Consider the following 139921-nt stretch of genomic DNA (forward strand, 5'->3'; position numbering starts at 1 on the left):
TCCAGGCATCCCACAAATTGTACACTTTAAATATGTGCAATTGATGATGTCAGTTAAAAAAAAAAAAAGATAGGAGTGATACAAAGTGGAGAGGTCATGGGTGCCAGTCCATTAGAAATCTTGGAAGCAGAGAAATGTAGAAAGTGATGGTCTGCGGGTGGAAGTCTAAAATCAGTATTTAGAGGGGTTCCTGGGTGGCTCAGTTGGTCGAGCCACAGACTTCGGCTCACGTCATGATCTCACTCTTCGGGATCTCACTGTTCTCGGTGGTAGCCCTCTGGGCTGACAGCTGGAAGCCTGGAGCCTGGAACCTGCTTCAGATTCGGTGTCTCCGTCTCTCTCTCTCTCTGCCTCTCCCCAGTTTGTGCTCTCTCTCTCTCAAATAAATAAATATTAAAAAAATAAAATCAGTATTTCGATAATGGTGCACTTTCCGGTGGAGTTAACATGGGAGGGAATACATTTTCACCTTTTGTTCTTAGGGGACTGTTTTCCTTGTAACCCAGCCCAGGATACTGGAAACATTGGGACTTAGGTTGAGTAAATGGTCTGTAAACACATCTGGTTCTTCCACCGAGGCCAGACTGTAGTCATGACCATTATCATCCTAGCTAACGGATGCTGAATGCTCATCTGGAGCTGTACCCTTCTAAGCAATTTACGTCCAACATCTCCTGTCTTGGTGAGCATCGGTAACCTGCCAATCCGGGTCACCCAGCTAGTAAGGGTGCAGGGGTCCATGTGCACAGGGCCTTCACCCTTCCTAAGGGTGCCGATGGCCCCCAGTCAGGCTGCTGCCGTCACTCCTTCATTCTCTCCCCCTGAGGGCTCTAGCCTCTAACCCTGAGGAGGTAATAAGCACGCAGAACAGGGCCCAGAAGAAGCCTGCTTCCATGGAGAGGAGCCTCCAGGGTCCGCGCGTGCCGGGCGCCAACTGTAGAGCTCTGCGTCTTGCGGAGAAGGAAGAGCGCACAGCTGCGTCCCCTCGGAGCAGACACTGCGCGCCAGGAAAGCTTGGCGCAGAGAGGCTGGAAGGGCCAGGGAGATAAAGGAACGGGTAGGAGGGACAGACTGGGGCACAGCCTTTCTTAGGACTGGGAAAGCCAGGTGAGAGTACCAGCGGGCAACCAGCTGCTCAGGAGCGGGCGTGGCTGCAGAAAAGCCAGGTTTTGCTGCCGACGCTCGTGGCGGTTTCTGCCCAGACCACGGCTCCACCTTTTCTGGTGGCAGTCGAGTTCCTCCCCGGCATTGCTGGCGGCTAGGACCTGGCTAGCCCTGGCTTCTTCAAGTATCTGGTGTGGGTGTGTGTGTGTGCTCGGGAGGGAGGATTCCAAAGTGCAGTCATTCATTCACCGCGATCTGCCGTCGGGGAGCTTGATCTTAAAGTGAGTCCGCCTGTGAAGGTGTCTGGCAACTTTCTCTCGTAGGAGCACGCTGAGATTCCAGAGGGTTCTGTTGCATCCCGAGGACGTGCGCGGGAGTCTTTGGCCAGCAGTTTGTGGGGGTGTGTGCTGAGCTTTCCCCAGCACTTCTTGGGCTGCCTTCTCCCCTTTTCCATCAGCTTGGGTCCCGGCAAGATCTCGCAATAAAAGAAAAGGAGGTAGGGGCAGGTCGGCCTTCTTTGGTAAACAGATGGCTGAGGACGTCGCTGAAGGAAACCCAGGCACCGAGGCACTTCTTCCAGGCCAGGGCCCTGTTCTCCGCAGGCAGAGGCGGCCCCAGGCTCGGCCCTGAATCGGGGGGGGGGGGGGGGGGGGGGGGGGGGGACCTGGAAGGAAACCCCAGGGCGAGGACGCTAAGAAAAACCGAGGATTCTGTGACAGAGCAAGTGTGTGGCCTCCAGGACCACGTGGACCGCGGGGACTGGAGGAGTGACTCACGGCCTGGCTTTGGGATCCCATCTTGGGCGCTGGAGCCAATGAGCAGCCTGACCCACAGGTGGAGCCCAGGGGTGGGAGGAAGGCGTTCTCTACCTAGGCATGTGCCTGGGGCCCTGGGCTAGCCCGGGCTGGGGCTCCTGTCTCCGCCCAAGGACTGGAGGGCGGAGGAAGCCCCACAGCTGAGCCCGGTTGGACTGGGGTGGGGGTGGGGGTGGGAATGAGAAAGACTCGGAACTGCTCTTGAGCGCCCCCAGCGGGTCTTCGCCTTTGCTCCCTGTTTCCTCTAGGCCTTCCATGGCAGCCAAATATGTGTACTCGCCCACTCACTCCTCTCCCATAAACCGGTAAGGGGGACCTTAACCCTACTCTGTGATACAAGATTTAGGCCTCGTTCTCTCGCTTGTTCACCACACTGCAGCCACACCGGTTTTCTTTCAGTTCTTGGAACATAAATAGGTCTCGCTGTCTCAGGGCCTTTGCACACTCTCATGCCAGGAACACTTTCTCTGCTTTTTGCAAGGTCAGCCCCTTTCTCATCGTGTGGGTCTCACTTCTCAGCTTAAATGCCTCCTCCTCACAAAAGCTTTTATCTCACTCTCCTGCAAAGTAGGGTCTCTGCTCCCCACAAACATATTTATTTCCTCTTTCTTGTTTCCTTTATACCTCCTTGTGTGCACTTTGTGTTTATTTTATTTTATTCTCTGACTTTGACAATTTGATGTAACATAAAGCAGGAAACGTATTTGCCCTGTGACCTGTGACCGGCATATAACAAGCTGTCAAATGTTTGTGACAGCACTTTTATTAATTAGTTGACTCCTGGCTCCATAGAGCCAGAAAATGCCTCCTGGGATAGGGCACTCTACCCAGTTCTGTAGAAACCAGCACTTTTGCAGAAGCTCCAAGTTGTCAGTGTGTAAGGTGGGTGCCTAGGTGTAGTCTTCATTCCCTGAATTTTCCCTTAAGAGACCTAAGTCAGTTACCTCTGTAGGGCAGTATTCCTAGGCTCTCATGCAGGGTCTGGCACTCCTAGGAACTCAATAAATATGGGACACTGAGTGGGGATGGGCCTCCCACCCCCTTGGTTCTTCACCATTCTCCCTTTGAAGCAAATTCAGCACATCACCACATTTTTCTAAAACTGATCTCACACCACGAAGCTGAAACTGTCATGGGGACAGACATTGAATTTACCCCCTATGGAAAACTTTCTTTCTTTTTTTTTTTTTTTTTTGGCCTTGAAATGCCAGGATATAACTGAGTAGCATTTTCTTAGAATGCAAAAGATCATTGATCTACCTAAAATCCTTTTTAAGTTTACAAACATGTGTATCTTTTTAAATTAAATTTAAAACTTTAATTCCAATATAGTTAACGTACAGTGTTATATTCGTTTCAGGTGTTCAATATCGTGATTCAACAATTTTATACATTACTCAGTGCTCATCATGATAAGTGTACTCCTTAATCCCCATCACTTATTTCACCCATCACCCCACCCACCTCCCCTCTGCAACCATCAGTTTGTTCTCTATAGTTGAGAGTCTGTTTCTTGATTTCTCTCTCTTTTTTCTTCTCTTTGCTCATTTGTTTTATTTCTTAGATTCCACATTTGAGTGAAATCATATGGTGTTTTTCTTTTTCTGACTTATTTCACTTAGCATTATACTCAGCTCCATCAATGTTGCAAATGGCAAGATTTTATTATTTTTTACGGCTGAATAATATCCCACTGTGTATATATACCACATCTTCTTTGTCCGTTCATCAGTCGATGGACACTTGGGCTGCTTCCATGATTTGGCTATTGTAAATAATGCTGCAATAAACATAGGGGTGTATGTATCCCTTTGAATTCGTGTTTTTGTATTTTTTGAGATAAATACCCAGTAGTGCAATTACTAGATCATAGGGTGATTTTATTTAAATTTTTTAATTCTTTTTTTTAAGTGTTTATTTATTTATTAATTTTAAATTTTTTTTTTTACATTTATTTTTGAGAAACAGAGTGAGACAAAGCGTGAACAGGGGAGGGGCAGAGAGAGTAGGAGACACGGAATCTGAAGCAGGCTCCAGGCCCTGAGCAAGCGGTCAGCACAGAGCCTGATACGGGGCTTGAACCCACGAACTGTGAGATCATGACCTGAGCCAAAGTCGGACGCTCAACCGACTGAGCCACCCAGGCGCCCCAAGTGTTTATTTATTTTTGAGAGAGAGAGAGAGAGCGAAGGAGAGAGAGAGAGAGAGACAGAGCATGAGCAGAGGAGGGGCAGAGAGAGAAGGAGACACAAAATCTGAAGCCGGTTCCAGGCTCTGACCCGTCAGCATAGAGTCTGATGCGGGACTCAAACTCACAAACCACGAGATCATGACCTGAACCTAAGTCATATGCTCAACTGACTGAGCCACGCAGATGCCCCCTATTTAAAAATTTTTGAAGAAGCTCCATACTGTTTTCCAGAGTGGCTGCACCAGTTTGGATTTCCACCAACAGTGCATGAGGGTTCCTTTTTCTCCACATCCTTGCCAATCCTTTTTGTTTCTTGTGTTTTTTAGTTTAGTCGTTCTGACAGGTGTGAGGTGATATCTCCTTGTAGCTTTGATCTGTATTTGCCTGATGATGAATGATGTTGAGCGTTTTTTCATGTGTCTGTTGGCCATCTGGATGCCTTCTTTGAAGAAATGTTTGTTTATGTTTCTGCCTATTTTTAATTAGATTATTTGTGTTTTGGGGGTGTTGAGTTGTGTAAGTCTTTATATATTTTGGATACGAACTCTTTATCAGATATGTCATTTGCAAATATTTTCTCCCATTCCGTAGGTTGCTTTTTAGTTTTGTTGATTGTTTTCTTAACTGGGCAGAAGCTTTTTATTTTGGTATAGTCCTACTAGTTTATTTTTGCTTTTATTTTCCTTGCCCCAGGAGACATATCTAGAAAAATGTTGCTACAGCTGATGTCAGAGAAATGACTGTTTGTGCTGTCCTCTAGGATTTTTATGGTTTCATGTCTCACATTTAGATCTTTAATCCATCTTGAGTTTATTTTTGTTCATAGTGTAAGAAAGCGGTCCAGATTCATTCTTCTGTATGGTGCTGTCCAGTTTTCCCAACACCATTTGTTGAAGACACTGTCTTTTTCCCATTGTATATTCATTACTCCTTTATCAAAGATTAATTGGCCATATAATTGTGGGTTTATTTCTGAGTTTCTGTTCTGTGCCCTTGATCTATATGTCTCTTTTTGTGACAGTACCATACTGTTTTGATAACTACCACTTTGTATTGTAATTTGAGTCTGGAATTGTGATAAGTCCAGTTTTGTTTTCCTTTTTCAGCATTGTGTTGGCTGTCTTTTGTGGTTCCATTAAAACTTTAGGGTTGTTTGTTCTAGTTCTGTGAAAAATGCTGTTGGTATTTTGATAGAGATTGGATTAAATCTGTAGGTTGCTTTGGGTAGTATGGACATTTTAACAATATCTGTTCTCCCAATCCATGAGCATGGAATGTCTTTCCATTTCTTTGTGTCTTCCTCAATTTCTTTTATCAATGTTTTATAGTTTTCAGAGTATAGGTCTTTCACCTCTTGGGTTGTTTATTCCTCGATATTTTATATTTTTGGTGCAATTGTAAATGGGATTTTTTTCTTAATTTGTCTTTCTGCTGCTTCATTATTAGTGTATAGGAGTGAGACAGATGTTTGAACATTGGTTTTGTATCCTGTAGCTTTACTGAATTAATTTATCAGTTGTGGCAGTTTTCTGGTGGAGTCTTTAGGGTTTTCTATATATATTATCACATCGTCTGCAAATAGTGAGACTTTTACTTCTTCCTTACCAATTTGGATGCCTTTTCCCCCCCTTATGTTGTCTGAATGCCATGGCTAGGACTTCTAGTACTATGCTGAATAAAAGTGGTGAGAGTGGACTTCTTTGTCTTGTTCCAGATTGTAGGGGGAAAGTTCTCAGTTTTTCTCATTGAATAGGATGTTCACTGTGGGTTTTTCATATATGGCATTTATTATGTTGAGGCATGTTCTCTCTAGACCTACTTTATTTTTTAATCACGAATGGATGTTGTGCTTTGTCAAATCTTTTTTCTGCATCTATTGAAATGATCATATTGTTTTTATCCTTTCTCTTATTCATGTGATGCACGGTGTTGATTGTTTTCTGGATAGTGAACCACCTTTGCAACCCAGGAATAAATCCCACTTGATCGTGGTGTGTGATTTTTTTCTAATGTATTGTTGAATCCCGTTTGCTAGTATTTTGTTGAGGATTTTTGCATCTATGTTCGTCAGAAATATTGGCCTGTAGTTCTCTTTCTTCGTGGTATATTCATCTGCTTTTGGTATCCCACATGGCAAACTTCGTGAATTCACTATTAGACCTCCCTGTTCCCTCAAAGTCCCTGGCTGATTACCAGCTCATTTTCCTCCCCTTCCTCTCTCCTATTTATGCCTCACAAATTTCTTAATGATCTTGAGCAGCTTAGTTCAGACCCCAAGCTTATACTCTCCGTTCCACAGAGTCCAGTCTTCAGAAGGCGGCTCAGAAAGCACCTCTTGTTACTGGAGCGCACCCCCTGGGGGTATCATCTCCCTGTACACACACCTGAGCAGGTTATTTCGTATTTCCCCAGTGAAAATGGATTTCCCTGGAGGGGGCTGGGAGGATGTAGAGTATATTCTGTACTTAAGAAAAGTACAGGCGCCTGAGTGGCTCAGTTGGTTAAGTGTCTGATTCTTGGTTTCAGCTCAGGTCATGATCTCACAGTTTATGAAATGGAGCCCCGCATCAGGCTCTGTGCTGACAGTGCGGAGCCTGCTTGGGATTCTCTCCCTCCCTCTCTCTCTGCCCCTCCCCTGCTTGTGTGCTCACGCTCTCTCCCTCAAAATAAATAAACATTTAAAAATAAATAATCTTTTTTTTAAGTGAGCTTTTCTTCATTTTATTACAATTAAAACAACAAGGGATAGCCTACTGGTCAGGAGGATGTGCTCTGAAGTGAGGCAGACCTGGGTTCAAATCTGTGTTCTGACCTTGGGAAAATTACCTATTATTCCTAAGGCTCTGTTTTCTCCTTTGCAAAATGAGGATTTACATACCCACTTTGATGAGTTGTGCTGAGGATGAATAAGGTCATGTCTGAAAAGAGCATAATAAGTGCTCAATAAGAGTTATTATTAGCAGGAATCTTCCAGAAGGTTCTATGGTGACTAAAGTCACTAGGTGAGAACTCAAAGAGCCACCCAAGGCCACACTGGGGGGTAAAAAAAGGCCTCTGTGTAGCCTCCTTATCTCTCTGGCTTCCCAGGAATATTGGCAGATTCTAACCCTCCCCTCATGATTCCACTTCAATCTTTTTTCCTAGCTCTTTGCTCCAGTTTTCCTTCTGTGATGTCCTTGCCACTCCTTGATGTTTTCCCTCACTCAATCCACACTGTGGTCAAAACAAGGCAAGGATACTGTTGGGCAACATGTAGTTCACAGCCATAGGCTGTTCAAGGAAGGAGCTGGATAAATGAAATCTCCAAGGGTGGGTGTCGGTGGTTGGTGGCTTTTAGGCTTTTCTGGGCTAGGGACCCCTTTGAGAATCTGAGGAAAGGTAGAGAATGTCTCTCTGTCCCTCCACACACACACACACACACACACACACGCACATGCACTCCCACAAGCACATACAATTTGCATACAATTCCAGGAGTTCTTGGACTCAGGGAACCCTGTCCAGTGCCCCAGAGGGATCCTCGGGACCCAGGCAACCCAGATGCCCACTCTTTAACTCCTTCCTGGGCAGACTCTTCACAGAGCTGTAGCAGCAGAAAAATGGGCAAACCTCAACTCTTTTCTCTTTTCCTGCCTTCTCTTTGTCAGAAGGAACTAAAACTGCCTTAAGGAAGGGAGAAACAAAAGTGAAATAAACCAGCGTTGAAACATAGCCTGTGGGAAATTGAGAGATGGCTAAGCTGATGGAGTAGATTTTGTGAGCTCCATGAAGATTCATGATGTCAATTAGGGAAAAGAAAAAAAAGTATGACACGGGGCACCTGGGTGGCTCAGTCAGTTGAGTGTCTGACTTTGGCTCAGGTCATGATCTCACGGTTGAGTTCAAGCCCCCCATCAGGCTCGCTGCTGTCAGCAGGAGCCTAATTCGGATCCTCTGTCCATTTCTCTCTGCCCCTCCCCTACTTGTGCTCTCTCTTTCTTAAAAATAAACCTTAAGGGGCGCCTGGGTGGCTCAGTCGGTTGAGCGTCCGACTTCGGCTCAGGTCACGATCTCACGGTCCGTGAGTTCGAGCCCCGCGTTGGGCTCTGGGCTGATGGCTCAGAGCCTGGAGCCTGTTTCCGATTCTGTGTCTCCCTCTCTCTCTGCCCCTCCCCCGTTCATGCTCTGTCTCTCTCTGTCTCAAAAATAAATAAACGTTAAAAAAATTAAAAAAAAAAATAAACCTTAAAACAGACAAACAAAAAATGTATGACAATGCAGAAAAACTTGAGATATGAGAGGGGACGGGAAGGTTGGAAGGGGGGGAAGGCTGATGTCAAAAATGTTACCAGGGTTAAGATGAAAACAGTTCTGGACACTGTGAATTACTTACCCCTACTAAACTGTACACTTGAAAATGTAAATTTTATGTTATGGGTGTTTTGCCACAATTTTTAAAAAAATTACTGGGGGGCGCCTGGGTGGCTCAGTCGGTTAAGCCTCCGACTCTTGATTTTGGCTCAGGCTGTGATCTCATGGTTCGCTGGATTGAGCCCTGTATCAGGCTCTGTGCCGACAGTGAGGAGTCTGCTTGGGATTCTCTCTCTCTCTCTCTCTCTCTCTCTCTCTCTCTCTCTCTCTCCCTCCCTCTCTCTCCGCCCCCCCCACTCCTGCTTGCACTGTCTCTCAAAATAAATTTAAAAAAAATTTTTTTAAGACAGTAGGCAACCTGTCCCTTATGAGAACTTTTAGGGGTCTACCACCCTACCGGACTCGAGGCAGTTGACCACCTCTTCCTACCAGGAAGTGCAAAAGTCAGTGACAGAACTCGGGTCTAGGACCCCCTTTATGGATGGTAAGTGGGTGTTGGGGGGATGGTTGAGGTGGTGCTGGTGAGGGAGTTAGGGTAAAGCTCTGGGAAATTGGTGGGTTTTGACAGGGGAGGGGTGGCGTGGAGGAGGCAGGGGTGGTGGAGGAGAGGGTGTAAAGCTGGCCTGCGGTGTGGGGGGTGGGATCCTGCCCCCTTTCTGTCTTTTCTGAGCCTCTCCCAGTGAGGGGGACACCTGTTCCACCCCAAGCAGGAGTCTGCGAGGCTCACACCCGGCGGCTCTCTCCGGTTTCCTGACTTTGGAGACAGCAGGTGGTGCTGTTTAGTAAACTTGGGAGGCGAGGAGGGCAAACCTGAACTTTTCACGTGAGAAGGCGTCTCTACCCTGGTGACTCTCTCCCTTCCAGCGGCCACAGCAGAGGAGGGTGTGGGCGATGGGAAGCATCTTCCTCCTTGAGCTTCTTTAGAGCTCCTCAGCTGGCCCAGGGAGGAGGGAGGGCTGAGATCTGTTCTCTTGTGTGTTTCCCATGTGCACTGGTATTCCAAATGTCTTTGGAATGTGGCTCAGGTGAAATCCTGGGTGGTGGCCACCGGTAGTTTGTCTGGGAGGGGTAAAGAAATTCGGAGGCATTCTCACACACCCCTCCATCAGCCTTGCTGACTCACCCTGTCCCCAGCTGAGGTTAGCTTCGATGGCTTTGCCCTCTCCTCTCGCTCTTGGGATTCCCGTCTCCCGAGAAAGCTCAGAGTGCTCTTAGGGGTCTGGGACTCCACAGTAAAACAGACCAGACACTTGGGAAACATCTCTTCAATTGTAGCTTTAAATTTCAGGCTTCTATCCAGTGAGCTCAGGTTCCAGAAAGCATCCATGGGGACTAGTTAGTGAACTGGGTGCTTTCTGCTGAGCTGGGGCATTGGGTTAGGTAGGAGGTCTCCTTCTATCCAGTGAATCTGGACTTGATTGTTTCACTGGGCTTTGTCCCCAACAATGGTAGGATTCTGGGGAATGCAAACACAACACTGGTTTGACAGCTTCAGCAAGTTTTAAAAAGCCCAACACACCAAAGCCCCGTGTGCCTTTGGGACTCCACATTGCCAGTCTCGCTCTTGATAGGCTTTTATGTCCCTACCCTTGTTTTTCCTCTGCCACACCTTACCGTGGTGTTCTCATTTGATGCTGTTGAACTTCACTTACGGGATTTTGTAAATGGTCTTAAGTCCTTTTTGAGACGGGGCAGGGTACAAGTAAATAGAAAGAAAAACACGACTCTGAAATGTCAGATGTTTTGATATTGGCTAAACCTTGGGCTAATATAAGAAAATGACTGCACTCCTTACTGACCATAACATCCAGAATCTTCCACGACTCACAGAAGAGAGAGGATCTCCTCATGGAAAGAGGTGACAGGACCGCACAGGCTTAACTTTTGACTCCTGGCATTCCTGATGCCTCTCCCCTCAGCATCTTTCCAGGGTTGCTGCTGTTACCACTAGGCTTTGGGGTGGGGTGAAGGCTGGGGATTGCTGTGACATTAACCATTTGCCACTGTGGACTCATGACCTTTCCCTAATACTCCCTGCAGAGCCCCTGAAGCTCTAAATTCATAAGACCAGAACATTTGAAATGACCTAAAAAAGTCTATTAGATGAGCAAAACATAAGCAGAAAATAACATGAAACTAAGTCATCCGAGCGATAGTTCATGATTTTTTATTTTATTTTCCATTACGCACCACATGGTGACCTCAACATTCAGAGGAAGGCCGATCGGGACAGTGGTCATATTTTCATACCAGCTACAAACCCAAGTAATTCTCAAACTGCAGGACCCTCTGTTCCCCTTCCTCAAAAGGGTGGTCCTTCTAGCACCCCTGCCTAGAGCAACTTTCAAGCCAGATGATGCTTCGTAACTTCCAGCACCAATCTTGGCTTTCAGTTTTAACTCACGCCCCCACTTCCACCCCCCAATGGTCCCTCCCCCCACCGCAATCTTAAAAGATGAATGTAGCTCTACCAAATACTTAGAAGTATCTCCCTGCCTTCTCTGACGTGTTTCAGTCAAAGGTGTGTGGTCAGAGGCATCTAAGTGTTGAAAAGCCATTTTTACTATCAAATTGGATTCCAAAACATCTTGGAGATGTAAGAGACCATTTATAGCCATTCATACAGAGTACTCAGGCTGGAAGTGATTAAACGACTTGCTGAAGGTCCCAGAGCTAAAGAGTCTAAACTAAGATTTATGCCTATTGTTACTCAGACCACTCAGTCCTATTGCTACCCAGACCACTCTGTTTCTCATGGAGATTGGCCTCTTGCACATCTAAACAGAAGTGTGATCGTGACTGGGACTTTCTTACAGAAGAAGATGATATATGTCGATGCAAACGCATATGCATATATACACAGGCAAGGTAATGGTATTAGGAATGCAAGTAATAGAGGAATGATTATTTGTGCTATGTGCACAATTTTAACTGTTTGTCCTGAGTGTCTTAAGGACAAATGCGGACCCCTAATAAATGAAATGGATGAATGAGACTGAGGGAGAAAAAAAAATTAATTTTGTGCACTGAATGCAGAACTCTAGGGCAAACAATGAAATTTATGCAGGGTCCTACCCTCTAGAAGTTCTTGCAGGGTAGACATATCCTTCAATAATTCTAATATAAAGCCGACTTGGATCAATACTCTCACAATTTATTTTTTTTTATTTAAAAAAATTTTTTTTAAACATTTATTTATTTTTGAGACAGAGAGAGACAGAGCATGAATGGGGGGAGGGCCAGAGAGAGAGGGAGACACAGAATCTGAAGCAGGCTCCAGGCTCTGAGCTGTCAGCACAGAGCCTGATGCGGGGCTCGAACTCACGGACTGTGAGATCGTGACCTGAGCGAAGTCGGACGCTCAACTGACTGAGCCACCCAGGTGCCCCAATACTCTCACAATTTAATGAGGAGTTTAGCGTCACAGTATGTGAAAAAAATAGTAACTCTAACAAACAACGAAACTTATCAGCAAGTACCAGCAAATTGCCTGTGTGCAGGTATGTCGTGGGTGTGCATAATCCATGCGTACAGATATGTAGTAGCTGCCCACAAACATGTTAGTTTTCAGTGTATTGCAAGTGTGCAGTAAATTTGGGATGAATTCTTGTACAACTTCCAGCCCCGCTTTATGCACACAAAGATACTTCCTGGTATGTCTCTTATCCCTTGGTTCGGTTCTAGGTCTGATGAAGAAAATACATTTCCAGGCCAGACCTCTCCTCTGAGTTGCAGACTCGTATATCCATTTACCATCCTCTTGGGTGTTTCAAAAGCACCCAAAGCTCAACATGAAAATAGCACCTGATCCTGCTTCCAGGATTCCCTGTCTCAGTCCATGGCATCATCATGTGCACAGTTAGGCAAGCCAGAGGCCGGGAGCCAGAATATAATCTTCCTAAGGGCAGGGACCTGGCCTGGCTTGTTTTCTGCTGTGTCTTCATGACCTAGAACAGAGCATGGCACAGAGCGGGTATTGAGTTCTGTGGGATAACTGCCTGCGCTCATTTTCCTCCATCTCCGCCATTACTATTCAGTCCAGGCTGCCGTAACTTCTTGCCGGCACCGCTGCAAGAGCCTCCTGACTAATATTTCTATATATCTTCCACTCTAGCCAGTGATCGTTTCAAAACAAATCTGAATCTAAGGCAAGCGTTCTTGCCGTGGCCTCTGAGGTCATACATGGTATGCATCCTATGACTCTTCTAACCTTGTCTCATATCACGATCACCCTTGCTTTTGAGATCCAGCCAAGTAGCCTTTTTTACAGTGCTTATCATTGCTTGCTCTGTCCTGCCACAGGGCCTTTGCACGTATTGCTTTCTCTGTTTGGAACATTCTTCTTCTCTTTACCCACTTAATTTCTACTGATCCTCCTGATGTCACTGTCAGAGCTTAAAGTACTAGTTCCTGTGTGTCCTGATGTCAAATGTCATTGTAGTCAAAATAACTTGAAAAATAAAAAACTGCTGACAAGAGATAGCTCCATAGCACTTGTCATGGTTTCATTTTTACATTTGTCTGCATGATTACTTTCTGCATGAAGCTACGTTTTTGTCTGTCTTCCTGTATGAAGACAAGGATCTAGTTGAGGACCCTTAAAACATAAGCCAACCTTTCTTTTTCTTCATGTATTTTTGGAAAGTACCATTAAATATATTTATCTGTATTCTTTTTTTTCTATTGGATATACATCTTCAGAAGATTACTAATGTTTGATTAAAATATCCCAGGAAGCTTTTCTCTCAGTGAGTTCCTCCTTAGTTCATGAATGCTATGGGATGGTTTAAGTGTCGTTCATCCTGGAGACAGGCTATGGACATTTAGAAGATAGTGCTTTCGCCTGTGATATCAGGATTCAATAAAATCAAGTAAAGAGGGCTCATCCAGGTTACGTTCTCCACTGTATATCTTCTCTTTTCTTGAAAGTTCCCAAAATGGGTAAGTTGACGGAATCTTATATATTATTAAGATGATTAGAATCACTCAGGCAGACTAGGTGTTTCAAACAGACCCTGTAAATATAAGAATTATATGATAAGGAAGGATTATAAATCCAATTAGGGAAGAGTCAGGTTATTCAACAAATTCCGTTTGAATATTTAAGTAGCACTTTGTGGGAAAAAGTAAAATTTATCTTAAAACCACATCATGTACTAATATAAGTTCCTGAAAGATTAACATGTAAAATGGTAAGAACTTAGGCCAAAAAAGGCTGTATGAAAACCTAAGTGAATCGCACATCCAGAGGAAGACACTCTAAGCTTGAGAGCAATGGAAAACATGACTTTCATCCCCCCGAGAGAAAATGTTTGACTACATGAAAATGAAAAATTAATGACGAAGTTAAAAGGTAAACAACAAGGGGACCCTGGGTGGCTCAGTTGGTTGTCTGACTTCGGCTCCGGTCATGATCTCATGGTTCATGAATTTGAGCCCCGCGTCAGGCTCTGTGCTGACAGCTCAGAGTCTGGAACCTGCTTCGGATACTGTGTCTCCCTCTTGTGTCTGCCCCTACCCCTGCTCACACTCTGTCTGTCTCAAAAATAAATAAACATTAAAAAAAAAAAGGTAAACAACAAAATGGGGAAAAAATAGGCTATCAGAAACTGTGCAAAGGGTCAATGTCTGTATTACATAAGGACATTTATAAATCAGTAACCAAGTGCTAAGACTCCAGTAAAGAAATTGGGCAAAGGATACGAACAGACACTTCGCGTGTAAGATAAAATAATTGATTTGACGCGCAAGAAAATATTCAAACTTGCTAGAAATCGGGGGCGCCTAGGTGGCTCAGTCGGTTGGGCGTCTGACTTCGGCCCAGGTCATGATCTCGCAGTCTGTGAGTTCAAGCCCCGCATCCGGCTCTGTGCTGACAGCTTGGAGCCTGGAGCCTGCTTCAGATGATTCTGTGTCTCCCTCTCTCTCTCTGCCCCTCCCCTGCTCATACTCTGTCTTTCTCTCTCTCTGTCAAAAATAAGTAAACATTAAAAAAACAATTAAAAAAAACAAACTTGCTAGAAATCAAAGAAATGCAAATTGCCTATTTTGCAGTCGCATAAATGCAAAAATTACCATTTTAACCTATCAAATTAACAGAAGTAAAAAGTGTAGTATACTCAGTATTGGAGAAGGATGGGTGAAATAGCTTTTCATCCAATACATTGCTGTGGGGAAGTGACATTCATCATTATGTATAACGAATATTAAAAATGTTCACAACTTTTGATCCATTTCCCAGAATGTATCATTAGGAAATGTGTTAAGGAAGTAAGTCTAAATATAAGCAGTGTTTTATGCACAAAGATTTTCGTGGAAGTATTACGTATAGTATTATGTGTAATAAGAGGGAGATCGCTCAAAAACGAGGGCACATTCACATAATGAAATTAAACCACCATTGGAAATTAAGTATATGAAACTTTCCAATAAAATGAGAAAAGTGGGCAAAATGGGATACAAAAGTGTGTGCTCCATATACTCTCAACTACATCAAAGACAAGTGGGCAGAGAGAAACACCGGGAAGAAATACACTGAAACAGGAACAAAACCAGTCATTATTTTTCCAAGGTAGAATATAAGTGATTTTTTATTTTTACTTGTTTCTCTTTGTTTTCAAGATTTCCTACGAACCAATCCTCACTCCCTTCCTGTGGGAAAACAGAGGCCATGCCATTAAAACGAACCAAGTACTGACACAGGCTATGACCTGGACGAATCTCGAAGACACGAGGCTACGTGTAAGAAGCCAGACACAAAAGGCCACATATTGTATGATTCCATGTACATGAAACGCAAATCTACAGAGACAGAAAGCAGATTAGCGTTTGCCAGGGGCCGGGAAAGAGGAATTGGACTGATTGCTCATAGGCATGGGGTTTCTTTTTTGGGTGATGGAAATGTTCTGGCATCAGTGGCGATGGTTACACAACACAGCGAAGATACTAAAAAACCACGGCACTGCACACTTGAAAATGGCTAATTTTATGTTATGTGAATTATATCTGAAATAAATAAATAAAGCTTGATATTAAACAAAGGCAGAAACCGAAGTAAATGAGGTCTTTAGGTGAAGAACTAAAAGTCCATTTTCAAATGGTCATCTCTGCATTCTCAAGGGAGCCTCTCACTTTTTCCTGATAGGCGTCAAGGACCTCACTGGGTGGTGCGTAGTTCAGAGAAGAAGACAAGGAAAATGAGGGGCACCTTGGTGGCTCAGTTGGTTGAGCGACCAACTCTTGATTTCAGCTCAGGTCATGATCCTAGGATCGTGGGACTGAGCCCTGCGTAGGGCTCTGCACTGAGTGTGGAGCCTGCTTAAGATTCTCCTTCACTCTCTCTTTCCCTACCCATGCCTCTCCCCCACCATGCTTCCTGCCCCATCCCTCTGTTCTCCCCATGCCCCTCTTTCCCCCCACCATCTCCCTCTCTCCTCCTACCGTCCCTCTCTCTCCCTCCCCCCTCTCCCCCATTTATCTCTTCCCACCCCACCACCCTTCTCTCCCCACTCTCTCCACCCCCATGCTCTTTCTCTCAAATAAAAAGTAAGAAAATTGAAAAAAAAGAGAGGAGGAAGACCAAACATTGCTTTGTGTTTTTAAGATTTAAAAAAAAAAAATTTTTTTTTTTAACATGAGACAGAGCACCGTGAGGAAGGGGCAGAGAGAGAGGGAGACACAGAATCTGAAGCAGGCTCCAGGCTCTGAGCTGTCAGCACAGAGCCTGATGCGGGGCTTGAACCCACGAACCGTGACATCATGATCTGAGCCAAAGTTGGACGCTTAACCAACTGAGCCATCCAGGCACCCCTTTTAAGATTTTATTTTTAAGTAATCCCAGTGTGGGGCTTGAACTTACAACCCTGAGATCAAAAGCCATGTGCTCTACCCACTGAGCAAGCCATGTGCCCCAGGATCAGAGAGACTTTACAAATTATGAATGGCTATTAAAAATGAAAATGTAAAGTGATACTGTTTACAATAGAATCAAGAACATCAAATACCTAGGAATAAACCTAACAAAAGATGAACAAGACCTACACAGAAAACTATAAACATTGAGGGAAATTAAATTTGAAAAGGGTATATCTTGCACATTGTTTAGAAGATTCAATATTATAAGGATATTAAATTTCCCCACATTGATCTATAAATTCAATGCAATCTCAATCGAAATTTGAGCAAGTTTTTGTTGTTGTTGTTTTGTTTGGTCTTGTTTTGTTTTAGAAATGAACAAGTTGATTCTAAAATGAACATGAGGGGCGCCTGGGTGGCGCAGTTGGTTAAGCGTCCAACTTCAGCCAGGTCACGATCTCGAGGTCCGTGAGTTCGAGCCCCTCGTCAGTCTCTGGGTTGATGGCTCGGAGCCTGGAGCCTGTTTCTGATTCTGTGTCTCCCTCTCTCTCTCTGCTCCTCCCCCGTTCATGCTCTGTCTCTCTCTGTCCCAAAAATAAATAATCGTTGGAAAAAAAAAATTTAAAAAAAATAATAAAATAAAATGAACATGAAAATGCAATGGGCCAAGAATAGTCAAGAAATCTAGGAGGAGGAATGACAAAGCTGAAGGCTTTACATTAGTAGATATCAAGAACTATTAGAAAGCTATAATAATTAAGACAGTGTGGTATTGGCTCAAGAATAGACTAATAGACCAATGGACCAGAATAGAGGTCAGAAACAAATCTGACATAACTGTGACAGTGAAGAGCTAGGTTTTTCAATAAATGGGGCTGGGTCTATGGGATATATTTGTGAAAAAACTAAAAAAGAATCTTGATTCTTATCTGATACTATATGGTAGGAAAAATTTATGCTTCCGTGGAAAACTGCATTTTTGTAGCATACCCTCTGGGTTATCTGATTGTGATTTTATGGCAACTATTTTATAACTCTGTAACTTGTATATAACTGATAGCAAAGCAAAATTCATGAAAATAAATTCTGTCTCATGGAGGGATACCATCTCCCCCAGAGAAAAATTTATTTTGCCTCAATTTGCATATTCATTTCAATATTCCTGATCTAGCAATGTGTCTGTTCTTTGGACTCACCTTTGAACAGGTTGAAACACCTTGCCCGTTTTTCTTCTTTATGAATTAAATAAAATTTTAACATATGTTTATTTTCTTTTTAAAAAAATTTTTTAATGCTTATTTATTTTTGAGAGGGAGAGTCAGAGTGTGAGCAGCGGAGGGGCAGAGAGAGGGAGACACAGAATCTGAAACAGGCTCCAGGCTCCGAGCTGTCAGCACAGAGCCCGACACGGGGCTCAAACTCACGAACAATGAGATCATGACCTGAACCAAAGACAGACGCTCAACCGACTGAGCCACCCAGGCGCCCCTACATGTGTTTATTTTCGTATGTGTATGAGTGTCATGATTTTATGTTTAAAAATTTTTTTTTAATTTATTTATTTGAGAGAGAGAGACAGTGTGTGTGTGTGCTCACATGTGGGGGAGGGGCAGAGAGAGAGGAAGAGAGAATCCCAAGCAGAGATCCACTGACAACAAGAAGCCCAATGCAAGGCTTGATCCAGTGAATGTTGAGATCATGACCTGAACTGGAATCAAGAATTAGAGTCTTAACTAACTGAGCCACCAGGTGCCCCATGATTTTATCTTAAAAAAAAAAAATTATCTTTTAACAATATATGCAGATTAATTCCAGATGGATAACGAACCTAAATGTGAAAGGTAAAGCAATAAAGCTTCTAGAAGATTATAAAGGAGAATATATTCATGACTTTGGGGGCAGCAAAGATTTCATAAACAGGACACAAAAGCACTAACCATAAAAGAAAAGATGAATAACTCAAATTTCATTAAAACTAAGTACTTTTTACCCAGGAACACCACTGAGAGTGAAAAGGCAAGCCACAGAGTGGGAGAAGATATTTGCAAAGCATTTTTATGTGTTACATATATAAGGTATTATATATTATATGTATGATATGATAGAAATATATGTTATATATATTATATAACAATACAAATATTTATTACAAATCAATAAAATAGATAACAGAAAAGAAAAATGGACAAAAGACTTGAATAGCACATCACAAAAGACCATATCCAAATGGCTAATAAACAAGTGCTCAACCTCACGAGTCATCAGGGAAATACAAACTAAAACCACCGTGCATCTCCCAGAAGGGCCACATACAAAAGATTGACGATGCCAAGGTTGACAGAAATGTGGAGAAACTGGATCTCTCGAACAGCACTAGTGGGAGTATAAATTGGTGTAACTGCTTTAAAATATTATTTGGCAATATCTCCGAGTGCTAAACATACACCCAACCCTACGACCTGGCAATTCCATTCTTAGGGGTGTGTGTGTATGTTTATGTACATGTACAAAAAGACACATGAGAACGCACAACAGTTTATTCTTAATAGCTCTTTGTTGGTTTCCCGTGGCTGCCATAATGAACTACCACAGACTCAGTGGCTTAAAACAGTAATTAAATCTCTCTCTGTTGTCTCTGGAGCTCAGAAGTCTGAAGTCAAGATGTCAGGGCTACACTCCTTCCCGAGGCTCTAGAGGAGATTCTGTTCCTTGCCTCTTCCAGCCGCCAGTAGTGGCTATGGGCATTCGTTGGCTTGTGGATGCCTTTGCCTCTTCTCATGGCCTTGGCCCCTTCTGTATAACCTCTGTGACTCATTCCTTTAAGAACGTCTGTCATTGGATCTAGGGCCCACTTGGACAATCCAGGATGATCTCCTCATCTCAAATCCTTAATTATATCTGCAGAAACACATTTTCTAAACAAGTAGCATTCACAGGTTCCAGGGATTAGGACGTACATACATTTGTCTTTTTTTTTTTTTTTGGTGGGGGGGGAGAGCGTCATTCAACCCACTACAAGCCATGTCTATCAACTGTAGAATGAAAAATAAATTGTGATATATTGCTATAAAACAATAAAGATGAACAAATTACTATACACGAACACCACTGGTGACTCTCGTAATACTGAGTGAAAGGAGCCTGACTCCAAATAAACACCTAATGTATGATTCATTTATACAATGTTCACAAATAGCAAGACTAATGTAGAAGACAGAACCTGGGATGGTGGTAGGTACCTTATGGAAGGGAGGGGACCCAGGGACTGAGAGGGATTCTAGCATGGTTTCTGCAGGTGTGGATACTGTCCTGTTTCCTGATCTGGGTGCTGAAGACTCACCAAGCTGAACGCTTTTCTGCACTTTTCTGCTGATAACGTTTATAGTACATTTTCCTTTTCACCTTCTTTCCTTTACTATGGCTGTGGTTGAAAAAAAAAATCTATGTTATACAGTTTCTTCTCTTTTCTGAATATATTAGATTCCAATACCTGTGTTTATGAAAAATTATGAATGGAGGCACCTGGGTGGCTCAGTTGGTTAAATCTCTCAGTCTTGATCTCAGCTCAGGTCTTGATCTCAGAGTTGTGAGTTCAAGCCCGGTGTTGGGCTGCAGCTGGGCATGAAGCCTACTTAAAAAAAAAAAAAAATTATTAAAAAAAATTTTTTTAACATTTATTTTTGAGAGAGAGAGAGAGAAGAAAGGGCAAAGAGAGAAGGAGACACAGAATCCGAAGCAGGCTCCAGGCTCGGAGCTGTCAGCACAGAGCCCAATGAGGGGCTCAAACCCACGAACTGAACTGTGAGATCATGACCTGAGCCAAAGTCAGATGCTTAACCAACTGAGCCACCCACGTATTCTGATTATTGACAATATTTTCTTTCTCATTTCCCCAAGGTGGGCAGAGATTTCATCAGAGGGACTATAAGGGCAGGTAAGAAGAGGGTACTTAAAGATAGGACCTGGTTTGAACCTGGTTCAAAAGGTTGCCTCCTAGAGGGAACCCCTAGGTAAGGAGCTTTATTCTGGCTGTGCTCCCCACCCCCAACCTTGGACTTAGTGAACTGTCAAATGCTGGGCTTGCCTTGAGGCTTCCCGGCCTGCGTTATAGTTCCTTAGGGTCAACAGTTGACATGCCCATCAGCGATGTGCCGTGTGCTGTGGCGTTGAAGGGGAAGCGAAGTGAAGGGACGGTGGGCTGCTTACACCACGTCTTGGCCGGCTCTGCCTCCGCAGGTCTGTGTCCAGGGGCCCAGAGGTTGAGAAAGCGGAGGGTCATGGACCAGGCCAGGAGAACAAGGCCCTGAGGGGTAGCTTCCAATGGGACAGTTTGCGGAGGGGTAAATGCTCGGAACTTCTGCCTTCCTTCCCCCCATGCCGTGACACTGATTATGGAAAGACGAAGCATGGCTTGTATCTACAATGAACACATATTTCTTTTATAATCAGAAAGAATCAACCTATGTTTTCAAAAGACGGTTCTATTGGGTTGTGCTACCAGTGGCCTTGACTGGACAAATGCTGAAGGCTTCCAAGTCCTCTATGCCTCTCCTGCCTAACCTGACCTGCCTTCTGCTAGCAGGGCATCGGGAGATCTGGAAATGGTGAAGCCCACATTTCCTGCTTCCAGATGCTTACAGGTGAACGAAACAAGTGCCCAATCAGAGCGCAAGAAATAAGCTAGGAAACCAGAAGGAATTTCTCAAAGGGAGAGGTGCAGGGAAAGGTAAGGGGTCCACATTCTCTAGACTTGGAAGATTCTAGGGCCTTCTCTGAAGAGACTTGGCAAATGAGAAAGAGAATGCCTTTGTGTCTTTCATGACGCAAGCTTTGTTAAACAAAGTAACATTGCCAGCAAGACCGAAGGGGGAAATGTTAGCCATTTGCCTCTTGGGACCATCCTCTGTCCAGTGTGGCCACAGTTTTAACCTCCGCATTGCCACACCCACTGGGACAGTGGAAAGAGAGCCTGATGTTGGGGACTTGTTTCTCTGGCTCGGTGACCCCTGAGAGGGGAGCCCCTTGCTCACAGAGCCTACGCACCTTGATCATCTCCTTGGTTAGTCGGGCAGCTGGACTTGAAGCCAGAAAGCTGTTTACCAAGCACGGCAGTGAATGAGTCATGTGTGGACATCTGTCACCACACCCCAGAGTCCGAGGCAAAGGAGAAAGACAAGCAGCCATTACCGGCCTCTCTCTGCTCCTCCCTGGGGCTGGCTAGCACATTAGCTCGTTCAGCGCCTCCAGAGGTGGGTTTTGAGTTGGATCTCTTGCAGTTGGGGGTGGACTGAGGAGCTGTGGGCAGGAGCGATTGGTTGGCAGTGGCAGAGTAGTGAACGGCTCTCCCTCTGCTCGCTCTTCCCACCCCCAGCATGGCTCTACCGGAGACCTCATCCTGGGGGATTGCTCCCGGCTCCTCCTAAAAGCAAATGCCCCCCTGGTCACCCAACCGCACAGCTCGTGTCTGAAGTCCTGGTGTGCTCCTCTGTGGGAAGAGGGCAGGAGGGCTAACCTGTCCAGTCCAACCTGCCAGGCACCTTGTCCACGTGCTCAGGGCTTACAGAAACTCTTTTCCTCTTTCCATCAGGGCTAGAGGCCAGCCGGCCAGAGGAAGGAGAAGTCACCTTGCCCCACCCTGGCCGTGGGAGGTGTTTATAAACACTCCCGGAATGCGGTGAACCTGCAAGGGGTCAGCCGCCCCAGGACCGCCCAGGCTTCCAGAGAGGGTGGGAGGGACGCCCAGGTGGATTCCTCTGAGTGCAAGTGGGGAACAGGGCTCCTGGTCCTTGTCATTGCACCTGCACACCCCCAGGTCTGGACTGGGGGGCTGTAATATTGGGAGAAGACAGGCTCACCCCCGGGTGGTCAGCAAGTGAATCTTGAGGGACAATGTGCTCTGGCTGGAGGAAGGGAGAAAACAGCTACCAAGGCGTCTAGCAGGCGGTAAACCAGCTCCAAGCACACCTTGTGCTCTAGCTCCTGGCTTCTCTCTTCTCCGACAAATCTCCACTGCCTGGCTCTGGTGAGCCCACACTCCTCTGACTGAGCCCCTGCCAGTGTCCTGTGTCTGGAAGGATCTTGATCTTGATTTCTTGAGGTGGTAGGGCAGCCATGTCCTCCCCAGCCTACCTACCACCTCTGCTCTAACCACAGAGCCTATGTGTCTGACAGAAACCCAAACACATGACGTCACAAGGTGCTCATAATTTTTCCTCCCTCCTTCCCCCCCTCCCCACACTTTGTCTTCTAATCCTGTCCATGAATGGAAGGGATGCTTTGTGTCATACTCAGCCAATGAAGCTCTCCAGCTAGGTTTAATTCCTTGCTATCTTTATAGTGGGGCTGCACTAACAATGTGAGTGTGGGGGAGGATAGGAGATGAGAGCTGAAAAACTTTATTCCCAGGGTCAGCTTTTTTTTTTTTTTTGATTAAAAATTTTTTTTAATGTTTATTTTTGAGAGACAGAGACAGAGCGCGAGCAGGGGAGGGCAGAGAGAGAGAGGGACACACATACACAGAATCCGAAGCAGGCTCCAGGCTCTGAGCAGTCAGCTCAGAACCCCATGTGGGGCTTGAACTCACGGAGCGGTGAGATCATGACCTGAGCTGAAGTCAGACGCTCAACCGACTGAGCCACCCAGGTGCCCCTCCCAGGGTCAGTTTTGACCCCAAATCTCTGACTTTGTTCAGCTGGGATGTAGTTGAGCAGTGCACAGGTAGGAAAACCGGGAGGGAAGCATATGCCTTATTTAATACGGTACCAACTTGAAATAGACCCCGAGGATTAGTAAGTGGCAGGGTGGAATGGCACCAGAGGCAGGCAGTCCCCAGGTGAAAATGAAGCCATCTGGCTGTGACCTGCCATGATATTGGCTGCCAGGCTACTTCAGCCCATACCTGCCTTACAACTTGAAGCACAGCCTCATCACGCAGTGCTCAAAATCCTCTGAAGGTGGCTCACCCTGGCCTAACACGGTGGTATAAACTCCTTAGCCTGGTGTTCATGATCTACATGATCTGGGCTCGCCTACCTCGGCTGTCTTACCAAGGTATCTCTACGACCCACCCCCCGTGTCCTCCTCAAATATCCCACATTCCAGCCCCAATGGGGTGTTCATAACGCCTGCACATGCCATGAACTCTCTGGCCCTCATACCTTTGCATAGGCTGTTCTGTTCTTTCTGAAATATTCTTCCCCCATGCCCCCCTCTCTGCCTGTCAAATGCGGTATATGCCTTAGGGCTCAGCTCAACCGCACTTCCTTCATAAAAATCCACCCGCCAAGAAAAATCACTCCAACCTCAAAACCCCCAAAGCATTTTATTAGCACAGAACTTCCTTTACAGCAGTTGTCAGTGTGTGCCTTGGAACTGGATCTTGTTCAGAAGGCTTTGTGCCCTCCGTAGTTCCTAGCACATGCAGGGCACCAAGTAAGCTCTCAATAAATCTTTTTTAAAAAAAAATTTTTTTTTTCAACGTTTATTTGTTTTTGGGACAGAGAGAGACAGAGCATGAACGGGGGAGGGGCAGAGAGAGAGGGAGACACAGAATCGGAAACAGGCTCCAGGCTCCGAGCCATCAGCCCAGAGCCTGACGCGGGGCTCGAACTCACGGACCGTGAGATCGTGACCTGGCTGAAGTCGGACGCTTAACCGACTGCGCCACCCAGGCGCCCCTCAATAAATCTTTATGATAGTGAATGGAGTCATGAGGTTGAATGACACTAATATATTGTCAAGAAAAGGAAATGGTTGGGGTGTCTGGGTGGCTCAGTAGGTTAAGTGTCTGATTCTTTTTTACTTTTTAAAAATTTTTTTTTAATGTTTATCTACTTTTGAGAAAGAGAAAGCCAGAGCACGAGCAGGGGAGGGGCAGATAGAGAGGGAGATATAGAATCCAAAGCAGGTTCCAGGCTTTGAGCTGTCAGCACAGAGCCCAATGCGGGGCTCGAACCCACGAACTGCAAGATCGTGACTTGAGCAAAAGCCTGGGGCTTAAACAACTGAGCCACCCAGGTGCCCCAAGCGTCTGATTCTTGATTTTGGTTCAGGTCACGATCTCACCATTTGTGAGTTTGAACCTGGCATGGAGCTCCACGCTGACAGTGTGGAGCCTGCTTGGGGTTCTCTCTCTCTCCCTCTCTCTGCCCCTCTCACAGGCTGTCTCTCTCTCTCTCAAAATAAATAAACTTAAAAAAAAAAAGGTGGGGGGGAATGGCACCAAAACAACAGAGTTCTGTTAGGCTTTCCCATCACTTACCTGTCTGGTGCCTCCTTTCTTTTCCCTTTCTATCACCATTAAATATTTATAATGTACTGAATAGGTCTTACCCACAGGGTGGCTACCCTCCGTTGCAAACCTGAGGCATAATGTATCTTCTAATCTCCATGGTAACAGGAAATGCTATGTACTGACATAGGCTGGAACAACCGGCAAACTCTTCAATTCCAAGGCACTTTGTGAGTACCTACTGTGTACCCAGGTTTCTGCCAGGGGCTATGGAAGACACAAGTAAGTCACCACCTGGTCCCCGCTCTGACAGGGACTACTGGAAGCTAAACCGTGGGGGAAATCTGAGCGAAGTCTCGCAGGACAGGGGTAGGCAGAGGGGTTGGCAGGGCAGCTACAGGACAACCAAGTGAGTACAGGCCTGGAGGTTTGTTTGGGAGATAGAGGATGAGTTAGGGTGGGGACAAAATAGGAATGCCTTGAAATCTGAAGTCTGAAGCATATGCAGTTGGTGGTGAGGCAAAATCGCAGGTTTACGCAGGTCAGGGAAGCAATGTGTAGTGTGAATTGAAGGGAGGATAGCCTAGTGATCAGGTGAGAAACTAGCAGCAATTCAAGATTGGAGTTCTGTAGCAAAAACATTGGACAGGAGTCAGGACACCTAGGTTCTAGTCCTGGCTCTGTTGTGGGACCCTGAAAGAGTTACTTCTCTCCTCTGGGCCTTTCCTTAGCTGTATAACCTAAAACGTTCAAAGTGCCTTTTCCAATCTGATGACCCACCCATGGTTGAACCTTTGATGTAGTATATTGGGAACGAAGGGAATCTGCCAATCCCATGGATATCTGGAACAAGGAAGTAAATGATTGGGAGCCGAGAGATAAAAAGAAGGGAGAGACTGAAAAGGATCCAGCCAGGGAGAATTGGGGAACTGGGGTGGGGGGGGGGGGCGGGGGAATGGCACTCTGTTCCTGAGGTCTGGTTTAGCAATCCTAATTTCAGTTCCTCTTTCATTCTCCTTCCCTAATTTAGCCTCTTAGCCTCACCTTTTTTGGTGAGGGCAGGGCAAAATAAGACACTCCCACACCACCTCCAGGTCGTCTCCCCCGCCTTACCTTCCCCTTTTCTGGCCCTCGAACGATCCTCCTCCTCCCCCGCCCACCTGGCGCCATCCCAGAACCCACCGTTCTCCAGAGTAAGCCGCCGACTGTCCCAAACAGAAAAAGCGGTGAATTGGAAATCGCGTTCATTATCACCCTCATAGCTACTCTTGATTGAGAACTCACCGCGTGCCAGGCTACGTTATTATTATTATTATTTTTTTTACAGCACTTGTTTGAGGTGATTGTTATCTCATTTTATGGATGAAGAAACTGAGACCAAAAGATGTTAAGTAACCTGTGCCAGCTCACACACCTGCCAGTTGGCGGTGCCAGATTGGAAAAGAGGTCTGACTCCCAAGGCAGTGCCCCGACCAGTTCCGGTTGGGCCGTGCGACCTTTGGTAGTTGGGGACCTCGTCCCTTAACTAACCACACCTCTCACGCCGGAATTCTCCAAGTCCCCGCCCCCGCCCGGCCGCGCCGGCCTCCCGCACCGCGGTATTCTCCAGCCAGTGCTGCGGCGGCCCGACCCGGAGCGGCAGGTGGGGCGGGCGGGGCGGGCGGGGCGGCCCGGGCGGGGGAGGCGGGCCCTGGGGGGGCGTGGCCGGAAGCCTTAAAGTGGCTGGGGCGGCGGGGTGGGCCGCAGGGGCCGCACATCCCGGTGATCTTCTCTTCGCTTCAGAGCCGGCCGCGGCGCGGTCACCATGTCCCTGGCGGCCTCGGCTGGCCGGGGCCCGGGGGCCGTGTGGTCCCCAACGCACGTGCAGGTGACGGTGCTGCAGGCGCGGGGCCTGCGGGCCAAGGGCCCCGGGGGCACGAGCGATGCGTACGCGGTGATCCAGGTGGGCAAAGAGAAGTACGCCACCTCGGTGTCGGAGCGCAGCTTGGGCGCGCCGGTGTGGCGGGAGGAGGCCACCTTCGAGCTGCCGCCGCTGCTGTCCGCCGGGGCCGCGCCCGCGGCCGCCGCCACCCTGCAGCTCACCGTGCTGCACCGCGCGCTGCTCGGCCTCGACAAGTTCCTGGGCCGGGCCGAGGTGGACCTGCGGGAGTTGCACCGGGACCAGGGCCGCAGGAAGACCCAGTGAGTGCGGGCCGGGGGAGGGGACGCGGAGCGGGGAGGTGCGGGGTGAACGTGTGGCTTGGCGCTGAGATCCACTTACAGAGCGCGCGGCAGACACCGCGCCGCTGCGTCCCAAAGGTTCGGACGGAGAGAGGCCTTTCGTGAGGGATCTCCCCGACCGGTCACCGTATTCTCACCTAACTTCAACTTCTCCTTCGGCTGTCCCACCCCAGCTCTCCCAGCGTGTGGGCTCTTTGCGGCGGGCGTGCGGGGTGGGGGCGGGGAGTACCTGGGGTAGTTTTGAATCTGCAGGGAGACGCTCAGCGCCCGGAACTTAGTAAGCGCTTAATGAATTTTTGATGAATTGAAAATACATGTGGGCTGACGAATTCTTCTTATTACTGTGGGTAGTGTGTATGTGTGATACACACATTAGCTTCTGTGGAAAGCCTCCTGGGTATTTCACTGTCCTAGCCACTGAGCTGGGAATGGCGGGGCCAGAACGCAGGGAGGATTAAGTGGAGGAGTGAAACCCACTGACACTCTCGGGCCCCAGAGGCTCACCGAGGGGCAGAGCAAAGGCATTGCAGTGTGGCCGCGCTGCTTAAGGGGTTGGTGAAGAGAATTTGCCTCTCTCTCCTCCCCTTTTCAACCCCCTCCTCCCCTGCCTCCCCAAAGCATGCTAAAACAATTTAACTTTTCAGACTGAAAATTATTAACCCTGTTTGTCCTGGGCCCCAAATTAGTAAGGTGTGCTGGTTGGAGCCAGGGTCTGCCCTTGGCCAAGCTAAAGTGGGTGGTAGGCACTGTTTCTCTTTGGAGTTTGTCAGGTTCTCTCTGGTCCTACTCAGAATGGATGACTGCTCGCCTGTGGCTTCTCAGTGGCTTCTGGGTGTGGAGTTCTGTGCTAGGGTATCTCGCTCCCACAGGGAAAGCTGGACAACACCCAGTTCACTTCAAGGTGTCACCCATTTGTTTGTTCTCTTTCACACGTGTTTGCCATGGAGCATTTGATTATGGAACATTTGATTATGCTCATATCCTATACCAAAAGCTGGGCTCCTTAGCTTAATCGGTTGCTTTGTGCTGGACGGTAAATAGGCACGTCAGTCATATTACCACAGGTCCTCCAGTTGGTGAAGCATACTGATTCACATTGGATGTTTTAGATATACACGGCATTTTCACTTTCCCTTGTGAACAGGACAGTAAAAGCCAGAGGGTTTGAAGTTACCAGATTCCCTTTTCTGCAGGGTGGGTCCAATTTCAGCTTGCATGCTTGTGAATGTATTACCTGATTCACTTATCTGGCCAAAGATGAATAGGCATTTTCTGAATTCAAATCAGATAAAAATAGAGAGCCTTGAGGTGAGGATGGATAGGATATCTCTTGGCATCAACTTACAAGCCAGAAGGTGAGCAGTGTCTTTGCTAAGGAGGTGCTGAAGCAATGCTAATTTTCCATTTGATTAAATGACATTTGGGGCCTTGGGTTGGCTTCCTTTCCGGCTTCAACTGGGCGTCATTGGCTGTCCTTTGTCTTGTCCCATCCCAAGATGTGTGGATATTATCATCTGTTTCTGCCATCTGTTTCTGTTGGAACATTTTATTCCCTTGAAGGATAGATCACATGTCCCTACCAGAGATGAGGGTTCCAGATTCCTGGGTCGGGTGCCCATTCTGGTCCTGACTCATTGTTAGGCTTCAAGCGACTCGATCTCTAAACACCCAAGTTTCCCTATTTATACGTGGAGCTTGTTACCAGCTTAATTGATGTTTATAAGATGTTTCCAGGTTCCTGGATTAATGGGGCCTGGGTATAGGCTCAGAAGGTTCTGTTACTGCTTTGTGAGGAATGAAAACCTCCTTAAATTCCCTATTTCAGAAAGGGTTCAGAGGTCTACATCTTCCTTTCTGTCATTCTCTCCAGTGTAATCCTAAACCTAGATGGTTCCTCCTGTCTACTGTAGGAGCTGATTACCACTTAGTTGCAGTATCAACTTTGTAAGAAAATGATGCTTAGTTGATGTGTTTTTTTTTTTTGTTTTTTTTTTTTTGTAACTGCAAAGGAAGTCTTCTTTGCCCCATCAGCAGTAGGTGAAATTGCAAGCTTTCCATCTGCCACTTCCTGGGACTTTCCAGGGTGCTAGGGAACCTAGTGAAAGAAACCGAGCTTCTCTGATGCCTTGGTACATCACTTGGGTGCTCAAGATGGCTGACATGTGGAGAGTGATGCATACCGAGAGAGGTGGAAGTTTACCAGAAGGAAACTGGTTGGGCTAAGAAAATCATTTGAACTAGTTATTAATGGTTTGACTCCACCTTAGACATTAAAAACCAAAAACAGGGGCGCCTGGGTGGCTCGGTTTGTTAAGCATCCGACTTCGGCTGGGTCATGATGTCACGGTGTGTGAGTTAGAGCCCTGCATCGGGCTCTGGGTTGACAGCTCAGAGCCTAGAGCCTGTTTCGGTTCTGTGTCTCCCTTTCTCTCTGCCCCTCGCCTGCTCATGCTCTGTCTCTGTCTTGCTCTCAAAAATAAATATACATTAAAACAGAATTTTTTAAAAAATAAAATAAAAACCAGAAACAAAACATAAGTTCAATTTTGGTTTCCAGGTGTGTGTGTGTGTGTGTGTGTGTGTGCGCGCGCGCGTGCGTGTGCGCGCACGCGCGTGCACGCATGTGTGTTAATCTCTAGCAAAGAAGAGTTGCTGCTATTTAGAGTATGACTTTCGTCACGGGTCCAGAAACTCAAGACGTTAAGAGTTAACTGTGCTCATACTTCCCTTTGTTCTCTTAATAAGCCCTCATCCATCAAATATTTGGAGTTCAGAAAATGTGCTTTTCATGACTCAAATTTGGGGGACCTCAAATTTAGTGTGATGACACACATCTTTAAAATACCAAGTGGAGACTGACATAGAGGTAGGATACTTCTAATAGGGAATAGTGTGTGGCCCCTTTTGTTAAGAAGAAATTGAAATGGGGCACCTGGGTGGCTCAGTCAGTTGGGAATCTGACTTTGGCTCAGGTCATGATCTCACGTTTTGTGGGTTTGAGCCCCGTGTCAGGTTCTGTGCTGACAGCTCAGAGCCTGGAGCCTGCTTCGGATTCTGTGTCTCCCTCTCTCTCTGCTCCAACCCCACTCATGCTCGCTCGCTCTCTCTCTCTCTCTCTCTCAAAAATGAATAAACATTAAAAAATATTTAAAAAAAGAAGAAGAAATTGAAATGTGTTTATTTTGCACTTATTAAAGACCTGGGGTCACAGTTGGGCCTTGGTGAAATGGGAACCAGTTAAGTCTCACGCTCATAAAACAGACCTGAAGCTGAGAGGCCAGAAGGGTGGGGGGAACCTTTTTAGGATACTAAGAGCAACAAAATTTGGGGGAAATAATCTGTTAAAAACAGATTAAAATAAACATCCATTCAGGCTAGTGACTGAAAGGCATTGTGTAACTAAATATCATGACACTTAATACTGTAATAGTCTTCCAGCTGTGAAGGGAGAGTGAGTGATGGAGAGTCATTTTCTTATGTCTCTTGAAGATGCAAGAGGGAGTTTGGTTGCACATGAAAGATTTGAGATTTTGAAGAACTATAAGTGTAGTAAGCTGCTATAATAAGTTGCCAGAGGAAATCCGGGTTATTAAAAAGAAATAAAGGCTCAATGTTGTTTTCCTGGGAGAGTTGGATGTGGAGAAATGATTTAATTGACCAGAGAGATAAATAATAAGCTGTCAGGGGTACCTGGTTGGCTCAGTAGGTTAAACGTCCGACTTTGGCTCAGGTCACGCTCTCACGGTTCATGGGTTCGAGCCCCGAACTGTCAGCACAGAGCCTGCTTCAGATCCTCTGTCTCCCTCTCTCTCTGCCCCTCTGCTGCTCTCTCTTGTAAATAAATAAACGTTAAGAAAAAAAACAGCAGTCAGTGTTTGTGCTTGAATGTTAAGTTTCCTAAGTGCAGTTAGGTTTTTTTTGTAACCGATTGGAAAATTGGAGCAGTGTTACTGATTAAATTTTTCCTTTCTTGGGATTCCCCTTAAAGGTAACATTGGGCCTTTCTGGAAACCCTCCTGCCTCTCACAGTCCCCTCCTACTCCAGTGTAGGAAACTGACAGCTCAGTGCTTGAGACAGAGTTGTCTGTCAGCTCTGGGACAAGTAACCCCAACCTGGTTGTAGCCATGGAATGAAATGACTAAGAAGGGGAGAGTCATTGTTCCGGTGATGGGCAAGATGCTCCCTCATGTTCCTCATGGTATTATTTGTTTATTATTACTTTTTGAAGGGCAGGGGAGAGAGAGAGAGAGAGGGAGAAGGGGAGAGAGAGAGAGAGAGAGAGAGAGAGAGAGAGAGAGAGAAAGCAAGCCCGGGAAGGGCAGAGAGAGAGGGAGAGAGAAATCCCAAGCAGGCTCTGGGCTGTCAGTGCAGAGCCAGACTCAGGGCTCGAACTCAAGAACTGTGAGATCATGACCTGAGCCGAAACCAGGAGCCGGACGCTTACTTGACTGAGCCACCCGGGAGCTCATGGTATTGTTTGGTTACGATTTCATTTATAAGATATTTAGTTAGCTTGGGGAAAGTTCCAACAACCCCCCCCCCCTTTTTTTTGGTCTTTAAAGTCCATATTTTTAGTACTTTTTTTTTTTACTGAAGTATAGTTGACCCACAATACTACGTTTGTTTCAGATGTATACCATAGTGATTCGACAGTGCTATACGCTGTGCTATACTCACCGCCATCCGTCAATGCAGTGCTGTTACAGTACCAACGACTGTTCCTTATGCTGCACGTTCACGGCTGTGACCGATGCCTTTCACACCTGGAAGCCTGTGTCTCCCACTCCCCTTTACCCCTTTTGCCCATTGCCACCCCCTCCCTTCTAGCAGCCACCACTTTGTTCTCACTGTATTTATGGGCCTGTTTCTGCCATTTGTTCCGGTTTTTAGATTCCACATAGAAGTGAACTTGTATGTATTTGTCTTTCTCAGTCTGACTTATTTCACTTAGCATAATACCCTCTAGGTCCACCCATGTTGTGGCAGATGGCAAGATCTCATGCTTGTATTTTTAGTAAATGTATTTTAATAACTTCTAGGTGCCAAGCACTGGGGTGTAAACAATAGTGACCAAAACAGACATGATCCTTGCTTTCAGGAAGTTCAGAGCCTTGTGGGGGAGACAGACGTTAGGCAAATGAACACATAAATAAATAATCATGGATTATGATAAGTACTGTGGAGGAAGAGAACAGGGTGTCATAAGAGGAAAGAACAGAAAGGACATGGCTTAAAGAAGGGGATGCTTCTCTGAGGCAGAAACCTGAAGTACAAAGAGATTTTTCTGGTGACAAGTGGAGGAAAAGGGCCTGAGGCAGAGGGAACAGCCTGCACAAAGGCCCTGAGGCTGGAACACCTGGGAAGCTGGAGGGATTGTATAGATTGAGGCTGAAGAGGAAGGCAGGGTTTTATTTAAGAGCAGTGAGAAGTCACCGAGTATTAAAATCAAAGGGTGTTGTGATCCGCGTTGTCAAAAACCACTGTGGCTGTTGGGTGGAGAATGGATTCAAAGCAGGCCTAACCTGGAATCAGATAGACAAAATGGGAGGCTGTTACAGTAATCTAGGCCACCAGTGGTGGTGGCTTGCACTTGGGTGATGGCCATGGAGGTGGACAGAGGTGGTGGATTTCAGAGATATTTTGGAAGTTTAGTTGGCCTGATTTGTGATAGATTGGATGTGGGTGGGGGGAGAGAAGAGGAAGTGATAAGAATGAACTACTAATAAAATAAAGAGAGCTTGCTGTTGAAAATGAACCAGGAAGTGATGGTGCCTTCTTTCCCCAGCAGAGTGAGGTCACCATTACAAAGACAGCTTTGGGCAGTGACACCTGTGAGTTGAGTCTTCTGTTGGAAGGAATTAGTAGGAAACACCATTGAAACCAGGGTGGAAACCAGGGTGTGTATATGTGTGTCTCCAAGTATTTACAGTTTTAAAACAGGCCGAGTCTTTGTTTTGTAATAGTGTACGTAGCTAGTAAAATCTCATCGGTGCGCTCTAACACAGATGATGAGGTCACTGCTTCAAGGAATATAGGACTAAGAAAAGGGAAAATAATACATAACATTAGGAAAAAGAAACCTATAAGTGAAAAATAAAACTCTAGTAAGTTAACCATTTACATGTTTTTCACATTAGGGAAGGTGAGCGTACAGGAGAGTCTTGTGCCTTTTTTGTTGTGCTTAAACTTCCTTTTGGTTACAAGGACCTCTATTGTAGTTCTGTAACTATCATCGGAGGGAGGTTTTTATAAATAGTATTTGATATGTCATTTTAATTGTAGCGATTAACCAAAAAGTGTTATAATTACATGGAAAGCAATACATGTGCTTATTAAAATGTCACCCACTCTGACATAGGCTTGCTGACCTTACCCTTTTTGCCCTTAACAGTAATCTTAGGTATCTATTAAAAATAGTACAATATTAGTTGCCATACATCCTAGAAAACTGTGCTCCTCACTCTACACTTTGGAGACGCCAGCCCTGGCTAATTCCAGAAGGATGAAGCCCTAGGCTAATGGAGAAAGTGATAGGAGGTCGTTTTGGGCTTTATTTTCATCTCAGAGCAGTTCCTTGTGTGACCTTTGGTTCTGGGTCTTGTGCAGATCTCTAAATCTCTGGGCCTTTGAATTCCAACAAAATCAACACCGGGACCCTTGTATTGGCTTTTGAAGAAAATCGGTCCACTGCCAAGATATTTGTTTGGGAAAAGACTTGGCAGTGAGAGCTTCTCCTCTTAAGGTGTCCTGGGTCAGATCTTGCGCCCGAGCTGTGGCTTAGGAGACCAAGTCTGACTCTGCCCGCCTTTCCCTTGGCCCCGGACCACTTTGGTCTTGTTCTTTGTTGTGTGACCCAACGCAGGAGCTCGTAACATCTGTGTGAGTGAGTGAATGGTTGAGGTCCCTGTAGGCACAGAGCGGGTGGTCGTTTGCCTGCGTGGACACGGAAAACTGTTTAATCTTAGAATTAGCCCAGTGGATCAAAGACCAGGGGTGCCGGAGGTATGAAGTCAAAGCTCTGCTCTTTCAGTTTCTTAGTTTGGGCTGTGGCTTGTCAGTTGCCTTTTCTTAACACCAAGGAAGCAGGTTCCCTTCTGCTAATGATGCCTTTGGCGAGGGAGCTGCAGTTAGCCACTAATGAGATGAGAAATTCCTTTCCTGCAGAGAGAAGGCTGTAGATCTTCTGTTAGAGAAAAAGCAAGGATTTTAGTCTCCAGGGTGTCCCTGAGGGACACATTTAGGAATGTGCCTGTGGAGAGAAAAAAGGCAGCGCTAATTAAGTGTCCTTTCCTGAATGCTGGGCTTTGAATGGAGTAGAGGGGAGGCATTTATAAGAAATCCCAGAAAAAGGTTTCTAGAGGTGTGGCTGCTGTACGCTTCACCTTTTAAACACTCTTTTATGAGAAGGGACTTGGCTAACCTAGGTGGAACAATTCAGGCTTCCAGAAAGCCTGGTCTGAAAAGGCCTCTTGTGATCATGAAGAATGGATGTCCTGTGTGGAGGGCACCAGGCGGCACGCTGGGTCCCGGGATATTTCTTCAAGGGTGTTGCCTCTTCTAGCACCAAAACTGGCGTTTTCCTTGTATGCTAATGGAACTTTGCGTTTTTGCTAGTCATTTGTTGTTAAAACAGGATTTTAAAATGTGGGTTCCTCTCCTCCTCTTTCTTGGGACTTAGCTGATTACACGATAAATCATAGACACTCTGCTTTCTTGCCAGGAACTCTCATAGAAAGAGTGTGAACCTGTTTGTGGGGTGGGGAGTGGACTGTTGGATCCCTTATGCTAGAGTGTATTTGTTTCCTTTTGTCCTGGTCCTGAGAAGGTGAACAAAAGCCATTGCATGTTTGTCCCGTGTCTTTGCATGAATAATAAAGGACCCTGTGGTTGCCGAGACATTGTTCTTTGACGGACCAATTGGGCAAGAGGCGAGATACCTGATCTGATGGTAGAATATTAACATTTGTGGCTTTTTGAGATATGATCAAGTAAAAAAAAAAAAAACGGCAAGTAAATGAATACAGGAGGGGTGCACTTCCATGTTTAAAAACGAGTTGATGTTTTTCTGATTTGTAGAGAATCTTAAAATACCGATACGTGCTATTTCTTATAGTCTTCACCTATAAGGAGTCTAGCATTGAGTGATTTCAACTTAGAAAACATGTCTTGATCCTTATACTTCAGTCACGCCATCTCGGCATATCCCTGCAGTAGTTTGGATGCCCTGTGTCTTGTCTGCTGTGTAGAAACCCTGAAGGGTTTGATCTGAGGATCGTTACATCTCTCAGTAAGTTACAGAAAATACACACTGACTGTGGTGTTTTAAAAGACTCTCGTATACTTTTTAATTTTGGAGATTGCATAATACAGACTTACTTTGTAACTGAGCCATTTCCTCCTCCCTTCAAATACAGATCTTTATTGTTTGTGTTTGTTGGATAGGTTTGGTTATCTAGGGGCAGGGCCAGTCAGAAATGTTGAGATCTTAAATTCCCTTCTGAGAACTATCTGCGGGGGTAAACCACGGTATAGACGCATTTGGCAGGATATCATACAGCCACTAGAAATGGTGGGTATGAAGACTGTAGGGCAAGAACGCACTACACGCTATAAAAATAAAATCACATGTAAACTCTGGTTACAACCAAGTAAGGATTATAGCTAATACTTATTGAATGCTTATTAAGTGCCAGACACTACATATATTAAGTCCCTTAATCTTCATTAGCATCCTTATGAATTAGGTGCTTTCAGCCCTGTTTCTGAGGAACCTGAGCCACAGAGAGGTTAAGTAACTTGCCTAAAGTGTCTCAGCTAGTGGTTGTTAAAACGTACAGGAAAAATACTTCAAGAAGAAATGTAAAAAGGAATAATGGTCACATTAGCATGAAAGTAAGTCCATTAAAAAAATTAACAAAAAATTCTCTGTAACTTGTTGTGCTCACTTTCTAAGAGAATTTCTGTAGAGCAAATAATAGGGAAGGGACCCAGGACATTTTCAACCTGCTTTTTCTGTTCTGCCTCCTTTAGCACACCACTTACCAGTTTTCAGGATGGAGTTTGGTGGCTACAGGTGGCCTTTCAGTGCCGCTAGAATGGCTGTTTTAGGGGTTGGGGTAAAAAATGAGCCATTTGCCACTCTCAGGAGTTCTTCCAAGTTGTTAACAACGGGCAGAGAGGAAGCGTCACCGAGGGAGGCAAGGTTGGCCGATTGGTCATTCTGTAGTCAGAGTAAGGTAATCAAGACCAGCTACAAAGGGCAGTAACAAAACATGTGAAACTGCCTCGCCCGTGTAGGCAACACCACAGACGTTTTAGAGGCCATAAACATTTCTGTCCCTGTTTGCTCTCCATTGCTTCTAGGCTACCAGGAGAAGAGTCTGGACATTTCACCCATATGGAATCCCTCCTTTTCAGAACCCCATTCAGATGTTCTCAACTGCTAACCCCACATGTTCAGCCTTCTTTTTATTCCCTGGGGAAGACAACGAATGAGTTGCTTTTTAAAAATTCTTCATCCATGAAAGATTGAGAGTGTCCTCTGTGTCAAACACTACATCAGGTGCCTTTCTGTTCTTCCTGCTTCTTCCCTCACCTGAGGCCATAATCCCCTGTGTCATGATGCTTGGTTACCATGGAGATGACTCATGCTATAAGTCACCGTTGAGATTTTGCAGGGAACAGGTTGGGGCGGGGGCCAGTCTACCACTGACCCTGAGTCCAGACCAGACCCACAGACGGAGAGCCCTGGAAATTAACACACATGAAAATGTTGAAGTGACTCGTAGAGCCATAGTGGTCTTTCTTTCCCTGCCTTCCCTGGAGCCTCCTGTGTCTAATACAAGTATGCAGTATTAATTCGTTTTGCTGGAGCCCCTAGGTAGGTGGTTCATATTTAATTTTGCTGAGGACCTTATTTGTGTGTGAGAGCCCTTATTTGGGATGAAATTGTATGCGTTAGCAGGCATTTCTCTCCGTGTCTAATTATTTTCTCATGCTTCAAAGTCAGAAAGAAAAGGCAACAGTGGTTCTAATGGAGCACTTTGTGATGTTTGGTGAGCCAGCTCTCTCTGTGTCCCACTGGAGGGTATGCCTTTTAGGGCAGAATCTGGCCTTTTCATTTTGTATTTCCAGTGGCTGCTATGTAAAAAAAAAATTGGAAGCGAATCTTTGAAGTCATCATTTCTCTGTACGTGTCTGCCCTGCGGAATGTTTCAAAGGAAAAACATGTTTGTTTCAGCTGCAGAAAGGTTATTTTTGAGACATACCGGCCAGTCCTTTACAAGGATAATCCCGAAAGCCTGCATTGCCGCGAGACTTCTCATTTCCCAAGAGTAGGAACCATACTCCCCTCACCCTGCCGCATTCCGATGGAAGGCCCCCTGTGATCAGCTTTCCACGTATTTGAGCCGTGGAGTGAGACACGGTGCATTCTGAAAGCAGACTGGCCCTGAGAATTGGGCATGGTTGGATAATTCTAGCTCTTCTCAAAATGACTATTGAAAGGCCCAGAAGATTTGACGATGCGGGCCCAGGCAATAGAAGACATAAATGAATTTTTCTGTATTTTTAGCTCTTGCCTTGTCTTGTGTTCGATTAAAAAAACCTAAAACCCCAACCCCCCCAAAACTCTAAAATAGCAGGGTAGCCTGTTTGGATAATGGGCGTTTTTGTTTTTGTGTGCCCAGGACCATCATCCCTTGGCTGAGGGGCATGGGGGGGTGGGAAGATTGAAGTTTTCATTTTGTACCATTTTGTATGATTTGAATTTTTACCCTATGCCTGTTATTACTTTCGAATATAGTTTTTTTTTATGTTTCCTATCACTTTTTATGTATTCAGAGATCCTTTTAATTTCCAAAGAATTGAATTTTTAATTATAAGTTAAAATAATTACTTGATTACAGAAGGGATCATTTGATTTTCTTGATAGGTTGCAGGAATTTTTCAGAAATACGGGCTTAAAAACAAACTCACTACCTTGGGATTATGGCTTTCTTTCTGTACCCTGCCCTTTGGACTAGGAAAATCAACCCAGCCCTGATTTTTGAGATAATTCAAGCTTTCTGGGCCTACCTGAAAGGTAATGCTGGAACACACCCACGCTGCCACCTTACCTACACTGGGTGGCTTTGCTGGGACTTTGTTATTCAAGAATTGCTTCCGTGAGGTGCTGGAATTAAGTGAGCTAAAAAACAAATGCATAAAAAGGCACTTAAAATAAAATTGATGCTTGAATGCGGAAACCCACAAACGTATCTGGTTTGGGATTTCTTAGGGTGAGAGACATTTATGAATCATGGCTTTCATTTATTATAAAATTATCCTTGTGCCAAAGATTTCTTGCTTAAGTGGTTTGAATGTCATGTTGTTAGACGGAACAATTCCTGTATTCTTTTCCAGCTTTAACAAATCCAGCACAGATTGTTAAAAATTCTGAACGTTTGCATGGGACGCTTACCTGTGATTCAGTCTGCTTTTCACATCCTTAAATAGCTCTGTGGCTGTTCTTGGCTACCTGGTCTTTGGTTTGAGGTTTGCCTGTGAAAATAAAGGATAGGAACAGTTGCTGGAGCGTCTGTTCACACCTCCTAGTGGTTTTAGAAGTTCCCCAAACAGATCCCACTTTAGTTCCCCGGGGACTGATCCTGGGCATAGGTGCCCAGGGAGGATTCTAGAGACGGTTGTAGCTTCGCTCAAAGTAAACAGACTGGTGGTGATACTTTTGGAAAGGAGGGCTGGTCCCAGGAACTGTCGATGGCACGCTTTGAAGGTCGTCTTTGCATCCCCTGCTTGGCTAACAGTATGAGTTGTGTGGAGGAGGCTGGGGAGAAGGCCGGACTGACCCCGCTTCCGTGGGCAGAGAGGTCAAACTTCTTGTGGCCGGTGTGGTCATCAGAACCTCTGCATTCAGCTTCAGCAACTTCCCCTTTCAGGTGCCTGCAGTGGGTATTTACCAAAGCTAACCACCCTTCATCACCAGGGCTACCATTTAGCCGCATGACGGGCAGATGAGAAAAAGAAATAATCCTCTGGACATCTAAACGACAAATAAGCAAGCTATTCCAGGCTAGGTCTTGGAAAATATATTGTGAAGACACTAGGCTGGCAGGGGTGAGGTTGTCCGTAAACACCTTGCATCTCCCCCTGCCCCGCCTCCCCCCAGCCCCCCAGCTGTGGATTGTGGTTTTAAAAACCATAAAAAATCTCCTCTAAAAGTCCAGAATAGTAGCTTATATCATTTTCTCCAATTTTTGGATGTTTTTTTTTTTTAATTTTTTTTTTAACGTTTTTATTTATTTTTGAGACAGAGAGAGACAGAGCATGAACGGGGGAGGGGCAGAGAGAGAGGGAGACACAGAATCGGAAGCAGGCTCCAGGCTCTGAGCCATCAGCCCAGAGCCCGAAGCAGGGCTCGAATTCGCGGACCGCGAGATCGTGACCTGAGCTGAAGTCGGACGCTTAACCGACTGAGCCACCCAGGCGCCCCTGGATGTATTTCTTAAATGAAGTTTAAGTTGTTCTTGATGACTTTGTATACTGGACTCTGTATGTAATCTCATGATTTATGGTTGGTGGTGACTGTGGTGGGATTTCCCCCTTTTCTTCCTAGAACATTTCTTAGTACTTTTTTCCTCGGTACTTTCTTTCTTATGGTAGGGCCTTTTAAATGAGAAGCTTAAACCTGCCTCAGAAAGAATTTATTTATTTTCTTAAGTTTTATTTATTTATTTGTTTTGAGAAAGAGAGAGAGCTGGCGAGGGACAGAGACACCTAGAGAGAGAGTCCCAAGCAGACTCACCACTCAGCACAGAGCCCAACACGGGTTCAGTCTCACAACCTTGAGATCGTGACCTGAGCCAAAATCAAAAGTCAGCCGCTTAACCCACTGAGCCACCCAGGCACCCCTCACAGCCCCCTGCCTTTTTTTTTAAGTTTATTTATTTAGAAAGAATTTAAATTTGAATCTCCTCTCTGTGTGTTGCGAACATGGCCCATGGGAGGTGAGTTAGCAAAGAGTGTAAAGCAGGAATCTTGGGGTTAGAAAATGAATAGGACCTTTGGAGAAATGCATAACTGATTCAGAATCCTGGCTGTGCCCCTTAACAGTGGTAAGACCTTGTACGAAACACTTAACTTGTGAGCCTCAGTGTCTTTGTAAAGTGAGTATAATGTCTACTGTGTGTCATTCTGGGGACACTAATTCCAGGATGTTCCTAAGTGTGCACAGTGCCAGGTTATGTTGTAGATGCTATTTAAGTGTTAGGTTTCTGCTTCCTTCTGCCCCTTTCCTCTCAGTTGTAAAACGAGCTAAGGTAGTGGGGCAGGGATCTGCCCTGCGAGCAAGACAGGCTGAGAGTGAAGGAGGAAACTGTGCTCTTTTGAGCAAACCCGTCATTTCCTTTACGTCCACGGCCCTCAGCTCTTAAGTAGGTCACCCCAAAGAACATCCAAATGCGGTTTCTCAGTTTGTACGGTAACGCCGGGGATGGCTGTCGGTGGACCGTGGATTCAGACCTATTTGCTCTGTAGTGGTCATGCCACGGATCTGCCTTACCTTCTTGGAGGTCACCAGATGGAACATGCCAAGGGGAGATTTCTTTTTCTGAAGTTTGTCTTTCAGTCGAGTTGGACTGATACAATACTTGCCCTGTCTTGAAGTAGTTTGCAAATGACCCATTGAAATACTTGGATAATGTTTGAAATCTTCTCTTTTTAGGAGTATTAAGCTAGGGAAGAATGCCTCCTTTCCACTTCTAATTCTTATTATTTTTTTAGTGTGGTAAAATATACGTAACAAAATTTACCAACCGTTTTTTAGTGTATGGCTCAGTCCAATACATTCACACTGTTGTGCCACCACCAACCGTCCTTGTCCAGACTTTTTTATTTCCCGAAACTGAGACTGTACCCATTAAGGACTAATTCTTATTCACTTCTGGCCCCGGCCCTGAACAGCCACCGTTCTACTCTGTGGATTGGACTGCTCTAGGTACTTAATAGAAATCGAATCATACCATATCTGTCATCTCGTGACTAGCTTATTGCACTCTTTTTGAAAAACAATTTTTTTTTTTATTGTGTCCTGTGTTTTCTATCAACTCCCCGGCAGGGATGGTTCTACAAACCCTTGCCCTTTTTTCTGAGATTTATGTGTCAATTTCCATTTTGCCTTCTGTGTGTGTATGATCTTTGCATCTTTCCCCTATTGAAGCCAAATACCAGTCCTAGGAGAGGATTTGATGGAATGTTTGTTATATTTATTTTATTTTTAGAAATAGCTTATCGAATAAAGATTTTAAGTGACTGTACGTTCAGTACAGAATCAGATCCTATCTTTGCCTATGGGGTGTCTTCTCAAAAATAAAACCACAGGTTCTGCCTTCATTCCCCACCCCACCCTCTACTCTCCAAAGAAGAGAGCCCAAGAATGCATTTATCTAAGAGGTTGGTAGTAGCAGAGAAGAAGAGAGGCCAAGTTAATGGACATTGTGAATATTGTTTTAGACCCAATTCAAAGGTAACCTCTCAGCCTTTCTCCTTGTAGGTGGTATACCTTGAAATCCAAACCAGGAAAGAAGGATAAAGAGCGAGGCGAAATTGAAGTTGACATCCAGTTTATGAGAAACAACATGACCGCCAGCATGTTTGACCTTTCCATGAAAGACAAGTCTCGGAATCCATTTGGGAAGCTGAAGGACAAGATCAAGGGGAAGCATAAGGATAGCGCGTCCGATACTGCTTCAGCCGTCATTCCCAGCGTCACACCCTCCGCCGACAGCGATGATGAGTCTACTTCAAAAGACAAGAAAAAGAAGTCGAAGATCAAGACCTTGTTTTCCAAGTCAAATTTGCAGAAAACACCACTTTCCCAGTCCATGTCTGTCCTGCCTACTTCAAAGTCAGACAAAGTGCTGCTTCGTCCTGGAGGCTTTCAGTCCCGGTGGGAGGATGATGAAAATGAGGATGAGTCCTCCTCTGCCTCGGATGGTGAGTTTTCTCCTCCTCCTTACTTGGCGCTCTCTCTCTCTCTCTCTCTCTCTCTCTCTCTCTCTCTCTGTCTCTCAGTCTACTTTGCTTTAAGAGAGAAGAAACAATGTGGTGTCCGGGTGGCTCAGTCAGTTCAGCATCTGGCTCTTGACTTTGCCTCAGGTCATGATCTCACGGTTCCTGGGATCGAGCCCTGCATCGGGCTCTGTGCTGACAGCATGGAGCCTGCGTGGGATTCTCTGTTTCCCTCTCTCTTTCTGCCCTGATCCTGCTCACCTCACTCGCTCTCTCTCTCTCTCTCAAAGTAAATAAATAAACTTTAAAAAAAAAAAAGAAGAAACAAATCTTAAGAGAAAGATTTTAATTCAGTTCCTCAGTTACTAAAATGGTGATGATGGTCATGATGATGGATGATCTTGGTTAGAAAGGCTTCTCAGGCCGCTTGGGTGGTTTAGTCCGTTAAGTTTCTGACTCTTCATTTCGGCTCACGGTTATAATCTCATGGATTGTGGGATTGAGTCCCACATTGGGCTCTGTGCTGACAGTGCAGAGCCTGCTTGGGATTCTCTCTTCCTCTGTCTCTGCTTCTCCCCTGCTTGTTCATGCATGCACGCCCTCTTTCTCTCTCAAAATAAATAAATAAATAAATGAATGAATGAATGAATGAATGAATAAATAAATAAATAAAAAGAAAGGCTTCTCTATTTCTAAGCACTCTGGTTTCTAAGAATGCATAAATTCTTTTCTAAAACGTCTGGCTCTGTAACTGATGTACATTAATATAAGCTTTTGGAATTAATGAAATGTACGTATCTGGGTTTTTTTGTTTTTTTTTTTTTCTAGTTAAGGGTAAAATCATGCAACCTTAGAGTAATTCTGATATTTCATTTATTCATCAGGTATTTATTGAGGTCCTATTGATGTGTGTAAACTTCATGGGCTACATCCTTAATGAAAGTTGAGGAATTCAGTTCCTTTAACTGTGAATTAAATGTGTGTTTTGAACTTCAATTTCAATGACCAAATGCAGGTTGCTGTTGGCCAGATTCTGCCCTTCGCATTGGTTTAATGCAGAGCTTCTCAATCCCAGCACTATTGGTAGTTTGGGCCAGATAATTCTTTGTTGTGGGGCTGCCCCCTGTGCTGTAGGATCTTTAGCAGCAACCCTGACCTCTACCTGCTGGATGCCAATAACACACCCAATGGCGGTTTACCAAAAATGTATTCAGACGTGGAGAGACGGACCCCCTTCCAGTTGTGAACCACTCGTTTAACATCTTGTTTCCTTTGGATCTTTGCTTTTCTTCCCATAGTCCTGTCTCCCAAGAGAACAGAGAGTGCACATCCTAAGCAACTGAACCAGATCAATTTCAACCTTCCCAAGAAGGAAGGAGGACTCCCCTTTCTTGGTGGCCTTCGGTCTAAGAATGACTTCCTTTCTCGCTCTAATGTCTGTATCAACGGGAACCATGTTTACGTGGAGCAGCCAGAAGCCAAGAGCGAGACCAAGGACAGCACCCCTTCTTCTTCCCCGTCCCCCCAGGGCTTCAGGAAGAAGCATTTGTTCTCCTCCACCGAAAACCTGGCCACTCGGTCCTGGAAGGAGCCTGGCGACGTTGGGGCGGTGTCTTCCGACAGACAGTTCTCTGAGTCTTCCACAAAAGACTCTCTGAAATCTATGTCTCTGCCATCCTACCGGCCACAGATCAGTGGGGACATTCAGGAGAACACGGCTCCAGTGAGCTTGGAGGCGGCAAAAGAAACCAAGGAGAGCAAGAAGCAGGAGAACAAGAAGTCCTCTTTGCTGTCTCTGGTGACAGGAAAGAAGGATGCGGCTAAGGGCAGTGAAGGCGGAAGCCCCCCTACGGTCCCAGGAAAGGAGAAGGAAGGCACGCTTATGGAAGTCACACCGAGGGGGGACCAGGCGGGGCCTGACGGAGACCTAGTAGAAAGATCCGAGAAGGATACTACGGCTGTTGTCTCCGGACGCGGTAAATCCCTGAATCCCTTTGAGGACGTGCAGATCACAGAACCGGAAGCTGACCGAGAGCCCAAGTCTGAACCTACACCACCTGCTCCCTCTGTAAGGGCTCCGCAGACCAAAGCTGTCAAGCCTCGGTGAGTCTTGTTCCTTCTCATGCAGGGCCTGCCCCTCACTGCTCGGTGTAATCAGTGAGGTCTACCGTTATAGCACCTCTTGCTCGTCATTCTATGGCGATCCCTGTGTGTGGCAAGCATTTGATAGTCTAAGTGGTTTTTCAACCAGCCCAGCCCAGCCTGCCTGCCTGCCTGCCTTCCTGGCCCGCCCTGCACAGACGGCAGTGATGCATCCCGGCCCAAAGCCATGGCCACCATGTGTGGTCTGCCCGTCTCAGTAGGACGTTCAGACCCCGATGGAGTGCCGCAGGGTGTAGCAGATTCTGAGTATTGCAAGTTGGGAATACCAGATTGGGGTTGTGGTTATGCGCAGAACATGTGTGTATTTAAAGTTCTTACCACATATTTCCATTTGAGGCAGATGTTATCTCTCCTCCTTGCACTTTGGCTCTGGTCTGCTGGCACCAGAGACCCTTGATCCACCCTTGAGTGTGCCCAAGACAGTTCTCAGAGTGTTTAGGGTGCCCCTCGTGGGGTGATGCGTCGGGAACTTTCTGCTTTCAGCATGACTCACGTTCGCACGAACAGTATTTCTGTGGTCTGGGGTGGGGGAGACTTTTTTTGAGATTCTGCTTACTTTGATTTCAGACACACAGACACATACACGCAGGCCATTCCTCTTCAAAATTTGTGCCTGTTGCCTTGAGGTGCCTCTTGTACTGCTTTGAACTTTTTAGATGCTTTTTGTTTATCACCAAAAGACACTGTAAACTGTTGCTTTACCTGGAGCTTTCTCTTTCTGTGGCAACAGCCCTTGTGTGGCAGGTGTGCTTGGTGATCAAAGTGTCCCTTTTATGGGGCACCTGGGTGGCTCAGTCGGTTGAGTGTCCGACTTTGGCTCAGGTCGTGATCTCACAGTTCATGGGTTTGAGCCCCGTGTTGGGTTCTGTGCTGTCAGCTAGCAGCCTGCTTCAGATCCTCCCTCCAGCCCCTATCTCTGCCCCTCCCCTGCACGTTCGCGCACTCTCTCTCTCTCTCTCAAAAATGAATAAACATTTTTTAAAAATGTTTTAAAAAGTGTCCCTTTTATGTGTTAAATAATTCGTGTTTCTTCCTTAACTTCTTTTTGTTGTTGTTGTTTCTTCCTTAACTTTTTTTTTAAAGTTCATTTATTTATTTTCAAGAGAGGGAGAGAGAGAGCAAGGGAGGGGCAAAGAGAGAGGGAGAGAGAGAATCCCAAGCCAGCTCCACACTGTCAGCAAGGAGCCTGATGCGGGGCTCAAACTCACAAACCATGAGGTCATGACCTAAGCCAAAACCAGAAGTCAGATGCTTAACCAGCTGACCCACCCAGAAGCTCCCTCCTTCTTTAACTCCTTAAGATACTGCCCCAAGTATAAAAAAGCTCTCCACTTTGGATCAACTTTATTTTTACATGTTTTTTTTTTTTTTTTTTTTTTTTTTGCCTCTTCTGATGCATCTGCAACTGACCTGCAGATTTTATTTTGTCCTTTTTGCAGACTGGAAGTGTCTCCAGAGGCTCAACCCACAGCCAGGCTTCCTTCTTCCCCTGACTCTCCTCTCTTTTTTTCCGCTCTTCTTTCCAGTTCTGGCCAGACACCTGTCCTTTCTAAATCGGGTCATGGCTCAGAGACACTGTCCTCTGAATCTCCTTCTGTCTTCTTCTCTTTCTCATCTCCCGTAGCGGCCCCCATTTCCACATCCACGCCGGTTGAAAACTGGCCTTCCACAGACAAGGGCCAGGCCGGTCCTGAAGAACCATCCTTACTCCTTAAAGCAGAATGGCAAAAGGAGAGTTTAACACAAGTTCCAAAGACTGTTTCTTGTGCCTCGGGGTCACTTTCTAAACAGCTACCCACTCCAGTGAGAAAAGGGCCAGAAGATTCTCCGAGGAAGACCAGTGAGGTAGGCCCAGAGAACACTGTCAGTAATGACTCAGCAAAGGCTCTCCTGAAGCAGCCTGAGACCGAGCCACAAGAAGTTCTGAGGTTGCCCCCCTCAGAACAGAGGTTGCCCCCCTCTGTCCCTTCATCTCAAGGGACCCAAGAAATGGCATTCGCCCTTTCATCCCCAAGTGGCGAGATTGAAAGCCCAGCTGGGAAGCCTCCGATGGGGGAAGACACAGACGTCACAAGTCCATGTGAGTCTTGTGGGGAGAACAGAGTGAAGGACGGCAGAACGGCTTCTGTGGTTCCAGAAGCAGTGTCCCCTCTTCAGATGGCAGAATCATCCCCCACTCTTGGCTCTGTGATGCAGACGCACGAGGAGAATGTCCACGAGGACCGAAAGAAAATCAAGAAGCGGGTGTCATTTTCTGAGCAGCTCTTTACGGAGGAGGAGTTAGAGAAGTCCCCCGGGTCAGAGGAGGAGGATGAAGGGAACCCCCAGGAGCCGCCACGGGAAGGAGCCACGGCTGGAAATGGGTCAGGTGGGGAGCCTGCCGGGTCTGTCCACACAGAGGACTCCAAGAGGGAAGCGGCCAGTCAGGGTGCGCTAGCTTCCACGGCCGATCCCCTTGCCCTCCCCTGCGAGGAGAGTTTCTCAGAAGGCCCCGTGAGTGAAGCAAGCTCGGGGCAAGACCTTCCCCTCTGTGGGGTCGAGGGAGACCATCTGCTCATGGCCGAGAATCAGAGCAAAGCCAGTGATCACGAAGGCTTACTGTCTGACCCCCTGGGCAGCCTTCCCTCTGCCCCAGGTGTTAGCTCTCCAGTCCTGGCTGACCTGGGCTTAACCCTTCCTTCCATCCCCGAAGTGGCATCAGATGACGAAAGAGTGGATCAGGTTGAAGATGACGGAGATGGAGAGATGGCCCGGGTGGCAGCCCCGGAAGCCGGGCCTTCTTCCTTGAGCGCGTCATCTGCCCGTCCTGAGATGGGAAAGGGGCCGAGAGGCCAGGCGGTTGGGTGGGCGGCACCCACTGAGAGCCTGCATGACCCCCAGTCGAAGGCGCCCAAAGCATCCGTTACAGCTGCTTCTTCGGACCACAGCTTCCCGACCACAGCTTTGGGAATTCATAAACCAGATTGTGGCAAGAGTTCACGCTCGGATAAACAGCGGTCAGGTCCTGGCGGTGGCGAGAAGGAAGAGTTGCCAGGAAATGGGGGGCCAAGCCAGCGTCCTGAAGTGGCCCTGGATTCTCCTGTACCCAGCCCCTCCTTTTCTGAGACCTTTCCTGTTCCACACTCTTTCCCTAGCTACCCACACGCTGACACGCACCACACCAGTACAGCAGAATCTCAAAAAAAAGCAACAGCAGAGGGCCCTGCTGGTAAGGTGGACAATTCTGGCAAGAGGAAGCCGCTTCTTCAGGCCTGGGTCTCACCCTCAGAGACACATCCAGTCTCAGCTCAGCCGAGCACGGGAACGGGGTCAGCCAAGCACAGGTGAGAGTCGGGAAAGGTTGTTTCGATGTGAGCGATGTCCCCCACCCTGCCCTTTGCTTTTTGCCTGCCGAGGTTCTGGCTTTCTAACCGCACAGATATCTTGATGGTACATACTGTGCATTTGGCTGGTAGGGGCTGTTTTCAAAGGGTCTCCCCCTGCGGTGGGAATCCCTCCCCTAGACACTCCTACGTTTGTAAGGAGGACATAGTGACAGGCTTCAAAGCCAGTTTTGGAATAATTCACCATAGTCAGATTTGGGGCTCTCAGATTGCAGAGATGTCTCATGACCAGCATCTTCCTAGTATCAGAAGCCAACGGAGACAGAGTGGTGGAACCTAGCAGGGTTGAAAGCTTGTGTTAAGCACCAGCCGATATGAAGCGGGCGTATTTGTTCTGAACTCTTCCTTTACTGTTGAGGAACAGGAGGCTCTGTAGGGACTCACACAGTGCAATCTGAGGCTGTCGTTGTCTCAAAAGTAAGAGACCGTCTTTAATGTTCTTCTGACAGTGATCAGGAGACCAAGGGTCTCGCGAGAATGTCAGGACCCCTGGCTGTCAGGTGGGTGGGCTTTGTTGACCCTGTGGCTACCTTGTGCTGACTGCTTTCATTTCCGCAGGAACATTGGCATGTGTTGGACTGGGGGTGTGAACACAATGTATCACCACTCTGTCCCCTTGTCTGTCTTGCTGACTGCCATCTGTGAGATGGACAGTTTCTCAGTTTTGTCATTACAGAAAGGTCTAAGGATCCTATCCTCTTCTCTTTAGACTTCATCCCGTGAAGCCAATGAACGCAGCAGCCCCCAAGATTGTTAATTCCAGCTTGGGCACTGCCACCATCATCAGTGAGAACATGATCAACGAAGCCATGATGAAGGTATGCTTTCTCCAAGAAATAGGCATGCTAGGGGTGCCTGGATGGCTCCTTCGGTTAAGCGCCCGACTTCAGCTCAGGTCATGATCTCACTCTCCGTGAGTTCGAGCCCCGCATTGGGCTCCGTGCTGACAGCTCAGCTCAGAGCCGGGAGCCTGCTTCCAATTCTGTGTCTGCCTCTCTCTGTTCCTCTCCTGCTCGTACTCTGTCTTTCTCTCTCTCTCTCAAAAATAAATAAACATTAAAAAAAAAAAAAAAAGAAATAGACATGCTAGTTAAGGATCTATACAAAACCCGTTTCTAGAGCCACCATTATGTACACCTCCTTGGGTAGCAGGTAACGCCAGGAGCAATTTAACCTTATGTCTGTGTCTTTGGATAATCTTTGGGAGCTTCTACACCTTCCATTGGATAATTACTATTCCCCTTATGGTTACTGACTTATTGTCAGATTGTTTGTTGTCCCCAAGCAACGTGATTGATACTGTTACTTCTTGTCAGTGAGAAGAAAATGTCACCCACCATCTGGTCCATTCAAATTCGATATTTTCATTTCCCCGTGTATCTTGTCTTATCTTTTGGCACGAATGTAAAATTCCTGGGGTTGTAATCATGGCATAGATATAATTTTCTGAAACTTTATTCTGCAGTCATTTCAAAATTAAAAGTTGAAGAATAGAACAAAGAACTCCTATATACCTTTCATCCCAATTCACCAATTGTTGACATCTTACCACAGTGGTTTTATCATTGCCACCGTTTCTCTCCCCATCCCTGTCTGTTCTGTCTTTGTATATGCATACTTTTTTTTTTTCTTCTGAACCGCTGGAGGGTAAGTTGCCTACCTCATTACCCTTTTACCTCTAAAATACCTAAGCATGTGATTCCTAAGAATAAGGACATTTAATCAGGATCACGACTTTTAAAATTGGCGTAATCCTCTTTTCTCATCTCTACCCCAAATTTCAGGTCCACCCGTTGTCTCATTAGTGTGCTCCTTCGTTTTTCTGTCTTTCTTTCTAGTCCGGGATCCAATCCAGGATCTCTCGCTCTTATGTTGCTGTGTCTCTCTAGACTCTTTTATCCTGGATCCCCCAGCCTTCTTTGTCTTTCAAGACCTTGACATTTTCTAAGACTTCAGATCAGTTGTTTTGTAGAGTTCTCCTCAGTTTGGATTTGTCTGCTCAAAACCTCATGGTTTGGTTGAGGTTATGCATTCTTGGCAGGAATTAACCATGCAAGTCATGTGTCCCTTCCTGGTGCATCGTGTAAAGAGGCACATGATATCAGCTTGTCCTGGTAGTGGGAGTGTTAACTCTGATGACTTTCTGTAGGTGGTACCCACCAGCGTCTCTAGGATAACATTGCTGTTTATCCCCTTTACAATCAATAAGAATTTGTGGGGAATTAATTTCAGACTCTGTAGGTTTCCTGCTCCTCACCAGCCTTTCATTCTCAGGCTTTTGTATCCACTGATGAATACATCAGTGGCCAAATTGGTGGTTTTCCAGCCCCATTGCCTGCATGGAGACACTGGTTCTCTTATTCATTTGGTGGTTTATCTAGTATACCATAAGCATTTTTGTATTTGCTACTTCATTCTTTGAAATGGTTATATCAATATTTGCTTAACCTGTTCCCCTATTATTGGATATTTGGGCTGTTTTCTGTTTTTCAGTGTGAATGCTATCATAGTCAATAATTTCTCGCATAGAACTCTTTCCCTTCTTAAGCTAAATCTCCAGGAAGAATATTGCTTGATTAGAGGGTCTCTTCTCTTTAAAAAGCTTGGGCTAACTTTAAAACAACAACTGCTGCCCACAAATCAAACAAAACCAACCCCCCCCCCCCCCGAGCCCCAGATGATCTCTGCTATAGAGTGTCTCCATTCTGCCCTTTCTGGTTCAAAAATCAGGAGGATTTAGAACACTGCCTTGTTGCAGACCTCTGGTCTTTGACTCATTGTCACGTGGGCTGGAGGAGAATGATTTACTGAGGGACTGGTGGGCAAGGATGTGTTGCGTTTCAAATATGTGGAGAGGAATTTCCTAACTGACTCCTGGGGTAGTCACTGTCAGTAGAAATGAACCTTATTTCTATTTTAGTTTAGGGCATCTAGAAATTGCATTCAATCAGAGCTCTTACACTCTTGTGCAGTGTAAGACATCAAGTAGCTTTTCTGTTTTTGTTTTTTATTGTTTAGTTTATGTTTTAAAGTTTATTTATTTTGACGGGGGGGTGGAGCACGAGCAAGGCAGAGAGAGTCAGAGAGAGACAAAGAGAGAGAGAGAGACTGAGAATCCCAAGCAGGCTCCATGCTGTCCACGCAGAGCCTGATGCAGGGCTGAATCCCATCAACTGAGATCCTGACCTGAGCCCTAATCAAGAGTCGGACGCCCAACTGACTGAGCCACCCAGGCACCCCAGTTTTTGTGTTTTTATTCTTTTTTTTTAAGTTTATTTATTTTGAGAGAGAGCGAGTGGGAGGGACAGAGAGAGAATGCCAAGTTGGCACCACACTGTTAGTGCAGAGCTTGATGCGGGGCTCGCACTCACAGAACTTGGAGGTCATGACCTGAGTTGAAACCAGGAGTTGGACGCTTAACCAGCTGAGCCACCCAGGCGCCCCAGTTTTTGTGTTTTTAAAATAAAAACTTTTCGCTCATGCCTGCTTTACTCCCGCAAGCATTTTTAAAGCATTGGTTAGTCGGTATTACCTCTGGCTCCATTGCACCTGTGTCACCAGGAGCTGGGCTAAAGGGTCCCTGAGATCAGAGATTCAGGTAAAGAGGCTGAGCGGTGATGACAGATGGTTGCTGCGAGCTGTTTAGCATCTTCCAGCCGCCTCGCCTTCTCTTTTGCTTGTACTACATGCTTCCAGGGCCGCCGGTAAGTAAGCATCATTCTCAGAATGATCAGCTGTGGCCAGTACGGTGTGCCTGCTGTGTTTTAGCCATAGCCTAAAACCACACCATAACTCGACCAGCGCAGCTTGGCTGGTTTCTGTGGGTGTGGAGAGGAGGCCGAGTTTATCTTCCTGGAGTTAACGATATTTACCAGGAAACCGGGCAAAAGGACAGCATAAAAGGGACAGTAATGAAAACCAGGGTCGTGGAACAGCCTCCCATCCCTCCTTCCTTTTACTGTGGAATGCAGCTGGGCTCCAAAGAGAAACAAACACCTAGCTGTCGGGAAGTGAGCAAGACCCTTGGCTCCCATTTTATTTATTCTTCAAAGCTCATGTAATCAGGGGCTTATCTCCTGGCCCTGATTGAGAGAATAACTTGCCTTACAACAAAGGCAACTGCTGCTTATTTTGCTTACGGTTTGTCCGCCCCACCGCTGCCCCTCTGGCTGACTGCAACAAAGCACTTGGTCCTGGACCATGCCTCGTAAATATTCTGAGTAAATATGGAAAGTTTCCTGGAGACTGCTATTGGCCCTCTGTATAATAGATGCTTTGTACTAAGCCGTAAATAATATTTATAAAAGTAACTACTCTTTGGAATGTTGCAAAGTAAGACAGAGGTTAGGGAAAGAAATTGCATAGCTAAAGTTATGAAAAGATAGCTGAAGCATTGCTACAATGGCTTTTTTTGGGAGGCGGGTTCCTGTTTTAGGGCCTCCCTTCTTTCTAGATGATTTAAAACTTAGTGTATTATTTACCCAAGTGGCTTTAACACTTCCATTTAAAAATAATACAGCCACCTAGGGGCGCCTGGGTGGCTCAGTTGTTTGGGCAGCTGACTACAGCTCAGGTCATGGTCTCGCGGTCGGTGAGTTCAAGCCCCACATCGGGCTCTGTGCTGACAGCTCAGAGCTGGAGGCTGCTTCTGATTCTGTGTCTCCCTCTCTCTCTGCCCCTTCCCTGCTTGCTGCTCTCTGTCTCTCTCAAAAATAACAAACATTAAAAAAAAATTTAAAAATAATACCACCACTTAGATCCAAAAATCATCTGTCCTATTAATATGGAAACAGTTGGACCCAAATTTGAATAGACATTATTATTATTATTATTATTATTACAACTATGGGAGGGGGAGTCCAATGCAAAAATCCTGGAAGGAAATATGTGACAAGGAATTAACAGATATTTTCTTTGTACCTCTTCCTCACCATGGCTGTTGCTCACTTTCTGTAATGCTGGATTGTTTTGCAGTTTTTTAAATGATCACATGTCTAGGATCGTGTAATGATTTCAAAGTCTTACATTCTTTCCCCTTTGGATTATGAAATCAAATTGAATCACTGTTTCACAGTTTGTAAGGTATGAAGTATGCATGCTCTTTCAATCCTCTGCATCTATTGTAAGGAAATATTTTAGAGATATGATCAAAGATTTCTGCTCAGGCATTTTAATAAAAACTGTTATGTATAATTTTGAAAACAACCTAAATATCCAGCAATAGAGAGATGGGTAAAGTATAATGAAATTTTAAGCATCTGTTAAAAAACGTGATTTTTGCCAAAATTTAATGATGGGAAAATGCTCACAAAACAATAATTTTAAAATGCTTTTAAGCCATATTCTGCGTGATGCTTAAAGTTTGAAAACATACCATAAAGAAACCAAGGAAACAATAGGAGACCCAAATGTTAAGTGTTGGAGTTACAGGCAATAATTTTTTCCCCCTTCTGTAGTTGAGATTTTCCATTATGAGGGAATATTCCCTTTAAAGTGAAAAACAGAATTCTGTTATTTTGGGGGGGAAATCAATTTTAATCCATGCCCAAAGTCTAGTTGACTCGTCACTCCCATCTGTGAAGTTTGTCGTGATCTCTTGTGTGACAGTGGGCGCTTGGTTGTCCAGCTCTCTGGACTCTGAGCCCCTGAGCCCCTGCGCATACCTGGTCCCTACTCTCGAGGAATCCCTGCCTGTCCCTCCCTCCAGGTGACAGCTTCTTCATGTTTCTATCTCACAAACCGTCTTACAGAGAGTATCTTATGTGATCCACATTTTTTAATAAAATCCTTACATGACAGAGTTATGATCTAAAAACCCTTGAGAACATATTCTTCGCTATTGTTTCCAAAGAGTACTTTTTTTCTTGATAGGATGTATCAATAGACATGCAACTAGTTTTTTAAAAATTGTGGTAGAGACACCTGGGTGGCTCAGTCAGTTAAGTGTCTGACCTTGGCTCAGGTCATGATCTCACAGTTCATGAGTTCGAGCCACGCGTCAGGCTTGCTTCTGTTAGCGCAGAACCTACTTCGGATCCTTTGTCCCTCTCGCTCTCTGCACTGCACCACCCCTACCTCCCCCCCCCACCCCCCGTGCTCTCTCTCTTTCCCTCTCAAAAATAAATAAACATTAAAAAAAATTGTGGTAGGGGTGCCTGGGTGGCTCAGTCGGTTAAGCGTCCGACTTCAGCTCCGGTCATGATCTCACGGTTCATGAATTCCAGCCCCACTGCAGGCTCTGTACTGGTAGCTCAGAGCCTGGAACCTGCTTCAGATTCTGTATCTCCCTCTCTCTCTGCTCCTCCCTTGCTCATGCTCTGTCTCTCTCCGTCTCAAAAATAAATAAAAACATTAAAGAAAATTGTGGTAAAATAAACATAAAACTTAACATCTTAAGCATTTAAAATGTTTTAAAATTATTTTTTAAAATTCAAGTGTAATTGGCATTTAGTATTATATTAGTTTCAGGTGTACAGTTTAATGATTCATCAATTCTGTACATTAGTCGGTGCTCATTATGATGTACTCTTAATCCCTTTTGCCTGTTTCAGCCATACTCCCACCTACGCCCCCTCTGGTAACCACTAGTTCTCTATATTTAAGAGTCTGAGGGTTTTTGTCTCTTTTTTTTCTTTCTTTGTTTTGTTTCTTAAATTCCATATGTGAGTGAAATCATATGGTATTTGTCTTTCTGTGACTTATTTTGCTTAACATTATACTCTCTAGATCCATCCATGTTGTTGCAAATGGTAAGGTTTTGTTCTTTTTTTTGTGGCTGAATAACATTCCATTGTATATATTACCACATTTTTTTTTTTAACCCATTTATCTATTGAGGACACTTGGGCTGCTTCCATGGTTTGGCTCTTGTAAACTATGCTGCAGTAAACATAGGGGTGCGTATATCTTTTTGAATTAGTGTTTTTGTTTTCTTTGGGTGAATACCTAGTAGTGGAATTACCGGATCAGTTCTATTTTTAATTTTTAAAGGCACCTCCATACCATTTTCCACAGTGGCTGCACCAGTTTGCATTCCCACCACAGTGTACGAGGGATTTTAAGCACCTTTAAGCATACAGATCGCTAGGGTTAAGTACAGTCACATTGTACAGCCAGTCTCCAGAATTCTTTTCCAGGCATGCAACTTTCCGGCTGAAGGTTGTTTTAGAATTACAAATAGAGCGATCGAGGTCTAGAGGGATGTATGCCTTCAACAAGGTAAAAAACAAAAACAACAGAAAAATTAAGGGAGAAGTTGTTTTTTGAAAAGTAGTCCAACATCTCACCTGTTTCTGTGCAGCCTGTGGTAGGTGAAAACCTGCTCTGCGGATGGAAATGTTGGTGTGGGCTTCTAAGCCAGTCGTACAAGCACTGTGCTTCCCTTCTGAGCCAGGATGGGAGAGGTGGGCTATCTCTCTGATTTCCAGCTAGTGTGTAGGCAGCTTATGTCACGGGACTGAACAGGGCCGTCTATATGTTTTTGTCGAAGAGTGAATGATGATTCTTCTTATTTCTTTATTATAATATAAATAAATATGTTTGTTTGTTTATTTTGAGGGAGAGAGAGAGTGGGCAGGGAAGGGGCAGGGAGGTGGGGGAAAAAAGAGGAACCCAAGCAGGCTCTGTGCTGCCAGTGCAGAACCTGATATGGGGCTCGAACCCTTGAACCATGAGATCATGACCTGAGCCTTGGTCATGACCTGACCAAGAGTCAGACACTTAACCAACTGAGCCACCCAGGTTCCCCATGAGGATTCTCTTGACTTAGCTTCTTGTAGAAGGTGGTCTCTTAGCCTTCCTAAGTGAAATTGTTTGACCCTCAGGGTGGTGAAACTGATTGCCTCCGAGTTCTGTGGGCAAAAGTGTCTTGAGGTGGCTCTAGGAATTTGTTTCTTTAAACTTCTAAATCCCCTGAACTACAAATTTCAGGAAAAGTTAAGTTGCCCCCCCCCCCCCGCTCCCCTGCCCCCTTCCCCACACAACTGGAGACTTGGTATGATTAGGTGCTTTTTATTCAGTCCTTACCTAGTGTTTCCTCACCGTTTGGGCCTGGTCACTTTACAGGTGGACATCAGTCATCCCAGGTGTTCACAGACCTCCTGTTACTACATTGAATAACAGGCAACAAAGGCCCTATGTGGCCTGGAAGGCCTAAAATATTCACTGTCTGGTCCTTTACAGAAAACTTTGTCAATAACTGCTTTTCCACCAGAACTGAAAACACGTTCCCAGGAGGCTCAGACGGCTAACATTTTCCTCTTTTGTATTTCTTTTAAATATTTGACTTCTTTGCTGACTTTACCACTTTTTCTCCCCCTCTCTCCTCCCCCTAAAGAAATACAACCCATCGGACCCTGCCTTCGCTTATGCACAGCTAACCCACGATGAGCTGATCCAGCTGGTCCTCAAACAGAAGGAGACGATAAGCAAGAAGGAGTTTCAGGTCCGCGAGCTGGAAGACTACATTGACAACCTGCTAGTCAGGGTCATGGAGGAGACCCCCAACATCCTCCGGATTCCCGCTCAGGTCGGCAAAAAGGCAGGAAAGATGTGAATCGTCAGCCTGCGACACCGAGACTTCTTTGTGAGTTTGTTTCCACCTGCCCCGGAGGTCAAGGACTCAGCATGCCTGATAACCGGCACACAGGCTCAAAATCACCATCTATCTCCCTTGTGTGTTATCTGGCAAGAGTCCGTTCTACCAGTTGAGACCAGGTTAATTATTACAATGAATCTTTTACTGTACAGTCCCAGGGTTTTGTTTTTAAATGCCACTGTGCCTTTGACTATCCTGTAAATATTTTATGCTCTGATCGGAGACATGGTCATAAGATCTGCTCCTGGCCCAGAGATTCAGATGGCGCAGGGGATATTCATGTATTTAACATTGGGATGATTTTCTTTCTTTGATATTGAAATTTAAAGATACGTACCCCTTCCTCCCCCAGTCAGTAAAGCGTGGGGTGAAGTGAGAAGAACCGTGTGGTTAGTGTTGCGTTACACACACTTGCTTGGCTTTTGAGTAGCTCAGGGTGGCTTTTGGCTGCGGGTGCTAAATTCTGATACCGTGTGAACCTTCTGGGCTTCTTCGACTTGGTCTTGTTGATTTGACTGGAGCAGGGGAGTTTAAAGAAAGCCCCTGAGTGTGCCTTGTAGATTTTGAACAAGCTGCCTTTTCTAAACATTAGCTACCACTACTCTCTAGCCTTAAAATGTGCTCTTTATCAATCCTTAGGGCGTGTCTGTAGAGACATGAGAAGTTGAATAGGGAATTAGAGAATCATTTTGCACTCACTTAATGGGGTTGGTCAGTCTCATGATAGCCGGGTTCCTAGCTGGCTAGAGTAGCCTAGTCGGTGCCTTGATAAGGGATCGGATGACCCATACACTCACTAAAATGGTTCCGCCAGGTACGGAATGATTTTAGTAGGATTCCTTTGGCCTTGCTTGGCCCCCGGATTTCCTCAGCAGCATTTCCCGGTGTTTCCCCCACCGTATTATAAAATTATGAAGAGCAAGAAGGTAACACTTAGTTTTGGTTTGCTGTATTTTTAAATCTAGGAGGATACCCTTTTTTTTTTTTTTAAAGCTAGGACACGTCTTCACTAATAGCACCCAGTTCCTATCCTTCAGGTAGTTTCATTGTCCGGAACCTAATACTGGAATTAGAATATTTCTGCATTGGTCAGTTTTTTCTCATGGTTGTGACAGGATCTGATCAAATCTTTACCTCTCTCCCCGGGGAAGAATATCCCAGGCTAGCATGGTGGGCGGGGCTTGAGGATTGGCTAGGGATCGCTTCTCTGTCTGTCCTTGTTATATGGAGGTTAGGAGGCAAGATGGTTGGCAGCAGAGGCCCTTTTCAGGATCACGTTTGCTGCAATGTTAGTTATATCGGAGCACTTTAATCTGAAGGATGATACTGTAACTTGATTTATCGAATTAGCTGTTAATTATCTTTAGCTATTTTATTTAATACTGTCTTACAGTAGTGGGGACCACTGTAAGCCTCTCAGATGCCTTGTATTTTTGGAGTGCTATGAAAGTTATTTACATACTTGCAAAAAGAACCTTATATTCCACTTGAACTCTGAAAATGTGCATGTATATATTTATTCTGCAATATATTTTTTACTTATAAGTGTATTTTGACTGTGATAACCCAAGTGTACTGGGGCAGGTGTGGTCTGAATGATTTCTCCTTAGAAGGGCTGGTGTGGAGACCTGTTCACGAGAGGTGGTTGGTCTGGAGATAATCTGCTTCTAGGACCTTGGGCACGTAACTAACTCGGTCAGTGTTTGAGAGGGAAGTCTGGGTAGAGGAGTGAATTCCTGTGATCTGAAATGCCACTTGAGAACTCTGGAGAATGAAGGACAATTTACTTCAAGGGTGTCTGGCTTCTACCACTGCTGGAAAAAACCCGAATTCATAGCATTCCTGCACCTCTCAGCGTAGATCACCTGGAGGTCATTAGTTAACGACTGTCCGACTGTCCTCGAGGACTCTCGACTCTGGGGGAGAATTTATCTAGGAAGAATTTTAGTCTGCTCTGAGCCATTAGCAAGGGTTGGAGCTCCTCTAACTGGCGGGGGTTGGTGGGGGGGGGGCACACACCCAAGTACACAAAGAGAGCTGGGACCCGCCTCTGGCTGCTGTAAACGCTAACCCAGTTGAAGGACCCTGGGAGGAAGCTGTGTTCTGGAGAAGCTGGAGCAGCTCTCCTCTTCCTGGCCTTGCCCGGCTGCCTTCAGAAAGAGCAGTCAGGACTTTAGGGAAGCATCCGATTAAATACCAAACACCTTGCAGTGAACTTCAGTTGGAGGTCAGACTCCTGAAAAAATGTCAGTCCTTTGCCCGACTACTTGCTGTCCATCTCATTGGACTTTGACAGGTTTCTTGCCCTCCGTCTTATTCCTGTGTGTTAGCCACATCGGGGTGGCAGAACGGAGGAGCAAGAAAGTCTGCCCTTTGCCTCTGCTGAGTGGAGAGGTGTGTGCATGGATGGGGTGTATGCATGCCGTTTCCAGCTTTGCCCGCAGCGGGCGGCGCTCAGAAGAAGGTCAGAGAGGAGGGAGGATCCTCCCCGCTCAGCCACATACTGTGTTGAAGTCCAGAGGCAACTTAATGTTAAATTAGGATCTTCCCTCCCTGGGTCCTTTTTCCCAATTGGCCTTTCTGTTTTCTTTCTGAGAACTACTAATGAATTATCCCTCAAGGCCAAAAGAGTCATTGCCTTAGGTGGAGAACTTAACCTCCTACTAGTCACATCAACGGCAACTCTGGTTTCTCAGTATCTACTATGGGAGCCACTGACTTGACCTCTTCCTCCCTCCGATTGCAGGATTGCCCAGCATTTTTGGATTGTAAAACTATTCCCTGCCTTGTTACTTCGGGAATTTTTAACTTCTTTGGTTTCGTTTTTAACAAGTAACCTAAAATTTCTATAACACTAAATAAAATGGTACTACCTTTCAAAGATTTGTGTCTGTACTTTTGTGTGGGTGCAGCAAAATGTCTTCCGTCTTCTAGAAAACTTCTCCTGGGGAATGACCAGTGTTTCTCACCCCATGAAGGGTCTCTCACCTGGATTCCTGCTGCTTCCACCTTGCCTGGTGCCCAGAGGTCCCAATGCCCTTTCTCCCACAGAGGATGGGACGTCTCTGATCCCTTCCCTACGACACGTCCCTCAATCTTGGCCTGCAGGGACCGTGGCATTTACCAGAAGGACATCATTTGAATTTTCTGTCCCCGCTACTAAAAGCTGCCGCCTGTTCCTCAGCACCGGGCACTTTTGGCTGAGTGTATGAGCAAGGTCCCTTCCTTGATCCCTCCACCCCAATCCCCCACCAGTTTCCTAGAGAGTGAAAGGTTCACTGTGGGGATGTGATTTGAATTCATATTGTGTTCACACTGCCCAAGGTCTGGGAGCCAAATCCCTGGTTCAGTCAACTTGGTTTTTCCATTCCTGAATAGAGGGTACTGGGGAAGCACAGGGAATCTTCTCCTGAGCTCAGCTCTCCTGGAATTCTGAGCCTTTCCTGATGAGGTGAGAGGTCGGCCTGCCTCCCAACCATAGTCCATGCTCCAAGGGCCCCGACCTCTTGAAAGGGAGGAGATGCTTTTTCTTGCCCTGTGATAAAAGTCACACTGTAGAGGAACAGAGGTGGGCCTGGTACAGGTACTGCCCTGTGAAGCCCCCCGGGTGGGATGGGGGGGCGCCCCTGAAGGCCTCCCTGGTTACCCCAACTAGTTGTCAGTGGTGGGGCCGCCATGTAAACTGATATGAAAGCAACTTCTCTTAAAACACAGCCCTCCAGGTTCAATTTAAGAAAAACAAAAGGAAACAAAACCCTCTGGAAGGAGAGTCTTAGGGAAAGAAAGTTTCTTTATGCAAATGACCCTAACTTTTCCCTCTGAGGTCCTTCACTTTTTGTTTTGCAGTTGGTTCTGGCCCTCCCCGCTCCCCCCCCCCCCCCCCAGGGGTAGGCTGCTGTGTCTTTCAAACTCCGGGCCTCGGAGGGACACAACTCTCTCCTTTCTCTGAAGTCTTCTTAGCTTAGCTGCTAATAACAAAAAACAAACATAACAACAACAACCAGGAAAATACAGAGAACGATTGTAAGATATATGAACAGCATAAAGAGTGAACTTTCCCAAATCCAGGATTCTGAGCTGAAGGAAGTCAAGCCCCCCTGGACCCTGGGAGCTTGGTTGTCTGTCAGGCGGCTTCAGGTTCTCACCTTGGCTTCCCAGTTGGTGAAAAGCCCTCTCCTGTTCTCCCTCTGAAGGAGTGGTGTCTTTTTCTCTCCCCTACACTTCCTTGTCCACTCACTTGGCCTGTAGATTTTTCTAAGTAATGTCATACATGCTTATGCCCAGAACAAAAGAAATCCTAAGCTCCTCGCTACCAAGAGGTAACTAACCACTGTTATTTTGATTCTTTGTCCTGGCATTTTCCCTCTTATACAAATAGATACACTTTTTTTTTTTAAGAAATTTAATTTGTGATGGGTATTGAAGAGGGCATCTTTTGGGATGAGCACTGGGTGTTGTATGGAAACCAATTTGACAATTTCATATATTAAAAAATAAAATAAAATAAAATGGCAGCATGACTTTCAAAAAAAAAAAAGAAATTTAATTTGGAGTTTCTTTTTTTTTTTTCTTTCCTTAATTGAGGTGTAGTTGACCTACAATATTGTATTTGCTTCAGGTGTACAACTAGTGACGTGACATTTTATATACATTAGGAAGTGATCACCATGGTCCAGCTCTTACAGTATGCACTAGACTCCTGTTGCAACCTGGTGTCTTAATTATCTGGATACAATTTATTAACTTAAAAAAAATGTTTATTTTTGAGACAGCAAGAGAGAGAGAAGTGGGGGGAGGGGCAGAGAGAGGGAGACACAGAATCAGAAGCAGGCTCCAGGCTCCAGGCTCCGAGCTGTCAGCACAGAGCCCGACACGGGGCTCAAACTCACGGACCGTGAGATCATGACCTGAGCCGAAGTCGGACGCTCAACCGACTGAGCCACCCAGGCGCCCCAGATACACTTTAAGATGAAGATGGGAGCAGGCAGTGCAGTAAGTACGGACTGCTTTGAACATTTCTGCGTGCCTTTGGATACTGTTCTGCAACCAGGACGGATAGTGATCCTGGGGGAGAACGTGCCCAGCTAACTAACACCCCCCCCCGCCCCCCTCCCCCGCGCCCCCTGAAACACACGGACACGGACACGGAAGAACTGTGGTGGCCGCGGATACCACCCAGGTTACTTCCGGCTCCGCTTATCATCAGCCGCCTCTGGGCCAGAATAAACGCTTGCTGGGGAAGCACCCCGCCCCCCCCTCCCCCCCTCCCCCCCTCCCCCCCGCTGCCCGTGGAAAGCAGTCATTTACCGGGTGTGGTTCTGACGCTTTAACCAGGGCCCAGACATCAGCAGCACAGGCTGCTGGAACCCAACGTCCACCAGCGAATGGATCCCGTTCCCATGGCTTCTCTCCAGGTGTTCTCTCTGGGGCTGTGCCCTCACTCTCAGGGGAAGGCGGATTCACATTCAAAACAGGCTCCCTGAGCTCTGTGAGCCAACGTGTCCTAAAGCCCCCAGATCTCGACAGGTTTACACAGAAACCTGTATCTGAGCCCTGGAAATAGTCCCCTTGGTGCCCTTGATAAGCCCTCAGAGGAGAGAGAAAACTGTTGTCCTTGCCTATCAAGTGCCCTTCAGGCTAGCTTTGACTGCAACAGCATCTTTGCATTAAGCATTTGTATTCTTACTAGTCACTACACGCTGACAGGTACTATTTCTAATTCTCATCAAGGTAGATAATATCTCCATCATGCAGATGAGGAAACAGAGTCCTAGACATGGGGAGAGTTTTAGTTCCCCTGGGGTGGCACAGTGAGTAGTTAAGAACAGATTTCGGGCCACCTGGGTGGCTCAGTTGGTTGAGTGTCCAACTCTTGATTTCAGCTCAGGTCGGTGAGATCGAGCGCCTCAACGGGCTCTGCACTGACAGTGTCGACCCTGCTTGGGATTCTCTCTCTCTGCCCCTTCCTCCCTCTCTGTCTCTCAAAAATAAATAAACTTTAAAAAAAAGCAAAAAAAAAATTAAAAAAAGAACAGATTTGAACTCCTTGTCTGTCTGACCTGGAGGTCTAGAACAGGGGTCAGTAAATACCGCCTGCTTCCTGTTTTTATATGGCCCTCGAGGCAAGAATGATTTTTGCTTTTTTTTTTTTAACATAAAATGAATAAGTCTGGAGATCTAATGTACAGAATGATGGGCATAGTCAACAACACCACACCGAATACTGAAATTCTTACAATTAAAACAACAGTATTTCATGACACACGAACATTACATGAAATTCAAATGTCAGTGTCCACAAAGTTTTACTGGAATACAGCCATACTCATTTGTTCCCATAATTGTCTATGGCTGTTTCCACGTTATAAAAGCAGACTTGAGGGGTTGTAACAGAGACCTTATCATCTGCCAAGCCTAAATATTTGCTATCTGGCCCTTTACAGAGTTTGCTAACCCCTAGTCTAGGATCACTTTGGGAGTCAAGGAGATCATGTTGTAATTCTCTTGGGATCCTGGAGGACTGGCGCAGGCGGGGAAATGGTATGACTCGATTCCCTCTCAAGATGAGGCCAGCTAAGCCACAGCCTCCCTGAGGAGGGACGTTCCAGGTAAGTAAGCTGACTGGTATTCATGCTCTCAGTCTGTGCAGCGAATGGTGGCCTGGGACCACCTTAGAGTTATCGGATGCCTTTGTTCCTCAGAGTGCAAGAAATGGAACACATTAATCCTCAGCCCAGGAAAGGCGATGTGTGTAATGGGGATGGCATGAACAATGCAAAAGGAGGAGGCGGATATGAGCAAGGGGAGTTAGCTGGCAGCAGGATTTAGGTAGTTCGTGCTGTAGGCCATAGCGGTCTCACCGTGAGCGGTAGAGAAGATTGAGTTCCCACCAAAGAGTTGAGGTGATGGGAAGGCAATCCAGTCAGAAAGACTGCTCAGCCCGAGCCACCTGCCAGGCTTAGTGTGACAGGAGAGCGTGTCCTCAGGGCTCGGAGTGAAACTGGCTCAGAGTGATAAGGTTTCCTTTCAGTCCACTGAGCTGGGAGGAGCCCAGGGGTGAGGCCAGATTAAGGAGCAGAGGCAGCCTAGCTCTCCCTGGTGATTTGTTCTAAATTAGAATCGTCTTGTCTCAGAGAAGTTTAGTCTTAGAAGCTGTTGCTTCCTACAGGCCCACCTGGGACAGGTGTTCACAGGAGTGGACTAGCTCCTCACTGAATGCCAGCCCTCAGTGTAGAAGGTGGCCCCTGGACACCGGGACGACAAAGCCACATATTCTCACAAAGACTTGCAATCAGAGGGAGAGCTAGACGGGCGAACAACTAAGTAGAATACACACATCTAACTGAAGGAGGACGTGTGTCCTTCAGCCCCCACAGCAGCAGTGTCTTCCTTTCCCCTCTCCTCTCTGGAAAGAACTGTGGCTTGAGGTCCGTATTTCACATCTGGACCATGGTTGGGGCAGCCTTTCCAACAGCCTCCCCTCCCCAGTAGCTTTCTACTCAAATCCACACGTTCTGGGCGCTCTGCATTCCAGAAGCCCGTGTGCCAGGCACCATGTGGGCACTGGTTATACAGAGACAAGAAACATGGTTCCAGTTTCAGAGGCTGGGGTGGGGGGTGGGGGTGGCATGGGGGAGAGGGGTTTGAGGAGCATCTGGTAAACAGATCATCACTATCACTGAATGACGGTAACTCTTAGAAGAGGCTATAACAGCAGGAAGGGCACTAGGAGGTTGTGTCGGTCCTAATTTCCAGAGAAAGGCAAATAAATGAACTTCTTCCTCAGAGAGTGGAGAACCCCAGACTTACAAGCCTTAAAATTGGTTTTTGTAAATCTTAAGTACAATCTACCCCCCAGTGGGGGGCCCAAACTCAGGACCCCAAGAGTTGCGCGCTCTACTGACCGAGTCAGCCAGGCGCCCGTGGACTTTCAAGTCTTACTAGAGAGCGCCATCTTCTGGTCTGGGTTCTGCCTACCTCCCAGCCTGTCTGAGGGCCAGGCCCTTGGGGTATCACACACTTGTGACTGGAAAAGAGAATCACTCACTCCGCTACCCCTTATAGGCGCTGGTTGAAGGATCGTAACACCGCTCTTCCATTTTACTAAGAGTAATGTTGGGAAAAGAAGAATTTTAACGCGACTTTCATGGGCAGAGGACTCTAGTAAAATCCCACTTTTTTTTTTTTTTTTAATGTAGTTAGGTTCAAGATCTGCACAAAATTGGGGGTGGGAGGAGTCTGATGCTGTTCTGTAGGGTAATGTAAAGAACCGCTCCCAGTGCAATTATGTTGCTCTTGGGAACATATTTCCCCACCCCCGTAGGGATGTCGACTGTAGTGTCTAAAACTAATGGATGTCTCTGAGGGGTGTTTTGTGCACACACAAGCATGCCGGAATTATCAGAATTTATCTGCTGGACAGCCAGAAGTAAATCCTTATCACACACCTCGCACTAGTGGGCAAGTCTAGAGGAGACTTTGAATGCCAGTGCCCACCCAGAGCTATTGTGTTGAAGCCCCCTTGTGGTGTGGGGCTGGAGCAAGTAATTCAAATGTAAGGGAATGAACTGTTGGGGATTACTGTATCTTGGGTTGGGGGAAGGAGGTGAACGCTCCAGTGTGATCCAGTCCTGGGGTAGTAGGTGGGACTTCTCTAAAAAGAAGAGGTCCGCATGCTCTGAGAAAGCAGTCTTTTGGGGATGGGGTGGTATATTTAAGTATGCACATCAAGGAAAGAAACTGGAAAAGAGGGGGGTGACCGCTTTTGAAGGTATTTTGGTTTGGTTGTTTTTTTAAATTTAGTTGTTATTATTATTATTTTCTCTTGAGAGAGATAGAGCGAGCCAGGGAGGGGCAGAGGGAGAGGTAGAGTCTTAAGCTGGCTCCATGGGTGTGGGAGCCCGACACAGGTTCCATCTCATTGCCGTGAGATCATGACCGTGAGATTATGACCGGAGTCAAAATCAAGAGTCAGAGGCTCGACTGACCGAGCAACCCAGGCACCCATGGTTTGGTTGTTCTCTAAATGCTTACCTCTTGAACTGTGAGGAGAGTCTTAGGAAATTTCCCATTTTACAAACATACTTCTCATTTATGTTACGATCACCTTAAGTTCCTCCACCCTTCAGCAAGGTGCATGAACGGTCTCGTGATACTGGTACGGAAAAGGAGAAAATGGAAGTCTGGCTGCTCTGTGCTCCCAGGTCAACTGACGACTGGTCAGTGGGAGAGCATGCGGCTAGCCCACAGAGATCCGAGGTGCAGGAAATTCTGTCGTGCGGTAGTAAGGGAGGGGAACAGCTGTGAGCAGAGGGGGAGGTGCTTGTGAGCCGGAGGGGCTTCCGTTGAACGGGCAATCCTTGTAAGGCACAGCACCTCCTTCCCAATTTATACTAAAGGTAAGCAACATTTGAAGCGGGGAAAGCTGATGCTTGGATTGCAGGTAATACGCAATCTTTGTGTCAGAGATGCCCTTGTTCCCCACTGTGGTCCAGGGAACTCACAGTCTCGTTAGGCATACAGAGAGTCCTCTGTACCGACCACTGATTACAGCTCTTTCAAAAGAACCTACCGCCCTGTCTCCTCAGATCCCTTTCTTTTTTGAGGCCCCAATCCTTTGAGGTCTCTCTGGGTACATGGTCACTGTGTCGTCTGTCTCTTCAGGTTAGTAAGCGCCATTTTTTATTTTGAAATCTTTTCAGTTCTAGGACGCAGAATTTATTAGTCTTCTAAGGAAGGCAGTTGTATCTTATCTTGTAACCTGTAACCTGTACCTTATTCCTCAAGGGAGTATCCCAATTTGTTAAGGGGCTGACAAAACATCCGTATTCCTCAATCCATTCTGCACAGGAGCTGTCCAAACATTTTCTGTTCTCAGGGAAAAGTGCTGATCTTACCTTCCGGCCCCAACCCCCAATGTAAGGTTGAAATTAAGCCCAGAACAGCTCCTAAAATCTGCTGATGCCAGGAGCCTAATTCTCCATTGTCGGCCTGAGAAACAGATTCCCCGCACACACTTTAGGCACGTGCTGTGATGACTCCCATCTGCTTTCTTGGAGTCATCTGGACAGACTTTGATGGTCCTTGTCATTTAACTCAACTTTCTTATTTTTCAGACACAATGGATTAAACCTTTCAGGCGTTAAAATCTTTATTCTTAACGACTGTGATTACATGACTCTTTTGGCGACTTTTAATTTATATTCAAACATAACATACATAATTTTAAATTTGTAAGCTTGGTTTCTGTGATAGCATCACTAGAGGCACAATTTTGTTCAAGATTCTCTGAGTTATACTATAGCAAGCTAGGAACTTTGTAGCAGAATCTTGGAATATCTTAAAGCACAGCTTAAGCTCGGTTTTAAAACATCTACATCTGGGGGCGCTTGGGTGGCTGAGTCGGTTGAGCGACCGACTTCAGCTCGGGTCATGATCTCATGGTTTGTGAGTTCGAGCCCCACGTCAGGCTCTGTGCTGACAGCTCAGAGCCTGGAGCCTGCTTCAGATTCTGTGTCTCCCTCTCTCTCTGCCCCTCCCCCTCTCATGCTCTGTCTCTCTCTGTCTCAGAAATAAATAAACATTAAAAAAAAAAAACAAAAAAAAACCCCCAAAAAACAAAAACAAAAACATCTACATCTGCTTGAACCCTCCAGTTTGCCCAAAGCCTCATCACTCCATATTCTTTCACTATCAACTCCCTTGGATATTCCTTGCCTAGTCTCTGAAAGCATTTGAGTTTGCCACTCTGGATTAAAAAAAAAAATTTTTTTTTAATGTTTATTTTTGAGAGAGAGCGAGCGAGAGAGAGAGCGCGCAAGCGCTTGGAGGGGGGAAGGGCAGAGAGAGAGGGAGACACAGAATCTGAAGCAGGCTCCAGGCTCTGAGCTGTCAGCACAGAGCCCGAAAGGGAGCCTGAAGTCATGAATTGTGAGATCACGACTTGAGCTGAAGTTGGACGCTTAAATGACTGAGCCACCCAGGCGCCCCTGTCACTCTGGATTTTAATTCAATTCCCTCATTCTATAGTTGAGAAAAATAGACTGCATAGACAGGAAACAACTTGCCTGGGAAAGCCACTCTGGAGAGTAGAACATAATTTCCTGCTTTCTCACCATACTTTGTACTATGGCGAAAATCAACATTTGTTACCAAAGAGTAACAGAGAATCTACGATTCCCCCAGCATTTCAGAAGTTAGACTTGTTTGGGAATGGCCACAATTTCTTGTCTGTTATGTGTGTCCACGTGAGAAGAAATCTCACCTAAATTCAACTCCCCCGCTCCGGTCTGGCCCACTTCAAACCGACCGCAGACGCCGGGGGAAGGCAAGGCGAAGACGCGGTCCACACCAGGAACCTTCTCTCCTAGCTCACGTTTCTACCCGAGGCTGCAGAGACCCGGACCGGAAGTGGCTCTCCGCCGGCGTACAGAACTACCTATGTAAACCGCGTTTGCTCTGGCCGGAAGAGAAAGGTGCAGCGCTTAGAAGGCTCCTCTCCTAGTACCGGCTTCCGCGCTGCTGCTGTTGCGGACGTGCGAGTAGATATCTGAAAAGCTTCCGAGACTCTGGGTTGTGACATGCCGGGCGGAGGCCAGTGCCCCGATTGCGGCTCCACTGAGCTCGTGGAAGACTCTCACTATTCGCAGAGCCAGCTGGTGTGCTCAGACTGTGGCTGCGTCGTCACCGAGGGAGTCCTTACTACCACCTTCAGCGACGAGGGCAACCTCCGAGGTATTTGTGCCGGCCTTTCCAGGGCCGTGGGTATAGGCTGGGTGGTGGAGGGATTGACATCAGATTCCTCTTATTCCTCTCACGCCCTCTCGTTGTCACGTGTACACTTAACTACGGGAGAAAGTGACCTAAAGTGAATGAGCGCTGCAGGAGGGCAGGGACGGCCATTCCTCCGCGTTTTTCTAGCACCTGGTACGGTATCTGGCATGCATTAGGTCTCATAAACGTCGACCAAATGAAACAGAGAAACAGAGTTTCACTCAATTTATCTAGTTTGGGTGTGACGGACCGATGGAATTCTTTACAAGTGCGGACAAAGTATGAGCCCGAAGGAGCCTTTAGCCGTAATCGATAAACACATCTTTTTTTTTTCTTTCTTTCTTTCTGAGTCCCTGGCCAGTGCAGCCCTCAAAATCAGCAATCAGGAAAATTGCCTGGATTGGATATACAGGAGGGATGGCTGCAAATTTGGAACTCTTGAAGCCACTTTAGTGCAGTCTTAACCTTCCTCAGTCTCTGTATTTTTTAAAAAAAATTTTTTTAACGTTTATTTTTGAGACAGCATGAACGGGGGAGGGTCAGAGAGAGGAAGACACAGAATTTGAAACAGGCTCCAGGCTCTGAGCTGTCAGCACAGAGCCCGACGCGGGGCTCGAACTCACAGACCGTGAGATCATGACCTGAGCCGAAGTCGGCCGCTTAACCGACTGAGCCACCCAGGCACCCCTCAGTCTCTGTATTTGATACTGCTTGTGAACGTAGAAAACCAGATGGACTTTTAATGTGCAAAAATGGGCACCTTCATGAGACAGGGAGCAGAGCCTAATGATATGAATTCTCCCTGGTTTTGTGTGGTGGGAGGCCAGGGGTCTGGTGAATAAAGGCTAAACAAAGCTATTTGTTGTCCCTTATCTTACAGAAGTAACATATTCCCGAAGCACAGGGGAAAACGATCAAGTTAGCCGCAGCCAGCAACGAGGTGAGACTCAACCTTTTATGATACAGTGGCCTTAAAGAAAATTCTTCTGATGGTCCAGCCCATCCTCTTGCTTTTCCTGATTTCAGCATTGCTATGTAAGGTAGAGTAGAAGAGAATGGTAGTCCGAAATAAAGAATGGAGATGGTCTAAGAGAGGCGGCAATTCAGTATACAGTGTGGGTTTGTCAGGGGTATGTTAAAGGTTGATTTAAGCATCCCAGATCACACTTTGGCTTGGCTCTGAATCACACCAGCCCCTGAAGAGTGGTGGGTTGAAATGTGACTTCTTTCCCCAGATTTCTTTGTGTCTTTAGAATGACCTCACCAAGCGTCACTCCTGTCATCGTAGAAAAGTACATCATTTGTGCAACTGGTATGGGAGGCAAGTGTAGCAGAAGTTGCTAGGAGCCACTCAGTAGTGCCTTTGACCCCTCTGACTCTGGCTGTGGGCTTTCTTAGGTCTCCGCCGAGTGAGAGACCTCTGTCGAGTCCTGCAGTTGCCGTCAACATTTGAAGACACAGCAGTTGCCTACTACCAGCAGGCGTACCGGCACTCTGGCATCCGTGCTGCCAGGCTGCAAAAGAAGGAGGTGCTAGTTGGGTGCTGTGTCTTGATCACCTGCCGACAGCATAACTGGCCCCTAACCATGGGAACCGTCTGCGCCCTGTTGTATGCGGATTTGGATGTGTTTTCTGGCACCTACATGCAGATAGTGAAGCTCCTGGGGCTGGATGTGCCCTCGCTGTGCTTGGCAGACCTGGTGAAGACGTACTGTAGCAGGTACCTGCCTACCGGGAACCCCCGGGACGGGATGGACCCTTAGCCCTCAATCTTTTTACCTTTCTGTCACTTTTTCACCAAAGCGCATCTAAAGGGATTTGGGAGGAAAATCTATATTCTCCCTCCCTCGTGCTCTTGTAGTCTCTCTTCCTAGTACTCGGCGATAAAGCTGATTCCGTTTCACATTTCTAAACTGTTTGGCATTTCTGAATCCCTTTGCCTTTACTGCATCCTGATGCCTGATGTAGGCAGCGCAGGTATCAGCTTTGTCACCGGGCCGCTGAGTTGCGGCTCTCACGTTGTGCGTGGCCTGCTTGGCTGTGTGCGACCGCCCTGCCTCAGCAGGATCATCTGCAAGTGGAGGTGACAAGATGTTAGTGACCGGGCCGGCGGTGGAAGCTACTGCTTTTTTTTTCACTTTATTTTCTTTAGGAGCCACGTTCTTCTCCTCTTCTCTTCTCTTCTCTTCTCTTCTCTTCTCTTCTCTTCTCTTCTCTTCTCTTCTCTTCTCTTCTCTCTTTTCTTTTTTTTCTTTTCTTTTCTCTTCTTTTCTTCCTTTTCTTTTCTGAAAATAGAGTAGAAGGCACAGGCTACCAGTGTCAAGTTGTGTTGGGTTTGCTTGGTTACTTCCTAGCTGGATGACTCTGGGCCAGATTTTTAACTATAAATGCACATAATGGGCCGCAGAGTGGATGATAGGAGAGCATGTGTAAAGCACGGAGAATACTGGCCGACGGGGTCGCTGACACATTAGCTTCCCCCCTGCATGCTCCTGCCCTTCACCTCACAGGTGGGAGACGCAGCCTGTCTTCTCTCAGCACCTGTATAAACCCGCTGCCAGCAAGTTTGAGTGTTTGTTCCAAGAGGACAGAACAGCCCACCTGGAGTGGACTGCTTTTCTTCACTTGGGAAGAGCAGTCCCCTCCCCCATGGGCATCGAGACCAGACTGTCCTTTTGGTCATTTCAGCTTCAGACTGTTCCAAGCCTCCCCGTCTGTGCCAGCCAAATACGTGGAAGACAAAGAGAAGATGCTGTCGCGAACATTGCAGCTGGTGGAGCTGGCGGATGAGACGTGGCTGGTGACTGGGCGGCATCCCTTGCCTGTCATCACTGCTGCTACTTTTCTGGCATGGCAGTCGCTGCAGCCTTCGCATCGGCTGACGTGTTCCCTGGCCCGTTTTTGTAAACTGGCGAACGTGGACCTGCCCTACCCCGCTTCCTCCCGCTTGCAGGAGCTGCTCTCCGTGCTGCTGCGGATGGCCGAGCGGCTGGCCTGGCTGCAGGTTCTGAAGCTCGACAAGCGCTCTGTGGTGAAGCACATCGGTGACCTTCTCCAGCACCGCCACACGTTGGTCCGCAAGGCCTTTCGCGATGGAACGGCAGAGATGGAAGCTGGGGAGAAGGAGCTGCGGGGACGGTGCCAGGGGCCAGAGCAGGGAAAAGAGGAGGTGGCCAGTAGTTCCTTAGATTTGCCTGAGGGGAAGCGGCCAGCTAGTCCCACCCCTCTCCTCCCACCTTGCATGTTGAAGCCCCCAAAGCGGATCTGCCCCCCACCCCCAGTCTCCACAGTCACCGGAGATGAGAACATATCTGATAGTGAAATAGAGCAGTATTTGCGTACCCCTCAGGAAATTAAGGACTTTGAAAAAGCTCAAGCTGCAAGACAGGCTGCCAGGAGTGTTTCTAACCCTCCCTGATGTACATCTGGGGGAGCACTCACCACATTCTGACAGCAGCTTAATAATAATCCTGTCCTATCTGGAGAAATCAGCATATGTAAGTCCTTAGGTGTTTTCTTGTTTAAAGGAACCGAGGGACTCTGCAATTACCTGGACCCTGGGTCCTGGAATAGAAGTTGGGAGCAGTGCAGGGACCATTGGCTTGGAGAGAATTGGTCCTTTGGTGCCGGAGAAGTGGCCCATGTTTGTATTACGTGGGATGGCTTTCCTTCTAGACTGGTTGGAGGAGGTTAGGCTTCCTCCTGGTTTGAACCGGGTACAGTGCTGCTGCTACAGGCCCGATGATGGGCCCTCGCTGCTGGCGTGGAGCGGGTGGTATCTTGAACGGTATCAGCCCCCAGAGGACAGGAACCGGGAAGCTGTGGGCCCAGTGTCCACCTATAGGCATTGATGGGTTCTTGTGTATGAGGTCATGAAATCCTCCACTTCATAACAAAAGGACCGTGGGTGGACTAAGGTTATAGCTCAAGGGCTTTGCAAAATTTTAATATATTAAAACAAGAGGCATCTGCTAGAAAACATTCTATTGTATAAAACTCAAGCTTTTAAAAACATGTTTTCTTTGGCACTTTTCATCCCCTCCCTCCCTTTTTTCCCCAGCGTATTGCAAAAGCTCTCCAGTGCTAAGGCATTGGCAGGGTATGTAAACAGCAGCCAGCATATGTGGAAGAATAATACGAAGCTTTTTTTTTTTTTCTTTTTGTCTAATATTGTCTGTGCAGCAAGCATAAATAACAGAGTTCATCCCAAGGTGTGTGGGTTTTCTCCCCTCCCTTATGTCTTTTGCCTTTGTGATCAGGCTGCAGTGACATGGACGCTGGGAGGGGACCTAGACCAGGTCTTGTTTTCCTGTTCTTCACCAGGCCCAGGTTTCCCTCCACCTTTAGTAAAAGGCTGGTGGAGACTTTTTAGGTTGGGGGAAAATATGGGTGCTGGTGTTTAAAAGTAGTGAAGGCACAGGGCCCGGGTGAGCTGCAGGGACCCTACCTGATACCTTGAGGGATTCAGCTTGGGAGTCTGAGGCAGGAAGCCAGTTTGATGTTTGGGAGGTTTCTCCCTAACCTGACTTAGAGGTCAGTTCTTGGACTGGTCCTTCCATACGGCCTCATGGAGGCAGGGAAGTCTCTTCCTCAGTCCCATGGTGTTAGAAAGCTGAGACTAGGGGTGTGGGGCTTGCAACTGAACAATAAGTGCTTTCCCAACACTACCTGCAGCCTTGTGGTAGAGCCTCTCTTCGGAGCACTGTTTATAGGGCCAGGTTTAGGGCGTGACTGCCTTCAGCTCCAAATCTAAGCACTACGACTCTCTACTTCCCTCAGATCCTTCCCAGGCATCTGGCAGAGTCAGCTTCTCAGGTGTAGGGCCTTGGCTTTGTCCTGGGACGCCCCCTCTACAGCCCTGCCATGTGGTGTGTGGACCACTCCTGTGGGAAGTGTCCCACCGTCCCTGATGGTGCAACCTTCCCACCTGCTCCCACCCCCTTCCCTAGAACTCCATCTCCAGAGTTGCTTTCACACGGTTCTACCTTCTCTTGCATAGTTTATCTTAAAAGCAGCACCTATAGGTCCTGGTCATCTGGCTCAACTGCTAGCCTGGCCCCCTGGTTGGCCAAGAGCAAGGTTGGGGAGAGGCCCTAGGATCTAGGCACAGCGGGCTGACTTCTGACGAGGGCAGTGAGGAGAGAACACTGTTCTCAAGCTCCTGTCATCTGTGTCTTCCTGATCAGGCCGATGACCATCAGTGAGGCACAGTGGATAAGCTGTGGGGAGTACCTAAGGAGGAGCCCACCTGGGGGCTCTGGGGGGGCAGTCTCCCACTCCACGGGCTGGCAGGACCTCCCCCTGCTACCCTGGACGGCACCGATTTGACTGCCAAAACCAGCCTGGGCTGGGACGGAAATGTATCATGCCTGTGGTCCTGGGATTGTCGCTACCCCAGAGGGACTGCCCTCTTGGGGGTGGCAGGCCTCCCCCTGTGTTTTCCCCAGCCTCCAGGACTAAAGCTGGTGTGCCGAGCCGCAGCCATGGGCGCCTCTACCTCAAACCCGTTGATGTACCGGTTGACGTCTTTGAGGCCCCGCGCCCCCTCCCCCCCAGCAGCCTGGGTGACAGGGCCACATGGCCAGCCTGTCCTACAGCGTCGCCCACCCCTGCCCTAGACGGTGGTTTCGCTCTTCCAGAGCCCCGTCTTCATGCAGGCGCCTCCGGCCGCCTCCGTGCCCGTCATGGTGATGTCGTCGTACTTGGCCCCCTTGGGCGCGCCGTTCAGACTGGCCGCGTTGAGCGGGTACGAGCGGCGCTTGCTCTCCCTCTCCAGCGCGCCGCCCCCGCCGCCCTTGAGGTTGTCGCGACTGGCGCTGCGGCGCTGGCCTGGCCGGCCCACCTCGGGGGGCGGCGCCGCACTCGTGTCGCTGCCCTCCGACGGCGTGAGCATGGGCTCGCCCTCGAGCTGGAGGCCTGGGCTGTTGCGGCTGCTGCCCGGGTAGCTGTCGGACGGGCTGTTGTGCAGGCTGCCGCTCTCGCTGGACAGCAGCTCCGGCGCCCCGGCCGCCGCGCCCCCGCGCAGCGCCTTGAGCCGGTTCTTGGAGCCGGCCTCCCCCGCGCGGTGCCCCTTGACCCGACTCTTGTGCACTCGGCGCCCGTGGTGCAAGTTGTTGGCGTGGCGGGGCGCGAGGCTCCCCCGGGAGCCCGTGGGCTCTGGCTCCCCTTCCCCGCGGGCCACCACCCCGGCCTCGCACACCTGACTCTGGGCCAGCTGCAGGTTGGTGAGCTTGCAGGGGCCCAGGGGCGGCGCGTGGCCGCTGCTGCCGCTCGGGGAGGACTTGAGGGAGGGAGGCCCCTCTCCGAACACGGGGGAACCGTCCTCTGAGGCGGCAGGCACGGCCCGGGGTGAGGCGCCGGGGGCGGAGGCGTGGGGGCAGCAGGCACGCCAGGAGGCCCTGACGTCCCTGCGCCTGGCACAGTGGTGGGTGAAGACGAAGAATCCCAGGGCGGAGGCTGCCACCCCGTACAGGCAGCTGCACACCACCCGGGGCAGCCAGCGCTGGGACACCGCCAGAGCCCCACAGGCCCACATGGCCAGGTACAGGAAATGCGTGGTCACCAGCGCCCCCAGTTGGACTCCCGGAGAATAGAGGCCGTCACCATCCTCCGGGGGCCCGGGTGTCACCACCCCCGCGCTCCCAGTAGCCAGAAGGGAACCTGAGTCATTCAGGAAGGGGCCGCTGCTCCTGAGCCTGGTGGAAGCCCTGAGCTCCTCCCCTGGCTCCAGGGAGACCCTGCTGGTGCCCCCCTTTGGGCTCTGTGCCAGAGGACCCCTTAAGCGCAGCCCTGCACACAGGAAATAGATCCAGGTGATCAGCAGAATCAAAGCCACCGGGATGTAGAAGGCTCCTAGGCTTGGACGCCACACCAGCCAGCAGCTGAGGGGAGACACAGGCAGTGGATGAGGAGGGGGAGCACGTCTGAGGTGGCTGGGTGGCTGGGGTGATAGGACATGGTGAGTGGAAAAGCAGAGGTTGGCTGAGTCAACATGCATGGGTTTGGGGTGGGTTGCCGGCTGAGCGGGCCTGGCAGGTGCCCCTGCCAGGGAAGTAGAAGGCGTCCAGTGTCAGGGTGGGTGGGTTTGGGGCGGGCAGGCAGCGGCGCTCACTAGGGGCTGTGGTCCCGGTAGTTGTGGATGTTGACAGCAGCTGTGATGCCACAGATAATGAGTGGGATCCCTCCAGCGATCAGATAGAACCTGGGGAGGAATGGGGTTTGGGGATCAGAGAGATGGGGAACCAAGGGATTTGGAACCAGGTGCCCGGAAACCTTGACTCAGGGTCTCTGTCCCATCCTCTTTCCCCTTTAAATTCTATCAGAATTTTTTGCCTGGGACGCAAGGCCCCTACGGGGCAGGCTCAGTAGATTCCTAGGGGACTTGGCCAAGACTGTTCTAAGGGACAGAGGCTAGAATTGCTCCCTCACCCTAAACACTGCAGAAATCAGGGTGCTGCTCACGTGGCCAGGATCCCTGTCCAATGCCCTTTGGAGTCTCTTCCTTCCCTGGCTTTGTCATGCGGGAAAAGCCCTAAGGGTGCACCCACCCCATGGCCTTGGGCAACCTGGTGCCACCTAGGGCCTTCTCTCTTTGGAGCATGATCTCCCAGGATCTTGGACCCACCCTGCATCCACCCTGGGAGGACAGAGCTTGGTGTTCTATACCCGCCTCTGAACCCTTCACCCTTGCAAAGCTGACAGTCGAGGCATGTACCGGAGCATGGGACGGGGAGCGGGCGGGGCAGAGTCCCCTTCTTGTGGAGGGGGCGCTCTCCAGGTGAGCTCCTTGTGGAGGACGCGGGCCTTCACACCCATCCAGAGCAGTGTGGACAGTGAAGAGTAGTGCAGAGTGACACCCACCTGCAGGGTGAGGCCACTGAGGCTGGGGGACGGGGCCGCTACGACTGGAGCCACCCCAGAGCCTCAGTGCGCAGCCTTCTCCCGCTCCTCCCAGGTTCCCATCCCCAGCTCTACCCAGATCCTCCTCAAGGTTCTGACCCCGTGGTCACCCTCTCGACTTCCAGCCCGGGGTTCTCTCCCACTCTGGAGACTTGACACCCCTGCTCTTGCTTTCTGGCTTGTCCCTGACCTCTCCTTGCAGACCCCATTCTCCACTTTGAAGACCCATCTCATAGTTTCTCTACTTCTTACCTCCCCTCCTCTCATGCCCCCGACCCCAGCAATGCTGGACACAACAGTGGAGCTGGGGCCTGTTAGCATGAGTCCCCTTTTCCCCCTGCACCCACAGACTCTGTGCCTAGGCTGCCATCACTCATCTAGGAGCGCCCCCCGCCCCGCTCCAGCCCCTTCTCCTGCTTACTGCCTGGCAGACCGTCGGGTAGTTGGTGAGTGTGATGCCTCCTGCAAAGACGGCGGAGGTCATGGCCATGTGGAAGCACAAGTTCAGCAGCATGTGCCAGCCCTTCCGGGACACGTGGATGGAGCTGCCCCAGAAACAGTAATTAATGGGCCACTCCGCCCAAGATCAGGTCCATGGGGTCTCAAGGTAATTCAGAGAGCAAGAGGGAAAGGCAGATATCTATGTGCATACATGTGTGCGAGTGTGATAGAGGCCCCAGGGCAGGAAGGGCTTAACCCCCAAGGTGTGTTTTCCAGCCCTAGACCCTGCAAATAAGATGCTAGGCAAGGGCCCAAGAAAGTCATGTGGCCCCACTGGGGAAAGGAACACTTGGCCAGTACTTGGTGAGACCCACAGCCCTCCCTCCTCGCCCACCCCTCCTGCGGGCGCTCCCACCTGTGATTGAGGATGTAGGTGATGATGGTGGAGAAGAGGCAGAGCAGCAGCAGGGCGGTGCAGGGATACACGACAGGGTGCAGCCCTGCCCCTGAGCCCCCTACCTCCCTGGGGAAGGCGCTCAGCTCCTAGAAAGAGTAGGAAAGAGGACGGATTAGGAAGCCAGGGGTAGAGGCCACCCCACGGAGTCCTGGCCAGCCCCCCAGGCCACTTTTCCTTTCCCCAAGCCCTGTCAGCTTTGGCCCCTAGTCCGTCCAGGTAGGTGAAGATGTAAGTGCTGCGAGTCCGCTCTTAGGAAGTCAGTCTTAGGCAGTGTTAATCTACTGCCTGCCCATTCCTCCCTCCTAGTCTCTTGCCCTTCCGGGAGCTTTTCTGAGCCTCAGCCTGAAAATCAGGGATGAGGAAGGAGGTGGAAGTTTCTATCATCCAGCTGATCTGGGAGAGCGGGGTGCAAAATGTGGTGAGGGAGTGGGGTGACCAGAAAGGAGAAATGTTCCCAGATTTTTTTTTTTTCCACTTTAACAATCTGGGTCTCAGGATGTGAAGACCGGGCTGGGGAGTTCCAGGTCCATCCCTTTCGATGAGCGGAGGCAGAACCTCCCTGTCTCCTGAAAGATGAAAAGGTGTGGGGAAGGCCAGAGGGACGTTTCCCCATGAGTCCTACAGTTACGAGGCCCGATAAGGCTGCTGTCCTCTCTGTAGTTCTCTGTGGGCCCAGGTGATCCGAACACCCCCATTCTCACCTCCCACACATTCCCCGGAGTTCTCCCAGCCTCCGGGCCCCTGTCGCACTCACCATGAGCACGGCCACATTGCCCAAGTGCTGGCAGTGCAGGGAGCTGACGTTGGGCTGGCTGGAGCGGAGCTGGCAGCCCTCGGGGCTCCAAGCCCCGGGGCCGCCCGGCCCGTCCTGGCTCCATCGAGCTGCCATGGGTTCGGCCCCTTCAGCCCAATGCCGTAGCGAGACGGCCACTGGCTCGGTCAGGTTCCCCACACCACAGCCACCTGCGGGAGACAGGGAGGTCCACACGGGTGGAACCGGGCTGCGGGGAGGCTGGCTGTATGGAACTAGGTGGCGGCGAGTGAACAACAGCCCGAGCGTGCACTGAACGCCCGCAGGCCGGGTGCCGGCTGGACTTCGGGACATGGTTAGGTGCCAGTTCGGGCCCTGCCTTCCAGGTGGTCAGTCTCACCAGGGTGACACAGGGATGGATCAAAATAAGCACCAGGGGGCGCCTGGGTGGCTCAGTCGGTTAACCATCCGACTCTCAGTTTCTCTCAGTTTCGTCTCTCAGTTTCGGCTCAGGTCGTGATCTCGAGGTTTCCTGGGTTCGAGCCCCGCATCAGGCTCTGCGCTGGCAATGCGGAGCCTGTGTGGAGTTCCCTCTCTCTCTCTCTCTCTCTGCCCCTCCCCTGCTCACGCTGTCTCTGTCTCTCTCAGAATAAATAAATAAACTTAAAAAAAGTTTTTTTTTAAAGAAAAATAAAGCACTGGGAGGTGGGCTGTTCCAAGTGCCGAATGAATGGTGGTGACCTACCTGAAAAGAGGGGACTCTGGGGCTGGGGTCAGGGACAGGAAGGTGGAAGGTACTTGTACTCAGGGAACAAAAGGTGAAGTGAGGATTCGGGGATGGAGGGAGTGGGGGCACCCGGAGAGGGAAAGTTGGCACCAGGTTAGGAGGTCGGAGGGAGGGAGGGAGGCCAAGGTGGGTCAAGAGTCTGTGTTTTTAACTCTTGCAATTTGACAAATCTGGGATATAAATCCCAATGTCTTCCTGAGGCTTTTCTCCAGAAGCCCTTTACAGGATGTCTCTGTCCCCTATCCTCCTGGGAAATGGGGTGTGGTCACTCTCCTCTGCCACTCCCCCAGGCTCTTAGGGGGTGCTGTGGGTGAGGGAAGGGCAGGAAGGGGTGTGGGGAGTTCAGCGCCTTACTGGTTCCTGCAAAGATGACAGGGGTGGCCACGCCACGCCTCTTGCCAGGCCCGGGGGCTCCGGGACGTGAGGTGTTGCCGTGGCTGCGGAAGAGGCGGCCGTTTCGGAAGACAAGCAGTTGCAGGGTGCAGTCTGGGGGGACAGGGGGAGCCAGGGCAGCCGGAAGGGACGAGAACAAACTGGGCGGCAGCTGGATGGAGGCCAGGGCCACGCTGTTCTGGGGGGACATCGGAGTTCCTCAGAGACATCTAGGACCCCCTAGGACTCCAAGGCCTAACGGCTCCCCCCTCCCCCCTCCCCTCTACCCCTTTTCTGGAGCAGCTTCCACTCACAGCACCCACTTCCACGAGGCACCTGCATCTGGGCACATCCCCTCTTAGCATCCGCCCCCACACGCCTCCCCCAGTGCCCACCTTGATGTGGAAGGACGACAGAGAAATGCTGGGCCTCCCCGTGGTACAGCGGAAGCGGAGCTGCTGATCGGCCAGGGGCTCTGGCTCCGGGGAGGGGTTCTGGCCGGGGCTTCCGGGCCGTATGCCCAGCACTCCCGCCTCCCTTCTCTGGAAGGCTGTGCAGGTCAGCCCCACGTAGCTGTGTGGCTTGATGAGGTAGGCCTCCAATGCCACGTTTCTTGAGTTCTAGGGACAGGGAACTTGTCACTCCCCCCCCCCCCATTTGAGATCTGGCGGCTCTCTCTTGGCTTCCTGCTGAGACCACATGGTCCCTCTCTGCAGGTTTGCTCAGGGTGTGTCCCCCTACGCATTCTTCCTTCGCATCTTCCCAAGGCCTGGCAGTCTTAGGTCTGCTGCCGAGTCTCCCCTACCCCTGGCGATGGCACCTTCTTCCTCCTAAGACCTTTCCTCCCACTCACACCCTACCTTGTATCTTGCTCACTTCTCAACAGATACTAGTTCTGCCACCCCAACTAAACCGTGGAGCAGGGTCCACATCCAGCCTCCTTGTACCTCCGGAAGTGCCTAGCAGAGCATCTTGCTCCCCTGTGGTTGCTAATGGGTTCACAACCCACCCCTGGCGATCTCACCCTCTTTTCAGGGGACAGATGTCTCCATCACTCCTCATTCCATCACAGTGCTGTCACCCTGATCCCAAGCCCCTCTAGTTCCTTGGGCTGGTGCTACGGTTCCGTTCCCCACCGTGAAGTCTTGCACAACTTCTCCCTCTCACTGGCCCCCTCTCCTTTGCACTGCTCCTGACAACTGGGAACTGAATTCCACTCCACTGAGTCATGCTCCGTGCTCTGGCTAGCTGGGCGCACGGCAGGTGCATACTTGGAGGACTTGCTGCCTGAAGAGAGCAGTGTGTCTGTCCTGGCTGGCGAGGGTTGGCCCCCGTTGATTCTAAGGTCCCTCCCAGTGCGAGGCTCCCCAAGGAGCTTCCTCCCAGCTGACCCATATTACCACAGAGATGTGCTGGGCATGGGGGCTGAGGGCAGCCCCCCCGATGCGCTCCAGGGCACCCACGATGCCGCTGCAGGCCTTGTCTTCACGCTGGGCCAGCCACAGCAGGTGCTCGTCTACCAGCATCAGGTTGCTGGCCATGTCCACCATCACCTCCACCAGCTGGCGGGGGGCAGGGAGTCACTGAGGGCACGAGTTGGGTTTGGGGCCCAGGGGCGGGGACACAAGAGGCTTGAGCAAGGGACAGGGTGGTTTCCAGGGGCCCCAGAGGCCGGGTTGAATCTCACCTCTTTGATCTGGTCGACATAACCCAAAAATTTTTGGATCATCTGAGCCACATAGACAACATCCATCATGTCCGAGAAGCTGGCCGCCTCAGCCGTGTACACCCGCAGCTGGTGGGCCAGGGTCAGCGCGTTGGAGGCGTTGATGGGCATCTGGGAGAATTGAGGGGAGAAAGGAGACCGTCCAGTTCTGCTCCTTCTCCCCGAGAACCGCCCCTAGGGGGCCCCTTTGTCTGTGCTGATGCTCAGGGTGCCGGTGCCTGGGGAGAGGGGTCTAGCCCACCAGCTGGGTCTAATCAAGACATGAGGCACAAGGAAGGAATGAACTCAGGACTCGAGGCTGTCCACTCCGAACACCACTGGCATAAGGACAATGGGACGACCTCACCGCTGTCCTTGTTTTCCCCCTTAAGGCTGTCCTTGCTGTGTTTGGGACTAAAGATGCCCGGGGTGGCCCTGGGAGGGGGTGGTCTGAATTGCCTGGAGGAAGAAAATCGAGAGAACAAGAGCCCCTCACCGCGCACGCCCACGGACAGGAGGGGCGGCGGAGTGGCCGTGAGGGGGCCTCCGGGCCCCGTGGGGCCAGCGGGCTTCTCCCCTTCCCGTTTCCCGACCCTGAGCAGATGGGATGCCCCCTGCCCCTCTCCTCTCCTGGCCTCACCAGCACAAAGGTGTAGAGCACGCGGGTGATGTCGTTGGTGTACAGACAGTGGGAGTAGTCCCCGGGCTCCCAGCGGCCAGCTCGGTCACACCGGCGGGAGGCTCGGGTGCCCGGGGCACCCCCGCTCAGGGGCACTGAGGTGAAGGGGTACTGTAGGCAGGACTGGTAGGCTGTGATGCCGGCCAGGGTTCGAGGCCACCTGGGGGTAGAAGCAGGAGGCTGCTGTTGCCCCAGGCTCTTCCTTCCCTCAGAGCTAGGGTCCCTCCCCTGCCCTCGAGAACCTGGATGCTCAGGCCCCTTGGGACCTGGGGGAAGGCTTCAGAAGCGAGGGTTTGGACTGGCCTTCCAGGGGCTCCCGAGCCCCACCTTCTCTCTAACTCTGTGTGTGTTCAGAGTCGGAGCCCTGAGTTCAAGTCACTTAGCCTTGGCGCCCCTGAGTATTCTCAGCTGTACAACGGCGAGAACAGACCCGCCCTCACTAACTGAGGGGGCCATTGGGATATTACGGCGTGTTTGTTGTGCGAGAGTTTTGTGTACTGTTAATGTAAGGAAGCAAACCAAAGAAACAAAAAAATCCACCCAAACTTCCTGTTCTGCACAGCACATCTCAGATGGGGAGTTCATACCAAAAGACAAGGGCTCTGTCAATACAGCAGCGGGACAGTGGCACTTGGAGCTGGACAACAAAAGTGCTGTCTGCATCTCAGAGCAGATGGGGAGACCCTGATCACGCAGGAGCAGGGGTGGGGGCTGGGAGGGGGGGGGTCCTCTGGGGCAGCAGAGGCGACCGCACCTGAAGTCCCCGCGGTTGTTGGCCACTCGCTCAGCCGGGCAGTAGGAGGCCGAGGTCTCCAGCACCACGATCTCCACCTTCTTGCTGGCGTTGCCCTGGGCCGTGGACACCGAGCACTCCCACTCCCCTGACGCCCACACGCCGATGTGAGACACCGTCAGCTCGCTGCAGGTGGGCAGGGGGAGGGCTGGCTCGGGGAGGTGCTCCAGGTGGCCGCGCCACTCTCCCTGAGCGCCCCGGCCCCGTCCATCCGCGTCACCCTGGCCTAAGTGTGCAGGGCTTGAGCTTCGGGGTTCTTTTTCCTTTAACTGAGCGAGGGATACAAGTACATACTCCTTTCATTCCCATCGGCCTTAAGATATTGTTTTCCTGAGCTTCAATTTCCCTGTGTGTATCAGGGAGATAATAATACCTCTCTCGCAAGTCTACTGGAGAGATTAAGTCTGATAATAGAGCTTTTACATCGTAAAGGCACTAAAGAAAAGTCAGATGTGATCCTTTTTTTTTTTTTTTTTTTCTATCAGGCATTTAATCTGTATTCCCCTATCCAGACCGTGAGTCCTGGATTTCCAGGCACACACACAAGCACACTCTTAACGCTCATGAATGTACTCCCAAGGACTTCTGGGCACAGGGCGTTGGGCGGGCGGGGGATGGGTACTGTGGCAGCAGGGCCTGTACCTGGTGATGAAGGTGCAGTCGTGGATGAGGCTCTCGGCCAGGAGGATGCCCGCCTGCTCGTCACCCTCCAAGGGGGCCCGGTTGTGGTACCAGCGGATGCGGGTGTCTTCGCCCAGGTAGCTGGCAGAGCACTGGAAGGGCAGTCGGTCACCCTGGAAGACCACTTGGCGCAGGGACGGGATAAGGTGGTGCGTGTGCAGCTCCAGGGCCCCTTCTGTGGGGGGGACACCAGGGCAGTGAGGCCCGCATGCAGCAGTGTGCGAGATGCCGGGGGCAGGGGCGTGGTGTGCAGAGCCAGGAGTGGAGCTGCACTGGAGCCCACTCTAGCTGGGGAAAAAGGGGCAGGAGAAAGCCCCTGGAGATAAGAGCACAGGAGGGGGTGGGCGGGTTTGGGGCAAGCAAAGAAAAGCGCTCCTGTGGCAGCACATTTGTCACCCCAGGAGGTGGGACTGGATGCAAACACAAAGCAGCAGCCCCAAAGAAAGTTTAGGAACAGCTGATGGAGAAGGACCCCCAGGGGGATCTGAGGGAGAGGATTCCCTGGAGAACGAGAGGCAGGGGGAGCCTCGAGCCAGTGGGGCCCTTCAGGAGCGCGTCTGCGCCAAGGGTGCAGGGTGAGGGCGTGCTTACCGCAGCGCAGCTGGGCCTCCTGGAGGCCGCCCAGGGTCTGGGCGTGGAGGGCACCGGGGTAGGCACAGAGCGTGTGCTCCGACAGCTGCAGGGAGCGATTCCGGGCCCAGGACAGCAGCCAGCGCAGGCGGCAGTCGCAGGTCAGGTACTCAGTGCCGAGATCCCTGCAGAATGGGTAGAGGGGCCACAGAGTAGAGCGGAGGGGGTGTGGGCTCAGGGGGTGGGGCTGGAGCCCTGGGAGGGAGACTGAGGCTGGGAAGGGCACATTTGGGTATGTGTTTGCCACCACCAGCCTGGCGATGGTGGGAAGGCAGGTATGATGCTTTCAGCCATTGCCTGTCCCGCCTATGCATAAGGCTGGCCACGGTGGTCATGATACTTGCATGTGTCCTTCCTGGGCAGAGAAAGGAAGCAGAGGTCTGAGTCCTTGGGCTGGAAATAGATACTCACACAACCTTAAGGGCTGGCAGCTCATCAAAGACCCCAGGTTGCAGACTGGAGAAGATGTTTCCAGATATGTTTCTGCAGGAGGGCAGGGAACAGTGAGCCCAGATCTCAGAGTTTCCCTGAGCCAGAGGAGGGAGGAGTGGGTGAAGGGAACACAGGGGACTCTGAGGGTCTGGTGCTGCCCTCCCTCCTCCCAGGCCCCTCCTCCCCACTAACTGCCCCTCACTTACAGTCGGAGAAGCCTGGGGAGGCCCTGGAAGGTCTCAGAGGTGAGACAGCCAATCCGGTTGTTGGATAGATCTCTAGAGAGACACACACACAGCCTCAGCAAGCTGGCCGCGTACCAGCACGTGGATCCACTTGTGGGGGACACAAGTGTGTGGCCGGGGCTCGTGTGGGGAGTAGGATGAACAAGGAGATGGGCTTGAGGTGTCTCCTCCATCAGTGCCCCCCGCCCCAGCAATACAGCGTGTTGGGGACAGGGGCGCTGTGAGTGGGGAAACGAGAAGGGACCCAGGGGACCGTCCCCAGGGCTAGGGGAGCAGGACATGCCACTTACAAGCGCTTCAGCTCTCCCAGGCCCAGGAAGGCCCCGGGATGCACCGTGCTGATGACATTGTTCCTCAGGTCCCTGTGGGAGGCAAGTGGGAGTACTCACACCTCTGCCTGTCTGGGCCACATGCTCTCCTGGGGTGGAGAAGCTTCACTTTTACCAGACAAGAACTAGATTTCCTTCTAAATCTCCTCAGCGCTGGTTGGGAGGCTGGATGAAGGATCCCACCCCTTAGACGCGTCTCCGCGGCCCACCCCAGCTACTGTCAAGGGGTGCTGGTCAGAAAGGTGTCAGGAAGCATATGGAAGCCAAGAAATGGGGTGGGGCCACCTGGGACACAGAAGCAGCGCACGGTGGAAGCAAGGAGGGGAGCCGGCACTGAACTGGGAGCCGGGAGCCCTCGCTCCAGGTCGCTCCAATCCGAGCTACCCAGGATCTCACAGGGGCTGCTGTGTGCACCACTTGAAAATGGATGTGAAAGTCTTTTGTAAATTGCTATCCAAAGGTAAGATCTCCTGGAGTGTGGCACTGGGGGAGGTATTTTCAGAGCCATCCTGTCCATGTTGATCTCTCCATTTGACAGGTGTGGAAACGGGTCAAGCAGCTGATGCCCGCTTGGGTGCTGACCTGGGTCTCTGATTCCAGGGCACAACCATTACCGTCCTCCTCCCCACCCCCCCTGCCCCGCCCAGCGATCCCTCATTCTTCAGGTGAGGAAGGCAAGGCTGAGGGGGTAAAGGTTTGTCCACCTGCCTTCCCGCCATGGTCTCCTAGGAGCCCACAGTACTGAGGGAAAGTGGCAAGGGAAACACCATCTCTGGGCTGAGCCCGAGCAGGTCCAGACAGAAGAAGGTGGTGCGCCCCCCCCCCCCCCCGCCCCAGCACCTGCCTGCCCTCCAGGGCTTCATGGGGGCCAAAGGCCACCCACCGGGAGGAGCAAATTGTCTGTCCCAGGGTCTGGTTGCTCAAGCTCAACCACACAGCCACACTCCAACCCTCCCTCCCTTTTATCACCTCCCCCAGTGGTGGCAGGGTAGAGCTGAAGGGGCAGTTCCTGCCCACTGGGGACCCGCCAGTGCCTGCCTGGTCCCAGCTCAAAACCTGGCAGACTGGCAGCTATCTGGGACCACTGAGGACCCAAGTGAGCACTGGCCCACTGGCTGCATCCCATCCTCTGCTTCCTGGGCACAGCCACTGGTGTCTAGACCACCAGCTGGCCACTCACCCAACTACTCAAGGACCACCGGAGTCTTTCCTGAGCCCGCCCAGCACGTGCGCAGCCTCACGGAGTAATGCGCCAGGAAACCTCCCTGCTCAGCCAGACTGCCTCCCCTCCTGGGACCGTGGGCTGGGGGCTGCTGCCTCCTTGTTTGCTCCCTTCATTCCATGGTGCTCTCTGTGCATTCCCACCCCACCCCAGGCATCTAGGTAGATTATGAGGCAGAGGGCAAGGGTGGGGGATTCCTGGAGTAATCAACCTATCAAAAGGGCCTGTGCAAGAAGGTGGAGATTGACAGAGATATCTGGGGCCAGCCTGCTTTCCAAGGCCCACCACCCTCCAGCCCAGAATGACACAGGGCGCACTTGGCCCTGCCTGCCAAAGTCTCAGGGACATCTGTGGATTAAGGGCACGAGGGGGTTAACTAGCCGCTCCCAGCTCTGGGAGAGGAAATGGGTGTCCAGGATGGAGGGGGGGGGGTGCCATCCCACCAAGTGGCCTGTTTTCGCACAGACAGTCCCAGATGGGGACAAAAACACCCAGAGAGAGAGAGAGAGAGAGAGAGGAGAAATAAAACATGCTACTTAGTCCCGCCCATGGCCAAGGGTCCTCATACCGGAGCTCCCTCTCATACCAAGGACGTGGCCTCCATAACCCCCTGTCCCTTGAGAAAGAAGGGAAAGTCAGCAGAAGGGGCCAGCTTCCTCGAGAAGGGATGGCTTCCATACCCAGGCATGCTGGTAGTGCCCCAGCGGGGACTGTGCAAGCATGCAGACCCTAGATGCTCACGCAGCATGGACACTGGAGAGGGACAGGAAAGGTGCCCCGCCTGGCCTGGCTTGCCCTTCCTGCCCGGCTCCCCCCTTTTGGCTCCTTACTCTCACAGCACCCCCTCCAGTGGTGTTCCAGCATGTGCCCCCTGGCCCCTGTTGGGGTCTGGCCATTCTCAGGGCTCTGCCTCCCACCCCCACGCGGGGGACGGGCAGAGGGAAACACATTCCTCATTGTGTCACTTCCCTTCATGGGCTGCCAAGGGGCTGAGGCCGCAGCCCCCCGCCCCTTCCCTCTCTGCTCACTGTGTTTATTCTCATTTCCTCCCCGGCCCCCCTTGAGAACCCCCACCCCGCCTGCCCCACTGATGCTCTGCAGATGGGAGCAAGGCGGCCACTTGGGCCCCAGCCCCTTCCTGCCCTGGGTTTCCTGCAGCCCAGAACCACGGGAGGGGGGGTGCTGAGAGGGGAGCTCCCCCCGGGCGCTGGCACTCCTTTTCCCTTGCCTCACACCCACAGAGTGGCTTTAGGGGTGACCAAGGCAGCCTTTCCAGAGCCCAGGCAGGCCAGGCCTGAGTCTTCTCCTGAGGAGCATAGGCCGGAGGCTGCTCACTGATGGGGCTGTACCCTCTCTAGCAGCAGGAGGAAATACTATCATAGAACTTGGATTTTTTTTTTTTTTTTTTTTTGACCAGCAAGGTCCCTATAGGTTGGGGCTTCTCGCTTTAGCACATCATTTTGAAAATCTGATGATGGCTATGGACTCCTGCTTCAGAAAAATGCACTACACCCAACACTGTATGATTTCTGAGGGCTTGTGGCACCCAGGTTACAACCCCCTGTTCGGGATTGTCTAAATCCGATCCCTTCATTTCTTAGCTGAGGTCATGAGGATGAACAGATGTTTCTGTGATGTGGAATCTCTCACTTTCTCCTTGCTTCCACAGAGCCCAGGTCTTGCAGGCTGGGAAAGTTGCGGTGTATGGATGGAGCCTCCCCTCCCCACCACCCCTCGCCCAACCCAGAGCAGGCTACCTTGACTCTAGGCAATCCCTTCTCCCTGTACCTGTGCCAATTTGGAGGAGAAGGACCGGATGGCAGAAGTCAGGCATGGGGGGCTGGTGTGGGATTCCTGAGAGCAAAACATACCCTCTACCCTTGGGAAAGCTGGAGCTCAGGAAGCTGAGTGTGTAAGAATGAGTGTGTGAGCATCAGCAATAAAGGGGCAGATTAATAAAGTGGACTTCGTAAAAACTTAAAACTTTTCCTCTCTAAAGGACATCATCAAGAAAGTGAAGGACAACCCAGGGAATGAGAGAAAATCTATATCTGATAAGGACCTTCTATCTAGAATATATAAATATATAAATGAGAGAAAATATATCTGATAAGAACCTTTATCTAAAATATATAAAGGACTCTTCCAACTCAATAATGAAACGACAAACCTGCTGGGAAAAAAAATGGGCAAAGGATTTGCATAGACATTTCTCCAAGGAGGAGGCAGAAATGACCAAATAATGCATAGAAAGATGGTCAGCACCATTAGTCATTAGGGAAATGCAAAGAAAAACCACGACGAGCTCTCACCTCACATGCACTGAGATGGCTATAATACAAAAAACAGGCAACAGCAAGTGTTGACGAGGGTGTGGAAAGACTAGAACCCTTATGCATTATTGGTGGCAGTGTAAAATGGTGCAAGCCGCTGTGAAAACCAGTTTGGCAGAGGAACTACAGAACCCAGGTGCATATCCAAGAGAAGTTCACGGAAACCTGAACGCAAATGGTCGCAGCAGCATTATTCATAAGACGGCCCAAAGTGGGAACATCCCAAGTGTCCATCAACTGATAATGCATTCGTGCTACATTCACACAACAGAATATTAGGCCATAAAAAGGAATGAACTGCTGATATATGCTATAATATGGATAAACCTTGAACACATTAGGCTAAGTGGAAGAAGCCAGCTATAAGGGATTACACATGACATGATTCCATTGATAGGGAATGTCCAGAATAGGCACATCTATAGAGGCAGAAAGCAGACGAGCGGTTGCTTCGGGCTAGGAAATAGCAGGAGGAATGGGGAGTGGCTGCTCATGATTCAAGGTTGCTTTTTGGAGACGATGAAAATGCTCTAAAGTGAGGTCGTGGTGACTGCACGACTGTGTAAATATGCTACAAAGCATCGGATCGCACACTTGCAGTGGGTGGACTTCACGGCATGTTAATTACACCTCCCTAAAGCTGTTAAAGAGCCGGTGTGCGCGACAGAGCGTGCACGTGTGCGCGGGAGCGCGTACCGCGTTTGGACAGGGTTGGGGCGGGCCCCAAGTTGGCTCCCTCTGGCCCCCACAGACCTCCCTGCCTGTGGGTTTAGAAACCAAATTATAGGTTCGGAGGCCGCAGAGCAGCTTTCCCCGGGCCCTCCAGGACTTCCAGGGTTCATTGGAAAGTGGGGGCTGGCCTCCCCCCGCGCTCCGCCCCGCAGGTATGGGGGCTGTCTAGGGGAGGGCAGGGAGAGGATCTGGCTGGAGGAAACCTAGATGGTCTGGGGCTCCTCTTGTCTGTTAGGTCATCCAACAGGTATTTACTGAACATGTACACTATGCCAGGCATCGGTGCTACAACAGCAAGCAAGAGGTCTGTCCCCGAACCCGTAAGCCTCCCTTCCCAGCCCTCAGCGGCTCTCAAGTCGGCAGCTTCTCTTCTGCATTCCTCCCCAGTGTGAGTGGGGATGGGAAGGGGAAGAAGGCGGGGCCAGGCGGCCTTGCTCTTGGCCCCGCCCACAGATTAATGGAAACCACCTGGCGGGTGAGCAGCGCTCCACCCCCAGGTCCCCCCCACCCCCCATTCCTTGCCATCGTTCCCATGAGCATCTGCTTCTAATGAGTGCCCGGCACTGCTGCATACCAGCCCCCGGGGCTCATTAATCTCATTAGGCAATGACAAATCATCCTGGGGCTGACCAGGCTCCCCTCACCAGGCCCTCTCCTCCAGGCATGCACAAGCCTCTGCGGGCTTGTGTCCACACACAGCCACTGACTCGCCTGCATGCCCAGGCTCTCTCCCTCGTCCTCTTCTGGGGGCTGCCTGTCCTGTGGCCCACTTGGTCCCCGTTTGGGGGGCTTCTCACTGTGACCGTGGCACCCTCGGAGCCCTGGAAGGTCTTCTGGTGGCCTGCTCTCTGTTGAATGCGTGTGGTGGGGAATGTGGGCAGAGATGCGAGGGACCAGAGGAACGGGCCATCCGTGAGTATTTCTGGCGCCCACGTTTCAGCTACCTGACTGTCCACCCAAGGCTGGGGCGCTCTGGGCAGATCCTATGCAACGAGGGGCTGCCGACATAACATCTTGCAATTTCACACTCTTCCGAGAAGGGAACAGAGTGGCCATTTACTGACAGCCCTTGCTGTCCCCACAACAGCCTGTCCAGGAGTCCCACACCACCCTTTTCCAGGGGAGAAACCCGAGGCTTGGACAGGCACCCGGAAAGTAAATGGTAGAGGCAGGATGCAATCCCAGACCTTGCTTACTCCAGAGTGGAGTTCTATGCCCTTCAAGACCTCCCCACCCCAGAAGTCTTTCCTCCTCAACGGACAGGCTTGTCCATGCCGAGGGGAGCTGGGACACAGAGGGGAGGGCTCAGAGACAGGGTTTCTCACACCCATCTGGACGACTCTGTACACTCCTTGGCCATGAACTGCTCTGCTGGACCCTGTTTCAGGTTTTCTTGGCCGACAGAGCCCCACAAAGGGTGTCCCCCATCTCTCCTCTCACCCCAGGTGCTCTCTGGAGCACCTGTCCTCCCCTGAGATCATCTCAGGCACATTCCCACTTGGCGCTCTCTCTGTACTCCTCCCAGCCTCAAGGTCCTGCTATGCATTAACCAGGCCTACTCCCCCCATACGCTTGTACTTAACCAATTTTCAAAGGCCAGAGGGGCGCTCAGCACAAGGAGGCAATGATGGCATTTTTTGCAGCCCCGACCTGCCATTTCCATTATTAGGCCAGGCCCCAACCCTCCCACGGGACTTGCTGCTCACAGGCTCTGGGATGTTAGGCTGCCATGGACTCAGCTGCCCAAGCCTGGACGTCTGAGCTTGCCAGCACAGAGAGATCAGTGTTTCCTGGCACCAACCGCACGCCAGGCCACAGCATCTCATTTGTGATGAATAGGCCCACAGTCTAGGGGTCATCTGGTCCACTGGTTCCCAACCCCGGATGAGCATGAGAATCGTCTGCATACCTTGTAAAAAATTCCCAGGCCCCTTCCAACCTGATGAATTAGCATCTCTGGGAGTGGGGCAAGGATCTCTCCCCATCCCTGGGACAGTGGGACACTGGTTTTTGATGACTAAGTTTTATGTGTTCACGTGGCCAGGCTATGGCACCTTGTCACTTACTCAAACATGAATGGAGGTGTCGCTGTGAAGGTATTTTGTAGATGTGGCTAAAGTCTACAAATCAATTGACTTTAAAGGAGATGACCTTTGGCAATATGGGTGGGCCTCATCCAATCAGTTGAAGGGCTTAAGATTAGCAAAAAAGTTTCCCGGAGAAGAAATTCCATCTCGAGACTAAAGCATCAACTCCTGCCTGACTTTCCAGCCTGCTGGCCTGCCCTACAGATTCTGGATTTGCCAGCTACCACAATCACACAGACCATTTCCTTAAATTAAATCTTCTTTATAAAGAACTAAAATAAAATAATTTCTTTTTTTATTTTTATTTTTAAAATTTTTTTAACGTTTATTAATTTTTGAGACAGAGAGAGACAGAGCATGAACGGGGGAGGGGCAGAGAGAGAGGGAGACACAGAATCGGAAGCAGGCTCCAGGCTCTGAGCCCTCAGCCCAGAGCCCGACGTGGGGCTCGAACTCACGGACCGAGAGATTGTGACCTGAGCTGAAGTCGGACACTTAACTGACTGAGCCACCCAGGCGCCCCTAAAATAATTTCTTTATACAGACACACACACACACACACACACACACACACACACACACACACATCTCCTATTGGTTCTATTTCTTCTATTTCTCTGGAGAACCTGACTGATGCAGTGATCAGCTGGGCTGGAGATCCTGGGCTCCTCTGGCCCCTGCACTGCCTTCTATCCTTGAGAAGCATGAGCACCTACTGAACACAGCACACCCCTCTGCCCAGAGGCCTCCCTTCTTCTGGAAAGCCTGGCTGCATCATTGGGTGCTTTGATTTTTTTTCTTTCTCAAGCAGCACCTGTGGGTATCATACACACACACACACACACACCCCAACATCATAAAGTTTAAAATCCATAATGTGCCTTACAAATCACCCTGTCCCCCCTTTTTTTACACATGAGGAACCTGAGGTCCCAGACCTGGCACCCATGCCTGCATCGCTCTGACTTCATTTCCTACTACCCCCCATTAACATGTCCTTCTTTTTTTTATGTTTATTTTTGAGAGAGAGAAAAAAAAATGATGAGTGGGGGATGGGCAGAGAGAGAGCAAGACAGAGTGAGACAGAGGATTTGAAGCCAGCTTTGCACTGAGAGCAGAGCCCAATGTGGGGCTCAAACTCACAAACTGAAATCATGACCTGAGCTGAAGTCAGGCGCTCAACTGACTGAGCCACCCAGGAGCCCCAACATGTCCTTCTTCGGTTTCTCAGACCCACTAGGCATACTGTGGATGTAGGGCCTTCCCCTCCAGATTCTTCCCTTCCTTAGGTCTTGGGCTCAGTCACCTTGTCAGAGAGTCCCTCCTTGACCTTGATACATAAAATAGCAGGCTTCCCCTCTGCCATTGCTTTCTCCCCCCTTCACCCTGCGTTGGGTTTCTTTGTAGTACTTATCATTTCCTGATACCTTTGTACATTTATGTGCTATTTTCCGGGTCCCATCAGTTGAGGGTAAGTTCCATGAGGGCAGGCACTTGGTTTGCTATGTTCACTCCCAGTGCCTAGAACGGAGCTCAGCACACAAACAGGACTCTAGAATGAAGACCTTGGATGATTCCTAACCTCCAAGCAGGGCTCACACTCAGGATTCTGACTTCTCATCTGTGTCCTGCCCCGTGCGCCTGCCACGCCACATGATGTGGCAGTCAGTCATTATTCTTTGACTACTCTCATTTTTCTCTGATGGCTTCCCATGCTTTGAAAGCACCTGCCGTGCAGTGACCTGAGTCTGTGGGGCTGGGGGGGGGGGGGTGGTTCAGTGTGGTGGCATGGGTGGGAAGGGAAGGAGGGAAGGACTGTCTTTTTTCTTTATCAGAACGTTTACTCTCATGAGACTGAAGGATGAGAAGCAGGGAGACCCCTGTGGGTCTTTGATAAAGTGAGAGGGTAAAGATGGGAAGACGTCAGTGGGGCCACGGGAGGCTCAGAGCAGCTCTCGCTGGAGCTAAGAAGGGAGAGCAGCTCTGGGCGGTGGTCAGCTCTGGTGGGGGCAGGGCAAAAGGCTGGAGGCAGCTCTAGTTTGTCATCCTCCAAAAGATCCCTGGAAGGAGCGCGAGCTTTCTGGCCCCCCAGCCCTCTAAGACCCAGCCTGGGCTGAGTGCAGGAATCCGAGCATCCGCACGCTTAATTGCGTGTGGGAGGTAAAAGCTTTCCCTATTTGTTCGGACCCAAGGAGACTTTTTAATAGCAGCTTGGTGGCAGTCCTTTCTACCTTGTCTGGACCACCCTGCCTGTGAGCTGCAGAGCAGATGGTAGAGGGACCTGGTCACGGAGCTGTGTGCTTGCACAGTCAACATCCTGAGACCCCCTCCCACCCCAGCATGCCTCAGATCGGAGAGAACGTCCTCTGCCTTTCCACCCGGAACGTGGGCTTGCACCTTCCACCCCTACTCTCCCAGCCAGGCCTCTGAGCTTTCCTTATGGCCCTGGGGACTTTGGAGGAGAGGCTTTCCCTTCCCCTGTGAAGTGGGTGGTAATAGAGATGATCTCATAAGATCATGGTCATGGTTAACGATCTAAACTCCCATGTCATGTAGCTACTGCATCCCAATTGCCCTTGAGTTTTCCAGCCCTCACAGATCAGTGAGGTTCCTCCTTTGGGCATTAGGGAAACCCCAACCTCCTTAATTCTAACACACGTGGCATTGTCATGTAATCTCTGGCTCTTTGAGATCTCTTCCCCCTGATTCTTCTGTATCCCCCATCACACTGATCCAAGCCTGTCGGGTGAATTGGTACTAGAGGAGCAGGGGCCCTGTTGAAGGATTTAGGAATGCCCAGCAGGGTGGGAGCAGAGGTAGGAGGAGAGAGGGTGCCGAAGGGGCGGAAAGAAGCAAGGATAGGGCTCCAGGAGGGACGGGGGCCCAGATGTCCTGTGGGAGTCAGGACCTAAAGCTATCATACAGGCTATGGTTCCTGGAGCTGGTCAGCTGAACAGGGAGTTGACAGACGGGCTCGTTTGGCAGGTTAAGTAGCTTGCCCTTGACTGAGTCAGGTCCCCAACTCTGTTAAAAAAGTTCTTCCTGGCCAGCGGGGTCCTTGCAGTCCTGAGTCCAAGGCCAGCCTGCCTGGGCCTGTAGGGCAGGACGCAGCTCCAGACCAGGGCAGTGCGGGTGGGGGCCTTCTGGATGTAATCCACTTTCCCACCCTCGGCCCAGGCGCTAGCCCCTTGGGGCTTTGTCTGTTGGTTTGTTTGGCTGGGGGGAGACAAGGAAAGAGGCCCCAGTCACACTAAATCCTCCTCAGCCCTTTATGCTGGGCCCCCAGCTGGATGGGGGAGATGGCATCTGGCCAGCTAAGGGGCTCAGCCCTCACAGCTAATTGCTCATTAAAGAGCGTTAATGAACTTCCCTTAGCCCCATCCTTGCCTAAACCAGCGAGGCTTCCCTACTTCTCGCTGCCGTCACTGGTTGAAGGAGCCGGTCTCTCTCTATACCCTTCACCTGGTGGTCAAGTCTCGCGGGTCTGACTCTGGGCCCTGCTTAGCCAGCAGGTCCTAGGGTTGAGAAGTCCCTCGGCACCCAGTGTTCCCCCTCCTGCCTGGACTGACTTTTTGTCCATGACCGTTATCCCCCACCTCCGCCCACTTTGCCCCAACACTTACAGCTTCTCCAGCAGGGACAGTCCCAGGAAGGATCCATTCCGCAGCCCAGTAATCTTGTTGTTGCTCAAGAGCCTGAAGGAACAGAGAGAACACAGACAGGAGAACGTGCTGTTACAAGCCAGAAAGTGTGGCTGGAGCGGGGATGAGGTTTCACCACTACAACCATGTTGCTTTCTGTGTAAATGGTGCCCCCTTTCTTGTAAATGGTGCAAGACAGGAGCCCCACCCCCTCCAGGAAAGAGCCAGGGAATGGTTCAAGCAGATTGGTTAGCCCACTGAGCCCCAAATTAGATATTTCACCTGCCCTGGGTTCCCTGCCATGGCCCGCATCTGACTCAGGACTCTATGTAAGTGGGCTGAACAGGTGTCAAGTTGCAATGGCCCCTTTCCACCTTAGAACCACTGCCCGAGCCACAGCGCCCTCCTCCTGCCCTCCAGGGCTCTTTCTCAGGTCTTCAGCCCCATACCCTGAGGAGAGTGGTAGGGGGAATGGTCTGAATTGGGTCAGGGCTCTGGCAGGTGGAACAGGAGGTCCAGTAGGTATGGAGGCAGGTGGGAGGAGCTGCCCATCCTTGGGCAACACTTTGTGTGTGAGCAGAGGACTTCACAGGAGGGGACTGTTCCCAGCCCTCGAAGGCCCCCAGCTCAGAGGGACTGCATACCCTTGCCTCCCTAAGCCTGGCTTCGGCCTCGACAGAAAACTGATAGAAACCTGTGCCTGGTGGAAGCCCGGGCCTTGGCCTTTGCCTCTGCCCACTCTGAGTTCTGTTTATTTATTTGTATTTAGAGGGGGAGGAGAGGGGCCCCAAGCTACTGACTAAACCCACTCTGCCCACCCACTTAGCCTTTCTCTGCCAGACTCGCTCCCTGGGAGGAGGAAGTTCCAGACCAGCCAAAGGGCTCATCCTTTGAGTTAATTGCTTATTAAAACGCTTTAATGAGCCTCTCAGCCCAAACTCTTGCCTGCTCTGGGCTGAAACAAAGGGTTTCACTTCTTTGCTCCTATTGGTGGACATGGAAAGGCCAGAGCTGTAGGTCTGGAATCTTCTCTCGAGTGGGCAGCCTCTGAGATGGACAGTAAAAGAGATCTTGGGGGACGGGGGTGGGGACAAGGCATGCTAGCAGCTGTCAAGAGTTCTGCCCACAAGCTTACTGGAAGTGGGTAGGTGAATATATCAAGACAGGTGTGAGATGGCCCCAGACAGCTGACATTCCAATACTCCACCTTCAAGAGGCTCATGGAGGACAGACAACGGCCAGGATGGAGGCTAGAGTGGAAGGGGGCTCCCTCCCTTGCCTGCTCTCCAGATAGACCCCTCCCACCCTTCTGGTCCCCAACTAAGGGTCCTTTCAACAGTGACACTTCCTAGCAGGGCCTGAATAGCGACTGTGTGAAAGTGTTGCGGGGGAGGGGATGCTGGGTTTCCAAAGGGCTCACACACACACACACACACACACACACACACCCTTGACATTTCAAAAAGTACATCACAGTTGTCATTATATTAGAACTCACATTGACTCCTTTATTCTCATTTTATGGATTAGGATGATTTTAAAACTTTAAAAAGTTTACTTATTTATTTTGAGAGAGAGAGCAGGGGAGGGGCAGAGAGAGAGGGAGAGAGAGAACCCCAAGCAGGCTCTGCACTGTCAGCATAGAGCCTGATGTGGGGCTTGAACGCAGAAACCAAGAGATCGTGACCAGAGCTGAAACCAAGAGTCAGACACTTAACCAACTGAGCCACCCAGGTGCCCCTGATTGATTAGGATGATTTTAAATCACATTACACATGGTGGTTATAAATCATAAATAATCTTGTCAGTTCTTAGGGCCTCTAATGGTCTCATTTAGGCCCTGGTGGGGCTGCAGGGGCTCCCTCTGTGGTGACAGGCTCTTGATGGTGTGACTTTTAAATCAAAGCCCACCTCGCCTCATCTCTTGTTCATTCCCTTCGTATGCTCAGAGTTTGAGGTTTAGAGGTTTCATTAAATGTCAGAGAAGGTGAGAGAGGACCCCTCGGTGTTTTTAGAAGTGTCAGGAAGAATAGTGCAGAAAGGGCATAGGTTTCAACCTCCCCCCCCCCCGCCGAACCCCAAGGGTGTCCCCCAGGGACTGCCCCCTCCTTGGGTTTGTGGGGAATGGGATGCTGATAAGTCTGAGGGTACAGGGGAGGGGGAGGAGGAGGGAGAGGGTATGGTAGGAGAGAGAAACAGGGCTGCTGAATTATCACAAGCCTGTTCATGAAGGGGGAAGCCCAAGAACATTATTTCTCAAACTTGAGCAGAGACCTGTTAAAGGGAGGAAAAAATATCTTCTTTCCTGAGAATATGTCTGAGGATTCTAGTTTGAGAAGTATTGACTTTGGAAATGAAAATCTTACACTATGAAAATACCTTCTAATAATTATCTCAAAATTATCTGCAAAAGAATTTTGTTTAAATATCATTGAACAGAAAATTAAAAAAAAAAAGTCCTCCAACTCCCAATCCCCTGAGATTAAAACCTGGGATCCTAATTTGAGAATCCTGTCTAGACAGGTCTAAAGGTGGCGTTGGGGTGCACCCCACATTCTTCAGACTCTTCAGCCTTTAACCTTTGAACACCTTTTGCATACCCCAAATTCTTTAACCCAGAGCTGGTCAATAGAAGTATAGTGTGAGCTGCATACATAATTTCAAATGTTCTAGTAGCCACATTTTTTTAAGTTTAAAAATTAATTCTAATAATATATTTTATTTAACTCAAAGTATTAAAATGTTAGCATTTCAACATGCGATCGATATACAAAATTAGTAATGAGACGTTTTCCTTTTTTCTGTTTTCGGTACTCAGACTTTGGAATCTGCGAGTATTCTACTGTTCCAGCATATCTCAATTCAGATCAGCCGCCTTACAGGTGCTCAGGAACCACATGTGGCTAGTGGCTTAACCCTTATCCAGTTTCCTTGTGGCCAGCACCTCCCCAGGAGGAAGTCTGGGTTGCTTGAGAGATACTGAGGAAATTGTGTGTGTGTGGGGGGGGAGCGTGTGGGGGCAGAGCAAAGGATTGGGGACCAGCCCAGAGTCAGGTGAGGATGAGCCTATGGCCCAGAAAAGGACCAACTCATCTCTTGGTGTCCTATCCCTCTCTGGCAGGGCCCCCTCTCTCTGAGGCAGCCCCTGTTGTGCTGGGGAGGTGCGGGGGCAGGGGGTCAGCTGCAGCCCACGCTTCCGGTTTGACTAGCCCGGTGCAAACGCTGTCTTGAAATGAGATACTTTTCTTGTAGCAGAGAACACGTCCCTGATCTCCCCCATACCCACTCTCTATAAGCCATTCATGAAAGCAGGGACACCAGGCAAACAGTGGTTCACCCTTCTCCTCCCATGGGTCTCCTTCTTGCCATATTTCTAGTTCTTGGACAAACTTCAGGCAGATATCTCTATGATCCAAGTCCCCAAATACCCAGAATTGGATCTTTTGGTCTTTGCAACCTAGATGGGGCTGAGGAAATTTTGCTTTGGATCCAGATTATCCAGAGAATGGCTTCGGCTGTGCTTGTTGGTTCAGTTCTCAGGAGGTGCCCTTTGTGAGTCTGGTGGGGTGGAGAGGGCAGTGATTTGGGACAGAAAGTGCTTGGGTCTAGTGTTGTCTTGGGCAAGTAGGAAGCTGGCAGTTAGTAGGGGTCGGAGAAGACACGCACAGCCTCTTCCAATGGGAAGAAGAATGTTCCCACCACGCTAGGCTGTCTCAAGGGGACAGAAACAGGCCAGGCGGCCCCAGCAATCAGGCAGGGAAGGATCGGGAGCCTTGGCCCATGGTTCCATGCAGCCTCACAGACACAGTGCCAGCTTGGGCCCATCTTAACCGCCCTGCCACCCCTACCGGACAGATACTTCCTCAGCCTGCCCCAACCCCTCGCCCTGCAACAGCACAGGGAGGCTGCCGGGTGGATCTCCTTCCCAACCACGCTAGCCCCGCTGCACGGACCTCTGGCTCACCCAACCCGGCCTCTCCAGCTTTTCTTCCCTCCCTCCCCGTCTACCACTCCGACATCGTCACATAGTCCCAGGAAGGGGGGCCAGTCCCTGGAGTCCCCTGTTCTCTTACCCTAGGGTCTGAAATCTGGCCAAGGAGAGGGGGCACACTGAGTCTATTCCAGAACTCTCTCCCAGCCAGGGTCCTATTTTAGGGAAGAGGAGCAAGCAGAGTTACCGCTAACGAGGCTGGAGGCCAAGGGAGCGAGTGGCTGGCGTCTACAGAGAGGCCCTGTGGCCTTTGGGCAGCCACAGGAACTCACCAGATCCCAGCCCAACATCAGAGATGACCCCGTAGGGGTCATGTGGGCACCACTCCGTGGGACATGGGGCCAACACATGCCTGAACCAAATTGTTCTCTCAGATGCAGGAAGAGTCATACATGTCATACCCCCCTCCTCCACCGTGTGAGGACCACACGTCTGGACACTTGGAGAATCTGTGCTCTCCAGGGAGTCTGAGCCTGGAATTCAGACCATCCTCAAGGCCCTCGGGGCTCAGGAGGACCTGTCTCCAACATCTGTTGCTGGCACCTTGGCAGTGTCTTAGGGATGCCATCAGTGAGGGATCTCAGGCCCACAGCCACTCTGAACGGTCAAGTGGAACCAGACTCCCAGCTCCTTCTGCGGGCACAGTGCCCAAGGCCTCTGAGCACTTCCAGGGCCCACAGAGATGTCTGAAAACGAAAAAATAATCACTGCCTCTGAAATATAAATGCTATAAAAAGCAAAATTGACATTAACAAACCCTTAACTAAATAACAACCAAATGTCCTACTATGTCGATTAGCAGTGATTGTTATGTTCCTCGCAGGCCGTGGGTGCATTTCAGTATGCCTGATATGACAATAGGGTCTCTAAAAGTGACACTGCCTCTGGTCCACAGGCCCTGCCTTGACACACACCCTCAGACGAAAGGCTGCCTTCCTGTGGCTTCCCCTCCTTTCCCTTCTCTTCAGGGCTGCCCTTCATGTCCATGCAGCCTGATTGCAGGGGACTTACATGTTGGAGGAGACGTACAGTGCTCCTGAAATTCCCTGCCATCCCCTCCCTTGGCTGGAGGCCTGACTGACTGGAAGGAGACCTAGGTAGGAACTTGCTTCCTCAGGCTGTAGGGGGTTGTGTCTGGATATGGTCTCTGATCTCAGTCTTGAAGCTGAACTGTCCAGGCAAGGGCCTGAGGTCAAGGCTGGGAAAGAAGATAGTCTTGGAATGGCTCCTATGTGTGGGGCCTTCTAGTCTCCTTTTCTCCAACCTGTCCTCTGTACAAGGGCACCCTATCCTGGTGGGGAGCAGGCACGACCAAGAAATTGGGGCTGAGATGGGGAGGACTGACTGGAGAAGAGGTGCTACAGGTGCTTGTGGTTGGGTGGTCCGTGTGCCTTGATGGGGGGGGTCTGGGGGCCCCAACACCCTAGCTTGAGCCCATGGAATCGAGTCTGCTATAATCATTCACACCTAGGCATTCATTCATTTATTCTTCAAATCTACACTAACGCCCATTGTGGGCTCAGCCCCGTGTAACACAATAGCACTACAAACATCAATGAGACACGGCGTCTACAATCCTCCATTCATGAAAGGTGGAGGGCCATGTGTCAGACAGGATGCAATGTTTGTGTGTGTGTGTCCCTGGATTTGAAGAAGCTGGGAAGTTACTCCCAGTCCACCTTACGTGCTTCTCCAAACGGCCTAAAATCTCAGCCTGGGGTAGGGGTGGGAGGGGGCATGGTTTTGGGTGAAGAAAGTGGATTTCTTTTCAAATGCTTTTCAAAGACAAATAAACCTGAAAGGATCAATTTGTAATCAGTCATTTTTACCCAAGTACAAATTTGTCCTTTAATCTTTCTACCCCTGAAGTTTTCCTTGGGAGCCCTGAGGCCCCGATCCTGTCCTGCTTTTGTGAGCCGGTATCCAGTCTCCATGATGAGACTGTAAGGCCCCTGAGGTCAGAGACCGGGTCTCTCGCCTCCTGGCACTGGCGCCGGGCTGGTCAACAGCAGGCGCTGGCTGAATGAATGGATGGGTATCCGGAGAGGCAGAGCTCCAGGGAATGTGGGGGTGGTGGATGGACAGAGTTCACGCTGAACCCCGGTTTCCTCCTTCCTCCACTCCCCTCCCCCACCCCCGCCCCGCCCCGCCCCCTACCGCTCCATCTGGGCAGAGCTCACTCCTGACAGTTTGGAGACAGCTCCCATCCCTCTCCGAGCTAAGCTGGCTCCACAGTATAGCCCTCCTGAGACACCCACCCCCACAGGGGTGGCATCGTCCTGAAGCTGTGCGTGGTGCAAGCGAGGGAGAGAAACACCAGGAAGCATACTTTAGACACCACTTTCCCTGGGTCCATCTGATTTCAAATACTCTATGCAGTGATTCTGTACAGAGGTCCCCTAAGCACACAGGTATTTGCTAGGCTATTATCTACCCCTTAACCCTGGCTCATGTGTCCGAGTGGAGGAAGTGGATTAGTATATCTCCTCTGCCTTGTCCCCGGGGGGGTATGCGGTCTCTGATTTGTCACTATGGGAAGAGGCTGAGAGCAGGAACCCTGGGTCTGGCTCCGAGCTGTGTCATCTTGGGCAGGTCAGCCCCTCTCTGGGGGTTTCTTCTCAGTAAAAGAAGGGTTTGGACAGAAGACTCCCACTCATTGTATTTGATGGTTTTTGCCATCCTGAATACTGTGTCTCCTAGAGCCTGAAGTCTGAAGTTTCTGCCTCACCACACGGTTCCCAGCAGGCAAAGAGCCCTGGGTGGGTGGGTGGGGGTGCAGCTCTCGGACCTTCCTTCTCTTTCCAGCTGGGAGATGTCTGGCCCCTCATGGTCAGGCTGTAACTCCCTCCTCAGGCTTCTCTCCACCCCGTTCCCTGCTCCTCTGTGACAGATTGGTTCCCCTGCCCCTCACCTGGCCCCATCCATCTTGCACACCCCTTTGCTCCCCCATCCCGCCTCTCCCCACTCGAAGGGCTGGAGAAGCTGGGTCCTAGGAGGTTGCCTGACTTTGCTACACTCCACAGTTTCTCTGCTCCCCCCACCCCCACCACCAGTCCTAAAAGCAAAGGAATGTTCTGGAGTTTGGGAAGGATGGGGGCCCGCCAGAGGAGGGAGGAAGGGGAGGAGGCAGCTTTGTCCTGTCAGTGTCTGAGCTCTAAATAGAACAGAGCGGCTGGGCTGGGGGAATGAAAATAAACAGCCCCTCCAAGCAGCCCCTTCCTAGCAGTTACCGGACTTGCCTTCTAGTTCCTCAGCCCAGGGCCATTTCCCTCCCCTCTTCTCCCCTGCTCTCTGTCTGGTCCCAGGGAGGAGTGGGGGGGGGCTGTCTATACCTTAGAGGGAGTGAGGTGTACTGGTTCAGGCTGTGTGGCTTTGGGGAACTCACCTCCCCTCTCTGGGCTTCGGTGAGGAGAGCCCACTGAATGGAAGGATCAGCTCAGAGGTGGCTGGAACTTTTTCTCCCTCAGGAAAGGGTTCTTATCCCAATGATTCTCATGTGGCATAAACTTGGAAACTCTCTCCCTTTAAAAACATGACCCCCAATTTAAGGGTCAATTTATGGTCAGGTTCAAATTACACTGGTTTGCCAGTGCCCTTGGGGGAAATTCTCAGACTCACCCCCAGGACTGGGGATTGCCCACCACCCCATCCCCCAGCACAGAAGGATGATCCATGGTAGTCAGCAGGAAGGGACCTCCTTGGGGATCAGGAGTAGCTGGGTTCATGCACATGTTCTGAGTAGTTCAGGCCAAATTACCCGTTCTGGGTCCTGGAACCACTGGGATGCTGAATTATAGGGGTTGTCTTTGGAGCTCAGTGCGGTGGCCTCTCCAGTCTCATCGGCGCAATGAGGACTCAACCAGTAAACCCCAGAGGGCTCTGGTCTCCGCCCAGTGCTTGCCCAGAGATGTGAGCAGGGACCCTTACATCTTTCACAAGAGCCCTAAGGGCAAGAGTCCCCAAGACCCCCAGGGAGGGGCTGGCTGCCTCCAGCTTCTCCGGGCAGGTAGTTGGAAAGTCAGGGGGGAACTTGGATTTCTTCTGGGCCCCTGATTTCACACAGGCGGGGTCAGAAGCCCACAAGGGCTTGGTGCAGCTGAGACCCTGCATCAGGAGGGGAAGGTAGTGGGTTGGAGTCTTCTAGCCTCCTCCCACCTTCGGCCCCCAGCCTCTTCCCTCTTTTCTTTCCTTCTTTCTCTCTGCTCTCTCCCCCTCCCCCTCCTCTCCCTCACAAAAGCTCTCTGTACACAGCCACTTCCTCTGGCTGCTGTCTCTGAGCCCAGACCTTATGAGAACCATATGGGGGAAAGAGGGTGGAAGAGAAGGGGGTGGGGAAGCTATCGAGGGCCCGCCCCTCCAGCCAGCATCTTTCCACTCCCCTCAGGCTCTGCGCACGGGCCGTTGGCACACTTTGCCCCAAACTCCCCCAACTGGATCTTGGTGGCTGGGGTGAGGGGCACTGGGGGGAGGGCCCCGTCCAGAGCTGGGGCTTCAGAGGGAGATCTGTGTTCGAGAACCACTTTCCTGAGACTGGAGCAAGCGCAAGGGCTGTGAAGGGGCCTCCCCTTCCCCCATGCTGCTCCTAAAGACCACCAAACCCATAGCAAAAGGACCCAGCCACCATTAGGTGCGTCTGAATGGCAAACGCCCCTTCTCTTCCATGCGGGTTTTTGACGTGGTGGGCCACCCCCTGCCCCAGAAACGGGAGGCGAGGCTCGGGTGGCGGCGCGGAGGGGGTGTGTGGGTTCTGGGAGAGTCTGGAGTGACCAGTACCGCGCCTGCCCCCTCCGCACCCAGCCTTGGAATGTTCCCAGGTCAAAAGGGCCAAGGTTCTGCTGGGAAGGAACTGGGTTTTTGAAAGCAGCTTTTGTGTCCGCTGGGTCCCAAATCCAGCCAGGTGAGCACTGAGTCCCTCACCTGAGAGGAATGGAAGGCAGCCCAACCAGCTAATCCTGGCCTCAGTTTGCTCAGCCTGTAAGATGGGAGATGCAGGGCTGGATTTGCTGATCTGCAAGGGCCTTTTCAGTGCAGACGGTCTAGGAATTTATGTGGTGGCTGGAATCCTCTGAGGGGCTGCTCAGATGTCCTGCAAGGTCCTCGCAGGAGATTTCCTTCTGGAGTTATCTGTTATCAGTCCTTTCCTAGAATTCCTTGTTATCCCTTCCCCCTCCCTCTCACTCCCAGAGCTGCCAAGCAGAGGGCAGGCCCATCAGCTGCTGCCCAGGAATGGGTGGGGGGTTCACAGGGCTCCTCACATCTCTCCCAGGCTCTCCCCAAAACAAGTCACCCACCACACCCCCCACGAGACCTTCCCCCTTGGGGGAGAGCCATAAAGGCTCCTGCTCCAGACAGGAGCCTCGGTGCCCACAGCTGTCCTGTGGACTGAGCTGAGGGGTGGGACCGATGGATCAGGAAGGGAGCCAAGAGTTCTGCTTTCCTGGAAAACTGTGCATGAAAATCCATTAGAAGGGAAAAGAGCAAAGGGTGGGGAGAGGGGGCACACGGTCTACAAAAACAGAAGGCAGAAGTTAAGATAATAGGGGTGGAGGTGGAAGGGTTTTCAGCGAGGTAAATAGGGCTGTTCATGGAATTGCCTCAGAACTGCCTGCAAGCTCTCTCTGAGCAGAGACAGGAGGCTCCTTGCACAGGCACCTGATCTAGCGCTTTCTTTGCCTGAGTAATCCCAGCACTGGTGTCTACCAGGCTTCCCAAGGGGGAGTCCCGGGTCCCCTTGAGCAGGGTGGGGTGTGAGGGGGACTGGAACCTGGTGGCCCATTCTGGGGGGAAACAGGGGAGGAGGGAGGTAAAGCCATGATGCAATAAAAAAAAACAAACACAAAAACAAAAAAGCAACAACCATCAGCCTAAGTCCTATTGTTTGTACCAGGTGACAGGCAAAAAGGTGAAAGGAAACAAAAAGAGTAAGGAGGAGGAGTTCGGGAGGGTGTGGAGAAGGTTTCCAAGCTCTTAGCCTCATGCTTTGCTGCCAGGCTGAAGCCCCTTCCCAGCCCTGTCTCTCTTCTTCCCTCAAGAGGCATGCTGGGAAGGGATGGGTATGGCTGAGCCCTGAGAAGAGAATCCCTGCCCAGCAACCAGGATCAGGATTATGTGGGGCCTGGAGGGAGAGCCTAAGAAATATGTCCATGGCTGGGATGCAGTCGCACTCTAGGCTGATGGGCCAGTGGGCTCTCAGGGGCTTCTAGGGCCTGCCCTGCCATCACTGTGGGGATGTCCAGCCAGGCTCAGGGGCTGTTCCTATGGAAGGTATCTTAAGCCAGCCAGGTCAGTGGCCTGGGACAAAGAAGAGGCCCTTCCTCTGGGAATGGTTTGCGATGGGAAGGTGAGCTAGCAGTCACGTTTGCTGCTGCCCTGTCACAATATATTCTCACCAAGAGTTGGCTGTGCCCACTCACTCACTCCTTGCAGTGGCGTCGGTGGGAATTAGCTATGGCTGGAAAGCATTAGTTACCAAATCATTCTAAGATGTACTGCAAAACCACCTTTTAATGTTTCCCCCCCTCGTTTCTGCCTTCAGTATGTTAGGATTCCCTAATCCCAACAAGCAGACATACAGAGGGACGGTGTCCCCCATATGTGTGTGAGCACAGCCACAAGAGCCAGTGCACAGATGCACAGAGTCCTCTCTTGAACTGAGTTATCATTGCTCAGCGGGGACTCACACAGACTCCCGCCCAACCATTCCACACAGCAAGCATTTTTCTCCTCCAGAACTGAGTGGGCCGGGGAATGCCCAGGCCTGTCTGGACCCTTCAACACCACTGGACAATCAAAGAGACCAGGAAAGAGCAGCCACAGCTGCCTTCCCAGGCTACGGCCACATCCCAGGGCTGCTGCTGAGACGTGGGAGCCGGCGGACACATTGCCTCCACTCCCCCCAATGCACACATACGCGCGCGCGCGCACACACACACACACACACACACACACACACACACACACACACCCCAGCTGGGGAAAATGCAGGCCAGGCGGCCAACGTCAGAGGCTGACCAGTCGTGTCCTGTCAGGAAGCCGGCAGCCTCTGAACTCACCCAACCAGAGGCATTACTGTATTGTTCTGGACACAATCAGGATAGACTGTGAGCCAGCCCCAACTCTGGGCAAGGGGCGGCGGGGGACGGTTGCCACTGGGGTCAGGAAGCCAGGAAAGGGGAAGCGCATGCAGGTTAGGTCCGGGACAGGAAAGGCATGGGCCGCGGCTAGGGCCGGACCCTCCACTCCACGGCGTGCGTGGAGCTGGGAGCACGTGGTCAGGGCAGGAAATCGCCGCGGCGGGTCGGGGTCGCTAATTCTCCTGCGGTTGTGGGGGCTTCAGGCCCCCATCAAGGAGGCTTGGGGACGGGTGGTGGTTCGAGCCGCGCTGGTAGCCAGCAAAGTGAGAGCTCGGGAGGGCCCTGGTTGAGAAAGGAAACGGGATGACGGAAGGAGGCTGGGAGGCAGCCGCCTCCCCCTCAGCCAGGTTTCTTTCTTCGCAGTCTTGGAGCGAAGAAGTCAATCGATTAACAGCCAAAGGTCGTGTTGTACCCAGGGGAGGTAAAGGAGAGGGTGGGATGCAGGACCCGGCGCACATCTCACTTCACCGACGCGCGCGGAGGGAGAGGGGCCAGAGGGCGACCGGGACGCCGGAGTCTCATTCAGGCCAGAAGCGCCGCAATCCCAAGGACAGATTTTCCGAGCCCTCCCTCCCGCCTGTCCCGCGGAGACAGTCTGGAAGCGGGGCTGGTAGGCTCGTGGGGCGGGTGGGGCGCCCCCCACTGGAGGAGCCAGGCCCGCGGGGTGAACCCGGGAGATTCCTCCAGCCCGGCCGAGGACGCGTCCTCCGAGGTGACGACCACAGCCACCTTTTGGGCCGCGGGTCGATCTTTCCTGAACCTTCCCCCAGCCCACCCACCTCAGGTCCCCGAAGTCTGCAACACCAGCCCAGACTGGAAAGTCGAGGGGCGTGGGCATCCCGCCAGGGCGCATTCCCCTCACCTGTGCAGGTGAGTGGGCGCCCGCGGTCCCTCTCTCTGGGGCGCAGCCGCCCCCGAAGTCCCCTCCTCCCTCCACACCCCGGAGCCCTAATCCTTCCCGTACTGCTCCAAGCCTCCCTTCACGGCGCCTGGACGCAGGCCTGTCCTAAAGTCTCTGAAGCGGCGGCAACGTCCCGTGCCCCTCTTCCCTCCCCTCCCGCCCCTCCCGCCCTGTCTTCCTTCTCGCCCTCGTCGGGGCTCGGGCCGGCCGAGTAGGGTACTCACAGGGTAACGGTGCCGTTAGGCAGAAGGCCGGGCTCCGGAGGCTCCGGGAGGTCCCCGCCGCCGCACACCACCCTCCTGCGCGCCGGGTTGGGGGCGCCGCCGCTTAGCCCCTTGGGCCGCTCCCCCGAGCATTTGCAGCTGCGGATGGGCACGGGGCAGCCGGGCGCGCCCCGGGTCTCGGGCGCCAGGAGCAGTAGCCACGGCAGCAGTGGCAGCAGCAGGCGCGCTGGCGCCCCCCGCATCCTGCGTCCCGCGGCGCCCATCAGCCCATTGCCCCGCGGGGACCCACAGCGCTGGGGCCCGTCTGCGCGCCGGCCACAGGGACCCGGGCTTGCGGGAGGCGTGCTCAGCGGGGGCCCGGGGCGTCCGAGGGCGGGGCGGGGGGCCCTGGGCGGAGGCAAGCCCCGGGGTCCCCGCCGCCGCGCCCCGGGGGCATGTCCGGCGAGCGCCCCGGCGGGGAGGACGCGGGCGCGGCTGTCAGCGCGGCGCAGGCGGCCCCCGGCGGCGCGGCCCGAGGCTCTGCGCCGTGCTCCCGGGCCGGCTGAGGCCGGACCGCTCCGCGACGCCTGCTCCCTTCTTGCCGGGCCGGGACCTAGCGGATCGCGCCGGGCTCCTGCTGCCGCCGCCACCGCTGCCTCTCCGTGCCATGGATGGAGGCAGCTCCTGCGCGGCGCCGCTCCCGCCGCCGCCGGCCCCCGCCCGCCCTCCGCGGAGGGCGCCCTCCCCTCGCCGGCTCGCCCGTCCGCGAGGCCCTAGCGCCTCCCGACACGCAGCCAGGCCGCTGCCCTCCTGGGAGCGAGAGCGGGCCGGGCGGCCTGAGGCCCCGTTTGTCCCGCGAGCCCGCCCTGAACCTAGACTTTCTCCCTCCCGCCCCTCTTCTCCGGGCCGGGACTCTTCCTCTCCACACCCCGTCTCGGACCTCAGAGTCAACCACCATCACTTTCCACAAAACCCTCCCTGGCTCAAGCTCATCCAGCCCGCGCCCCCGTGTTCTGGGTCTTTCATTGCCCTGCGGGCTTGGCCGGAGATACCTGGTGCTGCCTGTTTGGGATTGTGATTGAACTTCGTTCACCGTCCTGGGGTCGCTGAGACTCAGCTTCGCTTGGCTCCTGACCTGATGGGCTAGTCTGGAAGCCGGCTCTCCCTCCCACAGACCTAGGAGTCTCAGACCCTCCTCTGACGCCGGTGACCTCACGCAGCGGGGGGTGCTTGTCACTCAGCCAAGGAGGGGTCAAAGGCCAAGGCAACAGGCTAGATCTGGCCTCTTATGTGTGTGCGCGCGTGTGCGTGTGGGGTGGGGGCACGCGTGTGTGTTTGGGAGGCAGTGGGAATGAGGGAAATGGGAAGAGAAAAAGCAGGGAACCTACCAGGGTGTGGAAAGAGCACTGCACTGTGAGTCAGGAAAGCCTCATTCTAGACAGCTCTATTTGACTTTGAACACAGCCTCTAATATCCTGGAGTATCTCTAGTCTCTGGGGTCAGAATGGGGCTCTGCCTGCCCCCTAGTTTATGAATGTCAGCTGTGGCATTTGAATGAGTGAGTGAGAGAGGGGCACTCAGTTTCCATAGGCAGAGGGCTGGGGGCTTTGGGTAGTGTCTGACCTTGACAACTGGGGATGGAAATGAAAGTTTGACCGAGGGTCTTAGATGCGCTGTAATGCAAGCTGGGAATGGGGCTGGGATCGGAGGGAAAAGGGAAGTGTGGTCCACTGTGTCTGCTCCCTCAGTTTCTCCACAAAGTGGCCGTACCTGCCACTTAATAGACCCTTTGCTGCTGAGGAGCAGGCTGCCTGGGTTGGGGGATCCATGGGCAGGAGTCCTGTTCCTCATCTTTTCTGTCACCTAAGAAGGTCGCCATCTGCCGCCTTCCTTCTGTGCTCTTGGCCTTGTTGGTGTGTGTGGCACCTTTTCCAGCACTGTGGCCTTTCATCCAGTCTCCCACCTCTCTTTGCGGGGAAGCGCCTTCTCTTCCTGGCCCCCAGTGGCAGACACCGGGCCCAGACACTGGCTTCTTCACTTTCGCTCTCTGGCTCCACCAGTCTCTCCAGGCCGCAGGCTCTGGTTCCTTCAACTTCCAAAGATAAATAAATAGTGATTGCAAATGGAGTAAGAGAGAAGGGGCACCGACTCCCCAGCAGGAGCCCTCCGCGGGGCGGCACGCAGGCTGAGACCGCATTCCTTTGGAAGGGTCGAGATAGAGCCACGGCCACAGGCACGGTCTGCCATTCAACTCTCCTGCTCCCAGGCAAGGAAAACTTCTCAGAGAGGAGGAGGAGAGGGCTCTGGCCTGGGTCACACGGCTCCTTTTGTCAATTCCTTTTGCTAAACGAAGACAGTCAGAAGTCTGGACGGGAGTTGCGCTGTGACATGAACTCTCTGAGGCTGTACAGAGGCCACGTGACATTTAATAAGGCAGAGCTTCCCCACAGGTGGGACCGAGGTGCCTCACGGGGGCATTTATAAAATGCTGTCCTGTCCTGCTTGGCATCACGTTTGACTTCCATACCCGCCCAGAGGAGGTGAATGGGGGCAGGAGTCACTTTCCCATTTTACAAGTGTGGATGAGGAAACTGAGTCACGGGCAGTAAACGGCCAGGCCTGGGAAGTTACCCTCTGACTGCTTTTCAGGTGCTCTTTCCTCTGAACCGCTCAGAGCTTTTCCCACAGGATGCTTCCTGGTTTAGCTGTTCTCAGAGGTGCAGGGTGGGATGAATGAGTGGCCTACATGAAAATCTTTTTGTTTCAAAGTTTGTTTGGGGCAGAAGGAGAACTCACACTTCGTCCCAATCTCCAGAAGTCTGGCTAGGGAGTTTGGCCAATTCAATACACCCGGATGGTGTGATGAACTCTTTAATGGGATAGGGATAAGGTACCATGATAATAGAGAGGAGGCTGAATTGATCCTACCGAAGCAAGAGAGAGAGGGAGCTTACCAAAAGTTTTAGGTAACTCCCCATTTAGGGGAGACGTGTAACCCACCTGACTCTACTAAACCATAATTATTCCCTAAGGGTCTGGGGCTCACATCTGCTCTGTCGCTCTCAAAAGAAGTTTGCCTTTGCTAGGTTCTAGCTGCTAGCCAACCTCTCTGTGCCCCCAGCTTCGATGCTGATCCAGTCCTCCTTGTCAAGGGGTAGCTGGGGCCTCTTGACATGGGTCACCCCACGGGAGACCAGCCCCTCCATTTGGAGCAGCAGTGAGTGGAAGATGGGGTGATGGTCAGTGTCCCCTCCATCAGAGACTGGAGCAGACCAGAGCCACCACAGGGGGACCTGCACAGAAGGACACCTAACATCTCCTGAGTGCTTATTATGTGCCAGGCACTTGTTGACTACATTAAAAAAATTTTTTTTAATGTTTATTTATTTTTTTTTTTTGAGAGAGAGAGAGACAGAAACAAAGTGTGAGCAGGGGAGGGCAGAGAGAGAGAGAGAGGGGGGACACAGAATCCAAAGTAGGCTCCAGTCTCTGAGCTGTCAGCACACAGCCCAATGTGGGGCTCGAACTCACAAGCTGTGAGATCGTGACCTGAGCCGCAGTCAGACACTTAACTGACTGAGCCACCCAGGTGCCCTGCTTGTTGACTACATTTTACAAGAATTAGCTCCTTTAGGCCTCCCAACACGGTGAGGATGTTTTAGCAGAGAACTGAGGCGTGAAGAGGCACCTTAATAGTCCAAAGGATACAAGCTAGTAAGTGATAGAAATAGGGTTTGAACCCAGGCACTCTGGGCTCCAGAGTCCAAATTTTAAACCACCATGGTCTATAATTTCTGGAGAGGAGAAGGGCTCTCAACAGTTCCCCCCACATTTTACTTCCTGTGAGGCTTTCTCATTTTTTTTTCAATTGTTTTCTTTTTTTTTTTTTAATATGAAATTTATCATCAAGAGGTTTTCTCATTTTGATTCCCTGGCCCTTTCAGAGCTGAACCTCTGTAGATGTCCACTCCCACACCATAGCTGGTAGTGGACCCAGGACTCCTATTCTAACAGAGTCAGGGAAGGCAGAAACTGTCCAAAGCGGTCTCCCTGCTCAGCTAGAAGAGAGTTAGAGGTGAATAAAGACCGTAACACGTGTAGACTCTGAGCCGGCAGGAGCTAGGGTTCCCAGCTCCATGTGCTACTCTGTCCTCACCTCTATTGTGTGGGGACCCCCTCCTGGATGTTCACCTTTGAATTCTTAGGTTTTCTAACTCCCTCTGTGCCTTGTGGCCTTTCAGCGGCAGGATCCCAACACAGACCCAGGAGGACAGTACATGAGATAATGGCCCATAATTGGGTCGATATGTCACGTTTCTCCAGGGCTCCACCAGCTTAGACAGATGAAATGAAGGCACAGAGCCCCTGACACCCCCATTCTCCCACCTCCCTCCCAGGAGGGCTGTGCCAGGCAGTCCTCTGGGCTCTCTGTCCCTCTTCCCTGTCCTGTACCTTCCTCTGGGGACTGGGCTGAGCTGCCTGTCCTGATGGAACATTCACACCGAGTATTTGTGAGACGGAAATGCTCGTGCCCCAACCAGAAGGAATGGATAAGACTTGGGAGAAGCCACCCAGATAGATACTTGGGCCTGCAAGGGCTTCCCATTGGTGATCAGATGTTACCGCACATTAGGGACCTGTGTATGATTTCGGTACTCCTGAAGGAAGTGGTCATGATCTCTGTCTCTATTCAGATTGGACTCACCCTTTAAAGTAAAATCTACTTGCCTTCTCTCCGATGATGGACTGGCTCCTGCATTTTGAGAACAGTGGCTAAGAGCATGGGCTCTGCAGCTGGATTCAAATCCTGGCTCTCTGTTTTATGGCTCATGCGACTTTGGGCAAATCACCTAATTTACCTAGGCCTCAGTTTTCCCATCTGCGAAATGGAGGATAAACAATAGTGTCCCCCTCATCATTGTAATGATGATGTCAGTTGTGTATAAATGATGCCGTGTGGTATAATCCAAAAATATACTTCGTCCTGGCTTCTGACCCAGAACCCCTCATACCCTTGGCATTTCCTCAGGGATAGGAGTGTCTTTCCTTATTCATAAGGAGCCTCTTGGATCACACCTGAATTTCTGCTAATGCTGACTGAGGGTGGGAATCTGAGGTAGCTTCCTGAGAGAAGGCTGTCTCCCGAGAGAACTAGTGGTTGGAGGGTTGGAAATTTCAGTGCCACCGGCCTCTGCCTCTGGGAAAGGGGTAGGGGTGCTGGAGATTGAGGTTTATAAAGACTCCAACAATGAGGGGCGCCTGGGTGGCTCAGTCAGTTAAGGGGTCTGACCTCAGCTCAGGTCATGATCTCACGGTTCATGAGTTCAAGCCCCACATCAGGCTCTGTGCTGGTGGCGCAGAGCCTGCTTGGGATTCTCTCTCTCTCTCTTTCTCTCCCTCCATCCTTTTCCCACTGGCACTCTCTCTCTGTCTCAAAATAAATACATAAACTTAAAAAAAAAAAAACGCAACAGTGAGATTCATGCTTCCAGGTTGGTGAATACAGCAAGGTGCTGGGAGGGCCACACATCTGGGGAGGGCAAGGGAACTTCGCCTCCTCTCCCCGTACCTTGTCCTATGCATCTCTTCCATTTGGCTGTTCCCGGGTTGCATCCTTAAAAATAAGCCAGCAAAGGTAAGTAAAGTGTCTCCCCGAGTCCTGTGAGCCATCCCAGCAAGTTACCGAAACTGAACAAGAGGTCATGGGAAGCTCCGACTTACAGCCAGTCAGTCGGAAGTATGGGCAGCCCGAGACTCCCAACTGACATCTGAAGTGCGGAGACTGAGCACTCACCCTGTGGGGTTTGCACTGTTTCTCCGACCGGAGAGTCGATGGATGTCGGAGAACACCCAGCCTGGCACCCCCAAGTGCTCAGTAAATGTTAGCTATCCTCCTTCCCTTGGGCCTCCTGCTGTTTTCCTAACTGGTCGTGTTGAAAAAGAAACACCAGAGGCACGATGGAGTCACTTGTGCTAAGCCCCACATCAGCAAACCAAGACTTAATACCCAGCCTGATTTCTGTTTCAGGCCTCTCAGGAATCTGACCTTTGACCAGTCAATCTGGCATAACCTTGTCAGTGCTAGCGAGGTAACCTGTGTGAAAGACCTCAGCTTTTTCCCAAAGGAAGGAGACCTCCAGGCTTCACTAGAAACTTCCTTTTTCCCACTCCGTTCTGCCGATAAGCCCCTTCAATTTTGTGCAGCTTTGAGGAGCCCCCGTCCGCTTGCTGGATGGGGCGCTGCCCGGTTCATGAGTCATTGAACACATTTATTCAGTTGAATTGCATTTCTAAACGGTGCCTACTCAGTTCTGTCTTCTCTTACAGTTCACCGTTTACATATTTGACTCTTCCATTAGAATGGAGGGCCCAGCAGAGGGAATTCTTTGATTTCTAGGATTTCCAGCCTGTTTTCGTGCCCAACAGATAGAAGAGACATTTATTTCATTCGTTCGACAAAGCGTGACAGAAGTCTTAGTCATTTATTTAAGCAATGCGTATGGAGTGGCCACTGTATGCCAGATACTGTTTCTGGCACTGAAGATACAGCAGCAAACCCAAAGAAAGTCTGTGGCCTGGTGACACTAACGTCGTAGCAGAGGGGACAGATAACACGTAAATAACAAGTAAATAGGTGTAACCTAATAGATGGGGGTCAGATGAGGCAGCATAAGGAAATCAGGAATGATGAGGAAGACCCCTCCGACAAGGTGACCTCTGAGCAGAGTTCAGAAGGAACGGGGGGACAGGTCGCGTGGATTTGGGGGGACAGAGCGTTCCATGCACAGGTAACAGCAAGTGGCAGCAAGGTGGGAGGGCACTCCCCGTGCTCAGTCACGGAAGAGTTGGGGACCAGTGTGTTTGAAGCAGCCTAAGCCAGAGGAAGAGAAATAAGAGGTGTGGTCACAGTGCCCTTTGAGCTCATGTCCCCCTCACCCATGGTATTGAAGACCCTGGGAAAGACTTTGAATTCTCTTCTGAATGAGAAGAAAAGCCTAGAAAGTTCGAAAAAGAGAGTTACCTCATCTGAATTAGACTTTTATTTATTTATTTTTTTAACGTTTATTTTTGAGACAGAGAGAGACAGAGCATGAACGGGGGAGGGTCAGAGAGAGAGGGAGACACAGAATCTGAAACAGGCTCCAGGCTCTGAGCGGCCAGCACACAGCCCGACGCGGGGCTCGAACTCACGGACCGCGAAATCGTGACCTGAGCCGAAGTCGGCCGCTTAACCGACTAAGCCACCCAGGTGCCCCAGACTTTTATTTTTTTAATGTTTGTTTATTTATTGGTTTATTGATTTATTTTGAGACAGAGAGAGCATGTGGGGTTGGGGAGGGGCAGAGGGAGAGGGAGAGGGAGAATCCCAAGCAGGGTCCCTGCTGTCAGTGCAGGGCCTGACGTGGGGCTCGATCCCACGAAGCATGTGATCGTGACTTGAGCTGAAAAAGTCAGATGCTTAACTGACCGAGCTCTCAGGTGCCCCTGAGTTAAACTTTTAAATCTCCTGTCTGTCTGGCACATGGAGAATGACAAATCAGGGACGCAGGGGACCAGTTAGGAGGCCTGTCCGGTGGAGACGCTGTGGCGCGTTGGGCCAAGTAGGCGGTGAAGGAGGCAGAAAGAGGTTGGATCCTGGATGTGGGGAAAGCGACTCCAGCCGGATTCCCTGACACGCTGGAAGTGGGGTGTGAGAAAATTTGTCAGGAATGCCCCCTAGCAGGTGGTGACCACACTTAGCATGGTGAGCCCCGTGTAATGTGTGAAACCGTCAGATCACTGTGGTGCATACCCGAGAGTAACATAACATGGTGCGTCAACTACACTTCGATTAAAAGAAAAGAAAAAGATTGACCTCCTAGGCGTTCGGGTTGAGCTGTGAGAAGAATGCAGCCACCATTTACTAAGCTGGAGAAGAATCAGGAAGGATAAAGTCTGAGGAGAAAATCAAGAGTTTGGCCCATCACTGTGTTGGGTGCTGGGGATACAATGGTTAAAAAAAAAAAAAAAAAAAAAAAGCTGTGCTTGCTGCCCTCATGGAGTTGATAGTCTAGTAGGAGAGGCTGTGTTTGAATAAATAAGGGCACAAATGGCTCTATAATCAGGAACTGTGATGGGCTGTGAAAGGAAGAGGGCCGCTAGATAGAATAATGGAGGGACAGAGAGCCCTTAGTTTCCACTGGGGGCCAGGAAAGGCCTCTCTGAGGAAGTGGCTAAGGTGACCCGGAAGAATAAACAGGCATCAGCCAGGCAAAGAGGGAGGCCAGGAGCTTCCCTAACCCCGGGCAGGAAAAAGCTTGGTGCCCTAGAGGACAGACCCATGTTGCTAGAGGGAGTGATGGGGGGCCGGTGATGGAGGGGCGAGGGCTCTCCTCCCTCCTTCCTCTCCCTGGCCAGCCCTGAGGCACGTCTGAAGGCTCCAGGCTCCTCAGAGCTCTGGTCTCACAGATGCATCAGGATTCAGGAAGCCTCTTGATTCACAGCCTTCTCAGGTCACAGAGGGGGAGGGCTTTTTCTGGTGGACTGAGGCAGCCCAGCCCATCAGGAGCTATGGGTTCATGGCTCCTTGGGGTCTGTGACCCATTTCTTCTAGGCCCCCTTGAAGGACCTGCTCCACCCATCGCCTTTTTTCCCCCAGAGGCAGTGGAGAGGATGAAACCAGGCTCAGGCTGACGCCCCTCTGCCTGAGCCCTGTGGGGGTCAGACTATTCAGGTGCCAGAAGGCAGGCAAGCAACACTGGCCAGAAGGAGAGTGTGTGAGTGTGTGTGGGTAGGGGTGAGATGGGCGGAGGTGGCCGTGCAGGGGAGAGAGAAGGTGGCATGGGGCCAGCATTTTTCCGAAGGTGTGTGGACGTGAGGCTTCAAGGTTGTAGGAAAACAAGCATAGAGGAGAACAAGAGTGACATTTACTGAGGCACTAAGGTGCTGAGCACATCGTGTGTGCTACAGCCGATCCTTGGACAACGTGGATTTGAACTGTGTAGGTACACTTCTGGGTGGGTTCCAGAATCCGAGCTGTCAGCACAGAGCCCAACGCGGGGCTTGAACTCACAAACCACGAGATGGTGACCTGAGCCGAAGTCGGACGCCTAACCGGTTGAGCCACCCAGGGGCCCCAGTTTATTTATTTATTTTGAGAGAGAGAGAGAACAGGGGAGGGGCAGAGAGAGAGAGGGAGAGAGAGAATCCCAAGCAGGATCCGCACTGTGAGAGCAGAACCCGATGCAGGGCTCGGTCCCACGAACCATGAGATCATGACCTGAGCCGAAGTCAGAGGCTTGACCGACTGGGCCACTCAGACGCCTCTGTGAATTTTTTTTACAGTACAGTACTGTAAATGCATTTCTCTTTCTTATGATTTTCTTAATAACTTTTGTTTCTTCTAGCATACTTTATTGTAAGAATACAGTCTATAACACGTATAGCATGCACAGCATGTGTTCATTGACTGTTTATATTACCAGTAAGGTACCTGGTCAACTGTAGGCTATTAGTAGCTAGGTGTTTGGGGAATCCAAAGTCGTATTCAGATTTTCGACTGTGCAGGGCGGTCAGTGCCCCCAACCGCCATGTTATGCAAAGGTCAACTGTATTTCATTTAATCCTCAGTGTCGCCCCCCTATGGGGCTACTATATTGTCTCAGAGATGAGGACGTTGGAACTGCTCTTAACCAACTTAACGGCAGTTAAGCGACATGCGAGTGTGGGCACGCGTGCGTGTGAGGGCAGCTGCGTGTTGGGGCTGGAGAGGGCTCATTTGGCCTCACTCCTTTCTGTGCTATGACAGAGTCCCTCAGTGGAGCAGCTGGTCGGGGAGGGAAGTCGGGCTCTCCCAATCCCCACCCCCCACTCATGGTGGGTGAGGGCCTCCCCAACCCAGGGCCCAGGCTCACACATCCGCGTCCCTCTCAGCCCACGCAGCACTGAAGAAGACTGAAGAGGCGCAAAAAGCTACTTGGTGGAGAAAGCTGGCATGTGCTATTCCTGGTGGGAGGAGAGATCCAGATAAGCCTGGGATATTTTGGGTCCCCCCATGCAGGGGGACAGGGCCAGCTGGGGGCTGGTGAGGCTGAGGACTGGGCTCTCCCTTTGCAAGGCATGTGGCAGGGGGCCCAAGGTTGAGGCAAACCTCAGACTTTGTCTAGAGTTAAGCTTGCTTCCAGCCCTCACCGCTATTTATAAAAATTATTTTTATCAAAGTAATGCACACAGATGGTTAAAATATGAAATCTCATGGAAGTGCTTGTAATGAAAAGGAACAGTCCCCTCCCAAACCAGCTCCCCAGAGGCGGCTTTCACCCGGGTTTGCTTTTAGTTCTATGCTCTTTGTTGATGAAGCCACTGAGGGAGCTTTTTAGTCCCCCGGGATGGGGGGGGGGGGGGGAGGTCGTTCCTCTGGCTGAGGGTGGCTTTGCAGGTTCAGCTTTCAGGAGCGCCCCCAACAGCTCTCCACCGGATGGAGCTGCCTTCAGGCTGGTGGCTCTCCATAGATTTTCAAACCTGGTTCTCTGGGTCACCGTCACCCTCTCCCAGCACCATGGCCTGTCCCCGCAGGTCCCTCTGGCCCACTTGGAGTGTGTGGGAAGCCCCTCCAGTCGCGGGGAGCCTCATTAACACACATCTACGGCTGAGCTGCAGCCTGGCAGGCTGGGTTTGTAATCTGCATGGGACCCCAATTCCCTGAAGCAGCTGTCCTCTTGATGCCTTGCTGGCCATGGGGGATTTCGGGGCTGGCCCTTTGGCCTTTGTCTCTCTTATCTCCCTCTGCTTCTTTCCCTCTCTCTGTCATTTCTTCCTCCTTTCCTTTCCTTTCCTGTCCACTTTGTGCACCCTAAACCTCCCCCCCACCCCACCCCCCTGGACGGTCAAGGTCAGACTTCCATGCAGGAGATGAGGCTCTATTCCCTAAGACCTGTCAGGCTGCCTTGGGGCCCTGGCAGGCCTGTGGTCATGGAGGGGGAGGTTGGGAGAGACATCGAAGGAGGAGCCCCCTCCCTGGGCCTCCCTCCTGGGGACTGCGCTCAGGGAGTTTGGGTGTGTCACTGGAGTCTCAGTGCCCCGGGTGTGTGAGCCAGAGTATCTAGTTTTGGTTTCACTCGGGGCTGATTTGGCTGTTTTTCTGCCCCAGTCCCTAGCTGGGTCTTTGGTTTAAAGCTATGGGGAAGGGAAGCGAAGGCTTGGGGGTCCGGATCGGGCAGCCTGTTAAGGGGAAGTGGGGCCTCTTAACCTCCCTGTGTCCAGCTTCCTTGTGTACTCAGTGAGATGCCCATGAGGGCAGCTGGTTGCGGGCGCTCAGGAGTTAGTTGCCTCTTGGACGGTCTCCCTTCCTCCTCAGCCTTAGAGGATCATGTTTCATTTATGAAGGAAGGCAACAGTTTTCCCGACAGCCCTTATCTGCTGGGTCCATCAGGACTCCACCCCGGTTTTCCATGGAGATTCAGGCAGACCGCAAAGCCCAAGCGGGCTGGGTCCAGCACAGGGACACTAATGTCTACTGAGATTTTACTTTGTGCCAGGTTCTGTATACAGCGTTTTACATGCTGGATCGCATTAAAAAATACGCGTCCTTGATTTTTTTATGTTTAACTAGTCTCTACACCCAACGTGGGGCTTGAACTGACGACCCTAAGATCGCGTTGATGCCTTAATCACATTTAAACTTCACAACAACACCAGGAGGCAGTCATTCTTCCTATCACCTTGGGGACCTGGGTAAGTGGCCAACTCTTGATTTTGGTTCAGGTCATCATCTCACAGTCATGAGATCGAGGCCTCCCCCCCCCCCCCCCCACCTTAAGTGCTCTCTCTCTCGCTCAAAAAAGTTTAATATCACCGCTATTTACAGATGAGGAAACTGAGTCACCAAGGAGGTTAAGTCTTTGGCCGAAGGGAATTTGACTGGTGAGGAACAGATGTGGGAGTCAAACCCAGACAGACTGGTGCCAGAGTCTTGGAGCAAGCATTTTGGCCCTGTGCGTGCGTGCGCGTGCGCATGGGTACACACGTGTGCATGTGTGTGTGCCTGTGGGCAATAGCTGCTCCCCACCCCTAGCGTGGGCCTTCTCATTTCACTTCTGCAGCTCTTCTCCCCGTGAGCATGTTCCCAAATCAAATGCATAATGTCCTTTTGATGCCTGGGCTCCTTGAAGTAGACACAGTGAGAGCCCTGTTCCTCCGTCGCCGCCCGCCCCCCTCCCCCACCCCGCCACCGCCCCAGGCTTGGGCGTCAGCTCAGGACTCTCGGGGGCACAGTGGCTGCCAGATTGGCCCGGGCCTCACAGGTGAACAGAGCCATACTGTGGACAGCCTACACCACGGCCGAGACGCACATTCAGTCTGGGAGAAGGCCCGTGACCAGGCACACAGACCCAGGCCCAGGCAGAGGAAGAAGGTGGCTCTCACATGCATCCCAAACCTGGACCTTTACAGTCCCTGCAGGCCCCAAAGTCCTCACACCGTCAGCAGCAAGGTCAAGTAGGAAAGCAAAGCAGGGACCCTGAGAGACCTCGGCTTTGAGGTTCTTGCCCTCACCTGCAGGCAGTTTGTGGGGGAAGGGTGATGAAAGGGATCAGAGGCCAAGGTGAGTAGAGACAGGATACAAAGAAGGAAAAAAGGGGAGACAGTGAGAGGGCTGGGCTCACCCAGAGCCCCCCCCCCCCAAATGGAGGGACACCCGCCCTCTTTCTCCGGTGGAGGAGATGCCCCTCTTCGGAAGCCAGCAGGAGGCAGGAAGGCTGTGCCCGACTAGGGTGAGACCAAGCCGGCTGGGCTGTCTGGTCCATGGAGGTGTCTGTGGGGAGCCCTGGGGGATCAGCGGCAGCCCCTGCAGCCTGAGGCCCAGCTGGTAATCTCTTCCCCGGGGCCAGCCGCCCCAGCTGAGGAAAGCTGTTGGCGGAGGCTGCCTCTGCAGATCCTGGCTTTATCTTCCCCACACATTGAAACCATCAGGCCCTCCGACTGCAGCCTGCCTGGCCCTGTCAGCTAGAGACACCGCGCTTTCATCCAAACCAGACCTTCCCTCCTCCGGTTCCCCGCCCCCCCCCCCACCGGGGCAGGGGGCAGTGAGCACAGCCTCACTCGTGCCCCCTGGAGCCACTCTCAGAACTTCTTAACTAGAAGTTAAGATTTTGCTCTCCTCTCTGAAATGTTTACGAGGCCACCTTCCATGCTGGGCCCCTTGCTCCGCCCTCATTCTCCAAAGGGGATTTTAGTCGATGCTGCAGAAAGCGGGAGTTCTGGGGGCCCCCGAAGCACCAAGCTGCTCCATGAAAGCAGCGAGTGAACACTCTTCAGCGCTGCTTGTTCTGGGGAAGCCAAATCAGAGGCAAACCCTGAATTCCTCTTGCTCACGGCCAATAAAAACCTTGCTTCAGTGCCGGCTTCCTCTGCTGAAATCAGATATCCTAGTAATAAACAAGTCTGAAAGGCAGGGAAAAGCTCTTGCTTCTTTTTTCTGATTAGTTTTTCTTCCTTTTAAAAAAAGTTTTCTCCTATAACAGGACGCCTGCCCCAGAAACTTGAGCCCCGAATTGTGCCCTCTCCTGCCCCTGTACCCCCACTCCTTACCCTCTGGGTTCCCGCCGGCGAAGGGTGGGGCCTGCCTTCCCCAACACTAGGCCACTAGGTGGCTGAGCTCAAAGTCAAGTCAAAGGGTCTTGGGGAGAAGGGTCTTTGCTGCCGGGGGGAGTTGACTGCCAGCTTACGGGGAGAGCTGGGTTCTCAGCCTTCTGCTGCAGGTGGCGGTCAGCAATGGGAAAGTGAGGCAGGAGAGGTTGGGACCACTTTCCCCCCACCCCCTGAAGACAGTCCTTCTGAATCTCTCTCGGTGCATCACGGGGCCGTAAAAAGCCCAGCACTGTGGATTCTGGTGTTGAGGGCACAGGTGAGAAAGCCAGACAAAGTGCATCTCTGATGAGAGGGGCTCGTAGGGCAGAGGACTTGGAGTTTCCCTTCCTGGGGTTGTCCTCGCCTGGGCTCCCCTTCCTGTCCTTGTCCCTTCCCAGGGTAAGCCGTGTCTGCACACGTGGCCTGCTGTGGAGCGCCCTCCCCTACGTGCTGACATCTCTTCTCTCCCCTCCCTCCCCCAAATAGGTTTTTAAGTGACTTTGCTGTCAGAGATGCTATTCTGTTTGTTTTTCCTTCTGACACTATCTCTCTGGAGAGTTTCTGGTCAAGAGAATTATGTCGAGGCGGCAGATTGCAAAAGGATTGCGCCTAATGGGGAACAGACAGACAAGACACCTTTCAAGTCCAGCCAAGTTTTCCCCCCTCTTTCTCTCTCTCCCAACTTCTCATCTTCCCTTCTTGGCTTCAAAGTTGGCCCTGGTTTGTGCTAGTTTCTTCGGTACAGCTGGCGAGTAAGGTCACACATTGATTTTATTGTGGAGATTGGCAGCTGGGTCAAGCTTTGCTGCGGAGTCTGAGAGCCTCAGGGCGGCGCTGAGCTGGGGCGCCTGGGCGGGGTGGGGCGGAGTGGGGGGGGAGGTCCTGGCAGGGGGCGCATGGAGCCCCCGGAGTGCAGCTTAGGAAGGCACTCAGGCACCCAAGGAGTGGCTTCTGCTCCTTTGTGAGCTCGGAAAACCTATTTGAAATACAAGAAAGGTACCCAAAGCCCCCTCCCCTTAGTCCCTAGCATATTCCATTTTAAATGTTCATCTGTGCTGGACTTTACCAGGCAAAGAGTGTTAGCTCTGAGGTCTCTTGCACCCTTAAAGTGATTAAAGGAGAGGAGGTGAAGTTCAAGGGCCCCCTACCTTGTGTATAGCCCCTCAACAGCACACGGCCACGGCGACGGCGGATGCCCATTGATGCAAACTGGCTGGAAAAGGAAGCCCTTTTCTTTTTTACCTATAGGCTTCTTGCAGGGAGAGGGCAGATTAGTACAACTTCTTGGTGGACGGTTTGGATTCTTTTGCCCTTAGTCATGAGGCTGATGTAATAGCAATTTGACTGATTTCATGGTAAAGACGGTCACAGTTCCCACAGCAAATCAGTTCCAATTGCACCACTGACGACATCCACCCTTATCACAGCCCTTCAGGAATTGGTGGGCGAGTCCTTCCTGTGCAGAGCTTTGGTGGGAAGCACGGGGCCACTGCTTTTCAGAAGGAAAGAAGTGCCTTGGGTTTTAAGAATGTCCCATTTGACCTCATTCCCCCATGTAGCCGTGGGGAACACAATTTCCTGCCAGTCTGGCTCAAAGGGGAAAAGGGCACTGCTCTGCACGACCCGATCTGGGCCTCGTGGCCCATGGGATAGTTCGAATGGGGGGGGGGGGGGGGAAGATGTGTGTTAGGGAAACAGGATGACAGAAGGGAGAGGCTGGGTTCCACTCAAGCTGGGTTTAATTCTCTCCTCCCTGCTCATCCTCACTGCTTGTGGTTTCAGAGTTTGTTCTGCATTAAAGATGTGTCAGTTTTGCACAACTGCAATAGACTAAAAGCATACAGTTCTTTAACGGGAATACGCTTCTCTTAACTGAAACCTATAAATCTAAGAATATGCCGCTTACCAATCATTATAAGTCAGCTCTGGACGGGGAATCAAGAGCCCGGAGTTTATTTCTTGCTCTGCCACTGACCCACTCTACCCTCAGAAGAGCGTGCAGGGCACCTGGGTGGCTCAGTCGGTTAAGTGTCTGACTTCTGCTCAGGTCATGAGCTCACAGTTCATGAGTTCGAGCCCTGTGTCGAGCCCTGTGTCGGGCTCTGCACTGATGGTGTGGAACTTGCTTGGGAGTCTGTCTCTCCTCTCTGACCCTCCCCAATGTCTCTCCCAAAATAAACATTAAAAAAAAAAAAAAAAAAAAAAGGAGTGCAGAACCTTCTCTGGGACTCAGCACTCTGTCCACAAAGGGACACCACCATGTAGCCTAAATTATCCTACCAACTTCTGTGAGGGCAAAATGAGAGAATATAGGGGAGAGCACTCTATGTGCCTCCTTAGAAAGTGAGGTGCGGGGAGCAGAGTATGATTCGAGTCATAGAGATGCAGTAGCTAGAAACTAGGAGGAAGTTTTCCAGGACAAAGCCTTGCGGGCTAATTGGGAGCCTTTGAGCATCCAAACCTTCTGAGGCAGACACCGGCCCTGGCAGCTGGTGGCACAGAGAATGCTAGGCTGAGTGGCGGGTCAGCCCCGAACAGCATGCTGTGGGGACCCGGGAAACTTGCTGGGGATGCTATCACTGATCTGATGAAAATCTGGGAGTGTTCTACCTGCTGCCTGTCATGTATAACAAAACCAAAGTCACAATTTTGTTCAATTTTCTTTCCGCTGTGGGTACACTGGACAGACTTACCGTGGTTTCCCTTTCCTTATCTGCATTTGATCAGGCCCTGGCTCGCCTCTTTCACTGCTCTCAATCTCTAGGCACAATCCAGAGAGTTCTTTATTAAGCTTAGTTAGACCAGTTCCCCTCTCCCAAAGTGCTCCACGGCCACCGTCAGGCCACTAGCCCAGGTAGCAAAGAAATGAGGCATCTGGAAGAACCTAGCGGTGCCGCAAGAGTCAGTCACATCACTTGGAAAAATCGTGCTCTTTGGCCTCCGCTCCTGCTCTCTGAAGGGGTGAGACTAAGGGTGAGGGGCCCCTCCCAGGAAATTTGCTGAGCTGGGAACCCCGGTGCTTGCCCACAGGTTAGCCAATGTCGCCATCTAGAGGCCACTTAGAATACAGGTTCTTGCAGTAAGAGGTTAGTAAGCTCTTGATTTTGGTAATTCCTGAAATGCCAACATTTCCTTTTCTTGCCTTTAGAAGTTCAGAATTGCTGTCTCATCCACTGTGTGGCTTTGGCTGCATCTGGGACTCAAGGGAAGCCCTCCTCTGAAGCCAGGCTGGCACAATGTCAAGTGATGGGCACAGCTGCTACCTGTTGGTTCCAATGACCCGCTTCTGTTAATACTCACTCGTTACACAGGGTCATAAAAAATAAATCTTTTAATTGCTTTGTAATTGGCACAGATGGTATAATTCAAACTCACATTTTTATTTACTAGACTCTGAGACATGTTATAGCTCTGACTGAAACAGTGCAGGAATCATAATGGTTTAAGTTTTACAAAATTACATTCAGCAGCAGCAGCATCATGTTCTGAAAGTTATTTCATAAAATGAAGACTGGGGCTTGAATAAATAAGGAAAAAAACATCTAGAAAATAAACCACCCAGACGGAAGTCATCTGTTATGGATATCTGAGAATTGTGCTTTCTGGTGTTTGAAGACCTTGCTGCTACTTTATTAACAATCAAGAAGTTGCCAAATTCTGGCTTATATATATAGCAGGGCAGTGGGGACGAGGAAGGGCTTTAGAGGTGCCTGGAAAATGCTCTGCAGGAACAGGAACCTCAAAGCCAGGCCTTGTTGGAACTGTGGGCCTGAACTGGCCTTAAAGGAGTTTCTGGGGAGCTACACTCACTGTGGGGCTGGTCTTTGAGGCTGCCTAGAGATTGAGAAGGAGTCACTGGCCTTTGAGATAAGAAATCACCATTAAGAGGGTTAGAGTGGAGAACAAATCATAGCATTTAATTCTCATTGAGGAGAGCCCTGTCTCTTCAGGAGGATATTCGAAAGGCCCAAGTCCCTTTATTTTACCCCTGTAGTTTTCAGGGTCCACAGGGACCACCGAGGTAACCAATGACATAACCTCTGATCAATGTGATTTGGGTTTGCAGCACTACCTTGAGCCAGCTCCTGAAGTTACCTGCACTGTCATTCCAGAGTAGGGACAAATATTTACTGAGTGGAGTCAAACCTGGGGGCAGAAATCACTTTGCCCCAGAGCAGCAAAGGTGATTACTCAGTAGGGGGTCTGCATGAAGGGACTTTCCATTAACGTGGATGACAAATGGGAATCCCTCTCACTTTGGTGATTATAGGCATGAGTGACCACATTTTAACCTGGGGAAGGCATTTGTGGGTTGGTTGGTGCTCCTGGGCAGGATTCAATAGTGAACTCGATTCCTGGCTACTGATTTGATACCTGTTTTGCAGAAATGTCTGGATTTCTCAAACCCCATCCAAAGCCACTACCTGAAGTGAGCTTCTTATGTCAGATCCCAAGTACACACGGTTCCCATCAACACCCACCATCATTAGCGCGCTCTCTCCAGGTCACAAGGAGAGCATGGCTGTGCTGTGACACGGGGAATACCAAAATGGAGACCAGGTAAGTGCATAGTTAGTGTTCCTGGACAGGCCCACGGGCCACGAGCCACGGCTGGCTGTGCCTGGGCTCAGTGTGCCTGGGCCACCTCCACTGGGGCCTTCAGGTCAGCCGGGGACTTGTCCAGGGCAGGTTTCTTGGAGTAATCTCGCTCTCCAAAAATGGTGCTTCCTATTCGGACATTCGTAGATCCTACTTCAATCTGTGGGAAAGAAGAGAGAGTATCAAGGGCTGAGTTTAAAATCATGCAGCAAATGCTGAAGTCCCGCCTCTCGTTCTGGCTTTGGAGGGGCTTCTATGAAGAACAAGGATGAGGCAGCTGAAGAGGGGTGCAGGGCAGGGGTTCCCTTTGGGACAACAGCACCTCTAGGGGTGTGTTTAAGAAGTCAGGATTTCCTTGGCTGTCACAGTGACTAGGGGACATGACTGCCATTGAGTTTGGGCTGTTAAGACGTGTCACCTTGTGTGACTGAGACACAGTGGCACAACGAAGGGTTGTCTGACAGCCCACACCCCTTTCTAACGTTCCATTGTCAGAAGAAAAAACCTCCCAGTAATTGTTTGAGCATGGGACCGAATTCCAGTTCACTTATAAACACAAAGCATTTTTGCACCGTTTTGATATATATGATTTTCCGAGACTGCAACTACTGGATACACACAGTGAGGTTGACACTTTGGTTTTTAGAACTTGATCAAGTTATTTACTGTTCCAGAGCCACACACCTCTCTTAGCATATAGTTACAGCTGTTGTGAATCTACCCGTAAGATGAACTCCAGACTATTTCATTAGGACTCACTGTCACACATCCATGCCCAAACATTTATACGGTGCGATGCTTTTAAAAAAAATTACAGTTTAGGGGCCTTTGGCTGGCTCAGTCGGTACAGCGTGTGACTCTTGATCTCAGGGTCATGAGCTCCAGCCCCACAGTGAGTGTAGAGATTACTTAAAAACAAAGAAAGAAAGAAAAATAAGAAATTAAACTATAATTTTAAAAAGTCTATTAAAAAAAATTTTTTTTTAATGTTTATTTATTTTTGAGACAGAGAGAGACTGAGCATGAATGGGGGGAGGGTCAGAGAGAGGGAGACACAGAATCCGAAGCAGGCTCTGGGCTCCGAGCTGTCAGCGCAGAGCCCGACGCGGGGCTCGAACTCGTGAACCACAAGATCATGACCTGAACTGAAGTCGGACACTTAACCAACTGAGCCACCCAGGTGCCCCTAAAAAGTCTATTTTTGAGAGCGCGCACGTGCGAAACAGTGAGCCAGGGAGGGGCAGAGAGAGAGGGAGACAGGATCCAAAGCAGGCTCTGTGCTGTCAGCGCACAGCCCAGACTCACGAACCATGAGACGGCAACCTGAGCCAAAGTCGGATGCTTAACCGACTGAGCCATCCAGGTGCCCCAAAAATAAAGAAAGAAAAATAAGAAATTGAGCTATAATTTTTAAAAGAGTTTATTTGTTTTTAAGTAATCTCTACACCCACCATGGGGCTTGAACTCACAACCCAGAGATCGAGAGTCGCATGCTCTAGCAACTGGGCCAGCCAGGTGTCCCTTCTGATTTTTCTTTAGAATCCCCTTAGGGAATTAGATGGAGTTTAGGAGAGTTATGTGTCAGGCCGTAATTTCTATACATCTCATTTCAGAAAAGAAGGGGGTGGGGGATGTTGGGACAGTTGAGGGCCACTGCTGTTGGCTGCTCTATTGCCATGATGAGGCGTTTCGAAGGTTTCTCCGGCAAACATTGCTTTCCTGCGGCCTTTCGGGCCCTCCCCTTGGGCGGACAGGGCAAGGAGGACACTTACCGCATGCTGGAAGTCCATGGACATGCCCATACTCAGCTCAACCTGCTCAGTGGGGACGTTGAGCTTTTTACACAGCTCCTCTCGGAGGGACAGTAACGCCTAACAGAAGGACAAGTGTCACATTATTTCCTCCTGCCTTCTCCAAGGGTGTCTGAGAGTGGCTGAATCTGAACATCTCTGACAAAGACTATTGGTTCTTCGTGGTTTCAAGGCCTGTCCAAATTTCCAGAAGTTACCTAAAGTTTTTTAGCAAATGCTCCTACTTTCAAAACAATGATCAGTCACTGGAAAGGAGGAAAAGAGCTCATTTTCTCTAGAGACTGTGTTTTAGCCAGGTTCAAGGGGAGTTGAGGAGAGTTCAGAAGAGGGTCATAATACCCGACAGGCAGTATCTGGGAGGGCTCTCAACTTTATTACAACAGCCAGCCCTGCAACAGCATTTCGTTCAGATGCTTCTCTAGTGCATGAGCAATCCCGCCATCCTTGGACCCCAGTACCTGGAAATCTGGGTTTGGTCCTTGACTAAGATCATGTCCAAAGCTTCCTATGGTCATCAGCCCCACGAACTCCAGGCTGGGGCACTTGGCATTTATGTGTTCCACCATGGCTACTGTCTCTGAAGGCAAAAGGCCATGTTTACCTTCACAAAAAGAAACAGAAGACACTTGTACCAAAATGTTTTAAGTAGCCAGAGGAAGGCTCAGTTTCCATCCCTTCCTTGTAACAGAGGAGGTGACACTTGGACAAGAGGACTTCTTGAAAAACACATATCCTCAAGTCCTAAAGAGTAACCTAATTTTTGAGGTCTTTGTCTATGTTGCTTCCCTTCTGAATAATAACCATCTGAATCCCAGTGATATGAGCCGAGAACAGCTAGAGTACAGGGAAAAGAAAAAACACTGCTTTTCTTGGGACACCAACTCTCATGGGACACCAAGACTCACATTGCCAAACACCAGATTTATCTGAGGATTCTTTTCCTAGTTCTGGTATTTCTACAGTTTCATTAATTTATAAGAATTGTAAACATTTTAAATTATTATTTCTTTAAATGTTTATTTATTTATTTATTTAGTTAGACAGCGAGTGCAAGTGGGGGAGAGACAGAGAGAGAGAGAGACAGAGAATCCCAAGCAGGCTCCATGCTGTCAGCACAGAGCCTGATGAAGATTATGACTTGAGGCAAAATCAAGAGTCAGACTCTCAATCGACTAAGCCACCCAGGTGCCCCAGGACTGTAAACATTTAAAAATAAAGTATCTATCACACGGGTTTCACTATATATTTTCAAAATTTAATTGAACTTGCCAATTAACAACTAGAGGAGGAATCTGCAGCAAATGATTATTTGTTATGCAGTTATAAGGAATATTGATATCCTCTTTCCCTCATTTATCAAATGGAGATGCTAAGAACATTCACTTTAATCTTTAACTATCGCGAATTATAGCTAATTACCAAGAAATGATGTCACAGACTTGACCTGAAGTCAGTTTCAGATTTACCTATATTGGTAATGTAAGATATAATCTAGGTATGTGTAGAAATAATGACAATTATTAAAATTTACAGAACACTTCTCTGCCAGGTAGACCTGCCAAGTCCTAAGAGCCTTTCACTTAATACAGTAACTATGAAGTAAGTACTCTTACTATCCTCCTTCCACAGATGAGGAAACTGAGGCACAGGAAAGCTAAGTACCTTTTCCAAGGTCATACAACTAGAAACTGTGCAACTGGGATTTCAGTCCGGGAAGCCTGACCTGAGGGCCCATCCAGAAAATAGTCTTGGCACTGTGCTCCTTCATATTACGGTTTGATGAACACTGGTCTGATGGTCATAAGCAAACGACTAATCTGTAAACAATCAAGTGGCTAACAAGTGAGATGGGTGGGGTTCTATGCCAACAGCTTTGCCCGCATTAAGACTTATAATCCTTACAACACCCTCTGAAGTAGGCATCATTATGACAGCACTGTCCACCAGGGAAACTGAGGTACAGAGAGGCTAGGTAACTAACCCACAGTTATGACGGACAGTGCTGAAGATCAAACCCAAGATCTGATTTCAAAGCTCCTGTTCTGTTCACTAGGTTACAATGTTAACGCAAGCCCCTTGAAGGTATTCATTAACAGGTGCTCACGGGATTTTCTTCTGTTCTCTCCCAAGATTATGCTAAGTAAATTTTTTTTTAACACTGGAGAAGTGTTATACAGGTAACTATGCCGTCTCTTTTAGGAGTGATGGTGACTTTTGGGAATTTTCTGGAAATCAAAGTCACAATCCCCTTCCTGACTCATCCAATTTTGGGCCACCAAAAAATTAAGAAATAACAACCCATGATGTTATGAAAGAATTATATGTGGATGGGCTTAGATGTCACTGTGCCTTCTAGATCCTACTTACAGGCATGAAACGTCTTACTTACAGGCCCATGATTTCCTTCTATAACCTTAGCTATCAGATACTTAGGCCTGCCATTCTTGCTGACCTTCAACCATCCTAAGGGAAGAAAAATCTATAGTTAGGTCTGGTCACTTACTCTCCTCTCCACTGGTGTTAACCTGGACCATAACCTTTAACCTTTCAGGAGAACCTTTTTTCTGCCACGAACTGTTCACTTTGTCTGCCAACTTCACAGAATCCACGGTTTCCAGCATGAAGAGATTGGGCACAGCTGTAATGAGAAAGAGGCAAGGTAATTCTCCATTCGTCCCAGTGTGGCAAGCAACGCGCAACCAATATTTGACTTGGCAGATGGGAAGACAGTTTTCCAGAAAAAGAACAAGACAGTTAAGTCTCAGTTCTGCTAAGACTCACGTGACAGTTTTACTAGATGTGAGTTCGGATGTCGGCCCATTGCTATCTAATCAGAGAAGACGAACAGGGGGAACGCTGACGTACCACAATCCGGCAGCGTGCAACTCTAAGAGCTTCCTGAGGGTCGGGAATTGCAGAGATTCCTAATAGCAGGCTTGATCCGACTAAATCGCAGCTCACACAGCAAGAAGCAGGTCAAGATGACAATAAAGAGAGGAAAACCAACGGAGGCCAAAGTGCTTCCCTGGCATGCTAACACCATGTTCTTAAACTGTGCGCTGGGGGTGCTCTCATTCAACAAGGACATCAGAATGACCTCAATACGGAGAGCTAAGGGAGATGCTGATGTCATCAAAGCCATCTTCTTTTCCAGAGATGCATGTGAAATGAAGTATTAGTCTTGCCCAGATAAAGAACGACAAAGACAGAAGCAGCATCAGCAGCTTGCATTTATAAACACTGAAATCCCCCAGGCAATTTGCTAACTGTTGTATATGCATGATTTCTTTTTAATCTTTTTCTTAATTATTTTTTTTTATTTTTTAAAAAGATTTTATTTTATTCTATTATTTAACTTTTTAAAATGTTTATTTATTTTGAGAGAGAGAGAGAGATAATGAGCAGGGGAGGGGCAGAGAGAGAGGGAGAGAAAACCCAAGCAGGCTCTATGCTGCCAACGCAGACCCCGATGGAGGGTTCGAACTCACGAACCATGAGATCGTGACCTGAGCTGAAATCAAGTCAGCCACTTAACTGACTAAGTCATCCTGGCCTCCTAAAAGATTTTATTTTTAAGTAATCTCCACACCCAACGTGGGGCTCAAACTCACAACCCTGAGATCAAGAGTCACATGCTCCTGTGACTGAGCCAGCCAGGCGCCCATTTCTTTTTAATCTTTATCATGGTTCATGAAACACTATTATTACCTCCATCTTACAGATGGGGAAACTGAGGCTCAGAAAGGATAAAGTTTATTCCAGTTTACAAAATTAACAAATATTAGAGATGTGACTTGAAATGATGGCAAACTGACTCCATGTTCTTCATACTGAATTTGAGTTCAGGCTACTTCACTTAAAAACTTACATATATTTTAAAAAAGAGACTGAAAGTACACATGCTTGATGTTGGAAAAAAAAAAAAAAAAGAAGCAGCAAAATACAAGTAAAAGCAATATATGCAGTAAAAACTCCAAGCCTCTCACCCTAGAAACTATCACTATTACCGCTAGGATAAGGATTCTTCCAGATCTATTTTAGTGTATTTCCATCCAAACGAACACACACACACACACTCCCCAGACATAGAATTTCCTGTTATTTTTTGAAATAACATACAAATTGGCTCCTACTAAATGTTTTATGGGTTGCTTGCTTCCAGTTAGCAATACATGTTGGAGATTTTTTACATCAGTACCATAAACTCACCTGTACTTTTAACAACTGCATCATTCCACAGAACAGATGATCACAATTTATTTAACATTGTTCTTGTTAATAGACATTGTTTCTTTTTTATTATAAACCCAAAGCTTACACACAGGCCTTTGCACACTTATACATGTTGCTATAGGCTGCATGAGTCCAAGAATTGAAATTACTAGTTAAAAGAGGAAGCACAATTTAAATTGTATTGGATATGAGAAATTCAAAAAAGCCCTACCATTTTAGAGTCCTCCTGGCAAAATGTGGAGTGCTCACTTACTCATGCTCTCAAAACATTGCATGTTAGCAGCTTTTTAATTTTTTTGCAAACCTGACTGGTGAAAGGTAGAATTTTTTATTGTGTGTTGCATTTCTCTTATTGAGGTTAAGCATTTTTCACTTGATTCCTGGATCTGTATTTTTTATCCTTGTAAATGACCCGTTCGTTTTCCCCTATGTTTTTCTCATTGATTAAAAATATATACACATGGTTCTTTATGCATTATGGACATTAACCTCTTTCCCTTTTAAAAACTATTATTTTACTACCAACCTGTGCTTTCTTTTTGCTTTAATTTTTGTGTAAGCAAATGTGCTAGTTGTTTCTTTTATGGTTTCCAGACTCTATGCTTTATTTAGAAAGGCCTTTCACCAGCTTGAAAAAATAAAAATATTTTCCTATGTTTTCTTCTAATACTTGTTTATTTTTAAAGTTTATTTATTTTGAGAGAGAGAGAGGGAGAGGGAGAGGGAGAGGGAGAGGGAGAGGGAGAGGGAGAGGGAGAGAGAGAGAGAGAGAGAGAGAGAGAGAGAGAGAGGAGGTGCGTGTGAGTGCGTGAGCCCTGGAGGGGCGGAGAGAGGGGGAGAGAGAATCCCAGGCAGGCTCAACACTGTCAGGGCAGAGCCCAATGAGGGGCTTGATTTCATGAACCATGAGATCACGACCTGAGCCTAAATCAAGAGTTGGACACTTAACTGCCTGAGCCACCCAGGTGCCCCTCTTCTAACACTTTCAGGGTTTTGATTTTTCACATTAGGATTCTTTAATCTAGCTGGAATTTACACTGTGAGGAAGGGAAGCTAATTTAATTATTTCTCAAATTAAAAAGCTGATTGTCTTGCTGCGTTTATTAAGTGTAAATAGTCTCTCTACTTCCCCCATACCTAGTGTGAAATAGCTTTTAAGAATAATGTAGTAGACTTCTGCTTCCTGACACGATGGAGTAAGTACGGGGACCAGAGTGACCATTCCACCCGAACAACCAAATGGACAAAATGTGTGAAACATATATGAAACAATGGTTTACAAGACCTGTGTATCATAGAGTGAAACATAGTGATCTCTGAGACATGAGAAACACATGAAGTGACTGCCCCACCTCTCTTTCCTGGAGAGTTTCTAGAATGTGTTGCAGAAAAGGGGAAGAGAGGAAGAGTGTGGGCCTTAGGATGAGGACATGAGCTAAGAATATGGAAAGACTATGCAGCTAGAGTTCACAGGACAGAATTCGGGAGAGGAGAGAGCTGCATACAGAGGCATCACCGGTGATTTGAAAAGGGCTCCCCTCCAGAACTCAGCTGGGTACAGACTGGCACATGCATCACCCAGGGCTGGGGAGGGAACTATTTGAAAAGATTAGAAGAAACAGTGCCTGATGTTCACAGAGGGCATGGAATAGTGCCTGTTTCCATCAGACAGGTTGGAACACTCAGGATTCATGGGGCACTGGCTAGAGTACACAGAGGGCCTTGCCTCAGAAATGGGGAATAATTAACCCTGAACTGAGCTCTCTCCAGTCACACCAACTAATCTTAAAAGCAAGACCTAAAAAGATCAAACTGTTCCCAAGTAACTTAACTGTGTTCCAAAAAAGCTCAAAAATATTTATAGGAATACAAAAGTGACCAGCCCCCAACAAGAAAATTCACAATGTTTGGCTATCCCCCCCCCAAAAAAAGCAGGCACTGAAAGACTCAAAGAAGCAGAAAACATGATATATTAAATCAATCTATTGAAACTGTTCCAGACTGTCAAAGATGATAGAATCAGTAGACAGCACATTAAAAGTTATCATAACTGTGTGCCATCTATTAAAAAATAGAGACAGGGAAGATATTAAAAAAAGACCCAAATTGAACTTCTAGCATGAAAACCACACGTGGGAGATGAAAAAATCCACTGATGGAATTAATGGCAAATTAGACAATGCTAAAGAAGATCAGTTACTTTGAAGATATTATCCAAAATGAAACAGGAAAAAAATCATAAAAATTAAAAGGGCATTAGTGAGCTGCCGAAACACCTCAAGCAGACGAACAGGTAACCGGAGTCCCCAAAGGAGAAGAGAAGTTGTGGTGGGGAGGAAGTGGGGAGGCAGAACATATATATGAAGAAACAGTGATTGAAAATATTCTAAACTTGACGAGAACTATAAACTCCAGATCCAAGAAGCTCCGTGAACCCCAAGCACAAGAAATGTGGAAAATATTACACCAGGGAACATCATCATCAAATTGCTCAAAACCAGTGATCATGAGAAAATCTTGTAAGTAGCTAGACGAAACAAAAACACGTTACATACAGAGGAACCAAGATAAAGATGACATCCTATTTCTCACTGGAAACAATGTAAGTGAAGAGAGTGGAGTGACATCTTTAAAGTCCTGAAAGAAAAAACCATCAAGCTGGAATTCTATAGTTAGCAAACATTTCTCTGAAAAATATAGGTGAAGGTGCAAACAGTTCAACGGACAAGAATGAAGTTGCACCTCCCTCTTCCTTAGGCTATACATAAAAATGAATTCAAAAAATCCCAAAGGTGAGAGCTAACACTATAAAACTCTTAGAAGAAAACAGGAGTAAATCTTGGTGACCTTGGGGGCACCTGGTTGGCTCAGTTGGTAAAGCATGTGATTCCTGATCTCTGGGTCCTGACTTCAAGCCCCACATGGGGCATAGAGATTATTAAAAAAAAAAAAAAAATTTTTGTGACCTTGGATTTCCTAGCTATAACACCAAAAGCACATGCCACACACACACAAAAAAGCCAAAGTACACTAAATGTACTTTAAAATGTCCATTTTACATTAAAGTGTACATGAAAATGAAAAATTTCTGTGCTACAAATGATACCATAAAGAAAGTCAAAAGACAATCCATGGAATGGGAGAAAAAAATCTGCCAATGATATACATCATAAAGGCCTGGTACCTAGGATATATAAAGAACTTTTACAACTCAATAATAACAAAACCCAATTAAAAAATACACAAAGGATTTGAATAAACATTTCTCCAAAGAAGATGTACAAATGGCCAATACGCCATTTCATTTCATTTCATGTTCAACTTCATTTGTCATTAGGGGAATGCAAATCAAAACCACAATGAGAAACCATTTCACAAATTTTTTTATTATTCCAGTTGATCTCCTTTGCTGACTTATTAGCTATAATTCTCTGTGTTATTGGTTGCTTTATTTTATATTTTAAATAAGTTCTACATCCAATCTACACCCTGAGATCAAATCATGTGCTCTACTGACTGAGCCAGACAGGCGCCCCTATTGGTTGCTTTAAAGTTGAACTTATGCATAGTCTACCTTAAAGTGGTGTTATACTACTTCATATATAGTTTAAGAACCTTATAATTGTGTACTTCTATTTCTTAACTTTCCATTCTGTATGCTATTGTTGCAATGCATTTTGACTTTTTCATATGTTATAAATCCCACAATACATAATTATTTTTGTTTATATAACATATACTAATAAAACAATAGAGAAAAATTAATGAAACTAAAAGTAGTTCTTTGAGAAGACTGATAAAACTGATACACCTCTAGCCAGATGGATTAGGGGAAAAAAAAAGAGAAGACACACATTACCAACATCAGGAATCAGCTGACATCACTACAGATCCTACAGATATTAAGAGGATAATCAAGGAATATTACAAACAACCTAATGCTCACAAATTCATTACTTTATTTTTTTTATTGCTTATTTATTTTTGAGAGAAAGAAAGACAGTGCACGAGTGTGAGGGAGGGGCAGAGAGAGAGGGAGACACAGAATCCGAAGCAGGCTCTAGGAACTGAGCTGTCAGCACAGGGCCCAGCATGGGGCTCGAACTCACAAACTGCGAGACCATAACCTGAGCTGAAGTCAGATGCTTAACCAACTGAGCCATCCAGGTGCCCCATAAATTCATTACTCTAGATGAAATGGACAAACTCCTTGAACCTTGAAAGCTCACCCAAGAAAAATCAGATTATATGAATAGTCTTAAATCTATTAATAAAATTGAAACTACAGTTAAAAACCTTCCTACAAAGAAACTCCAGGATTCACTGGTGAATTCTACTAAGCAGTTAGGAAAGAGACAATACCAATTCCACAGAAACTCTACCAAAAGACTGAAGGGTTGGGAATACTTCCCAACTCATTCTATGAGGACAGCATTATCCTGTTATCAAATCTACAAAAACATATTTTAAGAAAAGAAAACTACAGACCAATGTCCTTTGTGACTATAGATGCATACACTTTTTTTTAAGTTTAGTTATTTGTTTTTGAGAGAGAGCAAGAGAGGGGCAAAGAGAGGGAGAGGGAGAGGGAGAGGGAGAGGGAGAGGGAGAGGGAGAGAGAGAGAGAGAGAGAGAGAGAGAGAGAGAGAATCCCAAATAGACTCCACACTGTCAGCACAGAACCCAATTCTGGGCTTGAACCCATGAACCATGAGTTCATGACCTGAGCCAAAACCAAGAGTTGGGTGCTTAACTGACTGAGCCACCCAGGCGCCCCTAGATGCAAACATTCTAAACAAACTTAACAAATCAAATGCAACATTATAGTAAAAGGATAATACTGCATGACCAAGTGAGCTCATCCCTAGGAATGTAGGAGTAGTTTAACAATAGAAAATCAATAAATGTAATTCAACATGTTAATAAACTGAAAGAGAAAAACTGTAGGATCATTTCAATGGATGCAGTAAAAACATTTGACAAAATCTAACATCTACTCTTGATAAAGCCTCTCAGCAAATTAGGATTAAAGCGAAATTTCTCCTTCTGATAAAGCACATCATGAAAAATATGCATGTAACACTCTTAGCCCTTCTACTCAATATCCTAGTATAATATGGCAAGAAAAAGAAATAAAAGGCATCCAGATTGGAAAGGAAGAAGTAAGTTGTCTTTGTTCATAGATAACATAATTGTCTACGTAGAAAATTATATGCAATCTGCAAAAAAAGCTACTAGAATAAGTGAGTTTAACAAAGTTGCAGGATACAAGATGAATATACAAAAATCAACTGTATTATATATTAGCAACACACAATCAGAAATTAAACAGAATCAATAACAGTATAATAGATAGCATCAAAATATAAGAAAAACAAAGATATAAATCAGGAAAAAGATGAAGAAAACCTGCACAATGAAAACTACAAAATATTACTGAGAGAAAATAAAGAAGACCTAAAGAACTACTGAGCTATACCTTGTTAATGTGTTGGGAGGTTCAATATTTTTAGTACGTCATTGTTCCCCATATTGATCTATAGATTCAATACAATCCTAATTCAAATACCTGGCAGGGCTTTTGATATATAACATATACACACACACACACACACACACACACACACATTTATATATATTTAACATATATATATAACATATATATACATAACATATATATATACATAACATATATATATACATAACACACACACACACACACACATATATATATATATATAACAAATATATATATATTTGGTAGAAATGGACAAATTGGTTTATATGGAAATGGGGAGGATCTAGAATAGCCAAAATGACTTTGAAAAAGAACAAAGCTGGGGGCTAACAGTACTCCATTTTAAGAATTATTATAAAGCTCCATAAATCAAAATATCATGCTATCAGTGTAAAAGTAGATAAGTAGATCAGTGGAACAGAGTAGATAGTCTAGCAACAAACTCACAGATAATCGATTTTTGATAAAGGTACAAAGGAATGCAATGGAAAAAGGACAGACTTTCCAACAAGTAGTGTTGGAACAATTAGATATTTATATGCAAAAAAACCCCCCAGAAAACCAAAAGAACTTGGAATCATACGTTGCACCACATACAAAATTAACTCAAAGTGAATAATGAAGCTTAATATAAAACTGAACACTATAGAACTGCTAAGAGAAAATCTGTGACTTGAACCATAGAGAAATATTTTTTAGACACAACACCAAAAGCACAGTATTGATAAACTGGGCTTCGTTAAATTAGAAACTTGGGCCCTTCAAAAAACACTGTTAAGAGAATGAAAAGACAAGCAACAGAGTGGAAGAAAACACTTGCAAAACATGTATCTGATAAAGGACTAGTAGTCAGAATATATAAAGAATTCTCTTGTCTTAAAAGTGAAAAAATCCAATTAGAAAATGGCAAAAGACTTCAACAGACACTTCACCAAAGAAGATAAACAGATGCAACCGTGTGAAAAGATGTTCAACATCATAAGCCATTAAGGTAATGCAAGGACACTACCACATACCTACTAGAATGGCTAAAATTGAAAGACTGACTGTGTTAAGTGTGGGCAAAGATGTGGAAGAAGTTGAGCACTGCTTGTGGGAATGTACGACGGCACAACCACTTTGGAAGATGGCTTGGAAGTTTCTTAGAAAGTTAAACATACACGATGGGTACAGGGTTTCAGTTTTGAGAGAGGAAAACAGTTCTAGAGGATAGAAAGTAGTGATGGCTGCAAACAATATGAATGTACTTAATGCCTTTAAACTGAATACTTAAAAATAGTTAAAGGTGATAAATTTTATGTTATGTGTACTTTCTCAGAATTAAAAAAAAAATTAAACATATACTTATTGTGAGATTCAGCCATTCTACTCCTAGGCATTTATTTTAAGAGATAAGAAGAAGTCCATATGGGGTGCCTGGGTGGCTCAGTTGGTTAAGCGTCTGACTTCAGTTCAGGTCATGATCTTACGGTTCATGGGTTCAAGCCCTGCGTTGGGGTCTGTGCTGACAGCTCTCAGCTTGGAGCCTGCTTGAGATTCTGCGTCTCCCTCTCTGCCTTTCCCCTGCTCGTGCTCTGTGTCTTTCTTCTTCTCTCTCTCAAAAATAAATATTAAAAAAAAAAAAAAGAGTCCACACAAAGATGTTCATAGCAGCTTTTTTTCCGCCACTGCCATAACAATTTTATTTGTCATGGCCTCACATTAGAAGCAACCCAAATGTCCATCAGTGGGTGAATGGATAAAGCAATAAAAAGGAGTGAACTACTGATACACAAATCAACACGATGAACCTCAAAATAATTATGCTGAGTGGAAGAAATCAGACAAAAAAAAAAGTACATACTTTATATTTCCATTTATATAAAACTCTTAGCAAGGTAAACTAATCTACAGTGACAGAAAGCAGGTAAGTAGTGTTGGAGGAGGGGAGTGGGGAGGAGCGGAAAGAAGGGGTTATTACAAAGGGCATGAGGAATCTTTTTGGGGTGATGGATGTGTTCACTATTTTGACTGTGGTGATGGTTTTACAAGTACAAACATATGTCAGGGCGCCTGGGTGGCGCAGTCGGTTAAGCGTCCGACTTCAGCCAGGTCACGATCTCGCGGTCCGTGAGTTCGAGCCCTGCATCGGGCTCTGGGCTGATGGCTCAGAGCCTGGAGCCTGTTTCCGATTCTGTGTCTCCCTCTCTCTCTGCCCCTCCCCCGTTCATGCTCTGTCTCTCTCTGTCCCAAAAATAAATAAACGTTGAAAAAAAAAAATAAAAAAAAAATAAAAAAAAAAAACAAGTACAAACATATGTCAAAACTAATCAAATTGTGCACTTTAAATATATACAATTTACTACAGGTCAATTATACTTCAAAAAAGCTGCTTAAAAAAATACAGGTTATTTTAGAAACCTTTGAGAGAAATAAGTATTCAGTTCCTCAGACAGATCTCCACATGTCGTTGTCATATGGTTAAGTTCTTTTGTAGTTAATTCTTAATTGTACTTTACTGTATATTGTATTTTATATACAATATATACTGTATTTGATTTACTGTATATTATTATATTTCATTTACCATAGTCTTACATCCAGAGGGAAAAGGAGAAAAATGTCTCCCTTGCCCACTGAATAATTTTATGGGCTACAATACCTTATAATTTATTTGGAAGACTACCAAATGATACCTAACACAAAGTAGGGTAGGTTTCCAAGTACATACAACCCAGTCAATGGTGAATTCATTCTGTTCTCGGTATGAGGCTTTTTCCTTATACTAAGCACTAACATTTCTTTTTCCCCAAAACTCCAAAACACAAACGGTGAATTAGGACTATTCTAAAAGCTGTTCTCTTTTCCACAGAAAGTAGTATAAGTAGGATAATGATAGAGAAATTTTGTCTTCATGTTTAGAATTTTATCTTACCCATCAATTTGTTGACATTTTGTTTCTGTAGGTGGCCAATGAAGTGCCATTTGATCTCAGGACACGAAGACAGAATCTGAAGGAAAAAAGGTAACCATGTCTGACTCAGAATTTATGAAGGCCATGCCGGCTCAAATACCTTACACACTCCCTTCTGACTTTTCATGTCTATGCAATAAACTGCTATCACCCTCTTTAGCTGGGCTCCTAAGGATACTACTACCTAAGGCTTCTGCTCTATTCCTCTTCCTTATTCCCATCAGCTCCCTCCATCTTTTAGATATCATCCATTAAGAACGAACTGATTATGGGACACCTGGCTGGCTCAGTTGGTAGAGCATGCGACTTGTGATTTCAGGGTCATGAGTTCAAACCCCATGGTGGGTGTGGAGACTTCTTTAAAAAACAAAAAATGAAAAAAAACCCAAGAAAGATGAACTGAGTAAAGCTTTCCAATCTCAGAGGATCCAGGATTATAGCAAGCTCCTAAATTACCATAAAAGCTGCAAAGGAGATGACTATAGTCTTAGTTTTAATAAAGAAAGAAAATCTAGCTGAGATTTATTTGGAGCTCAAGGTGAATGGAGACATTTCTACTGCCAGTCAACCTTGCTATAAAACCCAACCACCACCAAGGGTCTAACTTTCAACTGCAGAGCCAAGATTAGATGCAAACTCAAGAATTCAGATATTCACTTACTTTAGGATTTGATGCTTTTTCTAGCAGTTCTTGAACCTGAAGGGTAAAAACAGAACAAGTGAGAAGCCTGGCAATCACAACTCTTCCAAAGGGAGTTTGGAAAAGGGATCTTACGTAGTTCTCCCCGAAAGTGCGCTGGCCATGACTGTAGGCTTCAATCACCATATCTGCAGGTTTGGTTTTGCTGACTGCTACTAGTCGGGGCTGGATGGCTGGGAGATCCTGCCAAGAGAGAAAGAGCCCAATGGGTGAACGTTTAGGAATATTATTCCAGTGAGTTCTATAAGATAGACCCTGTAGGATCAGTTGGCATAGGTCTTAACTTGACATTTGGTAAGCTCCATTATTCTTATACTGGAGGGGGGACCAGTATCAAATAATGTTGATCAAATGTCTTTCAAATGCATGGCAT

At 49.0% G+C, this 139921-nt stretch overlaps 4 protein-coding genes and 2 long non-coding RNA genes across 11 annotated transcripts in view; 2 read left to right on the top strand and 4 right to left on the bottom strand.

The window, feature by feature from the left end:
- Window positions 1–18833: 18833 nt before the first annotated feature.
- On the bottom strand, window positions 18834–19910 carry LOC123385205. The gene is made up of 2 exons (XR_006597401.1): window positions 19655–19910; window positions 18834–19212 (listed from the first exon to the last, which is right to left on the bottom strand). It is a non-coding gene; the product is annotated as an uncharacterized LOC123385205 (long non-coding RNA).
- A 6356-nt stretch (window positions 19911–26266) lies between these two features.
- Window positions 26267–58794, top strand: RAB11FIP1 (RAB11 family interacting protein 1). 3 transcript variants are annotated; one of them, XM_003984823.6, is made up of 6 exons: window positions 26267–26725; window positions 41314–41756; window positions 43070–43874; window positions 45374–47257; window positions 48027–48135; window positions 55653–58794. In XM_003984823.6, the coding sequence occupies exons 1-6, from the start codon at window positions 26349–26351 to the stop codon at window positions 55869–55871; spliced, it is 3837 nt and encodes a 1278-aa protein (XP_003984872.4). In that variant the 5' UTR covers window positions 26267–26348; the 3' UTR covers window positions 55872–58794. The 3 variants fall into 3 exon arrangements, with proteins under 3 accessions (XP_003984872.4, XP_023108384.2, XP_023108383.2); XM_023252615.2 differs by lacking the exon at window positions 26267–26725 and adding an exon at window positions 36503–36645; XM_023252616.2 differs by lacking the exon at window positions 45374–47257 and having other exon boundaries at window positions 26269–26725.
- Window positions 33299–36484, bottom strand: LOC109498851. The gene is made up of 2 exons (XR_002155811.3): window positions 35808–36484; window positions 33299–34014 (listed from the first exon to the last, which is right to left on the bottom strand). It is a non-coding gene; the product is annotated as an uncharacterized LOC109498851 (long non-coding RNA).
- ADGRA2 (adhesion G protein-coupled receptor A2) lies at window positions 53417–106832 on the bottom strand. Of its 3 annotated transcripts, XM_023252613.2 has the most exons (21): window positions 106151–106830; window positions 93884–93955; window positions 83848–83919; window positions 83519–83590; window positions 83292–83363; window positions 82842–83005; window positions 82212–82425; window positions 81531–81695; window positions 80738–80936; window positions 80080–80229; window positions 79793–79954; window positions 78788–79012; window positions 78375–78591; window positions 77237–77445; window positions 76441–76568; window positions 76006–76129; window positions 75400–75545; window positions 74797–74886; window positions 73314–74566; window positions 62175–62180; window positions 53417–53429 (listed from the first exon to the last, which is right to left on the bottom strand). In XM_023252613.2, coding segments are annotated over exons 1-21 (4005 nt in total). In that variant the 5' UTR covers window positions 106414–106830; the 3' UTR covers window positions 53417–53427. The 3 variants fall into 3 exon arrangements, with proteins under 3 accessions (XP_023108381.2, XP_023108380.2, XP_023108382.2); XM_023252612.2 differs by lacking the exons at window positions 53417–53429; window positions 62175–62180 and having other exon boundaries at window positions 71604–74566; XM_023252614.2 differs by lacking the exons at window positions 53417–53429; window positions 62175–62180; window positions 78788–79012 and having other exon boundaries at window positions 71604–74566; window positions 106151–106832.
- On the top strand, window positions 67376–71699 carry BRF2 (BRF2 RNA polymerase III transcription initiation factor subunit). The gene is made up of 4 exons (XM_003984785.5): window positions 67376–67646; window positions 68566–68625; window positions 69084–69405; window positions 70374–71699. Exons 1-4 carry the CDS (start codon window positions 67493–67495, stop codon window positions 71101–71103), a joined length of 1266 nt encoding a protein of 421 aa, XP_003984834.2. The 5' UTR covers window positions 67376–67492; the 3' UTR covers window positions 71104–71699.
- A 16215-nt stretch (window positions 106833–123047) lies between the features above and the next one.
- The window catches only part of PLPBP (pyridoxal phosphate binding protein), a 19032-nt gene continuing 2158 nt past the window's right edge, over window positions 123048–139921 (bottom strand). For both annotated transcript variants that reach the window (XM_006930724.5, XM_006930725.5), the window contains 7 exons: window positions 139624–139731; window positions 139510–139545; window positions 138810–138885; window positions 128648–128782; window positions 126603–126745; window positions 126106–126204; window positions 123048–124493 (listed from right to left, as the gene is read on the bottom strand). In XM_006930724.5, coding sequence (XP_006930786.2) covers window positions 124362–124493; window positions 126106–126204; window positions 126603–126745; window positions 128648–128782; window positions 138810–138885; window positions 139510–139545; window positions 139624–139731 — 729 coding nt within the window. In that variant the 3' untranslated portion in view covers window positions 123048–124361. The remainder of the gene's footprint in view (window positions 124494–126105; window positions 126205–126602; window positions 126746–128647; window positions 128783–138809; window positions 138886–139509; window positions 139546–139623; window positions 139732–139921) is intronic.

The sequence above is a fragment of the Felis catus genome, chromosome B1, assembly GCF_018350175.1.
Source record: "Felis catus isolate Fca126 chromosome B1, F.catus_Fca126_mat1.0, whole genome shotgun sequence".
NCBI classification, from domain to species: domain Eukaryota; kingdom Metazoa; phylum Chordata; class Mammalia; order Carnivora; family Felidae; genus Felis; species Felis catus.

What these genes read in the sequence shown, in the direction of transcription:
- RAB11FIP1 (XM_003984823.6), top strand. Translation starts at nt 26,349, where the DNA reads ATGTCCCTGGCGGCCTCGGCTGGCCGGGGCCCGGGGGCCGTGTGGTCC. An exon ending in CAGGGCCGCAGGAAGACCCA is followed by an intron (nt 26,726 to 41,313) that starts GTGAGTGCGGGC and finishes TTCTCCTTGTAG; the next exon opens with GTGGTATACCTTGAAATCCA. An exon ending in GTCCTCCTCTGCCTCGGATG is followed by an intron (nt 41,757 to 43,069) that starts GTGAGTTTTCTC and finishes TTCTTCCCATAG; the next exon opens with TCCTGTCTCCCAAGAGAACA.
- BRF2 (XM_003984785.5), top strand. Translation starts at nt 67,493, where the DNA reads ATGCCGGGCGGAGGCCAGTGCCCCGATTGCGGCTCCACTGAGCTCGTG. An exon ending in CGACGAGGGCAACCTCCGAG is followed by an intron (nt 67,647 to 68,565) that starts GTATTTGTGCCG and finishes CTTATCTTACAG; the next exon opens with AAGTAACATATTCCCGAAGC. An exon ending in TAGCCGCAGCCAGCAACGAG is followed by an intron (nt 68,626 to 69,083) that starts GTGAGACTCAAC and finishes GGGCTTTCTTAG; the next exon opens with GTCTCCGCCGAGTGAGAGAC.
- ADGRA2 (XM_023252612.2), bottom strand. Translation starts at nt 106,413, where the DNA reads ATGGGCGCCGCGGGACGCAGGATGCGGGGGGCGCCAGCGCGCCTGCTG. An exon ending in GACTGCACCTTCATCACCAG is followed by an intron (nt 81,696 to 82,211) that starts GTACAGGCCCTG and finishes GCCCACCTGCAG; the next exon opens with CGAGCTGACGGTGTCTCACA. An exon ending in TGTCGTCCTTCCACATCAAG is followed by an intron (nt 78,592 to 78,787) that starts GTGGGCACTGGG and finishes ATGTCCCCCCAG; the next exon opens with AACAGCGTGGCCCTGGCCTC.